At 40.7% G+C, this 144179-nt stretch overlaps 6 protein-coding genes and 2 long non-coding RNA genes across 18 annotated transcripts in view; 5 read left to right on the forward strand and 3 right to left on the reverse strand.

Moving 5' to 3' along the window:
* Nucleotides 1–1568: 1568 nt before the first annotated feature.
* srsf5b (serine and arginine rich splicing factor 5b) lies at nucleotides 1569–8290 on the forward strand. The gene is made up of 8 exons (XM_037086320.1): nucleotides 1569–1758; nucleotides 2080–2224; nucleotides 3310–3380; nucleotides 3467–3580; nucleotides 3981–4053; nucleotides 5365–5438; nucleotides 5547–5654; nucleotides 6691–8290. Exons 2-8 carry the CDS (start codon nucleotides 2099–2101, stop codon nucleotides 7052–7054), a joined length of 930 nt encoding a protein of 309 aa, XP_036942215.1. The 5' UTR covers nucleotides 1569–1758; nucleotides 2080–2098; the 3' UTR covers nucleotides 7055–8290.
* Nucleotides 7164–13747, reverse strand: slc10a1 (solute carrier family 10 member 1). 2 transcript variants are annotated; one of them, XM_037086318.1, is made up of 8 exons: nucleotides 13503–13747; nucleotides 11438–11687; nucleotides 11230–11316; nucleotides 10739–10851; nucleotides 9868–10072; nucleotides 9524–9702; nucleotides 9210–9409; nucleotides 7164–8567 (listed from the first exon to the last, which is right to left on the reverse strand). In XM_037086318.1, the coding sequence occupies exons 2-8, from the start codon at nucleotides 11642–11644 to the stop codon at nucleotides 8506–8508; spliced, it is 1053 nt and encodes a 350-aa protein (XP_036942213.1). In that variant the 5' UTR covers nucleotides 11645–11687; nucleotides 13503–13747; the 3' UTR covers nucleotides 7164–8505. The 2 variants fall into 2 exon arrangements, with proteins under 2 accessions (XP_036942213.1, XP_036942214.1); XM_037086319.1 differs by having other exon boundaries at nucleotides 13685–13745.
* Nucleotides 13748–20135: 6388 nt separating this feature from the next.
* On the forward strand, nucleotides 20136–31757 carry max (myc associated factor X). Of its 7 annotated transcripts, none has more exons than XM_037085734.1 (5): nucleotides 20136–20372; nucleotides 20684–20710; nucleotides 26588–26743; nucleotides 29192–29330; nucleotides 30152–31757. In XM_037085734.1, the coding sequence occupies exons 1-5, from the start codon at nucleotides 20337–20339 to the stop codon at nucleotides 30337–30339; spliced, it is 546 nt and encodes a 181-aa protein (XP_036941629.1). In that variant the 5' UTR covers nucleotides 20136–20336; the 3' UTR covers nucleotides 30340–31757. The 7 variants fall into 7 exon arrangements, with proteins under 7 accessions (XP_036941629.1, XP_036941630.1, XP_036941633.1 ...); XM_037085735.1 differs by having other exon boundaries at nucleotides 29207–29330; XM_037085738.1 differs by having other exon boundaries at nucleotides 26588–26695.
* Nucleotides 31758–32849: 1092 nt separating this feature from the next.
* Nucleotides 32850–53584, reverse strand: fntb (farnesyltransferase, CAAX box, beta). 2 transcript variants are annotated; one of them, XM_037085733.1, is made up of 13 exons: nucleotides 53494–53584; nucleotides 53060–53348; nucleotides 51362–51426; nucleotides 47721–47793; nucleotides 46487–46578; nucleotides 44106–44252; nucleotides 42991–43074; nucleotides 40813–40899; nucleotides 40587–40716; nucleotides 37220–37352; nucleotides 35672–35783; nucleotides 35377–35491; nucleotides 32850–33323 (listed from the first exon to the last, which is right to left on the reverse strand). In XM_037085733.1, the coding sequence occupies exons 2-13, from the start codon at nucleotides 53156–53158 to the stop codon at nucleotides 33156–33158; spliced, it is 1305 nt and encodes a 434-aa protein (XP_036941628.1). In that variant the 5' UTR covers nucleotides 53159–53348; nucleotides 53494–53584; the 3' UTR covers nucleotides 32850–33155. The 2 variants fall into 2 exon arrangements, with proteins under 2 accessions (XP_036941628.1, XP_036941627.1); XM_037085732.1 differs by having other exon boundaries at nucleotides 53060–53552.
* An 856-nt stretch (nucleotides 53585–54440) lies between these two features.
* rab15 (RAB15, member RAS oncogene family) lies at nucleotides 54441–72669 on the forward strand. Its single transcript, XM_037085415.1, has 7 exons — nucleotides 54441–54841; nucleotides 65436–65496; nucleotides 66652–66712; nucleotides 68201–68278; nucleotides 68964–69053; nucleotides 70332–70397; nucleotides 70845–72669. Exons 1-7 carry the CDS (start codon nucleotides 54718–54720, stop codon nucleotides 71007–71009), a joined length of 645 nt encoding a protein of 214 aa, XP_036941310.1. The 5' UTR covers nucleotides 54441–54717; the 3' UTR covers nucleotides 71010–72669.
* Nucleotides 72670–75767: 3098 nt separating this feature from the next.
* Nucleotides 75768–79103, reverse strand: LOC119012256. Its single transcript, XR_005072420.1, has 3 exons — nucleotides 78959–79103; nucleotides 76387–76502; nucleotides 75768–75964 (listed from the first exon to the last, which is right to left on the reverse strand). It is a non-coding gene; the product is annotated as an uncharacterized LOC119012256 (long non-coding RNA).
* Nucleotides 79104–82125: 3022 nt separating this feature from the next.
* On the forward strand, nucleotides 82126–86699 carry LOC119012255. Its single transcript, XR_005072419.1, has 5 exons — nucleotides 82126–82977; nucleotides 83585–84347; nucleotides 84699–84884; nucleotides 85529–85738; nucleotides 86626–86699. It is a non-coding gene; the product is annotated as an uncharacterized LOC119012255 (long non-coding RNA).
* Nucleotides 86700–88145: 1446 nt separating this feature from the next.
* Nucleotides 88146–144179, forward strand: part of sipa1l1 (signal-induced proliferation-associated 1 like 1) — an 83758-nt gene continuing 27724 nt past the window's right edge. For 2 of the 3 annotated variants that reach the window (XR_005072418.1, XM_037085898.1), the window contains exons 1-12: nucleotides 88148–88374; nucleotides 97322–97490; nucleotides 114649–114717; nucleotides 126456–126523; nucleotides 134260–134435; nucleotides 134635–136213; nucleotides 136479–136701; nucleotides 136892–137022; nucleotides 139060–139248; nucleotides 139914–140088; nucleotides 142763–142866; nucleotides 143058–143215. Coding sequence is in view for 2 of the 3 variants with exons in the window: in XM_037085898.1 (XP_036941793.1) it covers nucleotides 134756–136213; nucleotides 136479–136701; nucleotides 136892–137022; nucleotides 139060–139248; nucleotides 139914–140088; nucleotides 142763–142866; nucleotides 143058–143215 (2438 nt within the window). In the remaining variant the exon portion in view is untranslated. Of the gene's footprint in view, nucleotides 88375–97321; nucleotides 97491–114648; nucleotides 114718–126455; nucleotides 126524–134259; nucleotides 134436–134634; nucleotides 136214–136478; nucleotides 136702–136891; nucleotides 137023–139059; nucleotides 139249–139913; nucleotides 140089–142762; nucleotides 142867–143057; nucleotides 143216–144179 lie in introns of all 3 variants that reach the window. The other variant, XM_037085899.1, reaches the window with a different exon arrangement.

The raw sequence follows: 144179 nt of genomic DNA on the forward strand, positions 1-144179 counted from the left end.
TTCTTGCACTCCTGTTCGGTATCCGCCTGAGTGGCTGCTCTCGTCTACTTCCAATCTCTGTGTAGCCTGTAATCAATGTAGATATATTTATAAAGCTAAATATAGCAAGTATTGGGTAGTGCATCATAGTTCCTCTTAATACCCTACCCGGCAATGAGATCACTTTAAAACCTCTGGATGAAGCGTTACGCCATCTGCTCCATCAATTCAAACTCAAGTCAATCATTGACTAATCTAAAGTTATATGTACTCTTGGTCAAAGGTTGTCATAGTTTATTATTTCCTCATAACTGCTTCTTGAATTTTGCTGCTGTGTTTGATTAGACCACAGAATGACCTGCCTGAGGAGCTCAGCTCCCTTTAAAGCTGTGCTTTCTTTTTAATTACTTCTCAAAATCAATTTTCTTTGCCTGCATTAATGAGAAAATTGCTTTTTCTGACTCAACTTGTGGTTCATTATTGTGTTTTTGTTCTGCTGTTATACTGTTCTCGCCAGTGAGCCTTAATAAGCTATAGCTGCTGCACAGTGTGTGATCCATTCTTGCTCAATGCACAATAATGCTGTTGTGTCTGAGTGACACCCAGTGGTCAGAGCTAGGAACTGCATTACAGTGGCCAGTATATCAGTATAAATGAACTTTAAAAATCACCGATGGCAATCACCAGCAAAATGCTGAGTATCAGAGATGATCACTGGCCAGGCCCCAAATCAGTTAACCCATAATATACAGCACACTATTCAAAATTAGTTAATGATCCTTAATCTGTGTTTTATGAATATTTTTGGTTTCCAAAAATATTGCATTTTATTGAATGCAATAATTCCTTTTTAATGTAAATTTGTTGCTCGATAATTACTCATAAGTACATTTAATGTCACTACTAATGTACTAAAAAAGCAAGACTCAAGAAAGGCTTAAGCGCTATTTGTATAAATGTATGACTTTCACTTTTACCAAAGTAAAATTTTAACATCTTTACTTTTACTCAGATATGACATTTGGGCACTGGTGGGCACAGAGCAGATACATTTAAATACATAGATAACATAAAATAAACCTACAAAAGATAAATGAATGAATAAATAAATACAGTAAAATAAATATATGAAATACAATCAAAATAAGTAGAATAAATATAACAAAAATAAAATAAAAAGACTAAACAAATACAATAAAATAAATGCTCAAATAAATACATTAAAATGAAAAATAAATAAAACACATTTTGAGATAACAAAATACAGCAAAATGAAATATAAATACCCCCCCGCGACCCTGCAGGGGATTAAGCGGCGTACATATAATGTACAGATAATGGATGGATGGATGGATGGATGGATGGAAATATAAATAAATGAATAAATACAATGAAATGGAATACACTAAAAACAAATAAATTATCAAATTAATTGTAGAACAAATACAAAAAATGAATAAATAAAAAGGAATAAAATACATTTGAAAATAAAATGCAATAACTAAATACAATAAAGAGATAAATAAATATATAACATTTGGAAAAAGGAGCTCCCTTCAACCGTAGGAAACAGATAACAACCTCCAGGAGATGGCGGTAATGCCACAAAAATGGCGGCTGCCGTTAGCCCCGGAAAAGAAGGAGAAGAAGAATCAGCCCGCTCCTCCTCCTCTTGTTCCTCCTCCGTTATGTTCCCTGGGTCATTTCCGTTCCTCCTCCCTGAACTGCAGAGGCCCCATTTTGTTTGATTTCTGAGTCTGCAATCACTTCGACGGACAGGTAAGGAACACCAAGGGTCGGACCACTTGAAGGCAGATTGGACGGATTAAAGTCCGCCATAATGTCGCCGTGCAGTTCTTCTTCTGTAGAGTAAAACATTATCTGCCGTGTGTGTGTGGTTAGCTTATCTTACCCTAACGTTAGCCTAACATGGGGCTCGGCGAACACTGGAGGCTAGCTAGGCCTCACAGCTAACTGGCTAGCTCGCTACCTCCCCCCAAAAAATATCATTTGTGAATTCGACGTTTTCGGGTCGTCGTTTAATCGTTTTATCGGCTTGATCCTCGACAGTGACTCTGATGTCATCCCTCCTGTTTGCAGGTAACCCTACAACGTCAACATGAGCGGGTGTCGTATTTTCATCGGCCGTCTGAGTCCGTCTGCCAGAGAGAAGGATGTGGAGAGGTTCTTCAAAGGATACGGCCGCATCCGAGATATTGACCTCAAGAAGGGCTTCGGCTTTGTGGTGAGTCCCGTTCGTCAGAACGCCAGGGATTTCTCTCAAGTTTACCTTCAGATACAATGTCGCATTATAGTTTGTAGTTTTCTCCATCAGTGATCAAAATCTCATCACATTATCCACAGTATGGCATCAAGTTGTTTTTTTTTTTTTTCACGGGTTTCACACACCCTCAGTTAATCAACATGTTTTCCCCTCAAATTACAATACGGGTCAAGTGCAACAAAACAGCAAGCTACAGTGTTCTGATAAAAGTAGAATGTGTGACAGAATAAGAGTTATGGTCATAATGGAGCGCTGCAGAGATATGTTGTTCTCTCCAGATGTAAGGAAATACATTTGTCTAGTGCAGAGCTTGTTTTTAGTGTAGAATCTTGGTTTGTATCACAATCATAATGTCTGGCAAAAATAATCACAGTGAGCTGTTAACTATGACATCCAGCCCGACCCTGAATCTCTATTTACAAACCATTAAAGGCTGCATCTTTTTTTCTCTCCCCCATTTTGAATGACATTTGTCTCAGTGTCAGTAAAAGTCACAACCTTTCCTTTTGGTAGTCACTCACAAATCCATGTGTGGTATGTTCTGTTTCTCCTTGAGACATCGGTGGAGCTGTGACACACATGTGGACCTTTTGATTGATGCTGGGCACTAGAATCAAATATCACCATTTTAGAAATGCCTGTCGTTGTTTCTGTTGTGTGTGTTCTATCACAGAATGTTGAGAATTTGCATTATTAAAAATAAGTAATGTGGAATTAAGATTTAAGTCGACGAAAGGTAAATATTAGAACAAGTACAACAGTCTGGTGAGTTCAGAGAAATTGCAGCATTTTAAACCTTTTGCCATATCACGATCCATATCTAGCTCAAAGCTAAGACAGTACAGTGTACAGTCTCACGTGATGATAACATTATTGGGTTGTGCTGATTTTCTCCATTAACATTTTTGAGGTTTCGGAGGACGAAAGTCTCTGCTCCCATATTTGAAATAGTTAAACTGTCCTCCTCAACACATGACATGCAAAACTGCTTGAAAGGGCATAAACGTGAAGGCTCTGGTACATTTGGTATGCTCTGTTTATTGTAGGAGTTTGACGACCCCAGAGATGCTGAGGATGCAGTCTATGAGCTTGATGGCAAAGAGCTGTGCAATGAAAGGTAGGAATTTCTCCCGCAGTAAATGTGATGTTAATCAGAATTTTCCATCTCCACTCCTTCGCTAACAGTCATTTCTGTCATTCCAGGGTGACCATTGAGCACGCCCGTGTGCGTCTGCGGGGTGGCCGCGGCAGAGGAGCCGGCGGTGGTGGAGGACGTTTCCCAGATCGCTATGGCAGAGGGTCCCAGAGCAGTCGGAGGTAAGCATGGTTCCCCGCGATGGCAGGGAAGATGAACTCGATGTTATTTAAATGAGGAAAGAACACGTGTAAACAAAGTACACTGTGTAAACACCTCTGTTGTGTGGTGAACGGTGATAATCACTAATGTTTGTGATGGCTTTTGCTGGAGTACATGTTTCTTATTTCTGTTTCCTTAAGTGGGATGTAATAAATAACCAACCCCCGAAAATGTTAAACAGCTTAATTGAAATGCAACACGAGCCCTCGCTCGCAGTAATTTAAAGATCGTTGCCATGAATTAGTCGCGCCATTGACAAGTAGCTAATAAGACGGTTAATCTTCGGCTGTGTGCCAAAGTCTCTGTGTCTGCCCCAGAATGTTATCGTTTAGTTGGTTGAGTCTTTCCTTCTGTTTTCAGTCGAAACCCTCCTCCGATGCGCACTGAGAACCGTCTGATTGTGGAGAACTTGTCCTCTCGTGTCAGCTGGCAGGTTAGTATTGGCACATGTTTTTTAATGCACAGTAACCCCCTAAACCCACAAATGTTATCACTTCCAACAGTCTGCCTCCAACAACATGAATATACATATGTAGAATTTCCATGCTGCTAAAAACATAGAAACTCTGAATTCAAATCAGTTGCTAATATATACATATATAAACTATTTTGTTGTGATATGGCCCAACTTGTTTTTGTAAAAGCAATTAATCTGCTCTGATTAATCTGCATCTCATGCAGTTAAGTAATGAGTCAAAGAGCAAAACAATTAATTTGTTCCTTTTTCAAATTTTAACCAATTCTTCACCCCTTTATTTGCCAGCCTGACTGTTGTGTCATATGGAAGAGCTCGCTTATGGTGGAGTTAACCCCTTCTGGGTCCTTCTGTCTGGGTTGAGCCTGTGGTGTCAGCCAGTCTCCTAGTTGACGCCTGCTGGTCATGTGAGCGCTCGCTCCACACTAAAGGCGCTGGCGGCCCCTTCACTCGCTCGCATCGCCCCCTGTCGAAGGCAGGGGGGCGCCTGGTGTGAGGCTGAGAGCGAGAGAGAGGAAACAGAGAGTTGGCAGAGAGAAAGGAGAGGAAAGAGCGAGAGTCGATGGTGATGGTGGTGGCGTATTGATCGATGGTTCGTTAATTTGAGGGGCTTCGATCGATCGATATCCCCCCCTCCCCTCCCCCCTCTGGTGTTCCCGCACATCGCGAGAGAGAGTGTGAAATCCTCCCAGGTGTCCATGGATATAATCTGCTGTTATCCCGAGGTTATGGTGGCTCGGAGAGCCTGCGGCCCACCCCAAAGGGTTTCGCTCTCAGGTAGTAGTTTCCTCTCTTCCACCCTGTTCACTCTCTTTACTGAGGCGGGGTGCCGAGACAGGGGCGGTCCCGGCGCGGGGAGCCCTGTGCCCTTCTTGCCAGGGACTCTTAGTGCCAAACGCTGCCTAAAGCGGCGCCACTGCAGTTCAGTTCATGCAGATGGTGTTCATGTCTCTTTAGCTGTAATGAGAAGTGGGTCCAAGAATCTCAAAGCTGGCTCAAAGCTCTTAGCCTGTCTTTTCATAGCACTTGTCAAAACTGTTTGATCACTAAATTGGCACTCAGCACATTATTTCCTTTAAAGTTTTATATTTGTTGAAGGTGTAGCTGATTAACAGCGTCTGAGGTTCTTGGACTCCTCCTCCTTATCTGCAGTAGCCTGTGTAGTCCTCTCAGAGAATCAAACCTTCTCTCTTTTTGGGTAAATCAGTCTTATTTAATGTCTTTGTGCCTGGAGCCTCTCCAAAAGTTGACTGATGTTTACGTGTGTAGGACCTGAAAGATTTCATGAGACAAGCTGGAGAGGTGACATTTGCAGATGCACATCGCCCCAAGGTCAACGAAGGGTAAGAGCATCCTCTCTGTTTGCCTGAACTGACTATTAATATCATCCAGTTTATGATAAAAAAATATACATTGCGTTGAAACTAATTGTCTGCTCGTGGTTTGTACAGGGTTGTTGAGTTTGCCTCTTACAGTGACCTGAAAAATGCCCTTGAGAAACTGTCTGGAAAGGAAATGAATGGCAGGAAAATCAAGCTCATTGAGGCAGCCAAGAAGAGGTGAGTGGTCTGCTGGATTCTGCAGTACATGCAGTACATATTACTGTAGTAAGCTGACTGTGGCTGGTGCCATCCTTTTCCCTCATGATTGGCACGTTTCATTTTTATACACTAATAACTTCATTCAAAACTCTCGAATCAATTTCAGCCCAGTTTGTTAAACAGTGACAGGCTAATTTTTATATGGCATCTTAGTTTAGAAAGAGAGAAGAGAAATATGGAGCAAAGGGCCAAAAAAAAAGATATTAAGAAGAAAACAGGATGCGTAGGAAATCTCACTCAGTCATAATTCTGCTGTTTGAAAGTATATTTGGTTTGTTAATGAAAAGCACTTCACAGGCTGAGCATACATGTGCTTTTTAAGCAGCACCTTGTTAACATTTTAATTATATAATAGAAATAAAGTTGGAAGGACAGACACTTAAATGAAATAGGAACCAGACAGGCTCTGGGAAAGCATCACACTGCCAATATTACCAACTGTTTTTTATTAAATGTATTCTCTGAGCATTAAATGTATCAAGAGATGAGACATAGTTGATTCTGGAAGAGATGATTGAGCAGTGTTCACATGAGACAGGTTGATGGAAAGCAGAAGAGGTACTATCTGAAAGAAATGAGAAACATGAGTGAAAGAAATGAAGGGATTCTATTCAAGTGTGTAGGTGACACCAGGTTTGGTAATGGTGCTGGAATTCATTGTAGCTGCTTAACTTATATATAAATAGTTTTATATCAGCTCAGCCAGGTTATATAGCCAAGTCTAGTCTGCAGGCAGAGAGCACATTTTGAAACTTGTTTTCCTCTAATTTTTCTGTTAATTTTGTGAGTTTATAGCACAGTATAATTCAATGAAATATCAAGTTTCAGTATGTAAATCTATATAGAGATGTAACTTACCTCATTAGTTGACAGATGGGCTTGAAAATGCAGAAGTGCTTGAATTTGTCTCTGGAAAAAGTGTAGATACTCTGTGTTATACATAATTATAGAAACATAGTCCTAATCTAATTCTTCCTCTCTTTTTGTTTCCTAGGTCAAGAAGTCGTTCCCGTTCTGAGAGCTCCTCTCGCTCACGGTCCCGTTCTCGCGGTCGCTCTCCATCCCGCTCCCCCAGACGCTCCCGCAGCCCCGCCAAGGCCCACAACCGGTCCAGGTCCCGATCTCGCTCCCGATCTCGCTCCCGATCTCGCTCCCGATCCCGCTCTGGCTCCCCTGCCGGCGGTGCCTCCTCCCCAGCACCCAAATCAAAGGAGCCTGCGAAGAGGTCCTCAAAGACGAGCAAGTCTGCCACTCCCCCCTCCCCTCTGCCGGCTCAGAGAGTCTCCGTCTCCCGCTCCCGCTCTCGTTCTCGATCGCGGTCCCGCTCTCGCTCTCCGTCTACTGACAGCCAGCGCTAACAGCTGTGTTTGAGTTTAACCAATCATCAGTAGGAACGACTCGTGTCAGCAGTAGAATCAGCCTGGATGAATTGGCACACTGGAGGTCCCTTCTGAAAGCTGAGACAAGTTTGTTTTTTCATGTCCGGGTGGTTTTCTTTAGTATCAAGTTTTTCACGTAAAAGCGCAGATACATTGTCAGATGGGGGACAATGATATCAGGTCAAATATTTCATCATCATAATAGGGCATTTATAAATTGAATAACTAAAGAGAAGGCACTCGTGATGCTGTTCGTGTCCTCCCACTCATTACCCATCGAGCCAAGACTCGTTATGTGTGTTTACACCCAGTGACTCCACTTCTGATTACTTTTATTGAAGCGGCAGGTCCAAGACTGGTCCTGCAGCGATGATGCTTCTCACAAAATCACAAAAAAGCCCAAGTCTCAATGATCTTAAGCCTGCAAAGTTAGTGATATCTACACTTTGCAGAAGAGGGAATCTGTATTTTTGCGCAGTATTTGGATGCTTTTGTTAAGTCATGCCACCACTTTCTTTCATTTATCGTCAGTGAGAATTTTTTAAATCACCTTTTTCCACCTTTGTCCGTATCGCTCATGTTTTCCAAGTCACTTCTTCCTGTATTTTCTGACATACCGTACTGACCACAGCCGGCGTACGTGATATCTATTACTTAGAATGCTTGCATGTGCTTTTGTTTGATCAAAATTATACTCTTATCACCATCGAAATGTTTTATTTGTGCTTTAAGCTCAAATAGAAACAACCTTCACAAGTGGCACTGGCAGCTCCGGTGTCATGAACACTGTACATTACGCAACGTTGTTCCTGCAGTTGAACAGCTGTACAGTAAATAAGTTTGTCCCTTTTTTCTTGCAGCTAGCTGGGAGATGTAATGCTTTCCTAAAGATACGGTCAACACTTTAATTTCAACACTGTAAAATGGTGTTGCCCACAGAATGCAGTTTATTCTAGCATTGTAATTTTCTTATTTGGTGTAGGGTTTTCTTTGTGTACAGTGTTGCAGACTTTTGTTTTTACACAAGTGTGCAAAGTAATTCCAAGAATCTGTTGGTACTGTGACTGATCGTTACTGTGGTACAAAAGAACGTGTAGACAAGAGTTTGGGAAAAAAAAACTTTTTTGTATATAGGAATTTTATTTTCAGTGGAAAAATATGATGGACATTTGTATGGTGTAGGAAGACTTGAAAAATAAAACTGTTTTAACTAAATCAACTTGTGTTCATTAGTTCTTTATATAAAACATTGACAAATGAAATTGCACTTTGTAAACTCACAATTCATAATGCAAAAAATGTTTTGGCACAAAATGGCCATCCCTGCCTGTCAGTTTTTCCTTTTATTTCAAGTACTGCAGACCTTTTGCCTTAGCAGGACTGGTAAAAAAATAAAAAAATTAATTGGGTGGCGTTTGAGATGCAATCCTTCATGGTGTCTCTTTAGGAGGGTCTTCAGTCTTTTCTCCTGTTTCTGCTTTTTGATATGTCTCTGTAGGCCGGACAGACAAGTGGATTAGAAAGACAATTTTGATAAAGTTTTTAGTTAACACAACAGAATCACTACAGGGTAATTATACGGGCGAAAAATAGCATAAAGCCTTTTGTGGCTCCAGATGAAGCTGCATGTGATCTGATATATTGCCTACAGTGATGTCATTCAGTGGCAGAGTTGCATTGTGGGAAATGTAGGCACCAGGTTTTGAAAAGTAGCCCACAAATAATCAAAATCGATAGATCAGAACCAGAGGCAACAATTTTGTTACTCCATGCATTCTTCCTTTTCAAAATCGGGCGCCTTTGATGGCAAAACACATTAAGAAATATAATAGTGGCTTTAAAATGTATGTATAAAGCAAGAGACCATTGTGTAAAAGGTAATAATACAAACTCAAGACGTTCAGTATTCATCTATTCCATAACTGAATATACAAGCTGCTCTCAGAGGAAAATGAGTTCCCCCGGCAACCTGTTGGAAGCCAGAAAGGTGGCAGGGTCCGCCACATGTAAACAGTGTAAACAGTATGGAATTGTGCTGTCCTTTAAAGTCAATTTGTTTAGTCAGTTGCGAAAAACCAAGGGTGTTTGTTTATTTAGTTCATTCAGCCCTGTAAAATCCTGGTGTCAGCCTCACCTTTCTCTTTGCGTGTGAACCACTGGTGACCCCTGAACAGCACGATGAGGACCCCCGCCTCAATCAGCTGGATGGACCCGTAGACAATGGGGAACAAGAACAGAGGGCCAATCAGCGCTTGGGGGAAGGCCACCTTCAGGATGGTGGAGCACAGCTGGATGTTCTGGCAGCCTGTTTCCATAGCAACAGTCCTGCACTCCCTGGAAAGCGGGGGGTGGATGGATGTATACATAAAGGAGAAGCTCATGACTCTCTGTTCCCTGACATGAGTGCAATGCTGCATGTCGCAAATGCACATCAGAGAGTCGACTTACGAGCGCTTGAGTCTGAAGAGCGCCGAGATGACGTATCCGAAGGTGTAGCCTACCAAGGGCATGAGAGCGCCGACGGCCATGAGGGGAGGAGCCAGCACGTTCAGGATGGAGCCTCCAACCCCGATGCTGGTGAGGGTGGCGATCCCCAAGACAGCGATCGTCAGTATAATGATGCCTGCCTGAGAGCGGCAGAAAAGAAGTTGGACAGTGGCTTCATCAGCCTTTCTATGGTTTTCTATATTATCATTGTTGTTGAAGAGATCTGGGAGTCATGTTCTATATTTCTACATGTTTAAGTATAGAAATATATTCAGGAGATGGGTCAGGCTCGAGCGCACACCAACCTTTGTGATGGTCTTGGAATACTGCGGCCTGTAGTAGTTGATGAGGATGCCGACGCCGCAGGGGATGAGGATCATGACCAGCGCTACGATGATCTCCACGTAGGGCACGGCGTTCCGCAGCTCAGGGAAGCCCTGACAGTAGACGTAGAGCAGCAGAGGCATCATGCCCAGAGCCAGCACCGTGGAGCAGCAGGTCATCACGATGCTGAGGGGGAAACGCGGGGGTGGAGGATGATAACAACTGCCGCTGGGGCCAGAGTTTATTCTCCATCACGTCACATTCATGCGTTCATACTCAATCAAGGTGCACCAAGACGGCACCAAGACTGGTCCCGTGACCCCCTGACCTTTTGCTTGGGCCCACAGTTGGGTGTGAATCTGGTGAGTGCTGAGGAATTTTTGCTGAGGTATACAGTAACACCTGGATTCTGATTCGTCGCCAGCGTTGCAGCGGATCCTTGTCGGCACTGAAATGATCAGCACACGCGGCACGTGGTGGGATGTTGTCCCCGTCCGTGCGTTTTATCAACAAACTCATCGTTATCTGAGGGGGTCTGTTAGATCAGCGGTGTTTTAGTTATTTGGCACCTCAATTAAAGCCCTCAAGCCGTCCTCTCATACTGCTCTCGCCATCTTTTAGCCTGATAAGCAGACACACACCTGGTGCCTGATGATAAGGCAATAAAGCAAAGATGGACCCAGAATGTGAACCTGCCCCGATATATACCTGGGCTCACAGAGGCTTATTTATGTCTTCAGTTTACATGACAGTATCAGTAGTGTGTGTGTGTGTGTGTGTGTGTGTGTGTGTGTGTGTGTGTGTGTGTGTGTGTGTGTGTGTGTGTGTGTGTGTGCGCGCGCATGTGTGTACCTGAGGTTCATGTCCCCCCGTATAGCCAGGGCCAGGATGTTGGAGAGGCTTCCTCCAGGACAGCAGCCGCAGATCAGAACCACCACAGCTCTGATTTCAGACAGCTGGAACGCCTGCAGCATGAAATCACAGCGCATTCACACTCAGATGGCAATTTCCAGCGCCGCTAACAAGGTCTGGCGCTGATACAGATGCTGATTAAGGAAATGGACTAAACGGAAATAAAACATTCAGTCAGGGTAATATTTTCTAAGGTCCTTATTAAATGACTTTCTATGCACGACTAGAGAAATCATAAAACACAGGAGAGAAAACAATTTCAGGTCACGACGAAGTTCCTTAATTCCTGTGTCTAATATCTCCAAAACTTGACAACTCACACCAAAACAATCACAAGAGAAGTAGAGCTCTATAGGAAAGTGGAAAAATATACATTTTTGTTTCTGGGGTGAACTGTCCCTTTAACCACCGGAGCTTAAAGTAATACCAACCTTAGCTAAACAAAAGGCTGTGAGGGGCATGACACCATACTGGGCCAGTGCTGCTATTGCCACCCCCTTTGGTTTCATCATGTGATGCTGGAGAGAGGAAAAAAGAAAAAGATGTTTCTGCACATAATTCTTACAAAGTATACGGTAAAGGCCTACTTTATTAACACAGATTATGTATTTTAAACTATCGGATATCACCTGAAGTCACCTTGATCTTGGACACCTCCATGGTGCATCCCATTGAAACCATGACGATGGTTAAGACAAGGATCAAAGATATGTTGATGGTTTTGTTGATCACTGGTGACATCAGAGGCACGTAAACGTCGCTGGCGTTCGCAGCCGTTGCGTTGAACCAGAGGCTTTCGCTGAGCCATCGGTCTGGATCAGAGAGCAGATCTGCGGTCGGGTCCATTGGTGACCTCCGTGTTGGAGCAGCACGTACTGGGATGATGATACTAAGTAAAACAGACGAAGTGAGAAATTTGGTTTTGTGCTTGAAAATGTATCCACAGACGTGACAACCAGGGAAGCAGGAGGTCAGTCACAGGTGGGGGTGCTGAGGGACCAGTCTGTCTAACGATGTCATTGTAAATGTTGGGCATCAGTCGTGTTTGCTGTCTAAAGTTGAATGACAAACAATTTACAATCATTGGAAAGTGCTTTACACAACAGTAGAGAGTGAACCTGAACACCTTCATATTAAAGGTCAAAGCAGCTGCAGCAGCTACAGTCAGCAACAGCACAGAGATGACGAGGGAGAGGACAGACAGAGGACATCTATAGAGGACATATGATGAATTCATCATTGTTCCAGTCATTCCATCACAGAACCACAAGAGCAGCAGAAATCATTGGAACGCAAGACCGCCGTCATATACATGCTCTTTATGAGAGTATGTAAACCTTTGACCACAAATTGTGTCAATAAACACCTCTGCTGTCTCACTCTTTACTGCGAAGTGTCCGCAGCCTGTCAGCAAGCACCACAGGCTGTGTTGATAAGCACAGGTTACCCCGAGCGAACATGAGGAGCACAGGTTCAGAGTCCAGTTCATAATTCACATTATATGGTCCTGTCAACCTTTCACCTGATTTTCAAGGTAGAGTCGCTTCACCTTTACTCTCGACTTGAGACATTTTTTTATGCGATCGGCTCAATTGTAACATTGTATAACATGTATAATATTTGCATGCAAACAATGTGCGCATGTCTGCTTCCACAAACATATTAACAAAGGGCAAATTTGTACTTTTTTCCCCTAACTTAATAAACAAGCTGTAGAACAGCTTAAAGGCAACCCGCCCCTGTTTGCAAATTTAAACATTTTGGTGAAATATCAGGATAACTAAGGAGATTAAAACATCCTAAAATAGATGCAGAAGTTTAAATTGATGGATTTATGACTTTTTTCCCTCTCAAAATTAAAGGTGCATTTGGTCTCGATCTCTATAATGAGGCACCTGCAGCAGACAAATGCGCTGTATGTGTATTCATATAGTTGACACTCGCCCCATATGTCTCTGTTTTCAGCACATATAGGAGGCTGACTGGCGAAGAAAAGGCATGGCAACAAACATGGCAACAACTTTAAGTCCCCTATTTATCATTTATCAGCAGCATACATACATCTTTTTTAAAAAACCTTGATGCAGCTGTGCAGAGAAATGTAAGTGTATAAATGGTATGTTGTTATTAAAAATTGAGACTGAAAAAGTTGAAGTTGAGATACAAAAGTCAGTAAACTCATAGTTATGTCTTTTTCACTCCCAATTATGTCATACTTTGGGAATCATTTTGATCATTTTTAACTGCCAGAAAAGTGCATCCATATGATCAATAAATCAGTCCCTTCTTTTTCTAATTCCTTTATTTAGTGCGCATGATGTCAGACAGCAAAACATTTTTTTCTTTTTTTTTTGCGGGATAGCTGAAAAGGTCAAAGTTGTTGAAAATAAATTAACCGTGTGCGTCCCAGGTGCCCCGCACACTGTGCTGACATGTATGACGTTCAGAAACTGCTGACTGACAGTAAATGCACATGTAGGAAGTCACTTGAATCTGGCTAATCTGTTAAAAGACACCCTACTTTGTCGAACCTCCCTCTCCAAGTGAGCCTCCATCTCCAGAGCTGGCGACCACATCCTCCCTGCTGGCATGCTCACATGCTGTGTGCAGACAAGTTACCTTTCCGCAGGACTCCTCACTTCTCATGAGAAGAAACACACACGTGCAAAAAGGAAAACGTGCAAGAACGCTTCTAGTTACTTACTGCTTGAGTGTTCTGAAGGTGAGAATTGCACACTTATTCTCAGAGGTCAGCGTGTAGAAAACAGCAGAAACAGCAAAAAAAAACAAAACAAAACAAAAAACCCAAGTGGATTCCCAGGTAACAAACACTTGAAGTGTAAAAACTGACAGGTTTGTCTGCAGCTGTAGGTCGCTGTTCGCTACCTGTTGGGCCAGAGCTTCCTCCGCTCTTCTTTCCCTCTTCTCTCTGATAAAGATCAGCTCCTTGTGTGCTGTCAGTCTCTTTACTGTCAGTCACGAATGACACATGAGGGCTGATGGTTGTGCAGAGCTGCCATCTAGTGCACAGTTGACTTCTGCAGCCTGAGTGACTCATGACAGTGGAGAAAACAAATGAATAAAAGACTCTCTTTGACTAATACCTGTTTTTGTGTGTTATTTCTGACACAGCTCTCATCAGCATCGATTTTGAGATGAGGACACAATGCGGCCCTGTAACTCATCTTATTTTTTAATCTCTTGGCAAAGTCTTTCTCAAACAAGAAATGGAGCTATTTTGAAAGTGTTGACACTATCCTCTCCCAGGGTAAGTTTGGGGCTGAAAGAACGGACATCTGTGAGACATTCTGGATGAGGAAGATCCTGTGAATATTCCCCAAAGCTCTCTTAAGTCTTTCTGTTGTTCTGTAGTGACCACAATGAGTCATGGAGAGGAAGTGAGGAATATCTTAATTATCATCTCTGTCCTGTGAGAGTAAAACTCATGTTGTCTGTCCTTATGTGTTACAATGTAAAGGTCATGTGTGTGGGATTTAGGGGCAGAAATGGAACATATATTGTTTATAATAATGGTTTTTTTTTGTATACAGTATCATCACCTGGTAGGCTATTAAGCTTTGTTGTTTTGCCTGCTCAGTCGAATAAGAATTGCTCATCTGGTACGTCCGCCAAAAGACTTGATGACGTTAACTTCCTGGTTTTGCGGCTATAGACTATATAGTCACATGGCGGCCATTTTCCTCCCAAGGTGCGAAGCTAAAATTCTGTTAGCAAAAAACATAATGTTTGGAGGGATGTTTGGCCTTGTTTGAAGGCAAAACAACATATTTGACAACTTATTGGCTAATGTCAGACAACAGCTAACGTTAGCATACATCAGCTAACACTGAATAAGCGTGTCCAGGATGTGCACTGATGTAGTGGTTTTCCTACAGCATCATGCGACAGTATCAAAGGGTAATGTTAGCTCAGAGGTGGTTGAATGCTAACGTTAGCTGTTGTCTACTTGTAGCTTACGGGCATTCAAAGGTTATGTGCCATATTACTTTGTAATAAGGCCTGATGTCCCTCTGAATTTTCACTATTCATTGTCTTGTCAGCTGCAGTTATGACAAAAATGTGTCACATGTCTCACATATATACACTTTTGGGGTTTCCAACCCTGAGCTTGAGACCAGAGTAAAATGGCTGCCGTGTGTTTCTCCTGCTGGCCCCACTTGTCACTTTCCACTTGGTTCCTCAAGCTTTACGTTGTGATCATGGCACGGATATTTAAATTGCTCTTCTCAAGTCAATCAAAGACTTAATAGAAAGGCTTTTAATACAGGGAGTCATAATTAATCTCGTTTACAGATCAGGGCAGTTGTAAATAATACGTCCATGGTTCTCTTCATGTTTTACTGCCATGTTCCTACAGCAGCTCACGATGTACAAAATGTCTGCATTCTTAACGTTTGTCACTAGATGCCACTGAATCCTGCAAATTGGACCTTTAAAGGGGCACTATGTAGTTTTGGAGAGGAAATTCCCGCTCAGAGTTTTATTGTTAACATTATTCATGAAACTCAGAAATATGTATATAATATGTATATATATATATATATATATATATATATATATACAGTATATATATATATATATATATATATATATATATATATATATATTTTATTTATTTATTTATTTATTTATTTATTTATTTATTTATTTATTATTTATTTATTTATTTATTTATTTATTTATTTATTTTCCATAGCTGAATAAGCAAGCTTTTCTCAGAGGAAAATAAGGTCCCCAGACCACTGTTTGAAGCTAGGAAATGTGACAGGGTCCGCCACATATAAACAAAGTGAAACAGTAGGAAACTGTGTTGTCCTTTTTAGGTCAGTTTGTTTAGTCAGTCATGAAAACAAGCAGAGACTGTGTACTTGATTTGTTTAGGCATAAAAATCAGTCAAAGAAGATTTTTCTCTTCTGATTATAAGTTCTTCCCCAAAACAACATCGTGCACCTTTAAACAGCAACAGCTTTGTTTTGAAAAGTAAAATATAGAAATCTTGAGAACTGCTAGAAAGAGACTAACATGTTCATTAAATTTCACATTAGAAAAGTGTTGGATGGAACAACCATGCAGCAGTTTTTCTTTTTACTGGCGTTAAACCATAAGAAAGGATTGAATGTCACCTTTTACATACAGGTAGTCTACATTTAGTCGCCCTTTCCTGCCAAAAATTGGCCTCAGAGGTCGTCAAGAGGAGAGCGTTAAAAACACAAACAGATTATTTGCTCATTTGGCCTCCACGGCGTTGCTTTGCTGCTCAGAGAACGTGTGATGTTATCATCGGGCTCGCTGGCGACAGCGTTCTGGCTAGCGGGCAGATTAGCTTTTGCCAAGTACAAACTCTGCCGCACATGATCACAAATTATGTGCAGTTCACAGATTGTTGCTCTAAAGCTCGAGCCAAGATTCCAGATAGCTCTCGCTTGCCGGATTGATTCCGCTGTTGCTGCAAATCCCTCTGCAGAAGAAACTCCTCGCGCTTTTAGCTCTGTGCCAGCCCGAGAGAAGCTCCTGCTCAGTGCGTTCGACGTAGTTATGGGACGCGGTTAAGATAACGGTAAATCCATCTGATCAGTGGTTCTGTTTTTGCCTGTGTCCATTTGTTGGTTCGTTGGTTTGTCAGCAGTATTACAGAAAAAACTACAAAACTTTTCCACAAAAATTGAACAGAGGATGGGTCTCTGCTCAGAACAGACCCCATTCTTGGTGCATATCCAGATAGAGGGTCTGATCCAGGGCAACATTTTCATTAATTACTCAGGGAACAATGCGCAGCTCTTGATGAAAAATATCTGCCTTTTTTAGGGCGACTGGTGTCTAGGATTAGGTTGATGGAATTAAAAGGGACTGTCGGGCCTTGACGTAGGTATGCACTCTACTGATTCACTACTTTCATTATGCACTTATTTGAGGTAAAAAATGAATAGATAAATGAAAAAGATAAAAACCCTTTTAGAAAAGAAACTCAACCTAAACATTTACTATGTCTTGCTTGTTTAAAAGTCAGTTGAAATTGGAAACACAATTGGAGGGTTATGTGAGGTGAGCGGGTACTTGAGCTTGAGCCAACATACCATTTGTCCTCCATATAGAAAGAAATCTAAGCGCTGAATATGGCTGAAATGTTTGAAAATGGCCATCTGGAAAATACTGCACCTTCATTCGATGACAAATGGCATCCATTGAAATCTGACACTGACCGCATTCTGATAGACTTGTTTGTGAGTGATCACCATGAGTCATGAAGTTCAGTGTATAAATAAGTCCCTGCCCCTGTGAGACAGTATTATCTTGGTGTGTCACGCTCTGCTGCAGCAATGGAATAAAGATTAGTTGGAGTAAACTAGTCCGGCACGGATGCAACAACACGTCACCAGCAGCGTTCTTAAAGCAGGAAGGTCTCTTAAGTCTAAAATCACCAGAAAAGAGCTGAGCACCACCGCAGATTCACAGTATTCATGATCCACTGTGCCACTGGAGAGATTATAATATGTGCTAAGAGGAACTGTTGTTTTTTTTTGTTTCTTAAGGGAATGGTTCCCTGTTTCAGTGTATCTGAGGGAGGCATGGTTAAGAGTCACAAGTACGGGAGAATCAAGTCCAAGTGAAGTTAATGAAACACGTCATTGGTTGTGACTGCTGCATTTATTGTGTTTTTCATCTTGTATTTGTTTTGTGGTATTCATTGTGTTTGTTTCTTAACTGTTGATCGCTGTATTGTATCACTCGTATCGCTAAATATCATGATTATTGACATTATCAATCTATAGCAACACACCTAGCTGAGAATACACTTTATACTGTAAATAAACAGATAGTGTATTGTACTTTCCACGTCTTTAAATCCTTAGGTCATCCCAAATTGATTATTATTAGAAATGAGATCATGAGTCCAAATATCTTATTCACTTGTACGTCACATGACTGTAAATTCTTCTGCTTATGAAAGGTGTGCGGTGTTTTCAATTGTTAACGTGCACACACACAGAAACCGCATTTGAAACGGCATCATGCTCAGTCAAGGCACCTCATATGTGTCAACCCTTAATCTGATGGTATATCTGACAGTGCATCCACCCCCCACCCCCCTTTCACAAGTCATGCACTGACAACAATGGCAGGAACAAAAAAAAAATCTCTTATGGTGACTGCATACTGGGGCCGTTCCAGTGTAGTCTGCAGTACCCTGGAAGGGGACAAAAGGAGGACATTTTAATGGTTTAACAGGCCAGCCCTGTGAGGACATAGGGGGAGGGGAGGCCTGAGCTGATCAGCTCTCTCTCTCTTTAGCTATAATTACAGCCCGCTGCCTCTCATACCTGGTCCCAGCCACAGCTAATCAATGTCTCAGCTTGAATATCATGGGCTGAAATGGTGCTGAAACACTTCATAAGACAGCTCAGGCCTGGGGGGATTGCGTTATGGGTGTGGCAAGAATAAGGCAGATGTGAAAAATCTCTGTGAGCTCTGCCTCATTATCATATGTTTTTCTGTAACATTACCCATCCCCGGAGGTAATTTAAATGTGATTGTAGCACACAAATGTAGCTCAGTGCTTTCTTGCTGTCACCCATGAAGATAGAGAGGCTTCACTGCAGTGGATGCATTATTAAAGGCTGACCTTATTGTGTGGTCATCCTTTACTTAGGGCTATAGTGTTACGTACCATATTCCTCAGCGACCGTGTTTGGCTCCGCTGCTGCGGGACATGCACTATGATTCTACAAAATGGTATATAAGGGTTGAAATTGGCATAGGGACAAGACACAGAGGTCTAACAGGAAGTGGGATGATGCCGATTGGCTAGAAGGTAGAGGAAAACATGGTCGGATCAAGGTCAGTACAGGTCGAAAGCCCCATGCCTGCAGGGAAGGCGATGGAGAGCAGGGTGTCGCCCACAGCTGCCGTGGCCTCTTGACCTGCTGGGTGAATGGATGAGGCTGCTCCAGGCTTGCTTTTTTTTTTTTTTAACACATTCATTGACCCACTGTTGCAGCGCAAAATAATCCAGAGTAAGCTCCTTATCTACAGCACAATTTAGTGAAAAGGGAAGCACCAGTGCAGATTATGTGCAATTTGTCGTGAGATCAGCCCCCACACTGCATAACATGTATTTTCCCACCATCGCATGTATATAAAATTAACTCAGAGGCCTGAGTTGATGGAAATGCAATGTGAGTTCTGCATCATAATGACTATATGTCAGATTTTTAGGGCTAGAATTCACAATAAGACTGTGATCATTTTCAAAATTAATTGTCTCTACAATTAAATATTAGTGAATAGTAAAATAAATGGACTTTTCATCATTAAGGATTTTTTTAGTGTTTCATTTGATTCCCTATTCTGTGACATGCCTGAATTTGTATTTTGTCTTTTGTGAATATCTTTGGTCCCAAAAAGTAATGCAACACAATTTATTTGACTTGTATTGCATATGGAGGCACATGCATATATGCACCCATATCCCAGTTTCCCCAAATCATTTTAAATGGTGTACATAAAAATATCCCAAGGTGGTTGTTTTGTACAGCCAATTATGAATTATTCAGTTCACTATCATATCAGAAAAGAAAAGAAAAGAAAAGAAAAGAAAAGAAAAGAAAAGAAAAGAAAAGAAAAGAAAAGAAAAGAAAAGAAAAGAAATATACACAATTTAGTAGCTGGGACTAATGTTTAAAATAACTATTCACAGTTTTGCTTGGAAAAATTACTTAAATGACAAATCGATTCTTAAAGGCATGGCAAATATTTTTGGGGGGTTTCAGTTTCACAGATGTTATTTCATACATTCTTAATGATATAGACTGCGAGTAATAAACAAATAAAAATAAGGAAATAAGGCTGCATATTTAGTGACAAAAAGAAAGAATCAGCTGGTTGGTGCATATTTGTAGGCTGCTGTAATAACAGGACACGTGTGTGTGTGTGTGTGTGTGTGTGTGTGTGTGTGTGTGTTAGTTGTCTTTCTTGAGTGTGTTCTTTAAAATCCACGTGTCTCAGCCATGGCCCTGTTTAGCTCCTCTGACATACAAATATCGTCTCGACTACAATTCCCACAATGCTTCTGGATCGAAACGACGCTGTGACGTGGCGAGCAAGCTAAATGACCCCTGGAGAGTGTAGTTCCAGAATGAAAAATACTTTTTATTTTGGTTTTATCAAAGCAATTTAATGTTGTTTAAGCAGCTCACCGCCTTTCAAATATCTATTCTTGAATATGTTTACATTAAATAAAGCCTTCGGTAATGTCCGTTTTTTAAGGGTAGGGTATAAAAACGCACGAGCAACTCCACTACCCATAAGCCCCCCTGGAATCGTGCGCATGCGTACTGCGCGGCGGTAGTTCTGCGTGTGTAGTGTAGTCACGTGGAGACGGTAGAGTCCACCTCGGTTCTGTCCAAACAGAACGTGAGCATTTAGCTGTCTGTCTGTCGGAGCGCCGCTCGGTGCTAAACTGATTCATGTTGTTTTTTTAGCCTCCCGTCCCTTTAAACTAGCCTATTTTATCGAAGAATGAGCGATAACGATGATATCGAAGTCGATAGTGACGTGAGTATGACCACTTTTCTCTTTTTAACGATGTTATTTTGCTAGCTGGCGGTTTAGCTGAACTAGCGCCTCAGCTAGCGTTAGCTACCAATACGCTGGCTAGTTTTGCTTCCCTGCCTGATAAGTATTTCTTATCGGGATCCTTCTTGTTAATTGATAAGCAACACTTTTCTCTTTTTTGAATTTATTTTTTGCTTAAGAGCTTTTGTCACTCTGCTAAATTATTTCACTTTCTAGTGACCTCAGCGAAATAGAAAGATTTGCTGAACAATTATGGCTACAATTGTACTTTTTGTTCTGTTTCTTTGCAGGAAGACTCACCGAGATATCACAATGTGGTGCGTAATGCTGGGGGGGATTGTGTCCAATGTCGAGAAATGATTTTGCCCACTGCTGCAAAGTTGATTTATTTATTACATTTTGTTCTCTGCCTATTTTTGTTTGGGTATTTTATCGATCGGTAAGGTTTTACATACTGTGGAGGTTGAAAGGGAATGTGAAACTACTGCTCTCGTCCTTGTGGAGCGGCTACATTAATGTTTCAGAGTTATATATTTGCTGCACGTAATGTTCAGTAGCGTTGGACCGTGTGTTTCCTATAATGCTGCGATTGTTCCTCGGCATCAGCGTTAGTAGTGCACTGCAGGGTATCCCCTATCCTGTGCGTCCGCGGCCATAGGGAGACGTTGACACGACATCTATATTTAGACCAAAGCTTTATCCCGCTACAATGGCTGTTTTGTTGCATGTTTATTATTTTTTTTCCGGTAAACACAAAGCTCTCCGTGCTCGGCGGTGGCCGCTCCGAGTCGTGTTTTTTTTTTTCTCCCCCCGGCGGTTCACTTCTCACCGCGGGGATTCCGCTCGTGATCCGGTTTGCAAATAACACATGTAGGTCATCCCGGATAAAAGCCGGCGTTTTATTCTAACTGTAACATTTGCAGAGGGGGACAAAAATAGGTTGAAGAGAGGCTGTTTGCATGTGCCGCGCCTGCACCTCGGGCAAGCCTTCGTGTCAGGAAGGGGTGCTGCGGGATGTTTTTCCTGTGTTGCAGCCGGTGATTAGAGCCATCTTCTCTCTACAGGCCACTAAAGGGCTGGCAGCCTAAATGAATGACGTATAGCTGCATCGCATACCGGCGAGAAAAACACCCTGCACGACTTGGGTTGATGCACAAGGCTGCACAGCTCGACGCCTCACCTTCTGTCAGATCACTGAAGCGCGCAGAGAGGGGAAATAAAACCCCTGTGTGTTAAATATTAGAAATATGCCTTAGTGATAATGAGTTGGGGAACTTCGATCAACCTCAAACGTTCCTGTTTTTATCGTGGTTACTTTTGCCTCGATTGCAGAGACACGAGAGAGACTGGAACCTGATTTTAGCTCACTTAATATGATCCAATCTGAAAGCCAGCGCCATAAATATGTATGTCCTGATAGCTGTATGTGCCCCTGAGAGTCACCCAGTCGTTCCTATCTATGCATATCTTGAATGAGTAGAGGATGAGATTCAAGATGTTAATTGTCACTCTGATTGTTCAAGTAAACACATGTGAATCTTTTGCTTTGAGACTACAGGAAGGATGTCTAGTAAATAAAATGTATATGACAATAATTATACAGTGAGTTTGCAGAATAAATATATGGACTGCAGGGATACGTTTTATGTGTTTATACAATTATGTACATGAGACACAACTTAAGTGTAAGATGAAGCTAAATCAGTTTTAAAATTAAGGAAAACGTTGTGATGAAAGTGATCAAGTTTACTGATCGATTAATGGATTTATGAATGTGAGGCAGAATGTCGTCTTGCCTGCGAATGCTCACCTAGGGACAGAAACACAGTTGATCGAGATAATCATGATCTCTGCATATTAATGACTTGAAAATGTGTCTTGCATACCCCATGCACAGTCCTATCTTGATTTCTTGATCCAATTTGAATTTCCTAATGGGGGTAAACTGACAATTGGGAGCCAATATTCAAACTTTTTTTAAAAATTATTGGTCCCTACTTTTCTCTGTTAGCATTTAAACAAGATTGAAGATTCAATGTCTTTTGCCATATCAACATAATTGATTGAAATTTGAATTAATCAGTTCACCAAAACACAGAAGACAGCGACCACATGGTCATAAAATACAATAATTCCATAAATTGAAATTATTTTTGGATTTTTGACTGTTGGTTGAACAATAAGAAAACACAAACTTGTGAGTTATCACCTACTTTATGAAGCTTTAGGTTAATAGTGTTTCCACTGTTACTGGAGAAAAGACGGTTCCCCTGGTCTCCTCCGGCCTGACAGAAGTGTAGACTTTCATGCAGAGAATGTGAGACGGCCATCATTGGCCAGGAAGCGGCAGCTACCAGCTCTTGCACTCGGCACCTGGAGCAGTTATGTAACGTGTCGTGGTCAGGTATGAATAGTACGGAAGGAGCCGCTCAGCTGGCATGGCGTCCTCATGGAGGTATCAGTTTTATGATGAACTGATAATGGCTGCGTGGGGGTAATTGGACACCTGTTTTTCATGATGTCCAGCAACTCAGATAGGATTTAGCTAATAAGGCACCAGGACATGTCTCGGTTCAACTAGCGGTACTTGTGAAGGTGGTTTGATGTTGGTGAACTTTTGCAGGAATAGGTCAAGAGTAAAACAGTGAGCGTTTTTCAGAATTTTGTAAAAATGCTTATATGAAACAGTTGGCAGATTAATTGATGATGAAGATCGTCTTTAGCTGCGAATTTTGTGGAAAGTCCTCGTCCACAGTGTTGCCATTCAGTCAGAGGGATTTCTTAATGGCAATACTTGACTTTTAATGTCTCTATTCTCATGATCTTGTCTCTTTATTATATTGAAAAGATCCCCATTAGCTGCTGCAGGCTGCTTGTCATGGGGTCTACAAATGGCATACAAGTTTCACACACTAAAATTACATCCATACACATTAATATAACAATAAACAGAGCAAGGCGTACATTAATTTACAACAAAAATAATACCACCTCGTCCCCGCCGCGTCTCATCTTGTGATCCATTTAGGCGTGGATGACGGACTCAACAGCAGACACACCTGTTAAATACTGTATGTGGAATTTGCCCTCCTCCCCAGGAATTAATGTTTTATTTTTACATTAATTTAAGTACACAGATGTGGACCACGTTCACCGTAAAACACTGCAGCAAACCCTGTAATTGGATTTCAGTATTTCACTGTAAAAATACATTTTGGAGAGAGCAGGGAGAGTCAAAGTCTGTAAAAACAAAATGTTTTAATGTCATGTAGCTTTATCCTCATCGGGTCATTTCATTGAAGATTATTGGGTGAATTTACTGTATGCTTTCATAGAGGGATATTTAGAAATATCCAGTTACTAAGTGCTCTTTGAATCACCCAGGGCACTTGATGTCCGTAATTGCCATGTAATTGTATATAGAGCACCTCCAGAGAGTACTGCTTAAACACATTCTTGGATCTTAATTAACTCGCAAAGATTAATGATAATGAGCACCATGTCTGGTTGATAGAAGTGTGTTTAAAATAAGTCTTTGTTTGTAACGGAGGCTGTACGTAGATGCTAATATAATGCAAACAAATTTGAAACGAAGGCTGGGTTGAAATGATAAAAATCTGCACACGAGGAGCTAAATCGTCAGTGTCTTCTGTCTTAGCCGGACACAGGAAATCAGCCACGTGTACCGACTCAACCTCCCCTCTGTTTACTGAAACCGCGCATCTGAAAACAGCAGCCAGACTCGTAATTGCACATGCCATCCATACCAGTCACATGTTGGGTTAATGTAGGGAGTGGAGGCACATGGTCCCGGTGGACTCGTCTCTCCTGCATGGTTTGTGTCTTTTGTGTAACAGGCCACAGGAGCAGCTGTTACCATGCCAGCCAGACTAAACACAAGGCAGGTTATTGTGATCAGTATGCTGTGAATTTTGATAGAGTGGTTTTTTGTTGTTTCAGTTTCAATCGCGTGACATTTAGGCGGCTTAATTCTTGTTTTGTTGCATTCAATTGCAAACTACCACCTTGTCTTTGTTCCTGATGTTTGCAACTGAGTCACACTTTGCACGTCGTTCCTCCCAAACATATGACCTGCTGAAGGCTTGTCTTAACCTGCGTGCGTCTCACTTGTGGCTACTTCGGTTTTGATCTGTGGACAAGATGAGTCAGATGACATCGGATCACATGACTTGCACCCGCCTTGTCTCCCATCTGCTTGAGGTCATGTCGTAACCACATCACTGTGCCATTTCTTTGCTAATATTCAAATTTGGTCTTGCTTTATTGGAGATGCATGAAGCGAGATGATCGGCTGAGCTGTTAGGGCTTTGATTGGGTGTTGGACTTAATGTCTCAGCCTGGTAACAGCGTGGATTAGGACAGAATCAGATGTGATTGGAGGCTGTGATGGTTTGGCCTAAAAACAGGCTGAACTACAGGCTTCAAACTGATCTACTGCCTGGATCGGGTCATGTGATTATGGCAGCCATCTTATGCTTTTACAGACCAATTTGAATACAAATGCTTGGTTTCTATTTTGAGCTGGTTAGACGAGTGTTGATTCACGATGTATAAAATGAGGATTGTGTTATTAAAAAACAAAACAAAACACCAAACAGTTAATTGACATGGCAACAGGCGTGTGCGGTGTGTTTTGGTGCCAGGATTTAACCTTGGACTTGTCTCCAGTTCAGTGAGGTAAACTAAAACAGCAGTTCTGCACAGCATCAAACTAAATTGCTCATAATCCTTAAAGCTTGAGCTACAAAAGTACCATCGTCATCATACATTTCATGGTGTCTTTGTTGGTCATGGTCCTGTTTAATTCCGTCAGTGTCGTCCTTACCCAGTATCTGCTGTTTTCATCCACCCACATCTCACCCCGTGATCTGAACGACTTGCGTTTTTTTGACTTTGAGCTGGTCATGAATTTGAACGGCCACTCCCGGGTGCTCCTGCAGAGAAGGGAGGTGCCAGAAGGGCATTTGGGGTGTCAGATTGGAGGAAGGGGGATGGTAACTAAGGAGAGGGCCAAAAGGCCACAGAAAGCATAAAGTAAAATTAGCTCTTTTCTACACAGTTAGGACTTTTTATCATTAGGATGTGTGAGGTTATCAGGTAGTTGACTGCAGTGCTGACAAGGATAGTTAATCGATAACATTTCAGATGATTGATTTATTAGGTGATCATTTTTGTTTTGTTTGACTGTTGGCGATATATCCCAAAAATCATACAGGTGGTCGGGCCAAAGAAAGATCTGATTAGATTCTGTTGTGATTCTAAATTCGGAGAACTTCTTACCACTGCGACAAGAAGCATCTATTTCCTTTTACCTGAAATATTGCACTTAACTAGAATCAGAGAACTTCACCAACAGTCTGATCCAAAAATGTCTCTCATTACATGAATTTATAAACATTTCCAGAGACGAAATCTTTTCTTGTCATTACTGTGTTAGATTAGAGATGCACAAACCAAGAACTTTGTTTTGTAAAACAACAGATTATTATTTTTTATTTTTTCTAAAAATGTAGTATTTATAATTTTTTAATTTAAAGGTGACTTTGTTATTGCTTCATGGTGGCATCAAACCTTGAATTCTGACTTCAAGACTAAATAAATAAATCAGTGAAAACATTTTTTAAGTTCAGGTTTGGCTGATATTAGAGTTGCCATAAACTTTCTTTTCATATAGTCTGCAAACTAGAATAAATAAATTATGGATGAAGCTTTTGTTGAACCAGGCAGAGATTAAGGTCTGATAAGTTGCAAGATAAATTGTATCATCAAATAAGGAATATATCGGAAGCACAAATACCACAGTACTGTGTTATGAATATCTTATGAGTATCTGGGTTTGGGACCACTGTAGATGTCAGCTTGGGTTTGAGGAAACTTGCGACGGTCATATTTAGTATGTTATTATATTGAATGCTAATAAAACAAAACATACAATTTCTGGTCATAGTTGTTCACGTCTGATGATGGATAGAAAGTGATTTTTTTTCTTCTTTTGTATATGTGTAAGATAACTATTTAACTGAATCACTGGTGTTACGTCTGTACAAGCAGCGTGGGACTTGGCAGCACAGCGGTTTGTGTAGGTTGACCAGGGACGGTTGGACACCCGCTGTCCACTCTACTCACGCTGCTCTGCTGCCAGGCTCAAGGCCATGTGACTCTTGTCATTGCAGGCAGACAAACGGGCACACCACAATGCGCTGGAGCGCAAACGTAGGGACCACATCAAAGACAGCTTTCACAGCCTCCGGGACTCGGTACCCGCCCTGCAGGGAGAAAAGGTTGGTAAAGCTCAGCCTGCAGGTCCCCCAGGCACACAAACGGCTCATGTAAGAAATCTTTGAACTTGTACTTTGCCATGTGTTTGATAAAAGGTTAAGTATAATATTTCTAGATTATTATATTCTGTGTGAGGTTATTTAGGGATGTTGTTTCTTGAGGTAATGGTAATGATTTCTAGAGGATGTGCGGATGCAGATGTCTTCACTTGTTTAGTGTGTGTGTGTGTGTGTGTGTGTGTGTTCGTCAGTGAAGCAGTCAAAAGGAGGAGGGCAGATTGGCAGCAGCGAGACAGTGATGGCGCCTAAATACTTGGACCAGCGTCAGGAAGTTATTAAGGGGAAATTGTGTTGCTCTCTTCCTGTTTTGACATTCATGACATTGAGAGCATTTGGAGCTGGTTCAGTAACTGGGCACACTGTGTTATTTTCCCCCTAAAAGACCAGTTCACCCAGCGTGAAGGGCGGGGGGGTTTATGAGATGATGATGTGAGGGGATGTTTGGCGGTAATTTGTTAGACGTGTCGGGTTAAAACTGTCTCCCAGGACCATGCTGCCATTATAGCTCTGTTTTAGGGCCAATATGCTGTAATTAGTTTTTTGGGAGAGGAAGCAGAATATGAAGAGAATATTGAGTCTGGTTACTAAACCTCATGCTGTTTTGGTACCAAGTGAAATGTGTCTGTAGCATTGAGTTTACTTGTCTGCCAAGTACTAAAAGCTGGCTGGTCAAAGACTTTTCTTGATGAGATTGTCATTTAAGTCAGCTGTTGTCAAGTTTTATGCTATTATATTCAGGGAAAAGTTGACAAGTGCTTGTTTTATGACAACATTTTTAATTCTTTAGCCCTTGCATTGAATAAGGAATTTGTGCAATGATGTGTTATTTGTCAAAGTAAGGTAGCAAAAAGTATTGTGTGCTCATTTTTCAGAGGGAAGTCTGATGCATCTCATCTTGTGATCAGTTTATTTTGTAGATCTCAGTCTAAACAGTAATCACACATTAAATATAATAGCTAGGGCTGAGACGTCAATCCATCGTAAACACTAAGCAGCCATTTCTATCATTGACTTGTTTAAGTCACCTTTTTAATAAAGAAAATGGCTCAAATTCACCCATAATGTGCTCGTGGTTCTGGTTTTCTCAGTATTGAATGATATTTAACTGAATGTGTTTGGGTTTTGGACAAAGACTGTATAAGAGAAGTGGACGTAGCCGTGTCGACATCACCTGCTGGCTTGTGAATGTCTTGAGCTCAGCATCTTGACTGTGGCTATATCGGGGTTTAGAAACCAGAAGTGACCAGTTGTCATCAGCTAATGCTAGCGCTATTTTGATGACAGGTCATAACATCACTTGGCTCCAAGCATAAAACCTCCCATCTGAAGAACTATTTAAAGTATTTGACCACATCTAGTTGGTAAAGATTTGAACTTGCATCTCAAAAAAGTAAAACAAAACAAACAAACAAACAAAAAAGACAGTGTGAACTTAGCAAGGAGGTAACAATGTAACATTAGCCTCCTTTCTAGCGACCAAAGCTATGACAGGTGGATGGAGTACAACCTGCAGGTAGTACATCCATAATTCATGTTCACTGTGGTATTATTAACGGGCTGTTAATTTTGTTTTTTCAAAAAAAAAAAAAAACAGACTTAAAAACAACATGTCCTTGCAATGAACAGCCAATTCCAGAAAATATCTTTCAGTAGAACTGAACGCTGAACCAAAATATTATGTCTGAACTGAGCACATGCTGTGAAAGGATGGAAGCAAGGACACGGACTTCCTCATTGGCGTCTCTTGTCTGACCTGGAGGCTACGTCGACTTCTTTTTACAGTCTTGTGGTTTTGGCTATGAGAATATGTGTGCTTAGGCTTTGGGGAATTATAATCATCATAAATCATTCTTTCTGGTTTATATGGACTAAACCACTGAGAAATACAAGTGGGAGATTGAATTTGGTATTATCAGTGTCTCAGCTCTTTCTCTGCATCAATTGGGGTCTTGCTTCATTAAGAAATAGAATAAGTGGACTTTATTTTAGGCCTGAAAACACAGAGCACAGATGTCACTGATTCTGCTGATATTAAATCAATGAACAGCTATGACAAATGGCTCCATTAATTAAAGATGTAGTTAATGTTTGCCAAGTTGGTGCCTGTTATCCTTCAGTGTTTCGGAGCAGCCGGTCAGCTAGTGGTCCTTTTCTTTGCTGTAATCCAGGCGAACACTCTGACAGTAATGTGTCAGGGTTCTGACCTCGCCTGTGGATGTCAGACTGAAGTGCTAGAGGATTTTCAGAGGTTAAGAGGAGGCAAGCTGCGCAGAAACACACAGCGTTGTCCTAGATTTCCCTGTAGCCGTTGTTTGTAGTTGTTAGATCTCTGTAGCATCACACAGGATTTGAACTTTTTTTTGTGTGTGCAATAAATGTGAAATGAAAAGAACTGTATACTAGCGTCATTGCTTCAATTTCTGCATGTGTCACTAACAGCAGTCTACCAAACAGGCGTCTCGAGCTCAAATCCTAGACAAAGCCACAGAGTACATCCAGTACATGAGGCGGAAAAACCACACGCACCAACAGGATATCGACGACCTGAAGAGGCAGAACGCACTGCTAGAGCAGCAAGGTATTTCACACCGCCCCACTGTCATGTTCTGCAGGTTGGGGGTGCTCGACGCAAACCTCAAACTCATTAGAACTTGATTTAAGAACAGAGAACATCTTAACCAGCTTGTGGAAGTTGTGGGCATTTGTTTGTTTTTGCCTGCTGATATTAGCGGGGACTCGTGTGACCTCCTCAGAAAAGTTTTGAGCTTAACTCAATCGAATCTGACCTACAGCCGGACCAGACACACGACATGCTTCAGCACTGTGTCTGATCTGGCGGGATGTTGTCGTGAGATAAAGCACCGTGTGGAGGAATACAACATGATGTACTGTTCTCAAAATCAAACTGATTCTGCAACAGAAACAGCACAGGCATGGACACCTGAAGTTAATCTTCATCTCAGAGTTTAACTCTGTATCACCACACTGCTCACAATGAGTCAGGGATATTGTGATTTTGGTGCTTGTATGCATGTGCATGGATATGTAATAGAAGTCAAATGTGATGTTATATTATAAATAATAATATCCCATTAACCATCAGAAAAATTAGTGTAAATTAATCTACAGAATTTCATAGATTTTTATACAATTAATCATTAAACAGCATCCAGTTAGACGTACATTTGTAGGAATACTTTCCCACTCACCAGAGCAGGGATATAAAAATGGATGGTGCATCGCAGCTTAATATCTTGGTGTCCTCCATTTTGGATTCTCTGGTTGTCAACATTTCCTGTGACATGTCCCCAGCCTCACTGATAATATCAATTGAAAATCCTTTGTTTATCTTCTAACCCTCTCCCCTCTGTTCATGTTTCTCGTCGTGTCCATGTGCAGTCCGTGCTCTGGAGAAGGTGAAGGGCTCCACCCAGCTCCAGGCCAGCTACTCGTCATCCGACAGCAGCCTGTACACCAATCCCAAAGGCAGCGCCGTGTCGGCGTTCGACGGAGGCTCCGACTCGAGCTCCGAGTCTGAGGCAGAGGAGCCGCCCAACAGGAAGAAGCTGCGTGTGGAGGCCAGCTAGAGAGGCCGAGCGGTTCAAATCTAGCCATGGTGGAGGCGGTGGGGCACAAGGGAGGGCGAGAGGGGACGCAGCCTTCAAAGCTCTCAAGGCTCATCCACCCATTCCCCCTATGTGACGACCACCAACCCCGGCCTCCCTCGCATCACCGTCCTCTCTCCTCCATCTCTGGGTGGGCTCGCACTGGAGACTCATGACGCCTCAAACCTCCACACACCGTCGCCACAATTGTCTCTCTTCCCACCCGATCTCCATGAACTGGAGGGAGGAAGTCAGCAGGGTGGAGGATGACTGCTTCAATCCATCTAGAGAGCTTCAGGTTTTTTCCCCCCTTCCCATCCCTCTATTTCTCTCTTTTCTTTGGTTCTCTGTCATTGGTATTTCCCCCCCAGCAACGCCAACAATCCAAAACCCAAAAAGAGGCAGCTTGGCTACTTAAGGACTTGATGCTTTTTTTGTACCCTCAATAAAGCCCCTCCTCCTCCCCGGGTTGTTTTTGGGGGAGAAGGGCGTGTCAGGCGTACTCCTCCAAGCACTGCTATATTATATATATTTTGTTTTTCTTTTTGTTTATTTTGTTATTCTTGATGAAAACCTGTTTAGAATTTACACACACACCTAGATAAATCGTCCTGGAGAAGTTTACCTTTTTAAAAATAAAAAAAAAAAGAAAACATTTGTAGCTTACTTTTTTCCACTAAAGAATGTGAAGACGCTTTGAAGCAAATGTTAAAGTGATACCCACCTCAGGCCCACTGGATTGCAGATGTTTTCTGCCTGACACGTTTGTTAAACACAAGACTAAAGAAAAAAAATAAGAAATAAGAAAAAGATGACCCCTTTGTTGAAATTGATGTTTTGAAGGAGAATATTCCTAAACTCGTATCGTATTTTGTCCTTTAGCTTGAAGTAGTGAATGACTTTAGGTGGCTGAATACGTTAGGCATCTCGTTTTATATATTATAAAAAGCATTGATTGGATGTTTTCAAGTTTCAAACGTATGTTATGCATTTTGTAGTAATCTCACAAGTTATGGGAAAATGCCAATTTGTCACATGTAGTTTTCCTTAAGGGTATGAAATAGGTATTGAATGTCAAAGGTAGCTCCCGTCTTTTGCAGTACAAGGAAGCGAATTAATTCCTTGTCGATGTGTTGTGCTTTACACGGTAAAAATCAATGTTGCTGAATCCCCCAAGGAAAAAAAAGGAAGCATTTTGCGTGTCTAGGAAACGTGTGTGTATGTATATTGTTTTCCACTTTATTTCCATTTAGGAGGATATAATTAGTGTAATAGGTCTTTGTTTGTCCGATTCCATTCCATGGAAATTACAAGTATGTTGTACATACTGCCAACAATTGTCTTGCAAGTTGAGGCCTACCTTTACTATGAGACTATAAAATAAACTATTTTATCCTTTAGCGCGCTCCCCGTCCTTTATTTAACCGCCACACCGACACTTCCAGTCGCCTGTCTGACTGCAGCAGGCAAACAAGACTGCAGGTTTTTCTGGTTTCCACTGATGCAGGCAGGTGTGGGGGTACTGTAATTTCATGTTAACGATTCTCCCCTTTCACTGGTGAGGTTTTTAACCATTTAGAGGCGAAAAACTGGGCCAAAGTGATCATTTGTGAGCAAAAGCCAGCCTACTTTCCGTCTGAACATGGGGTCTTTTCTGATTGTGGTTTATTGTCCTTCATTTCCTGCTTTCAGGCAGGAGCAGAGACCGGATCTAAGAAACATTGAGGTTAGGTTAGGGTTATTATTTACTGATTAAATTTTTATATTAACTGAAGTTTCATTTCAACGGAGTGGTTATGTCAAACAAGTTCCTCTAGAGAGTAACAGCAGTATTTAATCCATTAATGTCCACAGAGGAATTTCACAATTTCCTTTACAGCACTTTAAGCACCAGCTAAGTACAAATCCACTGAAATCTTGACGAGCGGTCATGTTAAGAGGCTACAGTGTAGTGTTTTCTGAACATTTTCTTACACAACCCAACATTAATGAAAAAACATTTTAATTCAGATGCACCCAATAATACATTTCTTAACTACCAGTAATTATGTAGATTGTAAACGTGAATAGCTCGGGTTATTCTGACGTGCTGACTCTCTGGTGTATGTAGTCGCACGAGTCGTTGGTTATACAAAACCTGCATTAAAAACAATTTCACAATAAATTGGCATTTTTGCTTGGAAAATTACAAAAGTTTTAATTGGTCTAAATATTCCAGAGTTCCAGCATTGAAAATGTAAGTCCAGCAATGCTTAAAAACAAAACAAAACACCCCAATATACACTATGTGTAAAATTGTAACTCTACTGTGCCAGCAACAAAATGGAGGATCTGACCTCTAAGCCCTTGTAGTTACAGCCCTGCTTTAGTCTTATCTAATGTTTTTTAGTTTAGATTTCTTTTTATTTAGCAGAACCCATTAAAGCACTGACTCATCTGCAATGTGCCCAAAGTGTGTACCTTCATTCAACGGCTATAAAGCAATTCACAACACCATTATAAAAAGTTTTATTAACTTCCGTTAACTGTAACTTTAGAAAGTTTCACTTTTATTTCAGACAATGAAAATAGGAGGCATTGCAAGCAAAAACTCAGCTGAATGCGAAGCTGTCCAGAACCGACTGTCGACCTTTAACTCAGGCAAACTGCTCCTAAACTCCAGCCCTCGTTTCTACTGAGGGTCGACCCTCGAACCACTTCTTCGGGCTCGTCTACGACAGACCTGACCGCTGTTTGCTGGTTCGAGTCCTTTCCCAGAGTTGGCAGGTTCCACGCGCAGTGACGTCTCTGAGGACTACCTAGGACTGATGGTCCGCTGATCCGGAAGCGGAGGCAGAATCTTCCGGTCTTTCGCCAGTGGAAGCAGCGGGCTGCTTGTTGACGTCGGGGACGGGCAGCCGGAGGAAGTGCTGCACGGCCTGAGCCACCTTCTCTGGACAAATGTTGTAAACTGGGTGAGTCGGAGCCTAAAGGAGGGAACAAAAAGTCATTATCCAATCTTTTCACAGTTTCACTTGTACCTCTCTGTACGTCTCAACAATTAGAGTTCACTGTGACCTGACTCCACTGTTCACGGAGACTCTTCATTGATTTCGTCAGACTGAAACAAACAATTTCTTTGAACACTTCTTAACTGTACTTAAATAGTAAAAAATGTATCTAAATGCATTTTCCATACAGTACAACAACACAATACAGTACAATGAAGACTTTAGGTCTGGAAGTTAAATTTACAACTAAGAAAAGAAATCTTGACCAAAAACAATCCTCCAACAGAAAATCAAAAACTCTCACTGATCCAAGTGTTATGGGATTTTGTTGGATGGAACAGCAGCTATCAGAGGCTCTCAGGCGATGGATTTTTAATTTAATTCATCAGTTTGTACATTTGAGATATGTTAGAGGATACAGTGAAGTATCTGCACAGTTGGATTATCCTTTTTTCATTCACTGTATTAAAGAAACTGATACTCAAATGCTGGAACATTACATTACATTTCAACATGGAAAAGATATGCTACGCTATTGACCAGAACAAACTAACTCAATTTGAAACAACATGGGGAGATGTTTCTGTTTATCATGTTTGTCTTCACTTTGACATTTTTTGTTGTGTTAAAGTTTGCGTTGTATGTTGAGAAATCGAACGAAAATCTTTTTTTTTTTTTTTTTTTTTTAAAATCTGCATTTCGTCAGCCCTGTGTTGTGGCGGCAGAAAAAAACAGTGCAATTCAGTATAACGCAACGCGGCCACCGATGAAGCCTCAGGAATTTCCAGAGTTGAACCGACACCCAACTGATGACGTATCCAAAAAAGAGAACAGATTCTTGTTTTATATCCATTTCATGTATTTATTCATCTACATTACATTCTATAGTTTTTCTCTTTACTGGATTTAGATAGATGAGATGAGTCGATTTATCATTAACATCCCTACTCTGCCACACGTTTCTCGGTAAAAGGACCATAGGGGGAAAAAAAAAACTGTCCTAGATTCTGACCCACACCAATACAGAGATAGATCCTCAGCCTCACAGTGTTGAAGCTTGTTAAAATATTACTTTAATAAACCTGAAGGTTACCCATACCAACAGCTGGGAAGTAAAGGTAAATTGCATATAATTGCCAATCAACTCAGTAAAGCTGCTTTGCCTCTGATGCAACATGCAATCTGCAAAGTAACTAAAGTTACCCAATAAATGTGCTAAGTAGTACTCCAAAACGTAGACGAGTGGAAGTTTAAAGTAGTAAAAAAAATGATGTATTTCCATCACTGCGAAGAGGTGATATGCAAATGCATGTAACAGTGGGCAGATTTACTGTAACCAGCTGTCAGTGCGAGTAACAGGAAACAGGAAATAAAAGCAACACCACGGCCGCTGACATCTTTCAAGTAAAACCACAACTTGATTACTTAAAACTCCACTAAACAGCCGCTGCTTCTCCTTTTATATCTGCATCAAAGTGGGAGAAGATCAGGAGCCTTGACCGTCACACTGAAGATACGAAGCATGTGATGCATATAAAGGAGCAGGAATGAAGACCAGCGTCGACCTCTCTCTCTCTCTGACTGTCTAAATTCATAGCAAATGTTTCTGCTAAACTGGCAGATTAAAAGAAGCCGGCAGTTTAATAATTAACCACATGGTGGAATAAATCAAAGGGTTCAAGTGCATCAGAGGCAAAATGAGCCTTTGATGAGACTTTTTTAAAAAAAGGCTCTCAGTTAATTTGATTTACTTGAATTTTTGTCTTTTCATTTTCAAGGACCTGCAGATGAATATTACCGCTGCAGACGCTGTGACACCAATCAGATCATCAAAACTGATCATCGCACCATTTGCTAACAAGGACAACAGCACTTTTAGGAGTAACGCTCGTCTTTCCGGAGAATAAAAGAGGTTTTGATGATTCTCTTTAAGTCTAACCACTTGTGTTTTTTTTTTTTAAAGGAAGATGAATCCTTTCCCGTCAGACAGCAAGCCATTTTTTAATTAATCCACCCGTCTTCCCCTCACCAATCTGTTCTCCTCCCTGCCAAGGATCATCTCATGATGGAGGTCCACGTTCCCAAAGTGCTGTGCGATGGAGAGGCCGCTCAGGCAGTAACACGTGTGGTAGAAATCTCTGGACCTGGACACAGGGACGCACAACACGAAACACTCATGTGCATGAGTACGACAAAGTGAATCACACTTGATTATGTGTAGAGTGTTGCAGCCTTGATGTGTGTGTGTGTGTGTGTGTGTGTGTGTGTGTGTGTGTGTGTGTGTGTGTGTGTGTGTGTGTGTGTCCAGATGGTGTGGAACTGACTTGCCAGGCTTATCCAGGAGGCCCCCTGTTGGGTTCTGACAGCACAGGAGGATGTACTCCTGCAGGGCCTGCTGCTCGAACATCCACCGCTGCCGACTCAGCTCGGACTCTCCTGAACAAACAGACCAATCGCATTCAACAATCTCATTTCAGACTCATTGACGGCTGCTACTCTCGCTAGTCAGCACCAGACGCACTAGTGTAGTCTAGGTTAAAGGTGCATCATGTAGTTTTGGGGGGAGAACTCATTTAAACATGTAAAAAAACAAAAACACTCTTTGTTTTCATGACTGAATGAACAAACTGACCACATAGGAGACGGTTTCAAATTGTTTTACTGTGTTTATATTTGGCAGACCCTGAAACCAGCTTGTTTATTTAGTGATGAAAAAGAAAATTGCCTCTGTTTTTCACAGTCTTACATTTCTGAGTTGTAATTTCTTCTCAAAATATACCTAGTGCCCCTTTAAACATGTTATTATTCATCAATTTTATTTATTCATTTTCTGTACTAGTGAAGTGTTGCTTCACAAGAGATGAACGTCTGATCCTAACGTTGAAAACGGTGGTTAGCTGTTGCTTCTAAGATGCTCCGCAGTGACCCGCAACTAAATTTAACTTAAATACTAAAACTTAAACTTAATATACACTTTTTTTTTTTTACAGATAATATTACTTTCCTTCAGTGTTTCTTGTGTATGTGCAAGATCTTAAAAATCATGTCAAAAAAATCAAAGTCCGTGCCAAACAGAAGCTGCTCCCGCCCACAAAAAACCACTGCTGCCTCATCATTAGTCCAGCCTTTAATTTTGTGACTTGGTGACATTACGATGGATTCGCTACCAGATGTTCTACATAGTTGCAAAAACAGAGACAGGAGCTCAGACAGAGGGGGAGTATAAAATAGGCTGTGTTTTTTGAGCACTACAGCATGAGAACTTATTCTACTAATATCCCCTGAATGATTTTATAACCCTGAAAATGAGCTGAATGTTTCCTATAATGTGGTCAAACAGGGAACATCAGCAGCAGCTTTGTTTGCAATTCTGCTTGTAATTTTCATTTTCTGAGCACTGCTTGAAGATGTCATTAACTGCAAATTGCGATCGACAAACTTTAAACTGTGCGAGGAGATAAACTATGTGAAACTCACTTAAAATTGTCCGGTTTCAAGTTAAAAACAGCCAGTGGTATATTTCCAACAGCTGAAATTCCCTTTGTGTAACTCACTTACATGGAGGAAAGATTATTCTCACTTCCACAAGAAAACCTGATTATTACACTTAAGATCTGGAAGGAGTTTTTTTTTCATTGTGAGCAAAACCATGTTTTGTCAAATTCTCAAGCCAGTTGAAGAAATTTCTCCCATGTAAGTGGAGAAAAACGACACTTAGTGGACTTTCAGGGAGAGAAGGGTTAGAAAAACAGCAGTGATCTGAGTTTTGAGTAGAAAAGAAGTGCACCAACTGGACAGTTTTTACATCTCACGATGCACACTTTGTTAGAAAGCACTCCTGACCTCAGGCCTTAACTATGAAGACACAGTACCTTCTTTGAATAAGGCTCTGTGGAGTAGAGGCAGGAGTCCAGCCTGCCAGAAAGAGTAGCAGCCGTCCACCAGCTTGTTGCAGCGGCCCTGGAAGCCTCCCTCGAAACGCATCTGTCTGCTGACCACCCACCGCTGAGGAGGACAGACACACGTTTAGCATGCATTAGTGTTGTCACCATGCTGGAATTTCCAACTGCGACGCAATACCCTGAAAAATATCGATACTTAACACCACTTCCAATACCATGGGGAAAAACTGACACAGCACACAGGGCATCGCCGTTTAGATTTTAATTAAAAGGAGGATGTTAAACCCTCCTGAACCCTTGGAGTGACAGAGCAGTTCTGAAACCCCCCCCAGGACCTCACGGGACCAGAGGCAGAGACGCAGGAGAAGAAAGGAAGGAAGGCGGTGTGTTAAAATTGTCAAAGTGGGAGGGGAATTTGTAATATCATTGTCATGGAAACCGTTAATTGGTGCGCATCCAGCGTCAATGGCTTGGATTGAGTAATTATAGAACATTGGGTTTGACACCAGCTGGGGTCTAATCTGTCAGAGGGAAGAGGGAGGACAGTGTTTATCTTATTAGCGTTAGCTCAGGGGCTCATTTTGTGCTTAGAAATGTGCGTCGTGTTCAATGCAAGTAAGAATAACTAAGTTTTATCTAGTAGAGAGACGTTAAATATCATTCTCCCACAAATGCTCTGGAAATGTGACATGATGTCTCTGATCAGTAAATCTACATCATAAATGCTTCACGCGTGCCGCAGCTGAGAGTGTGTGTTTAATTATGACAGACAGACTGATCACTCATTGACCAGGCGGCACTGTGGGAAACATGCGGCTTCCCTTTCCTCTACACCTGACCGGCAGCGCTCTTTAAAAAAAAAAGAAAAAAAAAAAGCCGTCATTGTTTTTACTTGTTTGCACAAATGTCTCCGCTCTTCACCAGATTGTTCACTGGCATCCTTGATTATGGAACGTCAGTAATGCGGAGGAATAAATACAACAAGGCCACATAAATCCGAGTGCTGCCATCAACGTGAATCTTTTCTGAATGTTAATGATTAATTCGTTCTCTCGGGGATGAAAACTGGGGCTGGTGTTACAGCGCGTGACTCATCCTGCTCCATCTTCGCTCGAGAAAGGACAACTTCATAAAAGCCATTTTTGTTCACACCCACTCAAATACTGCATAATGTTCAGGGAACAAAATGGTTGTTCAATAAGAAGAACTATGCCGTATATAAATCATTGTAGTGCTGCTGCAGATCTGAGGCGAGATTCTTCAGACAGATGTGTTCTCGTCCTATGATAAAGGCATTTTTAGTCTCCACTCGCTCTGAAAGCTGGGGCTAAAAAATGTGTTGAAAAATGAGTCATCATTTTTTAAAACCCCATCGAAGCATTTTCAAATGTCTTGTTTTGTGGGAAGACATTTTATTTACAATTCTATAAAACAAAGAACGACAACAAATTAGGGCCACAGATAATCTGTTTTCATTGTTGATTATGTTCATCTATTGATTAATTCTTGATTTCTGTAGATTATTTTTCTGGCAACTTATTGCACTATATAGGACTTGTGTGAGCAGAGGCGATGGTGTACAGCAGGTGAGTCCAGCTGCTGGGGTTATTCTCCACCTGGTGTCAACTTACAACGTTAACTGAACCACAGCGGACCGTCCTCCGCCCCCCCCTGTCGCCTCCAGCTCCACTGACACTCAGGTTAAACCCCCCCAGACAGAAGGCTGTGTTTGCAGAGCTTCTCCAGGGTACACACAGGGACACAGGGAACTCCAGAGGCTGTGCACTGCTAAACTTCGGCTGCACGGTTGTTTAAAGAAGGAGCGATGCTTTACTGGCCCACCTAAACAGGTTTTCACATGCAAATGTGTCTTTACGATCACACAGAATTTGAATAGACGCTGTGATGATAGTGACAGTATGATGGCAGTTGCTGGAGGGGCATTTTACATCCTTGATACTTTGAATATAAAGTGGTATTTAATCCTGAATGATGACCATAAACATTGCCTAACAGACTCTTGTTTCTCCTTTAAATAGCTGGTAAAAGAAATGCTGCTGGAGATGCACACCATCTCTTCTTCCCCAGATGACCTGAAGCTCACAGAGAAACACTTAGTGCTATTTATACACTGTTTTCCATGGTCGCTAATCCTCTTTATTTGGAGAATTTCGTATGCCATATTAATCATTCATGAAGGTCTTGGATAGGGACTTAAATGTGTGAGTATTACCAACACTATTATTATTGTTTTGGCCCACTTACCTTACGCTTCTAAAGCCTTAAAAGTGCAGCCAGTGCAGCCAGTGCACCAGTTACGATGTTTTCTCACGCTAGTTCTACCAGCACAGGAAGTTTCACCTATATTCATTTCCCCAGCAACCTACCCAGGAAACTGGTGGATAAAATGTCAGAAAATGGTAAAGAAATGCCCAAAACGACGTCCCTCGAATGTCTTGTTTTGTCCACAATCCAAATATATCCAGTTAACTGTCACAGAGGAGTAAAGAAACCAAGATATATTCAAACATAAGAGGCTGGATTAATAATTAAAAGCTGACGATTGATTAGTGTTGCAAATCTAATCCTTAAACTGCGTTTTCTGGCACTTTGAGCACCACAAGCAGAGAATACACACATCGCTACAGCAGATACCTCCAACACTTGGCAGCTCACACCAGAACAATCTAGGTGCATAAACAGCGCCACATCGTAAAAACATCTATTTTGCTGCGGAGTCCTTGAACCCAACATTATAGCTCTTACCACACTGAAGCCCCAAAGCTGCTGTTCTGACCGCTTATGTCTTTAGAAGAAGTCAAATGACAGAAGACTGTGCCTGGTGGCGTCATAAAGAACTAAAAAGTGTCAAAGTATCACTAACAGCTGCACCTGAAAATGATTCTATGAGACAAAAAATGTTGCAGAAACTGATGAACCACAAAATAAGCGGAAAGAAAATCTGATGTTTTGTACCGACACGTTTCTTCAGCAGACATCATCAGACCTCTGACTTGATGAAATCTCGCTCTGGGTTACAACATTTGATTCTTATTTTATCACAGCTGTGTGTTTCCGCTTGGCCCTTCAGCTGCCTATAAAAGGGATATTGCTGCAGCACAAAGGCTCTGTTGTGACCGACACTGATAGCATCTTTTTTGTCCTTAAACTCCAGCCCAAGTAGAACCTCAGGTTATTTTGAGTGTGTGTGTGTGTGTGTGTGGGGGGGAGGGGGGGGTGTTTCATGTTTCCCCTCATCCCCGTTATTTTTTCCTTGAATAACCAAGCAATGTGGCCGTTATTGTGAAAATGTCGAACGATGGGGGGGTTTTCTCACCAGCAAGGCTTTGAGATCCAGCATATGTTCTTTCCCCAGGATGACGAGGGCGGCTGTACCACAGAAAGTGTAGCCACCGTGGGCCTCCAAACCTGGCACCCCGCTCAGACCGCCCTCCCAGTTCTGACAGCTGGAGACAGAGGAAACGGTCAATAAAACACACTCTCTGGTTTATGGACAAAATGGAGGCACGAAACGGTCTTAAATCAATATGAGTGGGTTGTACCTGAGGATCCAGTTGGTCGTGTCCTCAAACAGCTTCGGCGTGAGGATGTTTGTGAGCGATGCTACAGAAGCTGCACAGTATGCGCTCCTGTAAAAAAAAAAAAAAAAAAAAAAAGGAAGAAAACACAGATGTGGGTGAGCAGGAAGTCTCCTCCTACACTTACATGATATCTTCCAAAGCATCGTATTTTTAGACTGCCAGCACACCAAATATAAACATCCAGTTTGTGTTTTAGCCGGTCATACTGTGAAGTGCTCATGGCTTTTATGTCTTTAGATTTACTCTGCTGGAAGAAAACTGTAAAGATTTGAACCTTGGAAGTCAAAGATGAGGCTCATACTAATTTATCTTTATAATCAAAATCAACCAGTCCCCTAAAGAGAGCAGAAACAGCAGTGAATTTACCAATCTAACAAGCATCCTCTGTGACATATCATCATTACAGTGAAGGTGAGTGGTGTAGTTGAACATGATATCACACGTCGTTACTGGTTTTGTGGAAAATAGCAGCATTGCCGGTGACAACGCCTCACTAACTATAGTGCGAAGACAGCGGCAACTCTTTAATTAAGGGCAGAAACAGAAACCATGGAGTAGTCGCTCATTAACATACATGTTAGTAGCATATTGGCACTTTATCAGTCATGTTAAAATGCTTAATAATGCCTCATTCTGCAGGACCACTTTCTACTAGTACTAGACCATTACAAGTTTCACCCCATAAGCTTTAGATATTTTACCTTACTAAAACTTCATAAATGTGGTTTGTAACAGTATGCAGCAGGTGGCAGAATGGACCTTTTAAGGTGGTTTGTGGAGAAGAAGACGATGAAGGAGAAGAAGGACAAACAGGGAGAAGACAAACATCTACAACCTACACGACAAATCGCATTAGAGCACTGGAACATTAAATCATCTTTGCTCACTCCATCTTAACTCTTTTATTTACCCTCAGTTGTACAGAAACTACAGGATATTGACTTATCTTTAAAATATATTATGTGAAATTAGCTGTTATCATATAGGTCTTAGTACTATTAATGCTAATAAGGGCCTAGTAAATGGTTAACATGTGAACCTTGTATAATATATTCCATATCCTGTTATTAATAGGGGCCAAAAATAAATAGTTCCTTTTTTTCCAGGCTCAGTTCTTTCCAGAAACACACACTTGGCAATTTAGCAAACATTATTCAAACAGTAGTAAATAGTCCCAACTGCACAAATGCACTATTTTTAGCTGCAGATTAATCCACATTTACTGCTCTGGTGAGTATTGGCCGCAGCAGGATGGCGTGTGTGTGACTGACTTGCATCAATGGCCGCGTTCATGCCAATGAAGGAACGTGTTTATGGATAATATAGGTCTATGGAGCAGAAGGCTTTAGTCGGCTAAGTTCATTGTTAGTTTTGGTCTTTTCAAGGGATTTGTAGATGGTAGTAAAATATTGAATATCACCAATCTTATCCTAAACGAAAAGTGGGTTTAAGCAAATCCTTCTGCTTCTCTATGCCGATAAACCCACTGGATTACCTCAGGAATTAATGCAAGGCTGTTAACCAAAAGTTGACATTTTGGAGATGCAAAGTGTTCACAGGGCGGCGATAGATAAGCGAACCCATGTGAGGGGAAAAGAGTTGAAATAAAACATAACGATGGTGGCGCATTAATTGGTTGGCAAGCGAGAGCAGCCCCCTCTGAGAGCAAGAAAGTTACTTTGACTTTTTTTCGGTTCTTTGTTGAAAGAAAAGACGACACCTCAAAGCTGCTCATTAAAACCCTGCTGCTCCACATAACAGATTCAAAAGGGAGAAGACCTGACACACAGAAACTCAAATAAAATAAATTCACTCTTATGCAAGAGAGATGTGGGTATTTCTCTTCTTCTATCAACACTGAAAGGGAAGATAAAAAAGCAACAAAGGAAAGAGAGATAAAAAGAGGCCTAGTTTTCAGAAATGTCCCACTTATTTGGTGAAACGACTAAAATTCATTTGACTGGCACACAACAAATACACAAGAACGAGATACTGAATATGCGCGTAATTAAAACTGCGATGTGTGTTTTTTATTTTGGTGCTTTATGGATCTTTTTGTGTGGCGCTGACAAACCAAGTGCTACACCAAGAATAAAAAGGAAGAAATGGAACAAACAGCTGGCGTCTTCTGGTGCTCACCTGACATCCACCTCCCCTCCGACGTGCATCACGAACGAGCCGTCTGGCTGCTTCACTGACCATAGGAAATCTAACAGCTTCTCCCTGGAGACCAGACATATATGTGGTGAGAAGAGGAGCAGGAGAGACGAGGATATGGTTTGGGTGAAGGAGATAAGGGGGGAGGGGAATGGTTGAAATGTAATCAAGCACTAATAAAAAGGCAGCACACAAATGTTAACAGTTTCACAGAATAAGTGCAGAAATTAGTATTAAAACATCATGTAATCGTCAACTCTTCATGCTCGGCTGCTGGTTCATACGATATGCCCACAATATTCTGCCTGAAGTCCTTCATCATCGAACACTGAATTCTAAACATCATTAGACAGCCACTGATTAAAAGCTTCAAAATGCGGGAATGCTCATAATCACTTTATTCCATGAAACTGATCCAACGGAAAAAAGCTCTCGTTAAAGTTATGTTAGAATCTAAATCTTTTTCACTCAGAAGGCACAAGGCGTATTTCTAATTCTACTATCTGCAGCAAATTGTTGAACTCCGAGTTATCTCTCTCCGACAAAGTCACCATGACAAACTGCTGATCTTGGCATCTGAAGTGATTTTCTTGAGCCTTAAGTTAAAAAAAATAAAATGTCTCGAGTTTTGTAGATTCAAAATACTGCTGAGGACAAAATGTGCACTCTACAAAGCTGTTTACTATCTCACTTGGCACTATGCTAAAGTTTTACATTCAAATAACTTGAGTGAAGCTTTAAAACAGAAATCATGTAAGTACGTTAAAGGTACTGGAACCGAATATCTATCTATCTATCTATCTATCTATCTATCTATCTATCTATCCTCACATCTAAATTGTTACTAAAAATGCATCTCTGAACAATAAAGTTTAATGTATTCTTTTATTCCCAAAGTAATCAATTTATATAGTCACTCTAATCATTTTAACCGACTGTTCATATCAACTCTGGTTATATGTTTTAATCATAACTATAAATGCTGGGTTAGGGTTTAGTTTGAAGTCTGTACTATACAAAATATCAACCAGTGAATCTTTTTGAAGTCTGCTTTTGTAGACACCTTTACTCTGTGTAGTCTAATACAGAGACTGTACCTGTTTATAACATTATAGGCCTCTTCTGTGCCGATGATACAGAGGGCGTTGACAGCAGCATAAGTAGGTGCAAGGTGGGCGTGTTGTCCTGGTCCTCCAGCAAAACCCCCAGTCGGACTCTGACAGCGAGCCAGAAACTGACACACACTGTGGAGGGAAGAAAAAATAAAGTTATGCCCCAAAACAATGTTTCGTTGTAGTTCAGGATGTACATGTGAGTGTCTGCTTAAAGAAATGGTTTCCCATTAGATCCAAAAACAAATGCAAGCACTTTTTTCTAAAAATCTCACTCAGACAAACCAATTCTCTTACACATTACACACAAACAGCAGCATAAATCCACCAAATGATCTGCATTTCAGGCCTACAGTCAGCAGGCTGTAAAGTGAACACCACTGGCTCAGGCATCTTGCTGATGTGGCACCGAGCTGAGACCTCCTCAACCACAGCTTCCTTTCTTTTCGGCATTCGTGCACAAAGCTGCTTCTCACATCAACGTCCTCTTCATCCTCCGCCATGGAGAGAAATCACAAAGCTGCGAGCGCGACTTGAGCCAACTGAGTTGGAAGAGAAACCTACATTAACTTTGGCCAACCGGTCCGGTGCCAATACTGACCTAAGAACAGTGTACACTTCATGGGACAGAGAGAGCAATCTGTTGTAGGTTGCATTGTTAGAAATCCTTGAAGAGGGCCTCTGTTTGTGTGTGTGTGCATGCCACACTGGCGCTGGGCAGTGCCAGCCGGTGAGTTGGCACCCCTTGCAGTAATAATGAGAGTGTGGGTTGGCAGTCTGGCATCGCCACTCGCTTCGGGGTTTGCAGTGTTACTTCAGACTGGCAGTAATTTAATCGAGAGGCATTCTGGTGACAATAAGAGCACCATGGTTTAATGTTACAGCTGCATACACCTGCCTGTTCTGCTCAATACTTCTTTCAGACTTGTTGATTGGCACAGAAACCTTTATTTTGACAGTAGAAAGACAGGAAAGGGAAAGAGACCGGGGGGACGGGGGTTGACGACATGCGGTAAGTTAAGTTGATTTAAAACGTTATTTCATTGCTACTTGCATCAGCGCCATGATCACTGATTAGTGCGGTGTTAGATTACAGATACAAATTATGGTTAATCATTGCTGATGTAGAAACAATAAGGGAAACAAATGCTATCCTAATGCTATAGTGGAAAAATGGAGGAGAAATATAAACTGGGCATGTGCAGTTAAATCAGATTAGAAACTGCACTTTGAAAAGTGAACCAGCTGTCTAACAACATCTATCACAGGCTAACTTCAACCAATCAGATCAACAGTAGGAGAGTGCTACCCCCAGCAGAGCCAGTTGCTAAATCAAACTCTTACCGAAGTTAGTCTCATTTGTTATTACTTCACTACAGCACAATGATAACTGTATCCCGATAATTTCTACATTGGCAGATTAAAAAAATACATATTTAAAAAGTCACAGCAAATTGCCACCAGAGATGGGAAATTAATCAATTAATTGGTGAGATGTTAATCTTAATTTTTTTATTGACCCCTGCCCTTCACTAGAAATCAGTTAATTAATAGGTTTGAGAAACCCTGTACAATAAGGTTTGGTGAGAAGAGGTGTATTCAGTTGGTTGCAACTTGTAGCCTCACCACTAGATGCTGCTACATCCCACACACTGGACATGTAACATCTTGTGACCTGTTGGAAATAAATGTTGTCATTTTCACATGTTTAATGTGTATTCCTGTAGGCCAGCCATCCGCCAACTGTGTTCCGCAAGAGCCCCCTCGTGGTCTGTGAGTAGATTTGGTAAAACATCATGTTCTAAATTGAGCGTTGTATGCTGTACTGAGCGACTCAAAGCCTGGTAGTGCGTAGGATAATCATTATCATCATCATATTTGGATATAATTTCTAATATACATATAAATATTGTTTTAGGTGAATTTGGGAATGTATCACTAGCTGGTTAGTGAAACACTGCTGAATGCCCATAAATTAATCAAACAACACCAAGGAAAAAAAAACATTGCGTCATACAAATCCATGTGTGTAGGGCATTAGCATTATAAAACACATAATAGATATACTGCAGCACACAATAAAGCATGACTACAGCTTCTACTATTGTTGCAGTTGGACCTGCTACAGTTAATTATCTATCAAACTTTGGAATTCGAACAGCATTTGCTTGACTACAGTAATTAGGAGTCTAATTTAATGCTAATAAATAATAAAAAAGTCCTTGGCACCGCACAGGCTTTATCTGGCTCCATTAATGCCCCTTGGTAGTGCTTAGTTGTACAGTCCAAGTGTGTGTGAGTGTGTGTGTGTGTGTGTGTGTGTGTGTGTGTGTGTGTGTGTGTTTGTGTACGTCTGCGTGACTCACTCTGAGGCTACAGCAGCAGGAATGGGCTCCTCTAGTAACTCCAGACTGTGAAGGATCCAGAAGCAAAGCCACGGTCTGCTAGCATCCAGACACTGCTCTCACAAAGACACACACACATCACATGATCAGATGGGCATCAGATGACCAATTAGAGCAGTAAAAGATGAGATCAGTTGGCCGGAGCCAGAGTGGACACACAGACAGAGGAGGAAAATAATAGCTGACAAATTGTAAAAATATCAGACCACCTGGTGAACATGTAATGGTGTTCATAATATAAACAATATAATTGTTTGTACTGTTTTTATATAACAGAATGTTGTGACGCAGCTTTGAATTTCCATTGCCAATTTTTCCAACACTGCAGCACCGTTGCTGTCAATGCGACTTCAAAGGAAACCAAGAAAATGATCAAATCTGCAGTCAAATCAGTCTGACAGGGAGCTGGAGGCTGGGCAGAGAACACATGCTCCTTGCCATCTTTTTTTCTGGCCAAAGTATAGAACAGCTAACACACACACGCACGCATGCACGCACACACGCACACACGCCCACACAAAAACAGGTGAGGTGACCCTCCTGAAACCAGACAAGCATATTTTTTTGCAAAGTGAGTACAGTGGTTTTTCTTTTTCCAGCAGGGCGAACCAATCGGACACACATCCAGAGGCAGTGAGTGTGACCGCCCTTCAGGTCTACACTGGTTATTACGGACACACAGGAACTAATGCAACCTCAGGGTGAACTTCAGTTCAAGGTTTTACAGTATGTTTCATTAGGTTTCACAGCTTGCATCACTACAATGATGGTATGTTTTATTTATATAGTTTATGCAAATAAACAAACTTTGCATTTTGTACGCATCCAGAGCCTCTCTCCTTTTTTTGCGCGCAAAAACCCTAAAAAAACATCCTCTGGTGGATTACAGGGCTGTTTATCCACTACAGACTATTGTCCTGCATTTTGTGAGTATGTGTCCACATACACAAAGACTATATTCCATATCAATTGAGCAATCCGACCAAACTGTCCTAACTAGGCATTGGTGATGACCTACAAACCAGGATTCTGTTGATATGCTGCCTATTTCTCAACTAAAATGCAGAAACATTGGTATTTTAGTGTGCTGTTCAGCTGCAATAGTGAGTGAAAGTTAGTGAAATAGCTATATGAACAAATATAAACCAAGATCCTGTTTGTCTATTTCTCACCTAAAATGTTTTGAAATACATACCTCATAAGCATCTGATAAGTGACGTAAGCCCTTCTTGAGATATTGGTAGTGTTGTTCCCGCAACAACGTCGGCCTGCAGACCAAACACAGGACAGAAGGATTGATTAAAGGCTGAATGCAACTGTCAAATGACAACACATATTTAAGAAACAGTTAAAAGAACCTCCTCTGTAAAAATGCAGCTCTTGGCCTTTGCTACTTGACTTTTGTGTATCATGTGTAACCTCAAGTCATAATAACACATAAAGAAATTTTTTTAAGAAACCTCTCCGTTTGCTTTACACGCGATCATGTCACATAAACATTTTTACTTTACCTATTAGAAATATCAATATCAATATCAATATCTACGCTCAAAGTGACGTGCTAACAGTTACTTTTGTTCAGCCAACAGTCCAAATCCCAAAGACTCTTCATTTACAATCATACATGACAAAGAAAAGTGACAAATTGAGATATATAAAGAGGGTGGAACCAGAAATTGTGTGACACTTTAGCTTTAGAAATAAAAAAACTGAATTACATTTTATTGATCTCCAGTCACACACAGTGCCCTTTCATCATTTTAATTTCAGAGTGCTCCACAGGAACAGCAGTGCAACTTTCATCTGCATCTGTAGCTTCTAACACACAAACACATTAATGCGTGTCAGTGAGTCAAAAACAGCTGATGCCCCCTCCCTCCCTCCCCATCACCGCCACCACCCACCCGGTCCAATTCCTCGCCTGCCCTTTTTGCGCAGTGTTTGCCACGACGATTGTAATTGCACTCTACCTACACAGGGTTAGTCACAGATCGCTGCCCTGAAGTTTCACAGCAGCAATTCTGCAACACAACAACAATCAGGCGGGGAGAACAGGACGAATACGAAGCAGCTAAAAGCCAGTCCGCCCACTACAGTATTGTTCATAAAGACGAGTATTCAACTTGGCTGTTTAAATGTTGAGAGCAGATCAGGCTATGGTATATCAAAACCTATAATCTCAGTCTCAAATTGAGCAGCTTGAAAAAGAGGGGAACAAATACTCTGATGTTTGAAGCTGAATAATAAACTTCCAATTTCTAACTAAATTGTAGGGTTTGTTTTTTGCAAAGGCATCCGCTTAAAAATTGATTATATTTCAGCAGTCTCATCTTCGTTTAAGTAGCATAATTGGCTGATAATGCAACTTTCTTCTTGTGACTTTTAGCTGGAGTATAAAGGGATGCATTGTAGCTACCACTGACACAGCAAGGTCACGTCCTCAGTTGTTTTTGTGCTCATTTGGTGGTTTAACAACCTGAGGGAAATCAAAGCTTTTTCCGAGGTTGAATAAATGTCACATGAAAACAAAATGGGAGGATTTTCTCCACCAAAATCATATCTTATCATATCTATCTTTTTTTACATGGCAGTGTGCAAAGGTCTTCATGCAAGGAAGCAGTATTTAAAGAAAATATATCTAAAGCGTTAAATGAATGTACTGCAGAAAGAATTTCAAGAGATTTAAAGAGCAATTCCAGATGAAGAGTGAGAGAACAAAGTGTTAGCATGGAGGTGGGATTTATATTTTATATATATATATATATATATATATATATATATATATATATATATATATATATATATATATATATATATATATATATATATATATATATATATATATATATATATATATATATATATATATATATATATATATATATACACACATACTCTTTATTCTTGTATTTTATCAGCCAAAGTATACACGTCATCCTGTCGCAGAGAGACCTGTAGCTCTGAGGAACATGAGGTGGGCTGAGGTTTATTTATAACAACAACATCATGCAGAAAATGCCACATCCCATGAGAAAAACTTTTTCAGATGGGCTTGATGTAAAAGCATTTTGACTTATCGATAATACTGGTATTCCCTAACCAAAATTGTAATAACTAGCTAAGACTAATGGGAAGCTACAGAAAGATATGACAACCTTTAAAAAAAATACGAATAACCTGCCCTTTCGAATAAAGGACACAAAAAGTGCCTCTTTGTTTCTTCACCCATTACTTCTATCTACTTCATACCACCACCAAATCACGTAAAGAAAATTTTTAACAACTTGAATTAAAACTTCCGTGTGTAGGATGTAGTGATATCTAGTGGTGAGGTTGCAGACTGCAACCAAATAAATAACCCTTTACCTCACCCTCCCCTTCCAAGCCTGTAGGAGAACCTAAAATGTGCAAGGCTCCCTCTGTAGATATAAAAGGCTCATTCTAAGGTAACAAACACAAAACGTATTTTTCATTATGAAAACATTTATATGAAAATTGTAAAAACCTGAACCTGCACCAGAATTTGTATAGATTTAAGATAAAAAAAAAAAAAATCTAATCTGTCATATAAAATGTTACATTCCAGCATCAACTGAGGACAAAACACAACAATACCGAAGTTGAAATCTAAGCTTGCAAACAGAAAACGGAAGATGACTACTCAATGTAAGAATAACATTTATCCTGTAATGGAACCAAATGTATCTCCACATTGGCTGCAACATCGCTGACATTCAGGTCCGCGCAGTTGTCATAGAAATGAAATGAGTCACCCCATTAAGAGCGGACTGATGACAGCTGACAGCAGGAGCAAAGTATGTGGGCTGATCAACACACCATTCAGATAACAGCCATCACACATCAGCGCGTGCAGCAGTCTCTGTTGGCACACAGCAGGTGTTTGTGATCAAAAGCAGCCACAGCCAATGAGCAGTGTTCTTATAAAGGTCTCATAATGGCAGCAAATGTAGTCAACATTATGAGAGGCCTGTGAATAGATAATGATCAGTGCTGGAGCTACACATTTTCTGACCAAATTATTGGTCACGTAATGATTTTATACACTATTAAAAGGCTTTCGTGATATACTGAGCTAAGGTCAGACCAATTAATGTCCTGATTTCACATAATTATTGTACTTATTTCTGACCTGACAGAGACGTGTCTGAAGCAAAGGCAACATCATTCTCTGTCTTTTACACAAAGATAATTCTGCTCTACATCTCATAAAAGACACACACATCACAGAATAAGTATTGCATTCCTGGGTATTTTTTTAAAAAAAAGTATTACATAAATAATTTAGCTCCAATGCAATATTTCATAATGCTTAATATTTCATAAAGTAATGTATTTCAGCAGCCCTGGTTTGAGTCTCCCCGCGAGTATTTCATAATGCATATATCTAATCAGACTTAGTGTTTTGACGGCTGAAATAATGTATGTGGGACAGAGTACTTCCTGGAGCAGATTTTCTAGTGAATTATGGTAAGCATTAAGAAGTGTGTAACATCATCACAACCACTAATGGGAAACAACTTGGAGCTTATGGAGCAATCCTAACATAAGAATTATGGTGAAAATGACTCAAAGATGCATCATTTTTCCAAGAGTCTTGAAAGTGAAAGAAGTGAAAAAGCTCTGTCAATGTAAAACTTCAATCAACAAAATGTTGTACTGTTGGTTTGACAAAAGAATGACTTTAAGATGTCTAATGAGCTTTTTTGACATTTCAGAGATTAATACTAATTGATTTATCATTTAAAAAAAAATACTGTTAAAAGATACTGTTACAGTACAATATTTCAACAGCATGCAGACACTCTAAATACTTACTGCGGTAAGCTGTGTATCTGCTTGTAAACACTGATGACTTCTTCAATGCTGTGTTCCACTTTTTTCTAGTAAAAAAGAAAACGACAGGAAAGATGGGGGTGTAAACGGTCATTAAGAGGAATGTCAAGAGCTAAAGAGTCCCAATAATAAAACTCAGCCTTTTCATCAGCTGGGTATTATCATTAGCCAAACAGAGAGCACATGTATGCTTTGTACAAACATCACATGCAGGACTGAAAACTGGTGAGGGATATTGCAGTGTTTCGCTTCAGTGTTTATTTGGTGACATTTTATTTTGTGTTTTATGAACATTTTTCGTCACCCAAAACACTGTGACAAATTTCATTTGACATTTATTGGTAATCTAGTCTAGTGTTACATAAGGTTAGAGGTTGACTAATATGGCGCTTTCATGGCAAATACCAATACCAATGATCAGAAATCAAGGAGAGTAAAAATCAACTCATTTGCTGCAAAAATTAAACCCTAAATTTCAAAGTACAATTTACTCAGATATTTCCTTTTTCTGCTTCTTTATTCTTCCTCCCTACTACATTCATCTGATTCACATAGCTACAAGTCACTTTACAAATTTAGATTATTCAGCGTCGATAGGCTAGTAATTGTGACATGTCAACAATCAAATGTTTTGTGTGAGTGTGCCAAAGTAGAACATTTTCAATTTCTTTATTTTGTCTGCAATCTGATGGGAAAATCACTGATAATACTACAATAATTGGCACTAATCTGCACTAATCTGTCAATCCCTACTTAGAGTAGATTTGAAATGAGAATGTGCTTGAAATTAAAGATTTGATAGTGTATCATTAAAGGGTAACTCCAACAAATGTATACATCAAAGTGTTTACAGGTCAGGGAGCACTACTGCAAAGAGAGTAGTATAAAGCCTATTGTGGCTCCAGAAGAAGCTGTGTGTAATCTGTTATATTGACCTTCAGTGATGTCAGTCTGTCACCAAATTGCATTGTGGGTAATGAGGGCAGATCAGATAAACTTGACAACTCCATTGGAAACACTACACAATGGCTTGTGTAGACTTATCTTTGGCAGTTATATGCTGCAGTTTCTTTGTACTTTATCAGCTGATGGATTCAAATTAGTGGTTGAGCTAAGGCCAGCACATTTATGGTGGGACTTGATAAATGTCAATAACTAACACACATTGTCCACCTTAAATTAAGACAAATAAATACAGCATAACATCATATTTGGTGCCTTCGGTGACGTTATATTTATGATACGCTTCTACTGGACCTGAATCTATGTAACTTAACACTTGGTTAGATATCCAACGTCAATTCATATATTTGTTGGAGTCACGGAAACAGTCGTACAATAGATTCACATGGTGTCCGTCCTTCCTCTGGCCTGACTGTTTAAGTTACTTAGCTAACAGCTAAATTAATTCATTCCTAATCCATTTAAGGTAGAATGCTAGCTACCTAATGCTAAAGTTTGCCCTCTTGGGTTAGCTAAACCACAGCGAACTCACGAGCTCGAACTAGTTTATTTTTTGTTTGTTTTTTACTCACGCAATTTGTAGACTTTTTCATGAGTAAAGAAACATTAAATGTTGAAGACATTTGAAACTCCATCACACTTTTCCAGACGCACCTCCATCCAAGGCATTAGCATTAGCCACATTACCTAACGAAGCTAATCTGTGCCTCCGCTCACCTGCTCCACTGAAGTCACCGATTCCACCCCGTCATCCACGAACATTTCCGCGGAGTGGCACTCGTTGAAGCATCGCAGAGGGGTCGGCACACCGTCCATGATGATGATATGGGCCGTAAGCTTCAGTTGTGCTGGGAATGATGCGGTGCTGTAGGTGCAGTTACTTTGTTTTGATAGTTCGCTTACTTCCACTGTGGTCCGCTCGCTTCCTGCTGAGGTCGGGGTGGGCGGAAACTGCGCGCACAGCCGCCGCTACGGCGTCTCCAAGGGAACAAACTCCTTCATTCAACTGTAGTGTGAAAGACGACAAGCGAACGCACACACAGCCTCTTGTAAAAGTGTTTGACGCAAGTTTAAAAACAAGATATATGCTATTGAGTAATCATAAGAGCGTTTGTCTGTGTCTTAGTTTGATCTCATCTCTAGTCTCTCACCGCTTTAGCATTACTGACGTCGAAAGAAGAAATGCTACCGCGTGCGTTATTTCTATCTTAGATCTGCGCCAAGTGAGCCGCAAACAAAACAAAATGATACCGGAAGTGGTGAGACTTAGCCTTCAAAATAAGCAGTCAATTATTCTTCAGAAGAAAAAAAGCTTTTACATGAAAAGATAGTTTTATGGACAATCATGACTTTGAAGACACAAAGTTGAACCCTTCTAGATTTTCACACAGATAACATGGAGTCGGCTGCGTGTGATGGCCTTTTTACGGTGGCTTTTGAGGTCAAAACAAAATAACATTTCAGAAAACACCGAAATTTCATTAAAACACAACAGGTTTTCACATAAAACAACAACTTTTCACATATAAATCAGAATTTTTATGAAATCTAGACACATTTGTTGTTGTATTTTAATCTTTGTACACACTGAAATCCATTACATCACTGTGTGTCAGTAGCCTACATACTGGTAGGCATTTAAACTACAAACAGGTGTAAATTGAATTCACAAATGTAAAAAACGTGTAAATTTAAGTTCTTTTCCCCAGTATCCTGATTTCCAAACCAGTATAAAATTCACAGGTTAAACATGTTCACAACAGTCATGCCTTTATAATAGTATAATAATGATAACATTTATTATACATAGCACCTTTTTAAAAAATGAGTTTACAAAGGGCTTTGACGAACAAGCAAAAGCAGCAAACACAAGGAAGTTGTGTCTAAGGTGAGTTAAAACAAGAGGGCAGAGCAGAAAATGTGAATAAGACAAAAAGTCAATATTATGAACTACAAGTTAAATGAGTTAAAGCGATGAAACAGGCTAAATCACAGAAAAAGAAAGAGAAGAAAAAAATAATATAATTTTTAAAAAAATAAATAAAATAACAGAATCAATACAGTGCCTGCTGATTTTATTTTGCTAAGCAGTGCCGGAAGTCTCGTTTCCCCACCGAGTCCTACTTGACCATGCTCCACCGCACCCACTGGAAGCTGGAGGCTGCCCGGGTGGCTGGAGCATCCCTGTTTTGTTAACCATCACCGACCCAGCGCCAGTGAACAAACAAGCAAACAAAAAAAGAGGGAGCAGAGCCTCAGCCTGATGTTGAGCGTCTGAGCAGACATGGGATGCAGGTGGGGAGAGGTTGCTCATCCATCGCAGAAGAGTTAGCCGCCCGGTGCTTTTTCTTTAATTCAACACCACATCCAACACCATGGCCAAGCAGTACGATGTGCTCTTCCGACTCCTGCTTCTCGGAGATTCTGGGGTTGGGAAAACATGTTTGTTGTGCAGATTCACGGACAACGAATTCCACCCGTCTCACATCTCCACCATCGGTAAGACTCTCTGCACTGACACCGGGAGTTGTTTTAATGCGCTCATTAGCACTCCCATTCAATTGCATGATCGTTAAGCCCTTTTTTTTTCTGGTGATGCCATTTGCGCATTACCCTCTCTTTGTAGATATTGCATTGTCTATAGAAAAGAAATTCCACACAGGAGATTTGATGAGACATTTCAGAGGGCTGTGTTTTGATGTATTTGGAGTGGTGCATTCAAGTGGAATAAAGAGACTGTGGGATCAATGTGATTGTATTGGTTGGGGAAGCCCTGAGGGGGAAGATCCAACACTTGGCAGTCATGTAGATGAGTTTACCAACTATGAGCACTTGGCACAGGCTGTGCAACCAAGTGCCATGAAAACAATATCAAAGACTTTATTTGAGAAATATCTTTAATATGTGGACATCTGTGGTTGGGTTACGCATCCAACTGGGCTCCTGGGACTCCAGGGTCTGTTTGGTCTCTTCAGGTCCCTCATCACGATAAAGAATAGTTTTATTTCAGTGGAACCTGTCCTTCAGAGGTGCCACAGTGCTCATTATGGCTGCAGCTAACGATTATTTTTATTGTCGATTATTTTTCTCCATTTATTGATGAGTTGTTTGGTGAATAAAATGTCAGAATGTGGAGAGAAATGGACGGTCAGTGTCCAAAAAACCCACAATTACCTCCTAAAATGTCCACGACCCCAAAGATTTTCACTTCACTGTCACAGTGGAGTAAAGAAACCTGAAAACATTCACATCTAAGAAGCTTGAACCTTTAAAAAAATGACTTAAACTGATTTTTGGATTATTAACATAGTTGGAGGGGGGTTTCTTAGCTGACACCTCATCGATTAAAGGTTAACTCTACTATTTTAAGTAGTTTAAAGCTTTTTGTGGCTCCAGAGGAAGCTGCATGTATTCTGATGGATTTCCTCCAGTGATGTCACTCAGTGGCTACGCTGCATTGTGGGTAATGTAGGCGCGAGGTTCGGATAATACTGTTGGACTCATTACGGACATGTTTGAAAACAAATGATTAGGATCAACACAGCAGAACCAGAGATAATTTGTTTTTTGTTCCACGCATTCTTCCTCCTTTTCCAAACCTGGCGCCTGCATTACCCACAATGCAACGTAGCCACTGAGTGACATCACTCGAGGATATTCACCAGATTACATGGCGCTTCCTCTGGAGCCACAACAAGCTTTACACTACTTCTTTTATATGTGCAGTAGCATTCCCCAAGACCTGCAAGTACACTTTAATGTGTATGATTGCTGGAGTTACCCTTTAATCAATGCTGCCCATTACAAAACAGTCACAAATCGTGTAAATCAGATGTCCCTTGTCTTGTGTTTGTTCACTATTTTTTTTAGAAAAATCCCACATCCGGTCTCATCGCCTTCCTGCTGAGTAATACTGGCTCGATGTTTGTCAGAAAATGTCACTTAACTTGGCTTTAATTGTTCCAGTTTAACTTAAAACTGGAGCAAAAACATGTAATTTCTGCAGCATTCTCCTTCGATCACAGCTGACTGAATATTGTTGAGCTTTGGGCTTCCGGCTGAGCGTAACACGGAGCTTGGGATCTGAATTTTTGTGGGATTTTTTGTCGTTATACAGGCCAATTAAATTTTCAGTTAACATAATTTCTTCCCACCTTGGTTCCTGAATTTGCAACATCCCTGAAGATGATGGAAGTCTCTTTCCTCATAGTTTATACAGCCTGTGCAGTATATCTATCACCCATGGTTAGAATTCAGAGCGCAAAGGCATGACAGGCACATTACCGGGCTTCACTTTGAGGTGAAGGAAATAAGGATGTACAGTGAGCAGTGCTGCAGTTGTGTCTCTTATCTCTTCTTCTGTGGTGACTGGGCTGTCGTTCCTCTGTGTGTGTTTGGGCGGCTAATAGAGATATTTTCCTCCCAGTGAGCTCCGAGTTTTTGAGGCAGCAGCTACTTTCTGACTTCGTTTGCAGTAATTGGACGTAACCTGGAGAGGATAAAATACGGACATCCCCTGCAGCTTGAGCATGAAGTTGAAATGTTCCTCCTGGATGTGATGGACTTGTGTTGCTCAAATAAGGTCAAGACAGCAAATCACAATGCTGGCGGTCAGCCTGGGATTTGCAGACAGATGGTGCCCGGAAAAGATCTAACAGAGAGTACAATTGGCACCATTAATTATTCATTTTAACATAATTAATTAATAATTTGGTGTGTTTGCATGGATGCCTTTGTAGTATTTTCAAAGCCTTTGTGATTTTTTAGCCCTCGGAGAACTCCCGCAAACATTCCACGACTCAGAATCGAGTTTTAGACTCATGTCTTGGACCCTTTAAAGGGATATTCTGGCGCAGGTTTAATCCATGGCCTAACAGACCGTGACACTGAGTAAGACCCACCCCCCAAAAGAGTTCAAGTTTTCTGACCGCACGATAACAATACACTGTAGTCTATGCCTCTATCAAGAAACCGTCATCACAAAGCCACTCATAGCCACAAATAATGTTCAGAACAGTGCCAAACTTCAGCACCAGTACAAATCGGGTCCCAGCACATAGTTCGAGGCATCAAACTAGCTTTGCTGGATTTCTACTGAAAAGTGAACACAATTCACCACTCTCCTGCAGCAGCTTGCTGGTTGTGGCGAAGCCCTGATGAGTCGATTACCGAATGCAGTACAGTTCCGCAGCTCAAGGATGAAAATTATGATTATTACTCCATGGAAATGCATTCAAAGTTCATATGTGTCTTGCCTACCAGTTTATAACAGTTATTATCGAGAGCTGACAGGGAAAAGAACGGAATTGAGCATTTCTAACTGCACTCGTTAATCGACTCGTCAGGGCTTCCCCACAACAAGCAACAAGCTGGAGCTGCTTTAATAGAAATCTGGCCAAGCTAGTAGATGTTTGATGCCTCAAACTATGTGCTGGGATCCTGTTTGTACTGTTACTGACGTTTGGTGCTGTTCTGAGCATTATTTGTGGCTTTTTGATGGTGGTTTCTTGGTGGAGGCATAGACTGCAGTGTATTGTTATCGTGCAGTTTTTTTCTGGGGTTGCTAAAGCTACATAAGCTAGCAGTCGCAAAACTTGATCTCGAGGGGGGGGTCTTACTCGGTGTCACGGTGTGTTAGACCGTGGATTAAATTTACGCCAGAATATCCCTTTAATGCTTTTTTCCCTTATGTTTAGACAAGAAACAACAAAAAGTGAGGGGATAAAGGCCTCGATACACAGGTGTACACAGACAAGGAGAAGGAAGAAAAAAGACAGAGACAGGAAGAGGAGAGTAAAACAGGCCACACAGGGATATAATCTTAAAGAAAAAAAATGAAATAGGGAAGAAAGAACATGACATTTGTTTTTTCACCTGCTCCAGCCAGTGATGAAATTGTATGCTCACACACTTACTGAGACTGCAGGATGCTATTTTAAGTCGAGCACCTATGGCACTCTACAGGAAACTTCCTCCCTGTAGAGTTGTGTTTATGTTGTGAAGCCTTTCTGATGTCTCTGACTAGAAAGGTTCAGCCTGTCTGCATGTAGAGATCTTTGCCAGCTTTTGTTGCAAGTGTTCACAGTCACAGCTGGACGCTTGGAAATCAGGCTCTTGTGTCATTGCAGACGATGAAGTCCAGATAATTACACCGGACTGTGTATTTGTTTGGCGGCCGATTGTGTCTCCAAGCCATGCCACATCATTTCAAACTCCTCTTCCCAGGCAAAACAAGCCCAACAAAGTCTTTGGAGAGAAAAAGAGATCAAGAGTGACCACCATCAGTGCTCTCCTGCCGGGGATCTATAAATAATTTCCCAACCTTCATGGTGACAGAGGGATATAAATTTTCTCCTTCACTGGTAGCTCCATAATTCATCAGTTCCCGCTACAGTCCATCCGCTCAGTTTTTGCTCTTAATTATCTTTGCAACTGCTGGGACCTCTCCCCCACAGGAGATTGGATCAACAAAGCTTCTGAAGTTTTTTTTTCATAAACATTAAAGGATGAGAAGCTGATAAGGGTCTTATTTATTACTTTCCTGCAGCTATGCAGACGAACAAACACCCCAAATAAACTCACACTGAGAGTCCCAGAAAAGAATGTGGTGATGCGTATAGTTGTGTATACAGCACATGGACACCTGGACTTTACTCCTACGTGACCGATGATCAACATATCCCAAAACAGCATTATTATTCTGCTATAACAGCCCTCATGCTGCACTCCCAAACTGCTGCCACACAGTTGGAAGGACGACATTGTCTAAAGTATCACAGTGAGCTGTAGAATCTAAACTCTAAACTGGTTTGATTACCAGGAAACTCTGTTGAAGTTCGACGCATTAATATATCTTGGGTCCGTTGAAAATAATTCCCTCTAAGTGCAATTTCAAACGTATTATAGGATAAAAATTAAATTTCCACAAATCCCACTATTAGAAAAATGAGCCCATCAAATACAGCGGCTTGGTCAATGGCCTTAAGCTTCAAACTATGGCACTCTATGGTAAATCCCCTTCACAGGATACGTGAAATGCAACAGATATATATTTGAACCTTGTGGTTTTGTACATGGTTTCTGCAATCCTCAAGAAAATCAAGGCTGGTCTGGATTTGTATTCACACAATCAAAGAGTCTCCGACATGAGAGAAAGAGAATCCGATCCGCGGAGCGAGTCCTGCATTCAAATACTAGCCACGGTTTTTGCCTTGAGTTTGATCCACCACGACTTTTTGACAGTGATGTTTATCACAGAGTTTTCAATAACAATAAATCGTGCTCCTAGCCACTGGATCAACACAGAATATGACTTAATCCCCTTGTTACAGCTATGACTTTTAGTCCGCTGTAAAATATCAGTAAAAACCAACGGTCCAAAAAAAAAAAAAAAAAAAAAAAATTGAGCCGCAGGAATTCTGATCTCACCTGAAGGACCGATAACCCCCTCACTCATTTTTATTTTAACAGGTCTCTCTGTTCCCCATAAGACTGCCAGAAAGTGCACATTTCTCTGGCAAAGAGCAGCTGTAGAGATGATTTAGTAATGGTATTCCGTCACACTGCTGAGTTTAATCTTCCTCACTGTTACCTCGTCACCGGCCTCCTCGGAGCACCTGGCTGTCACAATGCCTATGAAGTACGAGCCCGTCCCCGCCATGAATCACAGCTCAATAAGCAGCTGTCCTCGCCGTGGTGACCCCGGTGGTGGTGTGGTCGAAGGCCTGGTCAAACACTCTGCCCGCTGCTGCTACTCCCGGAGACCAGCGAATCGGTCTAAAGGTCCGGGCATGTGAGCCGGAGCCACCGCTGATGGTTATCATCTCGTAAAGAGGTTATCAAAGACATCGAGGGTGTTGTCACAGCTTTATCTCAGGCGTATGCTGCGTTTCTCTGGCACGTCTCTAACTGCAATAATTTGTTACTTGTTTACCATAATTTACACCAATAACAATATATCTGTGATGAGCTTACACTACCATACACACTTGGCAAAAAGGCTCAAAATGGTGTTTTACGTTTCGTGTCATACAATACAATGCACAAAAATGACTCATGGTAAAATACCATAATTATGCTTTGTCAATGCATTATGGGTTATTATTTTGAATATTACAGTAAGCTGCTGTAAATTTAAGCTGCACTCTGAAACAGCTGTAAAAAGAAAAAAAGTTGAAATAGGAAGTAATGGGAAAATAATAGGAAAAACTGTAATTAGGGCACAGCAACATACAGTAATTTAGCAATAAACTACCACTACCACATGACAACATGCTAACCAGAGTCCTACAACTGACACAGGCTTACATGCTAACATGCCAACAATACAGCTGGGTAAACATGAAAACACAGTGCACTGCTGTAATATTACTACAAATGTGCTGTAAATGTATATAATTACAAAAACAACAGATGCTTATTATGGTACTATAATGTATACACACTAAATTAGTTAAATTATGACAGTATGATACTGTAAATTTACCGCAGTTATTAGCCAGTCATTTCCTGTAAAAAACATTGTACAGTGTAGGTCAATAGACATTGTTCTACATAGATTACTGACAAATTTACAATTGAAAACTGTTTTTTCCTTGGCCAGCTGTGCCCTTAAGACAACATCTGCTGACAATCGTTTCCTGTCGTGTGCTCGTAATGATAACCACGGATGACAGACCCATTTCCTTGTGAATCTGTGACAGTGCCAGAGCCTCCGTCCATCCGTCCATTAGCGAGCCTGTCACCATCACCTACAGCACGCTGACACGTGTCACCTCCTAATCCGTCTTGCAGAGTCAAACACAGTCATCCTGGTAATTAGCCAAGTCAATTTTGGGGTGTGTACCCGTTTGTTTTTACATGGCTTTCACACTGGTGATTGTAAAACGCTGCCATGTTCAATTAACTGCTGCCTCTGCTCGCTCATTGTGCTTGTTGCCATTGTCACAGCTGACAGCGAGGAGAAGAGGGCGGTCTGTGGAATGGCTTATCATTTATAAGATGTCCTTCATGGTTAAGGATTTCATATTTCTGAGAAATTTACCTCCTGAGCTATTCTGAAAACTTGCCACATTCTAGTTTAAAATATGAAGCTGGATTTTCATCATATTTATGTTGAAACAAATGTGTTGATGTCCCACAGTCACAGTTCAAACTGTAACACCATATTTTCAACAGGATAATCCACGCAGTATGCAATAAATTGTGGTTACACCTAAACTAACCATAAAAAACAATGGCTAAATTGAAATATCAAACAATGGAATGCCTCAGGAATGAGTCCTTAAGCTTGTAGATAATTTTGCATTTTCATCTTCAGTGTTATTTGTTTTTGTTTAATTTCCAGAAATTCGGACACAAGCTTAAGAAACCTCATTTTTTTTACATAAAGGCAGTTGCTAACAAATGGCTACATGAGACTACAGAGGCTGACGGGAATGTTAATCATTACGGCAAACACAGCTTGTAGAGCGATAATCTTGTAGTAGCTGTAGATTGTATAGTATAGTGTGTAGTGAGTACATGCTTATTAATTGCATTTATCAGATAATTGGTGTTCATCCTTGAAGATTATTATAAACTTGTGTTTGTTACAGATCTTATTTTTGGCAGTAATCCAAAATCCAATTAAGAAACCAGGGAGATGCTAAACTTCTGTGTTAGCATACAGCGCTCTGTAGGAACGGTCTGTCGTCCGAGCACGCTGGATTTCTGTTTACATTTTAAGAAGAGGATGTGCAGATGCAGATGTGTCTGGACTGATTCCAGATAGTGGCACCATAGTACCAAAGGCCCCTTAATGCAACATTTTTTTTTTTCCAACTGTTGACTGTGTAGTTGTTATAATTACGTATTTTCATATGTTATGTTTCATCAGTTTTATGACAAACTGAGACTTTTTCAAGTTGAAAAATGATCTTTTAAATTGACAAACATCACATGTGTGATTCATGTCACAGTTCAGAGAGGAGTTGTAATAAGACATTGGAGACTCGTTGTTTGTGCTGCAGCTTTGCACCGCAGGAGTGCACCTGATTCTATAAACACAAAGTCATTTTGCGCCGCTGTTGTAAAAACAATGCAATCAGATTGGCGACTACACACTTCATTGTTTAACAGCAGGAAGCAGACAGCGTGGGCTGAATCATCCCTCTTTTGAGTGTGAGTGTAACTCAGAATGCTCCAATGAGTGAGAGACTTTCTGTTTATTTCTGTGTATCCTGGTTGAACTCGCCCGTGCAGTCGTCTTGATCTGTTTTCAAGTCAGCAGACTGGGACCGCCCTCTCACCGTAGACGCCCACGGTGCAGCTGGAGAATCCATTAGTCTATGTCTGCATTTCATATTCAAATCATTGCTGTTTGCTTGGATGACTTCTGACTGGAGCTTAATGCAGCCCTAATACAGCTGGACGATGATGCCGGAGGACGGCCTCTTTTTCATTATCTCCTCTCTCTTCTCCAGCCTCGGGCCAGGCGAGCCACTGATTGTTGCTGACCTTTCACTTAGTCTTGCTCTGAATGCTCCCTGACTCAAGGGTCACTTCACGACTCAAATGAGGCCTCACGCTGTCCTGACAGTGAGCGCCGGCCCCGGCGGAGTCTTCACTTTTTTTTTTACTCCAGCTTGTTTTCAGCAGACACACAGTCCGGCTATAGTACGTCTGTCAGCTGTTCCCTTATGTCGGTCTCCTGGAGTACAAACGTTGCAGAAATGCAGCCATGAAACCCACGAGCGGCAGTTTCTTCCCGTATTGCGAATCAATCAACCTCAGCAGCTCTTTCTCTGAGTGTGATGCCGACTGTGACACGCCGGTGTCGGGTGTCAGGCTAATTGGAATGAACTGTTAATTGATTTCTCAGGGATTAATGTGGTCTGCAGAAGCCTTGGGGTCTGTTTTTTATTGACTGGAATCCATCAGTCTGAGGAGAAGCCGTCATGGAGACAAGAGACAGGATAATAAGTATTTAATGGAGAGTTGGTGGTTAAACTGGCACACTTATAAGTTATAAGGACAGATAGGTCATGTTTTCAGCGTCACTGGATTATGATACAATTGGGTGACCATACTCTTCTAAAAAGACCCCTTTATTCCTAACACCAAGTCCCTCCCATGCCACAGACAGAGCAGTGTTACTTACAATAGTTTCCATCATCTTTGGTGCCACTTTACTCTACCTGCTCATTAAAATGTCGTCTAAAAAGCTTAAAAATGGTGCTGTTGGTTAAAAGCTACTTTTAACTTCAACACTTTCTACATACATAGAAAGAGGCTGTCTAAACCCTCACCAAAGCTTACTCATGCGGCGCAATCTTAAAACTAAAGGTGCAATATGTCAAAATTAATGTTCAAAAAAAACAACCAACATCATATCATATATATCCCCTGCAGTTAGCATGCCAACCAGCTAGCCCATAATGGCCTGGTCCAAAGCTCCTGTGTAGCGCCAACCCTCTGGACTGCTAGCTGCATGGCTAACCGAGCTAACTTGTTAATGGAGGCAACCTGCTGTGATGGTCATATGTTGTCCCCTGTTTGTTATGCATATGGATTCTACAGGCCAAGTCTTACATATTGCACCTTTAAAGGAGAAGTTCACCCAAAAATAAAAAAAATAAAAATATCTGTCATTATCTATTCACCCCAATGCCGGAGAATGCAGCATTCTTCTAAAACACTGAAGTACATCGGGGTGATAAATTAATAATTAAATGGCGCTACATACAGCTTATCTGGCATAATCCAAGTGTCCAGAAGCTACGATATTTACCTGTGATTGCCGATCAAGCTTGTGCACCCACCTCACCATGCTAACACTTTTAGCTTAGCAGCTACAGTAAGATTTCATCTTAAAACAGGGTGCAAATAACATCCTTTTAAATCAATTTGGGATATTTCCGATTCCAGACTTGTAAATTACTGTATGGAGCTCTATATAGATCAATTTTATGTTTATTTTTCTGTTTAATTCCCGATCTACTTCAGTTGTTTAGGAGAATGATGCAACACTGTTTTGCTGTGAAGCTCCAGAAATGAGTTCTGGACTACAAGGTGAGGCAATCAAAGCATGTTTTAGTTTGTGTCGTAAAAAAAAGTAAACTAAATTATCAGCATATTCTCTTCAGGCAGGCCAGGCCAGTGTCACTGGCCTGCAAACAATGAGCACAGGGTGAAAGTGTAGCCCTAACGGTGATTTTTCTGTCTATGAAGAATATCACAGTCAGTCATCAGAAATTGATCAGAGATCACTGAAGCGTGAGTGACCCCTCCCCTCCCCTCCCCATCCCAGCTCTGCTTTTTTTCTCCCATCATGCTGTCTCTGGCAGGTAATATCACGTCCAACCCCTCTCGCATTTTATTTGAAGAATATCAGCTTCTGCCATCAAAACAGTAGACTTAGCGTCCCACGGGCTCGACTGAACAGACGGCAGAAATCTTTTGTTCCTCGGTCTGTCAAAGTGCTATAACTGAGTTTGGGTTTTAAGTAGGGCTCAGCGTTCCCGAATGTCAAAGGCAGTGATTAAAAATGGTGCACTGCAGCCACGTTTTCATAGTGTCTAAGGTAATATATGCTGTATTTGTTTTGCTGTTTGATCGAGTATTGTCTTTTGTTGATTGTGTGAAACATGAATGGGAATGCAAGGCAGATTTATGAGGAACGGTCTGATGTTTGAGTGAAAAACAAATCAGTTCCTCTGTGATGTTATGCCGTGCCCTTCTCCCTTCTCTCACCTCCCACGTGATCGATGCAGAGAACTGAACCGAACGAGGTCTCAGCTCTCCGGATCATTAGCCCAATCTTCTAACAGGCTGATTATACGGGGATGATGGGGCTCTGGTTTCGTTAATGCCCCGCTATGATGTTACAAAGCTGCAGCAGTGGATACTCCTGAACCTGGCTCCAGAAGAGACACACTGGGTTAATTGATTTAAGCCTTTTCATTGGGTGGAAAGTGCAAACACTGTTCTGAGAATATTCCGAGCATTTAGCCTGAGCACGGTGCTCACAGGTTAGGAGGAATAACAAATACGTTTAGCGCTCCTCTCTGAATGTTATATTGGATTTTCTAACCGTGTCTCTTCTCTCTTGCAGGAGTCGACTTCAAAATGAAGACACTAGTAATAGATGGTATCAAAGTACGGATACAGATATGGTAAGAAATTGGCAAATGGGACTATGTCGGGAGGCCTCGTTCACAAGATTAAAAACAGTGTTATCAGATATTACACAGCAGTAGCTCTGATAGAAGAGACATTATTCATTTGTAAATATGATATAAAAATCACAGCTAATAACTGTATAATTTATCATTATCAGGGCGATTGCTACTATTGAGATCATGTCATCTGTGTTTTTTCTGGGCATTTTGAAGTTGAAGGGGAATTTGAAGTTCTACAATGACAAATGTTCATGCATTTATAGTATTTTATAAACTGATTCCAATAATTTCAAACTGAATGTGTTGACAGTCTTGGTCTCATCACAGAAATGGAATTAATCTTTACATTGTAGTTTTTGTAGTTATTAGTTGAGTGTTACATCGAGTTTGGCATTACAGCCACGGCATCTCTTTAGGAACCAGAAGTGACCATATTAGGACAAGACACTTGAGGCAATTATCCTCACTGACGGTTGCCTACCCTGCTTTATCGTCTATTTCACTTTAAATGGGACCATCATTTACAAACGCAACATCATGCTGTGTTGAAGAGGACTTGAATCTACAGACTGAGACCATAAACTCATTAGGAAACCGTTTAATGAGGTGATGAATCAAGTGAAAAGTAGGGTTTTTTCTCATAAACTTACATACAATCTGACTTCTTTTCGCAACCAGTGGAGTTTCCCCTTGCCTGACATTAGAAAAGAATCTGACAAATATGTATAGTTTTGCCATTTATCAACAATGGGAAGACTGAAACTCTGGAGGGACAATCGGACAATCTCACAGTGAAACAACAAATCTCATGACCTGTTAGCTAGCGTTACCATTCAACCACTTCCTAGCTAACTTTACCATATTAATACATCCTGTGTAAATGTGTCCAAAATGTGCATTGATATCTTATAGAATTGATTTAGGCCATTACTATTTGTTTTGTGCTATCATCTGGTGATGGTAACTAGGGTGTGGTTGGATGATAATGTTAGCTAAGTGGTTGTCAAAGATGCATCCGTCGCCTTCTCAGCATTGCATCCCAGAATGCATTTGAGCTTATTTTAAGGGTGGGTGTTTATTAGTGAGATGGAGACTTGTGATCCTATCTGTGTATATTCATGTTCACATCCTTTGTCATGTGCCTCACAGGGACACTGCAGGCCAAGAAAGATACCAGACCATCACTAAGCAGTACTACAGACGAGCACAGGTACTGAAGTCACCTCCATTGACTCTGCTGCTGCTGCTGCTGCTGCTGCTGTGATTTTCCACACATTAGAGTAATGCGATTACCACAGAGGGCATAACAAATTCAAATCAAATTTATTTCTGAAATTGAATTTGTTACGGCTACAGAAAATAATTCACACCTCGCACTTGACACCACTTCAGGTGCTTCCGTGAACTGTTTAAGTGCTTTTAAATGGAACTCTCATGGAGCAAACGGGGCTTGCTTTAAAATGTTAATATTTCACTGTGAAGGGAGCGGTGTTGTAAAAAGTACCCAGAAGTCATACTTAAATAAAGTAAAGCTATCGTATTAAAATATTCCCTACTAAGTACTTTAGTGAAAGCCTTGACATATCTGATGTTAAACGTACTTAAGTTTCAAAGTGTTACATATGTACACTGTATGGAGGACTGGTCCTAAATAAATAAGTGAATAAAATGCCATTAAATGCACCTAACATGAAAATAATTGTAGGCATTAATTGATCTATTAAGTGTGATATGAACTGGTATTTCTGTTTTGAATCACTTCCATATTTATCAACCTTTGTATTAATTCCCCTGTTTATTTATATTCCCATTTAATCTGTGATTTTGCATATTTAGTTACTAATTTTTAAACCTTTTTAAATGGTATTTATCCTGTGTTTATTTCTGTATTATTATCCTTTTAATAAACAAACACATACATAAATGAAATAGAAATACTAAAATAGATAAAATAGATAAATAAATAGATAAATTAAAAAAAATAGTAAATAATTTTCAGTTGTAAAACAAAAAGGACAGTCAATTAAAATTATTACAGGAATAGATAAATAAATTAAAAATTAAACCAAAAATATCAATTCATGTCACATATTACATTATTCTTATTTTTATAAGAACATTATTCTTTTTTGGTGCATTTCATGGCATGTTTACTTGCACGTTTGTCTTAGGTGCCTCAAAATTGTACTTTAGTGAACCTGAGTAAGTGTACTTACTTGTTACACTCCATCACTGAAGAAGAATGGTGTACTGTGTCTCATATTAAAAAGACCGTATGTCCCTTTCGTCTCCAAGAGGATGATGTCTCCACAGCAACACGCAAACACCGCCGCCCTGACATTGCTGTGTGAGGATTTTGCCTTTGCTAAAGAGGTTAAACTGGCTGAAATTGAATTGTCCATTTACCAGAAACTGGCAATGAAATTGGAAGAAAAGTGGCCTGTTTTCTGCTCTGTGCTACACAACAATTCAGTAAATCTCTCCTCCAGCTAGCTGCTCACAATGCAAACTGAATTGTTGGTGGAGGCGTCCGTCTTCCTAAGCAGTGGTCTGGTTTGTTTACAGCAATCATAATAATGTTTCTAAGTGTATTGATTTGAAAGGCTGCTCGAGAAACAGAGCACGTTTTCAAACGCGATCCTGAAGAGATTTAGAAATTCGCTCTGTTTCTCATCTGTTCTTTGACATCTGTCTTCAGGGAATCTTCCTGGTGTATGACATCACGAGTGAGCGATCCTTCCAGCACATCATGAAGTGGGCCAGTGACGTGGACGAGGTGAGTCACACACACACGCAGGGATTGTTATGGATTCATGATCGACAGGCGCTTTGCTCGGCATTGTACAGAGGGAAAAACTGACAGAACTGCCTCCCGTGCCGAGCCCCCAGGTCGACAGAAAGAAAGATGTCTGACACGCTGTGATGAAAACCAAATGCTCCGGCCCGACGCCGCCTGGCTGCGTTTTATGATGTTCCATCTTCATTGTCAAGTACCTGCCATCACATTTAAACAAATGTGTGCTCATAAATACTGGAAGGAGAACATTTCTCCTTTGGAGCATCTGGAGCAAAAACAATTTCCCCCCGGGGAATAATAAAGTATTCTGATTCTGATTCTGATTCTGATTTTCTCCTCTTGCAGTCCTCATGAAAGCAGCCTCGTCCGCGCCACTTCCCGCTATCATTTCCCAGATGATTTTATTCTATTAATTTAGTCATCATGGACCTAATTTCCTCCATGGTTATGTCTGAATATACACTCTATTGATCTTGGCACGCTTCCCCGCTAACTTTTAATCTAGGTCTCATTTCCTGAGCGCTGTCGCTGCTGTGTTTTCTCCCCGTCTGCACTCTCTTGACATTTGAAATCACTCTCCTTTTAATGCTGTTTATTATTCCTCCTCCTTATCTGTGAACGACGCCTTGTTTTCCTCTGTGTTCGCGTGGCGAACGACCTGCAGTACGCTCCCGACAAGGTCCAGAAGATCCTGGTAGGGAACAAGTCGGACGAGGTGGACAAGAGGCAGGTGGCCACGGAGCAAGGTGTCAAGGTGGGTCTGTTTCACCGTGGATCTTTTTATGACCTCAAGGATTTTTTTCAACTAGCAATGTGTCGTGACTGCTGAATAGTCTTGGGTTGGTTTGTCAGCAGGATCGCACAAAAACTACTGAGCGCGTTTACGCAAAACTTGGACGGAGGGTGGCTCTCGGCCCAGAGTAGATCCCATTAACTTCTGGTGCGGATCCATGAAATTTTCCTCCTCTGTCTTTAACATCACGAGGTGTTTTTCAACGTTGTTTCTCAGGAAACAAGGCATGGAACGCATCTTGAACATAATATGATAATCTGTTGACCTTTTTTGGACATATTCAGTTGAAAACAGTACAAAGACAATGTATTAAAGGGATAGTTCAAGTCTTTTGATGTGGGGTTGTTTGAGGTACTTATCCAGCAATGTGCCGGCAGGAACCAGAGCACTGAACTGCAGTAAATTGAACCAGCAGCAAGACGTATGTTAGCAAACCAAAAAAGGTATTCATCCTTTTAAGTGCGTGCTATGTTTTTGAACATTTTGAATATTTCTGGCACTTCGCGCTGCCTTCAAACAGCCTTTTCCTTTGGCACCACATATGCTGTACGGTCGAGGGAAGCCCCCTGTACAAACTTACGTCAAAACACCCGAATATCCCTTTAACTTGATTTATTTTTGTAATTACATGCCTATTCTGGATTTAAAGTTGGTAAAGTGTCAACAAAAGACCGGTAGATTCATGGAAGGCTCAGAAAACACGTGTTTGGAGCATCCCACAGGTTGACAGCTAACAGGTGACAGCATTGTGATTGGACGAGGTTCACCTCGTGATTTGTATCGAGGATATTACCGCATCGGCTCAGGAACACGTAGTTGCAAAAAAACATTAAGCTTGCATTCTGATTTGTTACATTTTTCCCAGTTTCACAGCTTTTTTGGGAATCGGGGTTATAAGCTTATTTCCCGAAATGCTGAACTATCAAGCTTGTAATTGCTGGATTCGTTCATTGTGCTCCGAAAAACTTCACGTTCCTTCTCAATTTTGGGTTCTGCCACAAACTTTGCCTCCAAAACATTTCAGTCGGGCGTTTGTGTCTAGACCGTAAACAAGCTCTGAAGGCAGTGACTCACCGAGCCGGCCTCAGACAAATCCTGACTAATGCCTCTCCTCCCGCTGCCTCACATTTTCCATTAAAAGCTGCACTCGATCGTTCGACTGCCTCTGATGCCGCGCTGCACCTGCGCGAGGGGGAAAAAGACTAGTCTAAAACGTCTCGCTGTCTACCTGTCTTCCAGCTGGCCAAGGCTTACGGAATGGACTTCTTCGAGACAAGTGCCTTCACCAACCATAACATAACAGAGGTGAGCTGATCTGGAAGGAGCATGTACAAAACAGTAGCGTGATTACAGCCACGCGAGCAGTCGCGATTGTATGACGAGAGGAAGTGACTCCATAGATGACAGTGTATCTTGTCTTGTTTCATCTTGTTGGTGCGGTCATGGACTCAGACCTGAGTCTCAGCAGAGCGCATTAAGACAATTACCCAACTCTCAACCATTGAAGCAATGTTAAGGCTTTGATCAGTATCTTGAACTGCACTGTGACCTTTACTCGACTTGTCTCTTTTAAACCTATTCTATTTTAGCTTGTTTCTCTATTTTTAACGTAGATTTTTCGTTCATCTCGTCACTTGATGTCTTCCCACTTGTCTTTTCATCTGAGTTTATGCCCCTTTAAAGCACTCGGAGTTGCCTCGTGCCTGAATCATGGTGGTATATGAATAAACTTGCCTCGTTCTCTCTCCCAAGACTTTCACACGCTTGGCTGAACAGGTGCTGGCGGCCAACAAAAAGGACCTGGATCTCCTCCGGATGTCCATCAACGACGAGATCAATCTCGCGGCTCTGGAGGAGGAGGAGGGGCTCCTCTGTGACGGTGCGGCGGGCGACCAAGGCAAAGGCTGCTGGTGTTGAAGAAATGACTGACATTAAGTACATTTTTGAGTTATCGCCACACACTCTGCACACTCCGGGCAAAATGTGTCCCCTTTTGTCGGCAGGCGGTAGTTTTTGAAACCGGTCACGTCCCTGTGTTCTGAACAGTTTCAAGGACGACGGTAGGAATGTTTTGCCACGGGGCGACGAGTGTGTGGTGAAATAACCGACTAAGGGTCCAAATGTCAAGGTTGACCCCAGTGGGACTGAATGTTCTTTGTCTAAAGCACTAATTTTCACCCAGTTCGGTGTGTTTGATCCAACCAAATGCAGTCCCCCGTCCACCACTAATTCGACAATGACATACAGCTCAAGAGGCTGAATACAAAACATCAGGGAGGGCTGGAAATTAAGATTTTATCACCTTTTTCTTACATAATTTGTACAGTATCCTGATCTTGAGTACGATGAGGGACTTGGGATTGTCCGCCACTGACTTGAAGCTTTTCTCAGTGTCGCAGTTTTTCACAAAGCTTTTCACAAAGCGCTGTCACTGGTTTGGATCACGGGGCTGGGTGGCTCCCGCAGCCTTTTCCTTTTCAAACATCGAATGCATTAGTTGTAGTGTGAGGATTATACCACAAGAGGGTGCTAGATGCATTGCAAAAACAGCACACACGTTGAGAGTGTAATGATAGTACTTCACTGACTTTATTCTGTACTTATTTTTCATTTTCTTTTGGTCATATTTGCACTCGCAGTAGCTACCTTTAATGCCATGAAAATGATTTTAAATATATGCAGCCGTTTTGTTGTTTTCACACTGTTTTCTTTCGCTCTGATCATTTGCAGTAAACCAGTGCCAGTCATTAAAAGAGAGATCAGAATGATTACTTTTTCCCTGTAGCAAAACTGGAAATATTTTATCATTTTATAGTCTTTGTTTGTAACAGAAAGAATCCTATGGTACAGATGATCCGCATTGTACATACCAGGCTTTCCAAAGCTTCCTAGATGGGTAGAATCATGAGAGAACCACATTGATTTACTGTGGTACTGTTAGAGGGCTGTATAAAAAAAGTCCAAAGTGATATTCTAGAGGAAGATTAAGAAAAAAAAAAAAAAAGAAAAAAAAACATGTCTTGGTCATTCTGTCCTTTCTCTCACTGTTTTGTACAGAGTCAAGTGGAGGTGCCATTTCTTTCTTTCTTTGGAGCTGACAAATGACAAGCGAGAGTTTTGCATGCGTTCCGCCCCTTCTTCCTTTTCTTTTAATCGCAACTTCAGTGAAGTTAATAATCAACCGACCGTCATTGTATGAGTACAGCATTTGACCAGAGTTGCCTGTTGGAGAAACAGACTGACCATGATGGGATGAACTTTGGCTACCTTTATTCTTTATTTTTTTTTTCCCAACCTCGTGGAATAAATGCTACTAAAAGAAAAACCTTGTGTATATGTGCACCGTGTGTGAAATGGCGGTATGTTGTGCTGAATGATGTTCTGGACGAAGCTCCGGACACACAATGTGTCAGTGTTGTTCTCAAGAACTATTTTTTTTTTTCCCCCTCCTTTCTTTCAGACGACTACTTTAACTTGTACTTGTGGAAATATACTACATGCAACATGTAAAATGCAACATGTTATTCTTGGAGAAAAGATGTCAGATGTTTATGAGTAAATACTTGCAGATATACGACTCAGTGCCAGTGTGTCTTCTTGGTCATGATGAGCGCACAGGGTCCTCCTCCTTGATTCGACACAGAGATACAGACAGCGCTGTTGTATTGATGACCTCAGAAAAGACAGCACAATAACAATACATTGCAGTCTATGCCTCCACCAAGAAACCACCATCAAAAAGCCACAAATAATGCTCCAAACTTCAGTAACAGTACAAACAGGGTTCCAGCACATAGTCTGAGGCATCAAACATCTGCTAGCTTTGCCAGATTTCTACTGAAAAGAGAACACAGCTCACCACTCTCCTGCAGCAGCTTGCTTGTTGTGGGGAAGCCCCGACGAGTCGATTACCGAGTGCAGTTAGAAATGCTCAGTTCCGTTCTTTTCCCTGTCAGCTCTCGATAATAACTATAAACTGGTGGGCAAGACACATATGAACTTTGCTTGCATTTCCATGGAGTAGTAATCATACATTTTCATCCTTGAGCTGCGGAACTCTACTGCACTCGGTAATCGACTCATCGGGGTATTGATTTATTTAGATTTTTTTGAGCGGTGTGTTAAGTTATGAGCAGGAATAGCCCACACATGTACAGGAGGATTTTAATTCATATATGCAACATGGCAGGCAAGAGCACACACATATTTGACCAGCATGTATATAGTTCCTTTAAAAAGGGGACATAGTGATAACTGGCAACATATTACTTTTTGTTCAAAAGTGTTTTAAGCAAATAATCAACAACCAATAACTACTGTAGATATACACAATAATATTTCTGCAACTTTGAATGTTTTTTTTTATACATGGAGAGGCAACGTGGAGGTAAGTTACGTTAAGTTACGTTAAGTTAAGTAGGAAATAAAATAATGGGGATATAAAAAAGGAAAATCAATTGATGAATCGTATGCAAATAGACTACTTAAAAAGGTTCTTTGTCACAGTTAAGAAAAAAAAAGATTATCTTTACTGTCAGAAAGTCGTCATTCACATGACCCATGCATGATGACAGGTAGTCACTGGACAAGGCAAGGCTGAATTAAAAGCTGGTAAGTAGACCTAAAGTACATATTTTGTTTAGTTTAGTTGAGTTTTATAAGAGAAAAAAAGACAAACAAGGGTCACCTCACAAATCAGTAATAAACACCCGTGTAGGCTTGTGTAAAATAGGGCAAAAATAGACCAATATGACATATGCATGACTGCAAAATGCAATCTTTATACCAATAAAAACAAAAAGCAAAGTCTGCAAAAACATTCCAGCTCACCCATTTTAACTGCTGTATGTGACATAACTACTTAATACTACACGGAACCAAAATCGTGTTTAAAAAAAGTGAAAACTAGTGGAGGTAAGAATTTTTGAAATGGAGAGATTCTTCGTTCTGCTAAAAAAAAAAAAAAAAAAGAGTTCCTGTCATTAATTTGATTACTGTGCCCATTCAGCAACAACTACCTAAATAAATGAATGTTGTCAAGTTGCCTGCAGGGTCTATTGGATGTTCAGGACAAATATCAAAGAGAAATGAGCTACTGGTGAGGCTGAGAATGCACATTAACATAAAGATGAAATTTAGCTCCGAGGGCCAAAATTCAAAGATTCATAACTCGAGTTGAAGCTACATTAATCTTTTCAAGAAAATCCACGACATGACCTGGGATGCCGTCTGTGATTTGGCATGGAATGACAACAAATACAAATAAAATAGTTACAAAAACTGTCATAATGCAACAACATTTATGATGGTTATTTAAATATTTGTTTGATCGACTTCTTAATGCAGGAACAGGGCAGATGTATGGCAAATCATGTGAGATGTAATCAGACTCTCTGGTTTGCTTCATGTCCTGCACGTCTAAACCGGTCCGCAGTTGTTGTAGTGACACACTTTTAATGTTACTTCCTGACTGGACCACTAGATGACAGATTCATCCCATGTTCTCACTCTGCTCCTCGGCTTGCTGACGGTTGAAAGACCTTTTAATGTGGCATGGTGAGAAAGTTATCAGTTTCCAGTTTTCCTAAGGAAATTTTTTTACCAAGATAAACAGAGCCACATGTTGTCACGGAATCATGCAACTGCATGAAAACATCCGGGTGCACTTTGACTGAAATAACATGAAGCCTTTAAATGTCCTCTTCATTGCCAAACCGCCTTGAAACCTGACACTTGTATTACTGCTGCGTATTGAATTAGTGTGCGCTGAGAATTTGTAGTAATATAGGATTGTCTGCAGTCATCAGTGAAGGGATTTTCTCAGTCAGAATTATAGAGGGGAAAAAAAAAAGCTGCAAAGCTTTTGTTTGTCGCCTCATCCGAGCTGTTAATGTTGTGAACTCATTAAGGCTCTTCGGCGGGAATCAGCATAACGATGAATATGCATGTGGAACTTTTTGTCTGGTTGACAGATATGACAGCTCAGTATCTATCACAGGGCTGAGTGACACACGGACACACGTACAGAATAACAAGTCAACTCGCGCGCTGACACGCAGCGCCCACGCGCACACATGTACACACGTACAGTATATGCACACGAGGAGGGGGTCTGGTGACGCTGTTGTGGGCAGAGGCCGTCACCGCCATCCTCGTTTTCTGCAACACAAGCCTCTCTCACGTTACTCCAGGTCGTGCAGCTGTCTGACATTCGGCCATATGGTGTGTGTGCGTGTGTGTGTGTGTGAGTGTGTCGTCAGCGTATCTGAGTGTAAATGACTGACTGTTTGGGAGATGGTGTGATGTAACTGTGTCTGTGCATGTAAGGAGGAAGGGAGTCATGGCCTCTGACGAGGACAGGCGTAGAATGTATGCATGTGGAACGTAAAGGGGGGAGTTCATTCATGGTCATGCCGAGAGATCGACTTGATTTAATTCCTTCGACCTTTTACGACAAACAAGCTTTGTAAAGTTCTGTCAACATGGAGGTCCTCTGGTGGGCTGTCAGAACGTGATGTGCAGGCTACAGGTTTACAGTTACACTTAATGGACGCTTTTGTGACCTATAGTAATTCATACATACATTCATACACTGATGCAAGGAGTTTATCAGGGGCAATTTGTGATTCAGACCTTCAACTAACGAGACTCCAGCTCTACCCCCCGAGCCACAGCCGTTTAATGTTAGCATGTTATTAACAGAGTGCAGAAGTCCTGGTGTCATCTCCAGGTGGGAAGTCAACACTGATGGCGGCTTCTTCATCTGCGATGTCAGCTGGCTTAGTTAGCCTCTCGCCCATGAGAAGATGCTGATCAGAGCTGATCGGAACTGGCCAGTTTGGAGGAGAGAGTCGGGTGTGGATCCAGACCTTCTGGAGGAATAAACACCCAGTCACATCAGAGGGCACTCTAATTCAGAGCCGTTAACAGACGTGAGGAGGGGTCGGTTTAAAACTTTCGGGATTGCATGTGAACTCTGCCACCCTGTCTAACTTGCAAAACTGATGGTTTTTATCTAGTTGACCTGTTGATTGTGTCTCTTATATATGCATACATTGATTCTGCATGTTTCTTTCAGTCTCAGTTTGTATCTATTATCTAGATTTCAACTCTAAACATATTCATTATTGACACTGACTTCTCTATTTTCTATGTTAGGTTATTACTAATGACCTGCCAAGTGCACATGAGGGTTGGGGTTATGTGAGGGGAAAAAAGACTCTATATGAATCAGATTATTATTTACTTTCCGCTAGTTGCTTCCTATCAAAATGGCTTATTTTCATGAACTCACGCTTTGCCTGATGATGGTCGAGAAGTGAAACACCGCAGACCAGTGTATTTGTGCAAGTTAGATAGTGTGCAGCGGTTTGTGGTGACTCCCGTTCTACAGCTGTGTGAAGTATCTTTCTGTTTTGGAAAAAAAAAAGAAAGAACCAGAGTCTCCTGAGAGTGCAGAGTTTAGTGATTGACCTGATTGCAGACACACAGAAATAGACATGTCTGCATGTTGTTGCTTACATTTACATTTACATTCACAAATATGGCATTTAGCAGACGCTTTGGTCCAAAGCAATTTACACATTTACCTACAAATAAGAAACCAAGCTTGATGGCTTAAAGGTGCTATTTGTAAGAAAAGCTGATTTTTTAGTCTCATTCCCAGCTTAGCAAATATGATTATGATTATGATGAATATGATTAATAGGGATTGTAGGTTGGGTATTTTAAAGTGATTGATGTGCTCAAAAATCAACTTTTCTTGCAAAAAATTACAATTTAGATGCAACTGTTAAGGTTAAAGTACCGAGAGTAATCTGGCCGTTCAGCACCAGCAAATTAACGGGAATATACACAAATGATCCTGCAGTCAAATTCATGCTGCTGGTGGTTTACATACCATTAGACAACCCCCACTGATATGACTTAGTCACAAACGTTCTTGGACAAGGCGATTAGTTTTATTCGTGTTAGGTTTAGTTGCATTGAAAGATGTCCTTCCTCATTCTATCCCTGAAGTTATAGTGACAGGAGACTGGATAAAATGCACTGCTACCTTGGGTAAACTTGCGATTTCTCTGTGTTTGATCCTTGTTGGACAATATAGAACGATGTAAGTACACAACTCAGCAAAATATGTAAAAAGGGTTGAATCGTTTTTAGACGTTTTAATGCAGAATTCTTACACGTTATATCTCTCGCACAAAATGCATCAAATGCATTGCTGGCATACATCATCAGCATCCATTTGGAGCAACAGAGAACCTCATCAAATGAATTCAGCTGAGGCGACAGCACCGTCCATTTAGATTCAAAATCAGAACAATTAAGTGTTTACAGCCTCCATTACCCATGTGATGACGACTTCATGCTGAAGCCACCAGAGGCCCTCTACACACACCCACTCGTAATCCTGAAATACCTGCCTGGCAGCTTTAATTAACTGCTGTAGCACCCTGCCAAGCCAAACCCAGACACCCCCCCTCTGCACTTCCCAGTATCCTCGCCAATGCCTCCCTTCCAAACGGAGCTGTAGCTTTATGGTCACAGCGTGCCAGGAAACCAGAGGAGAAAATAGACTCTAAATCACACATTCAGATGTAGCAGTGTAGGTGGGAGGCTTCTTGTACAGCCTCATCTAACATTGAATCATTTTGTCCTCCATCTTCTCATACAGTGCCACCTGCGGTTGCGCCGTGCTTTTAAAAGCTACCGGCGTTCTTGAGCACCACCTCCACCTCTCCTCCTTAACAGCATCTAAAAGACAAACTGAGTGGGCGGGGCTGGTCTTCTGCACAAACAATAGCCTGACTTGTCTTTTAAATTGTCATCGGCCCTTTAGTGTCATTTTGGAGTTCACACCCAATGCTTTGACTAAGCTCCGAGACAAAAGAGAGATGAGAAGAATGGATCGCAGGAATTAATGCTGTAGCCACTGTTTCATTGCTAAGTACTCTGAGAATAATAAATGTTGCATCATTCTGGTTTCATGATTTAGCACATACAGCTGCTTTTAGCTTGATTTAAAGCCTCGCTAATCAGAGCCCACAATGAATCGTCATCTCAGCCTTATGAAACATATATATTTTTTTTAGCCCTGCATCTAGTAGTCTGATATTCTTTCTGATGAGGTGGTGGAGACCAAAACAGAGGCAGAAGGACTTCAAATTAATGCCAGTGATGCTCCAGCTTGTGGATGGGTAAACACAGCAGGTGAATGAAGTAAACACTTAAGCCACCAAAAATAAATGTTGTTTTAAAGGGGAACTCCACCACTTTTCACATTAAATTGTGTGCTGCATGTGATCTGGTGAACATTGTTCAGTTGCATTGTGGGTAATGTAGGCGCCAGGTGTTGAAAAGGAAGCATAAAGTAAATTTGATTCCTCTGATTCTGCCGCATCAGTTATGATCATTTGTTTTTAAACTGTCCATAACTAGTCCAGCAGTGTTTTACAAGTGCAATGATAGATCTTCTCGAGCTTCTGATAGAGCTTCTCGAAACCTGCTGCCAATATTACCCACAATGCAACTTAGCCACAGAGTGACTTCACAGGTAGGCAGTTTATCAATTCAAAGGCAGCTTCTTCTGGGAAAAACAAAAAAAAATAACAAAACATGCAGTAGCACTCCCCAAGACCTGTAAACACACTTCAATGGTTAGAATTGGCAAAATTACCCTTTAACCACCAATCAAACGCTACACTAACACACCAGAAGATAACCTTTGCTGCTTTAATGGTGATAACAATGCAACTAGCAAAGAAACTATTTCCAGACACTTCAGACTAGAAAATACCGTTGCTTGAAACCACCGCACTTGAAAACATAATGATTCAAACTAGTCAGTTCTCCCATTATCCCACCTTTGTACACACAAGAAAGACACCTGATTGCACTGATTGCATCACATAACAGGTAACATGCTTTCATCTGGAGTTCTGAGTGTGCAGACTTTTATGATTCAAAACAATGAAACACTTGCATTCCAAGATTAGAAGGAGCTGGCTGGCAGGCAGCGGTGCACTCAGGATGTTTGAGCAGGGATGAAAAAAAATGAAAAGGGCACCAGCTTGCAGAAAGTGGCACCTTAGAGGGAACACTGGAGGGCACTTTCGTGGCACTTTTTCGAACGTATGGGGCACCAGAGGGGCAATCGTGTGGGACGGAAAAGTTATCTGCTAGCTGGTGTGTACTAGCCAGCAGCCAAAGAGACAGATACTTTTCTCAGGAGTGTGTGGAGACTAAAAGTAAAGTGAATACTGTACTTTCATTTATACGGCAGACAAAAAACACGACTCCAAAAAATTTGCTTCATATTTACTGGATGTGTATATAGAGAACCCAAGACATGCCCCGTCCAGTTTCCCTCATGGGACCTTATTTAAAAAAATATATTGTTCATCCTGTTTGAATAGTGCCATGAACTACACACATGATGTTTATCAAAGACTCCACAGCTAACTACAGTCCATTCATTTTTTTTTTCAGGAAAAAAAGGTCCCATGTGGTCAACCCGAAGGGGCGCACTCTTGGCACTCAACACCCAGCTAAGGAAGTTGCCTTATTGACTTGATAAGCTATTTACATATCAGTGTTGTGGTTGCAGCTATTCCTGCTGCCACCTAGTGGCCAAACAATCAGCTAATAAAGGTTGAAATGTCATCTGCAGCTGAAGATCACGTCATGTGATTAAAAGATTGCTAACAGCGACTGAGTTGCCCCAAGCTGAGTTTGTCATTGTCGCAAGCAAGCCTGTTTGCATGACTCAAGCGTGTAGTTGTCAGCCGGCACTCAACTATTTTTAATCACTGCCGAGGAAGACACAGTAGTGCCCTTCGGAAGCATGGCGAAACGTGTTTTCTGTTGGTGAATCACTGCATCAGCAACTTGTCTCCCAGATCAAGCTCTAATCCTGCCTCCTTTCCTTTCAATCATGTTAGAAACACAGAGAGCTTGAGTGTCTTCGCATGTGAATGCAATATGTATGGGGTGGGGGGGGATCTCTGTTTGTCAATTAATCACACTTCCTGTCTGCTTGTGCTATCATCACAGGAGCTGGAGCGGGGCCCGAGCAGCAGGGGTTCAATACGTGTGTACAGACATGCAAGAGGCTGGTGGAGTTTCACATCACATCTGAGCTGGATGGCGCCTTCTCCTTTCGAATATCTCTCTCTTTTTTTTTTTCAACCTCGGCCCCCAAATCCTGTCACGGCGTGTCCGTTTCCCGGCCAACCATTGGCTCGCCTATTACCGCCCCCGCCCCATGTGAAGTTGGAAAAAAAAAGCACAACAACTCCGAAGTCTCCTCAGGACAACCAGTTTTTATTTCTGGTCAGGAAACGTTCAGTGTGTGCCTGTGCGCGCACGTGCGGTGGGGGCGGTTGGTGCAATCGAGAGAGCGGCGGAGGAGGAGGAGTGTGTGTACGTATACATGTATAGGTGTGAGTGTACGTGCCCTTATGTGCGTGCTTGAACGGGGTCCAAACTCCTATGCACTTGCTCTCCTGCAGGGTGCTGTGATGTCATCCTCCCACTTCTCCGCTGTGTTTTCACACCAGCGTGAGTCACACCGCTCCAGCTCTCTTCGTGGGGAGGTGTGTGTGCGCAGTGCCAAATGGGAGGTATTTGAAGTTGAATTCTGTCTATGCCTTTGCCTTTTCAAACACATATCTTTAAAGAGTTCTCTGTAAGTTCCTGTACTCTACAAAGGGAGGCTGGGATTGCGAGGATCACGGTGCAGCGCGGCTCTTGACAGGCAGCTCCGATGTTAAATCCTCTGAGAGGCAACCGGCCCCTCTACCCCATGCAGAGACGGAGAACAATATATATTCGGTCTGTGGCAGTCTCTTAATAAGAGAATCGTATCTCTGAGGGAGTTTGCATGGAGCACGCACGGCGATAACCCAAACTCCCGTGGGACAGACCTGTAGGTCGCTGTAGCTGAGGAGACACTGAACATGAGAAGACCTGTGGAGACAGATTTTACTTCTGCAAAGTTGCTTTTGTGGTGTAGGGGAAACATCCAGCTACAAACATTTTTGCAAGTAATCTCTCTTAACCCGGGGGAGAAATGAAAGAGGATAAAGGTACAAGCCAACTTTACTCAATAGATCACATATGCTTCTCGTATACAGTTGAATCTACGTCAATGAAATAGTTAATGATTCATGCAATCTCTCTCTTTGCTTTGTTTGTCTTAGCAACTGGCATTCAACGTACTGCATAGGTGTGTACAAACAGAGCGGATTGCATAGGGCTTGTGATGAAGTGGTTTGTTTGTCTAGCTCTAGCGGCTTCATGCCACGCACGTCTGAGCCACGTGCCCCAGGCTACAGACACCAACATATGCGCTGTTGAGACTAGAATACCCATAATTGCTACGATAATATGCCAGTCCCAGCCAATCATCTGTTCCCTAAAGTGTTTGTCCTGCTCGTAGTGATGGTGTAAACCTGACTGACACCATCGGTTTGAATGAATCGGTCACTTATCCCATGAAAATATGGCGAAATGAATTCGTTGATTGGAAGGACTTGGTGCCCAGAAGATGACCCTAAATGATTTTAGGCGATCCCCCAGGCTCACTTGCAGCCCCCCCCCCCCCCCCCCCCCCAATGTTGACATTTTAGCTTTTTCCTTGAACATCAGATTGATTGTGATGAAATTTGCCCCAGACCTTTTGTTTGTTCCCCAAAGGATGAACTCTAAAATTAGTTTTCATCCGAGTGTCAACATCAGGTCATAACTTTAGTTTGTCTAATACTTTGGTTTATGGCAAAACACCTGCAAATGACATTTCCCTATGATCCATAATTATTCATAACTTTCGACCTTGATATAACCAATTCAAAATGTACAGTCATGATTTAGGGTAATTAGCTATAGTGACCCATATCGTTTTTTTCACCAGGCTGTAAACATGTTTGATTCTGCTATAAACATTATCAGCTAAACATTAGCATATTCACTATGAGTGTGGAAGCGTGCTAAAGTTAGTATTTGCCAGTATTTGATGCAAAGTGAGAGCCGGGTGTAAAAGATGACAACAAAGTCGTCAGTCTTTGAGCATGCTCAAGTTCAGGCTGGACTGAACGACATCAGTTGCTGCTCTCCTCTTGTCCGTCCTAAAATGTCTGCCAATCAGTCGGCCGAGCGATTCACTCCACCAGTTTACCCTCACAATAACAATGACCAACAAAACACTAATTGCAGAAAACACACACACACACACACACTCCAATCAAGACACAGTGGTCTCCACTTAATGAAAACAAGCGCATCAAATTCTGCCTATTTTCAGAGCACACTGTCTGCATGATGCCCCTCAGCAAAAGGAGACAAAAGAGCCAGTGTATGTGAAAACTACTTGTCGCCTTTCTTCATGTCAATCTCTATTAGTGTTGGAGCGCCGCTTGAGTGGAACTTTGTGAATGGGGCCCATTCTTTTCATTCCTCCGCTTCCAGGGGCAACAGAGGGAGGAATTCCTCCACTCTCCCTCTCAGGGTTACGGCGGTCATGTATCCTTTAGGTGGTCGCCCCCATGTCTGACTTCACTTGTTGACATCTTAATATAACTCAGACAGAATGTAACAGTCATCCGCTGCAGTGTCGCATCACATATAATGACATCATGTCTGATGCCTTGAAAAAGAGAAGGGGGGGAAAAGACTGAGCTTCAAAAGCAGCCCTCCTCATTAATTTTTTTCTTTCCTTTCCCCACAGATTTGCTTGTTATACCACCAAGGGAGGAGAGCGTTAAAGATAAAAGTGGAGGTACAGGCCAAGATGCTGCAAGTGCAAAATAAAGGGACACAAGATAATCTGAGACATTTATTAAGTTGGATCTGCAATGGTGTACCGCTTTCATGCTACAAATTAAATGTGAGCACATTTTGAGAATGTAATTTGTCTAGATTGAAAAAGTGATAGGCATATGCAAGTAAATCATGAGTAGAAACACATTTGATGTTTAAGTTTACTGTTGAAGTACACCGTCGTCCCACAGTGCAATGCACAAAGGAGGTGTAGTAGCAAACCACAGGTGCTATACGTTGAAAACGGAGAGATTAAATATTTTTAGATTTCTTGTACAAAACAGAAAACCCCATATAGGTGAGGGGTGAAATTCTGCAGTATCAGAGGTGCAGCAGAGGCAAACAGTACCTGTGTGAATGGATAAGCCAGCGGTGCGGAGCGATGTGTGTCGATCTGATGGTGTCTGCAATGTGATAATTGAACAGATCCTTCACTGAAAAAGATTAAGAGAAATCACCCACAAGTCAATGCTCCATGACCAAACAACAGTAACGTAGCAACTGTTAATGTCTTTAACAACTTATATGCAGAAAAAAATACCGCAGTTATCTGTTGAGAAGTGTCTGTCATCCTGTCTGTCCTACTGACACTTCGTCATATTTCTGCCCAAAAAAACAGTATCTGTCCCTGGGAAAAAAAACAAAAAGCTCACCAAGTGTTTGTCTCCTTCCAGTACCGTGTTGTTGTAGTTACTGTCTTGAAAAAAAATCACTGTGACAGTCAGCCCGCCCGACTGAGACTTGCGTGTGAATAGGACTACTGTGTCGCCAGAACACCATTCTTATTTTTGTCCTAGCCAGGCTGTCTGGCGGCAGGGCAGGTCATGTTGGCTACTAGGCCAAAAAGCTGAATGATGGATGAAGGATGATGGAGAGAAGTACACTTTCACCAGCTGTAAGTGTTGTCATTGTTTTGAGTTTGTCACAGTCAAAGATGCAAAGAACATTGACGTCCGTTGCAAACTTTGTGCAAGCAGGAAAATGCTTTCAACAACGAAAAATACAACCTGCTGGTTAAATTGCTGGAGCATCTGATATGGCAGCACAGCAAAGTGAAACTGGACACTGGTGCTTACAATGAGGCAAATACTGCCAGTGAAGCAGAATGGACGACTTAACAACAAAAACTGGATTTCAGAGCAGTTGACAATATCTAAAGAAGCTGGTTGCAGGTAAGTTGTATCACCCAAGAGATTTTACCTATGTAGAAATAACTAGTTACTTTTGATACCAAGTAATAAGCAAATTTTATTAGTTTTTAGCAGAATATGTAAAAAGTAACTTACTAAAATGTACCCTAAAGCTGAAAACCTGTACACTGAGACATTTTGTACATAGCACACGCTGTATACAATTAACATGTGGAATGGAGTAACAGGAACAAAACGCCGCTCTCTCTCACTTATTCAACCACCTGTGCAGATGTACCGTACAAAGGTGAGTCTGAGGAGGTCCTGGATTTGAATTCTGCCTGATAATCTGGTGTCCTTCCATCTCATTATTTCTTAGAGATCCGCACCCTGAGACTCAATCATCCACTAAACTAGACCCTCACCTATCCATTTCGAACCTTCATTTCAATTAAAACTGTGCCATACATGGCATGATTGTGTTGGTGAATTGACTAGACTAACAGAACTAACGTGTTAGAGAATAATTAGTATCTACATACTGTACATATTTAGTTTGTCGTATGAAATGGGGACAAAGGGAGTTTTTGGTTTGACAAGTCCAAGTCCAAACTCCATATAAACTGTAGCCATGTTTTTTTTTTTCTTTTTTTTGCAGTTCCATACTTCACACTGAAAAAGTGACAAAATATTGGCTGGAAGTTGTCTCACAATGCAATACACAATGGATAATGATCGCCGGCCTTCTTCCGTGCAGCTGTCGACCGACAGGTGTGCGAAGGCTGCAAATGCTCTGTGAATCCTATAGAAATCTGACAATTGCAGTTGAACACTGAGCTGGAAAGTGAGTTTTGAGAGCAAGAAATGTCAGCAGCTGGTGAAGTGTCTGTTGCATCATTGACGCGTGCGCGCACACACGCACGCACACACACACACACACACACACACACACACACACACACACAAATGCATGCTCCCTCTGCATCAGGAATCAGTATTTTGAGAGTCTGCCTCTGTGCCTTCATCTTTTAATCTAATAATGTAGTTACAATAGTTTAGGGAGTTAAGAAAGAATCCTATTATGTTGTTCCAAGACACAGGACACTTCTCCTGCAGTAAAAAAAACCCCTCATAATTCCCCCACTAGATCAATTAAGTGTTCACAAGTTGTCCCTATTCTCTGCCTACCAAGTAAATGATGCCTCACTGTTTTCCTGGCGTAGAAAACAGTAAAGTTTCAGTGTCGTTTATTGTTGTTGATGAGTCTTTTCTGCACTTTAATCCACGCTGAATTTCATTCTGTGGCTAACCCAATTAGAATACTTGAGCTAATCCTGGGGGAGCAGTTTTTCACCAGAGAACAATACCAAACCACCCACACAAATATCCGCCCCTTGACAGAATGGGGTGGGTAGTGTTAGGACCCATAGAGCTACAGGAATAGAGAGGTTTTAATCACGGTAATCTCTTTTCCTTTGTCTTTATTAGATTGTTATGTAATCCTGGATGACATTTGAGAATAATGGATGCATAGACAGAAAGTGGAAATCAATGGCAGGCAGAGGTAGACGCGGGGAGATAGAGTAAATGAAGATGAGGATGTGAACTGCACTGTCACCTGGAGCAGAATGAATAATTATCGAGAAATGACGGATAGAGGACAGAGAATACACAGAGCCGGAGTGTAACTATTCACAGGTGATTATGTAGGAGAGAGAGCAATGAATTCCTGCGACTCCCATACAGTTCACCCACTCCTTACGTCGGTACCTGCTGAGCTGCTTTAATTAGGGCAGTGCTCTCTCTCTTATCTAATTAAAATTTTATGCCGGAATAATTAATGTATGTGAGCGGAGCGAGCAGGTGGATTTTGCAAAGCTGGGCTTACAGCATTTAAATGTGTCTTTATTGCTGTCTATTTCTCACTGGTTCGCTCAAAGAAAGCCCTTAAAGGAGCTCCATGTGACAATTTATAGCAAAACACATGTATTTAATAATCACGTTTTGTTCACACGTGAGCAGGATTGTAAATGTAATGTGATAAATGTGTTTATCACATGAACTATAACCTGCCAGCGGACTGCAGATGTAAATGAGCTCTAAGCTAACTCTGGAACAATGCTTCAAATGGCAACAGTTATGTTTGATATTGTGCATGGTCCCTCCACAAATAAAACAGATAAAATAAATAATAAATAACCTAACAGTAGACCTTTCCTGCCTCCCTCGTTGCGAATAAAAGCCTGTTGACGATTTGTTTAAAGGGGCACTATGTTGTTTTGGAAAATAAATTCAAACTCAGAATTTTAATATTTCCAATATCAATGAGGTAATAAATACATATATTACAAACGTAGACATTTATTGTTTCCACAACTGAATAAACAAACTGTTCTCAGAGGAAAATAAGGTCCCAAGAAGACTGTTTGAAGCTAGAAAGGTGGCAGGGTCCACCACATATAAGCAAAGTAACACAGTATGACACTGTTTTGTCCTTTAAGTTTGTTTCAGTTTGTTTATTCAGTCACAAAAAACAAAGAGAGTTGGTTTATCTAGTCGCAGTTATCTTTGTCTTCTGATTAAAGCATCTTCTACAGAACTACTTAGTGCACCTTTAAGTTGTGTAATGCTGCTGGACTGCAGATTTCTTTGAGAGGGACTCCAGTGGATGTGACTTCATGTACGTTCAACCTCAACCAGCACAACACAGAAGTACCAAAGAGCCCCTTTAAGTATTAAACTACATATAAAATGTTGTTTCTGAGTCTGCGTGAATAAATGAAAATACAGAATAATAAATAAATAAATTAAAGAAAATAACAACGTGGGTGATTTATCACAGGATATCAAAAAATCAATTTGAAGTGCATCACTTACAATACTTGGTTCTTAATACTTGAAAAACACCCATCTGTTTATGTTTATGTTCACCTTAAAGCAACAAAGAGTAACGCAGTGATGCAATAATAAACATAAACATGTTGGCGGTTTGGAGAAACTTGCACTGCCAACAATTATTCTTGGTCGTTATGATCTTGTTTTCGTGAGTAGCACAAAGGGACTTCAGCTATTATTTGCTTGTTTCTGTGTTGTGCAATGATAAACAAATAGTGCGGCTACACCGGTCCAGTTAAATAACAGTCCTGATTCATACGGATGTCTATCTGATGATTTATTTGCTCTCTCTCCCTCTCTGTTTCAGCAGACGCCGTGGAAACTACAACAAAAATAGAAGAGGGGAAAAAAAACAAAAAAAAAACACATACAACTCCCACTCACTGTTAAAGTCTCTCAAGCATGTGTCCATTAAGCAGTCCAGAACATATTAGCACAACAGAAATGTGCTGGAGTAAAATAAACACAACTTAAAATGCATCACTAATGTCCTTGTAAGGGCGCATTAACAACATTATACATAAAAGGAAAATTACAGATTGAACCTCTTGGACCACATGTGGAATATTGTAATCCAATGTTCTTCATTTGCAGCCACGTTGATCTGACCCATAAGACATCCAGATATCCCACAATGCCCTCAACTCGACTGTGATCCTATTACAAGACCTTACATAAAAAGCAAAACATTTTAAAGTGACCATTAGAGACATTTCTTACTATTTTAAATACCTTATTTATTACATTTCAAATCACCTTTTAGCCACTTTATGAACTTGAATGATTATGACTTTATGGCTGAAACACACAGAATAAACACATCAGTGAATCTCTCTCTGAGAAAGTTACAAATGGAATCCCGAGTCTCGTTTTGCTACACCTGGATGCAGACTGTAACAGATAGCCTCGATTATGTAAGTCTTCCTCAACACAAACACACAAACCTGCAGCACAAACACCAGTTGCTTGGAAGAGAAAAGCCATCGCCGAGCAGCCAGTCCGATTCTGTTGCCAGAGCAACGCTTTCCCTCTCTCTCCCATCCTTTCACCAGTCCGCTCTTTTCATTCCGCTCCCCTGTCATATCGCGAGACTGCGCAGTCGTCTAATCTGACAGAACGAGCCCTCGAGCTTGGTATCGCGAGAGTAGAGCGTAGCGAGGCGGTGACCTCATCGCCGTCGCGAGGCGGAGCAAGACGCTGCAACTTTGGATGAACTTCTGATTTGAACGGACCGATAGGCGGTCGGTCGGTCGGCAGGCAGGCAGGCAGAGTGCGTGGACCACAACAGCCTCAAAGGTGAGGAGCTCCAGAGGTTTTCTGCTCCGAAGTCTTCACAGCCGCTGCGTTGAATCTTTGACTGTCTTTGAACGCCGGTGACTGACCAGCGAGAGCGTTATTTTCCCTCCGGAGAAACGCCGACAAGGTGGACGCTGATAAAGGTGAGTGCGCTCTCTCCTCTGCTCGTCTGCCCGTTGATACAGGCGACACAACACCGTTAGTTTTTTGGGGGCGAACAACCGCCGAGTTGTTGCCTTATTCGTTACGTGTGCTTTTCAGCTTTTTTTTCTTGTCAGACCTTCATGCGATACGTTCACGTATTCCCAGGTAGCGCTTCGGAGAGGCAAACTGCACTAAAAAAAGTTTAGCTAGCTGTCGGATAATGTTGATGACATCGCCGTGTGGCGTGCCGCAGCTCGTACACCGCCTTCAGTTTAAGCTAATATATGATTTAGTTAGCTCTTTCTCTCCTTATGACATGGTAGCTGACTAAACATTTGCTCTTGCTCAACATTTCGCCTCCAATGAGACAGACGACCGTTTAAAATTACAACGATTCACCATGTCTCCTAAAGAAACAGGAAACAAGGCAAAATGACAATCAGATAAAGGTAATTGTTGTTTGGATGACTGCTGTGTAATTGGGATGGCTAGCTGCGGTCTGGTTTCCTGTCATCCTCCACCTCGCTGTCCATCGTTTGCTTGGTGGATCGGTCACAAAGCCATATTCACATCAGAGAATATGTTGTTACGCTTCTGGTGAGGCAGCTCTTTAATGCACAGTCGTGAGTGTTGCAATGCAATGTGTTGCCATGCATGCGTTGCTGTCGTGTGTGTGTGTGTGTGTGTGTGTGTGTGCGTGTATGTGTGTGGGTTGTTTGGACGTTTGCAGCTCCGTGAGGTGTGGATCCAGAGAAAAATCCTTCATAGAGGTGCGACCGTGTATCGGCTTCTTCAGGGAAAGTTTACGAATGGTTTCTTTTAAAAAAACAGGCTTCTAGGTCATTCAGATGCTATTGATTATGCAAAATAGATGACTGGAGAAAACAGTGCATACTTGGGAACATGCAGCAGGGAAATCTAATATGAAGTTAAAGCATAATTTCTCGCAGTGCTCTTGTCAATACCAGTCTCATTAATCAAAATGGCCGTCTGTGTAGTGATTTGGGTAGTGATGTAACACTGCTACACTAAAGTGATGAAGGTGCTACAAAGGCATTAATCATAGAAACAATTGTACCTCAAACTTTATTTAGTTTGAGCTAAATTGAGACAAGTAAGCCATGACACTAATACAAGTTTTCTTAGTGCAAGTTTGTGAGCTTGTGTCCGAGCTCTCCTCTGCCCTAATGACACCCTGAGAGGGATTTTTATTGTAAGTGGACTCCCTGTAGCTGCTCTGTCTTCTGTTATTGCTGCCATCTCAACCTGTTGAGTCTGTCCTCAGGCTACCAGCTTCAGCCCTGCAGGGGGCTTACACACACACACACACACACACACACACACACACACACACACACACACACACTGCTTCCTCCTTTGACAAGTCCTAAATGGACACGTCAAAGAAATCTCATCTCCATTCATCAGTTGGCCGGGGCTTGGTCAAATTCTCAACTTGAAACACAACAGCAGCATTAGAGATATATTCCCTACCCCGAGACAGCATTTCAGCTGCTTTGCCACCTTGCTTTAACTGCCTCATTCGCCATGTCAAAGCCCCCCAAATGTGCCTCATGTGATGGCAGTTGAACATTTCATATCATCAGCCCCCCCTTATGTCAGTGCTTGTGAATGCCAAGGCTGAGCAGATCTGGAGGCTGTGTTGCATTTACAATATTAAGTAGGCTATTGAAATTGAGTGTGTAGGTGGAAGCGAACATGTTCTGCAACACATTTAGCTGCTGAATTAAATTGGAGGCATGAGAGAGGAAAAATGTCAGGGTTGCTGATGGGCAGCTAAAACATTATCAAAGGGGTTTCAGGGTGTAGAACAGTTGAAACATCTCTCCAGGTGTTCCTGGATTAAGCAACTGGAGTTGGCTAAGAAGTTGTTTTTTCGAAAGGGCCTCAACATTTTCCGTACTGCAGGGGCTCTTACTGGGAGTTTCAATGGAAGATTTTCCTAGCGTGTAAGTTGGTGCTAGCAAGTGAAATCTTAAGGTTTAAATTCATATCAGATGCACTGTGACTGGGATGTGGTCACTCTTCCAAAAATTCTGTAATGTGTAGTCTCGGCATATCTGGAACAGGCAATGTTTTTGGCAGTGCGCACGAGAGAGAAATCTGGCTAAAGCAAAGTCAGGAAAAAGAGGACATATTAATCTCATTGCAGGCCAGCTTGCATTTTCTCTGTCTACATGCAACACATAGCACTGACAGCGCTGAAAATAGGATCTTACCTGTTTAGGACCTCCCACACTAGCCTTACCATGTCCCCCCCCCCTTCCGTACCAGGCTACTTTCTGCATCTCTGCCTCGTCCTCGCCTTCTTTCTCACTTCTGTCACTAGTTCTTTACTCTCCACCTCCCACGATTCACTTCTCCCATCCCTGATGGTGCTTCTTCCTCTTGTCTTGCTTCCTTCCTGTTGTCGAAAGCCTGCCAGGACTCTGACATTCTCATCATTTCTGTCTACGTCCCTCACCTTATCTCTCCTTCTCTCTTTCTCCTGTTCCCCCTCCCGCTCCCTTGACTTCATTTCTCCTTTTCTCAGTGTTTCTGTTTCCCTCCCTTGTCTCCCTGCATGCTGGAGATTGGAATGTGAGTTTCCTCTGTTTAAGGTCTTGGGGTGGGCTGTCTCTTGAGAAATACCAGAGCAATAAATACTTGTTAACAGTGAATAGATCACACTGCAAGGCAGAATGATTTAATAAAACTGCTAGGCCCTGGTAAAACAGGGTTTTTCCTGCACAGTGAATGTAAAGGTGGTCTTCTCACTCAAATACTGCATACTAATACAGATTTTCGTCCTTAACCTGAACAAAACACCTATTTTAAAAGTGTTCTATATGCATCACTGACAACTAATTGTAACATCAGGATCACCCCAGGATGGCTCCAGGAACATACAGAATGCTAGCTAATTAGCACTGCTCATTGTAAGCTACCTATAATTCACTCTGTAAATAAGATATATTTTCATCAGGTCTGACAGTAGACAGAATACACAAAGGAAAGGTTTGATGAAGCTTGATTATTTTTATTGTTTCATTAATCCGTCCATTATTTTCTTGAATAATTGATTAATTGTGTGGTCTATAGAATAGTTTGCTGACTGACTCATTGCTCATGTGTTATTCAAAACCTCATGTTGAGGATTGCTTGTAGTAAAGGCTAATGTTGAAAACAATAAGATTATAAATAATTGAGTAAAAATGCACACTTGTTCCAGAGAGGTGCTGGCTCACTGGCAGACAAAAAAAATAAAAAATAAAAAAATGAATTCAACCTCAATTGACAATTTATTTCTTTATTGTTTAGTTGTCATAAGAAATAGCTTATTGTTAAAGGATAAGTTCTCCCAAAAATTTCAGTCATTATCTTCTCACTGTCACTTAAATTCAGTTTAAGTTTAGTTGTCCACCAAACATCTCTGGAGCGTCATAGCGAGACAGCTTTGCAGCATTTATCTTAACAAACTAAAATGGATGGGGACTTGTTTTAAAAGGTAAACAATATACATTGAAGGGCTCCATACAGGTTGTCCGGTGTATTCTGAGGCTGTGGAACCCCCAAGATCCCCAATTGATTTGAAAAGACATAATTTACACCATTGTGACGCAGCAGAGTCTTTACATCCACTTCAGACAGGGTGGGCACTAATGTGTTTTGCTTGGCAGGTAGTGTAAACATTTTTATTTTTAAAAATGGTGTAAATAATATTTTGTCAAATTAGATTGATTCTCTGGACTTCATGAGACATGGATTACCCCAGACAGACTGTATTGAGCCATTTTATGTTTAGTCTGGCTGTTTTTTCAACTATTAAAACCAATTCCCATCTACTTCTACTAGTTGTTAAGGAGAATGCTGAAAGGTTTTGTGGACTTGACCACGTGCATAGAGGTAAATTGATAATGTCTCAACTTTAATTTTTGGATGAATTTATCCTTTAATAAGACATACCCTTCTAATTCTCAGTTTGGTTGCACCTTGAATATGAAAACAAACTCAGCATATGGAGTCGGAGAGCACGACCATATAAAGAAATTAACACCACTAATGGATTCTCAGCCAGCTGTCTTGAATGATAATACTGTTCGATGAACTTGTGACCCTTTTGTTAATTCAATGGATAGCTGAGCGTGTCTGGCTATTTTTCTAAGATTTCAAAATCCAGAAGGTATTTTTAAATATTTTATCCCTGAAGACTGAAGGGCAGCATTGTTAGAAGCATAGGTCTGTGTGCTCTGACACATCTGAGGTGGAAGCCAGCGTATTTGTTTTCACTTAACAAACAGCCCTTGCGGTGTTTTCTCTGATATTTGAAATTGCGTATCGCTTTTGATCTGTGGTCTTTTTGCAGAGGATAAATCAGAGACCCTGTTGAGGCTTTCATTCTGCTATTTTGGGGCCTTTCATGACAACCAGAGAAGGATAGAGAGGGCACAAGAAGAAGTGGTTAATTTTAGCCATTCCACCTCAGGTGAGGGGAATTAAAAGCTAAATTTTCCACGCATGTTGGATCCCTTCTCTCCTCCTCCTCTCCTCTCATTTTCTCTCTCTCTGTCTGGTGAAATAACTTCTTAATTAGGGCTGTTAGGGTGGATTATAACCCATGAAAGCAGCGTGGATTATAAAAAAATGCTCAGATTTCGGTTGTGACAGATGAGCAAAAACAAATCTATACAAACATCATGAAACAATGACAAGGCAGGCTAATCCATGCAGAAGTAAACAGAAGGAACATACTGTACAGATGGAGAGTCCTGAGAGTGAGAGAACGAGAGAGAGAGAACGGTCTATTATGAGAACAAAGCTTAAATGCTGTCAGCATTAGCTAAGAATCATCATTTTAAACAGTACAGCAGCACAAGCCAAATGCTGAAACCTAAAATTTAACATAAAGATGGAGAGACTATACTTTGTATGTGATGTTTTGGATGACATCAATCTTACACCTCAACTGTAAAAGTTATTGTTCCAAATTGTAATTATAAGTGGTTTAATTCATGACAATGCTTAAGTTGAGTTGAACCTTCAGAAGTTTAATTTTTGATCTAGGCTAACTGAATTGTGTTGAATGTAAACCCAAAACCTTTTAGATTTATGAATGTAACTGATCGATCGCAATACTGCGGCAGGAAGAACATCTAGTGGAGGATCTCACCCTATTTCTTTTTTTTCTTCCACGTGGCCTCCCTAGGCCCCTTTTGAGATGGATGCATTGACCCAGAATAAAACCACTGTTTGAGATAATACATATTACATCTGGTTTTGTGAGTCTGCTCTAGGTAAAGGTGTAACAATTTGTTGATTAATGAATTAGTCGATCAAAAGTAATTTGTCAACTGTTTCCACAGGTTACAATGTTAAGGTCTTTTCTACTTGTCTGTTTGGGAGAATGAGCAAGAAATCGATCAGTTGGTTTTTATTTTCCCCTATACAAATTGTTTTATATATGCGTGATTATCAAACAACCTAGATCTCAAACTTGCAGCAAACTGTGCAATACATAGTTGGAGTATTTTCACATCTAACCATATTTCTGAATGAAATCCACAATTTAATCGATAATGAAAGTGACTGTTTGTTGCAGCCCTAATGTGAATGTTGTTGAATTAACTTTATAGAAGAAAAGTTCCATGAAGCGATTCCCCTGTGCCTGCGATGAGTATATAGTATTTTCAAGTTAAGAGTGGTCCTGAGATTTAGATGTGATGTGTTACAAATAGTTTGTATGAATCGAAGAAGAATGGGAAGCTGTATGATTTGAAATGTTAAGTGCAGGTTGAGCATTTGTTCAGTAATCTGCATCAGAAATGGGTTTGTGTGTGTGAAATGGATAACTTTCTCAGGATCTCATCAACTCTTCCTTTCTTTAACTCAGTGATGACGTTGCAAAAATGCAACTGTGCAAATGAATTGTAAGTCTTATCCCCAAGCATGTATGGGAGCATTGCTGAAATTCCCACCAACTGCCTTGCCATCTGTTTCCAAGTAGACAGCTCTCAAATTTCTGTCTTGCTGGATGACTAAAAGGATGTCACTACTGTTGGCTGCCTGGGCTGGTATTAGTGATAGAAGTGCTTTTCTGACCTTGCTGGATTTCTCAATTGCTGCTGTCTCTCCTGTGCCATTTTGGGAAAATTAGTGTGAGTGAAGCTGCAACCTGAAATTTATGCAAGCTGTTTGATAGGAAATTACATAGCTATTCCAACACTCACAATGTGATTTGAATTTGATTGTTATCATCCTGTTACCAGATTGAATTTATTGCACAACTTGAGTCTAACTAGAATTAATATTTGGTAACATCAGCTCATTCTCCATCCTTGAATTAATTGAAATCACCCAAAATCACATGCGAGTTTCAAAATCAGACATCGTTAGTATGCTTGTTTCTAAATATTTTGAATATTTTGATGTTGCTGATAGCCCACATTTGTAGGACTCATGCCACTTGTGTGACCAAAATATTTTGAGAGTGGTTCAGTTTTTTTGTGTGTTGTTTTAGGCTAATCAATACTCGCATCTTTCTGGTAGCAAGATGTGATATGAACTTGACTTGATATGATCATGGGCAAAGACACAGTATTTTCCTTTTTGTTTCCCAAGTAGGTAATCTTCATGAAATGTAGACAGTTTGAAGGACTAAATAAACTGAAACCCAACCACCTACTTTGTTGAAAGAAACAAAGAACGTGAGAAGTGTCAACCTCTTATCTATGACAGCAAGCTTTCCACCCTGCCTTCGAGTGAAGCTGTTCAGAACAGCTATAAACACACTATGATGAACAAGTACTGGTTTACCAAAAATCTGGCTCTAGATAAACAAATGTATGAGGATCGGCAGCAGCCCCATCCAAACTTCCATCTAGACTTCCTGAGCTAAGTATTATAATGGTATGTTAAGAAACTTGCCTTGAGTCACACATTGTGCAAAATTGAAGTTTATGTGACAAAGATGATGAAATTCCTGTTTCAGGGTTAATGTTTCTAGTGTTATATCAAACCTTAATTATTTTTTCAATACTGTATTAAATTTATTTGCGTTGTGTTCTAAGAATTGGAACTGAACTTGTGCTTGATAGATTTTGTATTTGCTATTAAGATAATTTGCTATTAAGTTATGTTGCTCTGGTTAACAAGACTTGTTAGAATCCAGATTTGTTACCCCACATGTAGTCAGCCAGAACATATTGTTCCAATATTCCTGAGAGTGAACACCAACCTGAAAGACATTCATGTATTGTGACAGAACATAATACACCATCAAATCTAATGCACAAATGATCCTCTACCCATTACCAAACTCGCTGTAGTCATTCTGGGTTGCTCAACCTAGTTTGACACAAGATAGGCTGTACCCAGAGCTCTACAAGACAAACATGACCAAAAATCTTAAGTCTTTACTGTAGTATCCTTGAAGGACTGAGTTCAAATGGCCTTTAGAATATTCAACATTTCAACCAAATGTGTCAGTGGTTTCCCTAAGCGGTGGAAGGCTTAGGTGCATCTATTTGATTGGGGGTTTTCCCTCTACTAAAACGTTTCTATATTTTTCAATAAAATATGCAATTTTGTTTTTATTCTCTCCACATTGATTTTACTGTACATTCATTCACCCTAGGTGGTATACAAAATGGCCCTGGGTGTTTCGTAGGGACAGTCCTGTGTGTTGTGGAGGAGTTAACAATTTCACATCATATCTTGAGTATGTATGTCAGTGAATAGCCAAAGTTATGGCATATTTGGAAGAATAAGAAAATGCTTGGCAGCAACAGTCTGCATACATTTTAACCACAATTTTAAATAGTCCACCATGTAGTAGTTAGTGAAAAATAATGCGATGAAAGATAATAAAGAAAGATTTTAGACTTCTGCAAAGGACAATTTATTAAGGGATTAAATGACTTTTATTATGTGACAGGTTTTACCTGAGGAAGCTGTTTGATTGGAAGTTTTAGCCATCAAAGCACCATTCAAACAGGATTTGTTTTGTTGCTGGAGATGAATAATGATTCGAGCCCTAAATGCCCTGCTTTTTTTTTTTTTTTATTTGTTTCTTTTTTCTGTTGACTTTTGGCCCTTGAGCTGAAGTAATTGAAGTGAAGGCCAACTAGACATCTTGTTTACTTGCAACATATATTTGAGTATTAGTGTGTGCTTCGTGCTAGTATATCTGCTCTGCATGTAAATTGAGTTCTGTGGGTTGCAATGAAACAAACAAACAAAATGAAAAAAAGAAACTCTACTATAATTTTGCACTGGCTTATATTTTGTCCAGAACAATATAATTAGCAGGGAACATGGCTACTTTATATCGCCCATATCCCTGGAACATTCGAACCATCCTCATGAGACTGTGTTGGCATCCAAGCATTCTGGTGTCATGAGAGTCCACTCAGTTTGATGCCTGCATTACTCACGGTCAGTTATATTACGTAATGCACACAGTTCAGTTTGGGAAATTAACATTCTGCCTTCTGCATTATCTGTACACAAGATTCAAGATTAAATGTATCTTTATGCAATCAGGATTGCATAAGAAAATGATGGTCCCTTTATGACGCTCACAAGAATCAACTTTTGAAAAATTTTGATGATTGAATTCCCACATAAGCTTCGTATTGCATTTTTGCTTTTGTAACTAGGTATTCCTACTTCTGTGGTTCCGAGCTGACCAGATAGTCTTTATTGCCATCATTCATATGAATGAAAATGAAGAAGAGCGCACCAAAAATAAGATTGTCCTCTTGAATTACTAATTAATATATTCATATAACATTAGTATGAACAGGCAACCTCAGAGCTTCGGTTTTGAGGTTCTTTTAAGTCCTTTAATAGTTGGTGTCAGTTTGTGTTTGTAGTTTGCAAAATAGGCTGGTGTAAAGAGTGAAACAAGCAGTTTCCTTAACAGATTATTTGCTTTCTCATATGCAGCTGTAGGGAAACCTCCTCTGACGACAGTCACACAAGTAGGGGAAACAGAGGCACCGGATTAAAGGAAGTCGTATCCTGGTCATTGTTCATCTCTGCTGGATGGAGTCTCCTCTCTGATCTGAAGGAAACTTTTACTACTTGAAGTTGGGAAAGCTGTCATCTGTGTGCCGTAAGTTTTCTTTTTTTGATCAAATGAAATCTGTCCCACATGCAGTGTATGAAACTCAAAGAAAGCTTTGAAACTGCTGCCTGTTTCAATGTGATGATGAAGGAGATATAAGGGATGTTGTGTTCTTCTGTGTCATGCCACACATTGCAGATCCACCACGGCATGAAGAGACGGTTCAGAGGGAAAAATCTGGCTTTAAAGTCAACAGGCTTTAGAGTTGTTCCCCATCCTTGAAATTGATTCATTAAGTGTGCTGTAACTGACAGTCTCTGTGATTTCACTGTCAGTTTGAGTTCTCTTCCCTGGCTCGAATGCCCCACTGAGCCTCAAAAAAACCAAAACAGATAATTTTGTGGCCATGTTGATGTTTCGGGTAATCCAGCTGCTTGGGAGGGGTTACTGGAACACAAGTTTCAGGCAGATATGTGGTTAAGTACTCATGATACTTTAAAATGTGTCCGTCAAATGTGTCTAAAGCTCATAAGTAGACAGTTTTTTTTAAGGAAAGCCTCAGTGTTAAAACATTTATCGAAGGTTGTGTAGTTACTATTTCTGCTTTCCTTCAAAAAAATTTCTCCTTATCAGGTCTCTACCAGGTATCAATGTAAATACAAAAAAATATATATATAATAAATAAAAATATAATACTAAAAAAAGAGTGAAAAATTATTCTGATAACTGTAAAGTACCTAATTAAAGTCACCCTGTGATATATTGATGATCTGACCAGGTATTGTGTGAACCTTTTCCACAAATATTTTGACTAAATAAGCAACAATTTAATTTGCAAAAACTGACATTTTGATAGAGATCTGCAAATAAGATGACACTTTCTGATAATCGCGGCAGATGTTTTTCTGATTTGTCACATCAGTCTTGTGCTGCCACGTTTATCTGCTACTGGCTCATGGCATTCCTGCTGCTAGTTTCTATGGCTCTGTAAGTACTGAAAAATTCTTCTCAATGAGTGGATAGTTGAATAGCAGGCTTAAAAGACTTCTGAAGTAGTTTAAAAAAAAAAGAATCTATTCCATGTGAAAAAAGGCTGTATTGGGAGCTGTTTATAATGAATTTGTATGATTACATTTGTGCTTTTTCAATGGTTGTGTAATAAAGGGATGAACAACTTTAAAACATTTATTATGTTTTATATGGGAGATTTCTTCTTTCGCTGGCGTGAAAGTGGGAATAAATAACAACAAAAGAAATCAGCACATCCATAAATTCTTTATATTAAGTAAAAGAAAATAAGTTGCCATTCAAAAACTAATGAAGTTTAAACTGCAAGACTACATGGATGTGGCTTGATCACATTTGACTTGCAGCCTGGATAACTATCTAGCATTATATGGGCTTCTAATTTACCACAGCATGCACTGAATGTTTTGCGACTTAAGTCTCAAGTGATCTACAACCTTGAACAGAGTAAGCATCAAATAGTCAGACAGATGCTTCTAGCTGGAGCTCAGCCTTTGTTAGCTTGCTGAGAATTGATTCTAGTGCTACTTCTCTGGTTGAGAATGGAGAGGGGGCTCATGTGAGGTTATCATGACACCAGAATTTATAACTTTGACACAATACTGGTAATAACTATGCAGGTTTGGGTTGAAAGTCTGCATGTTCACTGATGACATTTCACTAAGAAAAGTTAGATAAGGCTCATTGTGCCAAGGAGAAAAGATCCTTGGTGGATCCTTGTAATAAAAGACATCTTGCCTGGTTTGTGGGTTCCAAGGAGGTCCTTGATTGTTCCAGGGAAGGTAAAAACATAAATCCATCTGGATGTACTGAAAGCAGCAGCAGCTTTTGGCTGAACCCTTGACAGTCTTCCTGCTTTGCAGATTGAAACACTCATGCAAAGCCAGAGATAATGCTGATAGTAGTCAATTCCACATTGACACATTTAGCAGACGGATATGGTCCTCATTTTGTGCCAATTGTGTATTTATTTACTAACTTAAGTATTTACCTATGCAGTTAGTTTTTCCTGAGGTTATGTTTTCACCCGTGTTTGTTTGTTTATTGGTTGGTTGGTTTGTCAGCAGGATTACATAAAACTACTGATAGTTTCCATGAAACTTGGATGGCACATGGGTCTCGGACCAGAATAGTTAATTGTGTTTTCAGTGATATTTCTCAGACAGACATAAACTAGGCTGGAAGTTTGGTCTGGCTAGACAATTTTGTCTATACCAAAAAAAAATGAGGCCACAATGCCCAAGCTCACAACATCTGGCATGCAGGTGCTGGAAGCGGAAAGCAAAACAGGAAAGTGGCCTGTCATGATCCACAGTGCTCTCTGCAACCTTTCTGCAGGCTGTGCTCATCCAAGAAGGGGAGTGTTTTGGCATATGAGGTGATGGCCTTGAAAGCCAGAGTAGAGTTTCCATTCTCAGGTTTAATGGTTTTCAGGTTCATGGCTTTGTAAAGACCAAATGTTTGGTATCAGTCTTTCACTAGGTTCATCCCATCATGCTTTTAGCTGAGCCATGAGTGTACAATGGCATGCAGAGGAATGTGTGAGAATGCTGTGTGTACACAATAGGGATGACCTCATTGTTTTCAACTTCATCTAAGCTCAACATGCTGAAGAACAATGAAATCTGCATGCCACACTACCCAAGGCCCCCCCCGTCCCTACACTGTGCTTGTGTGTTCACATCCCCATCTCTGAGGTGTGTATTTACCTTCTAGTTTACAGAGGTTCTTAAAATATTTACTCAAGGCTGAACAGGTTAATGATTGTTTGAAAAAGCAGGATTGGATCTGTTGGGCTACACACTGGGGCACGTTGTTGCAGTGAAGCCAACTCCAACTAGGTTTGTTCCTGGTGTCAGGTAGTCAATGCAGTTTTAACCTTGCTGACCCTCTCAAGGTTAGAGGGGGTATGTTTTCTCAGAGAATCTAATTTATGCTTTCATTACAATCACAAAGACTCTGAGTAAAGATGGCATACATCATCGCATGTTCTGATTTTTGTCCAAAGACTAAAATGGTTTCATTTATGATCAAAATAGTCATCAGCATCCATGCATTACTCCCTGAGAAATTCATGAAATGGATGAAAAATGGCAATCTAGCAATGTTCAAGAAAAGGTGAAACAAGGGCCAAACAAATTGGAACAGGTGAAAATATAACCTCCTTGTCAGAGTTAATAAAATAACTTTAAGTTGATGGTCTTAAAAGTGTTTGAAGAATTCCAGATGTTCACAGCTTTCTAATTCTCACATAGCACTTACCTGTTGGCATCCCTCAATCATGCTGAAAAACCTCTTCTCAGGGAGCAGCGTGGTGACCTTGCCTGTCAGCACGCTATCCTTGCAGACTCTTCTCTCACCTGTTTCCTTTGCATCCCTCCCTATCACCATAAATTCAGACTGTTGCTGCCTCGTTACCCAGTCACTCAAATTGAGCGGGCTGCTCTCTGGGCGTTAGAGTGCTTTTAAATGGTCATCGGAGGCGTTTTACCACATAGCACTTTGATCCATTCCAGTGGCGTTCTGACAACTTCCAACTAATGCCTCCTCTGGGTCTCTCCAGCTGCGAGGAGGAAAGCTCGATCAGTGGTTTATGGATGTGAGACGTGTGGGCTTAAACAAGCTGCTGTTTTTCATTAGGAAGCAACTGGCACATGGGAGGAGTTGACTGCCCTAGTGGTGCTTTCTAATGACAGCAGGCCAGTTTAGAAGTAAAGCATCTTCAATGAGGACCCACAGGGTTGTTTTAATGAAGTGACTGCCTGAAGCCCTTTAACAGCTTATGAAGCACTTGGGGAAAACAAACACGGTTGAGGAGAGTTTGAAATATACAGACTCACTTCAACCCGGCTAACATGCTGGTGTAAAATAAGTTGCCTTTTTTTGTTCCTGTTGAAATGAGCTTGAACGGAGTGAACACAAAATAATCATTGGTCTGCACTAACCAGTCTATCAGGAGGATATGACTGTACCATGGATTCATATTTATCAAGTTTGTGCCTTTGTCAGTGTCAGTGATGTAGAGATATAATGGAATATCAGGTGACCCGACAGCACGACTGTAGTCTGTAACTGAGATGAGAAGAGTATCTAGAGGGTTGTAGCTCAAAGCACCACTGGTCCTCATCGCTTCCTAGGATGAGATTCAATAAGCTAATGTTGCCAGGCAACGGGTGCAATGCCACTTTTGGCAAGTATTGCTTAGTAACAAAAATTGTTTCCAAGGAGTAAAGGCAGAATCACTGGTGGGATCAGAGATGGATACATCCCTGGAATCTAATCAGTCATTTTTAGGAATTTAGAGCAACAATACAACTGAAGGGAGGATCTGCACCACACAGGCAAGGCAAAAAATTATGGGGGAAAAACACAGTAAGCTGCAAGCCAAATATTGTTGTTAGGCCCTACACTGGGTCAGTATTCCTACCTATGCATGGGTGTCTTCTTAAATGTTTTAGTTTTCCAAAGCTGATTCCTCCACAAATATCCCCACAGGTTGTGTCAGCACTGGAGCACTCTTGTCTTACAATACACCTCTGCCTGCAAATAGCCAATGGTGCACCAGTAGGAGGGGGAGTAGGAGGAGAAGGGGTAGTGTGAACAGGGCCTGCGGGGGTGGTGCTGCCGCATTGCATAATATCAGTCGAACCCAGCTGTGCTGTGTTGTTTAGCCCATGGGTGAAGTGGTGCCAGCCAAGCTGACTGATGTGTCCACCTGCGCTCATCAGAGTAGGTTCAGAATTAGAGTACAGGTCAATGAACGGACTGATCACATGTCGTGGGTGTGGATCAGAGGCAATTTGAAATGGGCAAAACATGAAACAGCAGCACCGACGTCTCTCTTCCGGCACTGTGTTGCCATGGCAGCACAGTTGTTGTGTTGTCAGAAACCTTGGAGTGTAATGATAATGTGGGGTTCCAACAACAGTAATTAGAAACCTTTTTTAACAGCTAAAGCTTCCTCCTGTAGCGCTTTCTTATCACTACAGCCACTTGTCAGTGGAGAAATGCAGCGAGGAGAAATATCCTTTCATCATGTGCTGTAAAACAGACAGCTTACACTAGTTAGTACCAATGCACACTTTCTTCCTCTCATGTTGGCAATGTGTTACACAGTGATTGTGCACAGGAACTTCTGTGAAGACTGTTACTGTTAATTTCCTCAGCCTGCTGGTGTGATTCTTTTGGCAGACACTGCAAGAAGCTTAAAGCTTGAATAAAGACTGAATAATACACTACAGGTGGCTTCCATGAAGGGGCCTATCACCCTGCAAGCTCTATTTAAAAAAAGCTGGTATCAGAGTCACTATCATTAAAAGCTCATCATGTTGCCTCCTCAGACCTCTGTAATTAAAGGAAGAGGCGTCTGCGTTTTATCTTGAAGTCTTTGTCTCTGATGCAGCGTTAGACACGCAGGCAAACCGATGTTCTCTCCATACAATTTAATAGAAGTTTGTTTTGAACAAACTCAGGCTGAAACCCACACAAAATCGTCAAACTCCTTTACAGATATCGTCCATTAAGGGACTATAACCATTTACAGAAATGCCAGCAGCACGACTGACTGCGATCTGTTGATTTTATATAGCAATCTGTGTTGTATTATTTCCAAAGGAAATGTCAAAACAAAACAAAAAATATAAGGTTCAGCTCTGTTGGTATACATGTTCATCCTCAGTGAAAGGCTTTGAGTTGATGTACCAATCTCTACCGTGCCTGTTGCATTGATGAAATGTAAAAGGTTAAAATTGCCAGTAGGTTATCACATATCTGTTACACTAGAGATCTGGAGTGATGGATTGATAGCCGAAACTGTGTAGCATCAATCTGGTAAGCACAGCCTGAAAACACCCAGCAGGCATTTGTCTTCTATTGGCGTTCCCCCACCCAGAGTCTGTCAACTTGACGCATTATTTGCCCCTCTGACATAATCCGATGGGAACATGGCGGAGATCGGCAGACACTTTATGGTTTTTCTGTGCAAAGGTTTTTGCTTGGCCTCTGCCGCTGTTTGTCTTCGCCCAAAGTCTTCCTTGCAGCTCTTTGTCAGCTTTGGAATTAATGGGATAAACATGAGAGTTTGGAAACAGAGGGAGAACAGGCGAGAAAGTGAGATGGCCACAAAAAAACATGGAGATACATAGAAACGGGGAACTAGATGGCAAGGAGATTGGTTAGAGATGAGGCAGAGAGTTTGGGAGAGGAAAGAAGATAGAGTAATCTGTAAAGGGGGGAAACGCAGAGGGTAGAGAGAAATACCAGTAGAGCAGTAAAGGTTTTAAACTGATGAGTATGACTGCGAGGGAGGGAAAGGTGAACCTCAAGAAGATCTAGCCCCCGCACTTAATTGTTTTGCTTTGCAAGGGAAAGACCGAGATGCCTGTAGTCAGGCAACGGCTTGACCCTTTCTTTGGTTGTGAGCGGCAGGGCTGAGGGCACTGCACAGCAAGCTTAGCAGTGGGCCCTTTATTCAAAAGCCTTTTCTTTTTTGCCCCTTTGGGAGGTGCAAAGCCTCACATCTGTCAAAGTGTCACAGGGCTTGCTGTCTGCAGCCTTATCCTCCTCCACTCCCATCCCTTACAACGGCGATTACCCAGGAACCCCTGCACACTTTTTCTCACGGCCATTAAACATGCACTTGTCAATCTTTCTCCTCTTTTTGTGACCGACACCCTCACAGCCATTTGATTCTCGGCTGGTTTAGGCCTAATCGATACAAGTGCAGATTTTCTCCCTCAGTGGTCTCCAACCATGTGCCTTTTGTGAGACGAAGCCATGCATAGTTACATTTCTGCGCTGCCCAGGGGATCTGTTCCATGTGTCCTGGAAGACTTTAAGGTTCTGGGCAACTGGGAAAATTTGTGTTAAATATTATGTGTTTGTTGAGTTTAAACACAATCCATGGAGGCTAATGATACCCTGCATCACCAACCCAAAGAGTTGTTATTTGAAATTAGACTTTGTAATCTGACTCAACAATAAACTTTCTCCAGAATCACTTTCTCCTCCTTTCAAGTTTGGCAGAAAGGAAATATTTATCACTGCACATTATGACTGCAAAGATTGAAGAATGTCAATTATAATAAACTGCAAGTGAATGATAATTTGTGTTTTATTGATCTTTTGTTGATGTAAAAACTAGTTTATTTGGGATCACTGCTGTGTAGTCTATGACGTATGCATGGTTTATTAAACTATAGCTTGACACAGTGTACAAACTGTGCATTTGTCATCCATAATATAAGAAAATCAGTTAGTATTTGACAAAACGTATGTCATGGTTGTGAAGAGTCTCTGAAGACCCACCTTTTTGAATATGAAAAGATGAGGTATGCATTGCTGTACATCTAATGGGTTCGGCTTGAATTTATTCGAGTGGACCTCTGTTTATGTTTACCTACCATCTACTAAGACTTTTAATTGTAGAACCACACCACTAATCCGAGAGAGCTAGCTCTCTTTCTGTCAAAACATGGAACTTTGTTTATGCAGTCGTTTACAGTTGACCGCTCTCGTATGAAGTTGATCGGCGAGCTGTCCGCCCACAGAATCTGTCAGAAATTCTTTTTGGCTTTGCTTGTTAATGATGCTACCTGGGACTTTGTCTGGTGCTTTCAGATTGTTGAGAGTGTCAGCAAAACAAAGGCAAGAGTGAGAACAAGACTCTGTGCTAATTGCTGTAAGTACTGGGCTTTTGTCTTCAGATGTCAGGATTAAAAGCCTTAGCGTACACTTTCGCTCTGTCTTTTGTTTACCTTGATGTTAGAGCTGCAATTTTTTCACAGTCTGGTTTAGGAGCTGTTTTTCCGTGCCAAGCATATGTGTGTGGTTGGTAAATTGGCACACATCACTGACTATTGTTGACTCAAATTTCCTGACTTTTGTGTCCTATGAAATAAAAAAACTTGCAGACAAATGAAGTTAATAATACTTAGCAGAATAGAAATCACATCATATTGTAAGAAAAATAAATTAGATTCATTTGCAAAAATCAGTGCTCTGGCTGTCAATTACCATTTTCATCTGTTATTATATATATATATATATGTGTGTGTGTGTGTGTATGTATATATATATATGTATATATATATGTATGTGTATATATATATATATATATATATATATATATATATATATATATATATATATATATATATATATATATATATATATATATATATATATATATATATATATATATATATATATATATATATATATTTTTTTTTTTTTTTTTTTTTTGTCCAAAAGGCTCACATACGCATAGCTGCAAACTTGCTTCCTTTTGCCAAAATTCACCATTTTGAATGAAAAAAATGGCCCCCTAATGATTTGTATTTAACCAATTGATGTGATATGATAATATAAAAAAGTAAACACCATGACTTGACTTCCATGTCACTTAGCCTTGTGTCTGATTCAGAATTTTATTGATGCAGACTTTTAGTGTCATTTGGTTTCTGTCTCATGAGGTATATGATGTGCTGCTTTCTGCTGTTCCCTGTATTTCTAACATGTTTGTAATAATGAACATGACACGAGGAAAAAAAACAAAAAGGCAAACTCGTCTCTTGGCAGTAGGAAATAAGTCAAACACCTCTTTCTAGTGGGTTTACTTGCTTTCTAAAAACCTACAATATTAGAGATTTTCGGTCTGTTGTCAGATTTTGACCAAAGCCTGTAAGCTAGTTTTTAGAGGTTTATCTTACCAACCATCAATCAACCATCAGTATAATTTAGGTTTACAGTGTGGAAAAAATGGTGTAAACGCTGTGTTTCGTCCAGTGGCATTGCAAAGCGAAGTTCAACCTTTTTCATCTCACCAGTTTGTAGGCCTGCATATGACTCAGTAGTTGGTTTAAAAAGTTTAAAAGTTAAATCAAAAAGCCACAATTTCCTTGGAGATTCTTTCAAGTATCTAGAGAAATCTAGTTGGGTGAAACAAAGATGTAAGAGTCTTCATGGTGACTTGAGTGTGCCATGACGACCCTTACCACTGCTGCTGTTTATTGTGTGAATGCTTGTAAAGAGAAGAAAAGCTGGAGAGAGGAAGCTTAAAAAACAGCATGTTTTGTTGTCAGGCTGTTGTGGGCAGGAGTTTTATGAGCTTTGAGGCTGGGGATGTGGTAGCAGTGATTTATAGCTTTCATTATCAAGGTTTTACCACACAATTGGATCCCAGCAGACAACACACAGATCTACACACACAGTTGAGATAACTGTGTTGCCAGATTGTGGCGAGACAAGATGTGCTGAACAGTTAGTTTTCTACTGTACTAGTTTGACCACAAGCATTAAATGTTGATGCGGTTCCAAATTGTTGTCAGGAGGAAAGGTGCAGGTGGCTTTTTGAGACGCACATGAAGCACATGGATATGGACGCACACAGATACACACACTTCCATGGCAACCTGAATCTTTTATATTTTCTTTTCTTTTTTATGTGGTCGTACTGCAGTCTGGAGTCAGGGGGGAACAGCAAAGAGAATGGAAAGATTTTACAGGTTGAACTTGTGAACTGTAAAAGGAAGTGTAGTGTCATCCCAACTTATTATTTTCTTTTCTGGTTCACTTTATCTTTTATATTTCTGTGTGTAGCCTTTTTTGGCCTTCAACTTTTCGTTTTACTCAGATTGAGTCTGTCCTTCTGGATAACACTTTCTGTTTGTCCTCTCTCTTTCTCTTCCTTGTGGACTGGTGTGATTTACAGTCATAGCAGAGGATCTGCTACTTTGGTCATGCTTTTTTTTGCCACATTTTCTCAATTCTCCTCTGTGCACAGATGATTCCCAGGCTTCTTCACACACTTACATACTTTTTTTTAACTTTAACTCTTCCTCTGTCCTTATTTCCTTTCTTCTTCTTTTAGCTTGATTGCAGTGATATTTGGCAAAACAAAACAATCATGTCGCTGCTATGGCCCATATCATTCTTTCTTCAATGCTCTTGTGATTAACATTAATTCTCTCAAGAGGCTCCTAGTATGTTGACTTGTGGAAAACTGTACAATGTTGCATAGGCACAGACATGTACACCAGTCAAAAGCACACACTGATGACTCTTACCCTGATGACAGTAAGTCAGACGCTTTTGTGGCCGTTGGGTGAACTTGTCCTGGCAAGTCATGAGCTTCACAAATAGCTTGGCCCGTCAAAGCTCACTGGCCGTCGGTGCAAGCAAACACACGGGCCAGGTTTTGCCGAATAGCAGTGGCAGCTAAAAACAGGCCTAATCCAGGCTCCGCTGTGAAGAAGGTTTAACCGATAAATAGATTTGATACAGCCGCTCCGCCAGGATGTATTCCTGTTTTCCAAAGGGTTGAAGAGTGTGGGAGAGGAAAACTGAAGCTTTCGTCCCCCTGACTTAGGAATGTGAAAGGCAGGCAGCTGAGACTTGATAGAGAGCTGTGGCCAAAACAATGAAGATGGGTCTAGAATGGGCAGAAAATGAGGATAGGTGGCAAAGGAACAAAGCTGCTTATTCTGGCTCAAGGTGGCTTTGAAATGGCTTTGAATTCAAATCCACAGAGAATTTGATGCACTTTGAGTTTCTGCAAGTTCTCTGAGCTTCCCCACACACCTTCATGGGGCTTTATACAATATGTTTCTTCACTCCCTCTATTTATCACGTTGTACCACACACTTTGTTGACTCACTCCTATAATGTGGGTTATTCTCTTAGTAAGGGGTGTGAGGTTGGTATTTTTATAGGCCATTAAAAAAAAGGTGTTGATTTTACATCAGTGCAGCCCAGTTTTTTTTCCACAGTCTTGTCATCTGTAAAGCATTGCCAGCTGAGGATTAGAGCCCAGGCTTAGGTGGAGTGGGTTACATAAGAAGTACTTAAAAGGTGCTAATTATTCTTCCAGGTTAAATGCTTCTTCTCGACTGGACAGGGAGTGAGAACTAAATGGCACACGTGGCAACACTTGAATTTGCACCTAAAGAAATGGGTAACAATGGCAATTTTTTACAAGCATATTTTGGCCGAGCCTAATTCACATCAATTGGATTCTTTGTGAAAGAATACAAAAGCCAATTGTCAGGATCATTAATTCCCTCTTCTCTGTATTGCAAAAGGCTCAGGCTTTCATCATTCTCCATGATTAGACCAGAACAGGAAAAAGTGTGTCATTGTGTGGAAGGTTATTTCCAGTCTCTCATGTCAGCTATCTTTTGTTCCTCTGAGCTCCTGACAGCATTCTTTAGAGAAGACTGATGAAATTGACTGGTAAAATTATGACACACCCTGGGCCAGCCTGGCAACTGTTAGTAGGGTCCAGATTTATGCTAAAACCTCCTGATGTCTGGATAGAGAAACAAATATAAAATGAATATGAAATGTTTAACAAAGCTATTGTCTGAAATGTTTACACTCCTCAAAGCCATTTTGTCAGTGTGTTTATGTTTCTTTTATCAAAGTCAATAAATCCTGTGAAAACAAAAAAACTAACAAATGAATGAATTGAATGAATTTATCCTGATGATTATCACTTTTTCCTCATTGTTATCCCAAATTGCCAGAAACAAACAAATGAGCCACAATTTTTTTCTCGGTGACATGTTACTCAGTGAACATGGACACTGTAGTTAATTTATAGTCAATCTCGCATACATTGTTTAAGTGCCATATGTACTCACCAGAACACCAAATATGGGTTTATTTGCAACTCAAAACAGTCCCCAACAAATGTACGACTCATTGCGGCATTTAGAAAAAAAAGCTCCATGTATCTATACACAGATCAGCACGAACTTTAGAACCACTGACAGGTGAAATGAATAACATTGATCATCTATTTACAATGCAAAGTTCTGCCGGGAAATTCAGTATTGAAAGTGTTATGAATATTCAGAATCAATATTTATTGATTTATCAGTAATTTGGCAGTAGTAATCGATTGTCCAGGGATCGTGGGAGCTTTAGGCCACGGTAGTATCTAGAGCTGTTTGTCATGACCCTCAACAATTACAGAACATCCACATGAATAGCAGGACCCAGCACAAAATTGAATTATTAAGAGATGATCAATGTTATTCTCTTCTCATGTTAGTAGTTTTAATGTTGGTATTGATTGGTGTATAAGTGTAATCCATCATTTAATGTATGTGTGCTGTAGAGCTCACTGTGAAGTGCTACGGACAGGGTAGAGAACATGTAAGGTACTGACATAGACTGCTGCACTTTTTGTTTTAGTCTTTATGTGGAGTTTGTTGACATTAAGAAAAATATTCATCAAAGCCAACTTTATCCCTTCAAAAACAAATTTAAAAAGAAATAGGGATCAGATTCCTTTGAATTCTTTGGTGTTTCCAGTGTGGTTCCCAAAAAGGATTTGATCCTCAACTAGGAGGAACCATGACCATCAGTAGCTGACTGGAAAGAGACCCAGCTCCTTAAATCCTCCTGTGCTTTCTTCTGTGTCCTGCCAGACATCTGGACATTGTCTGTTTTACGACCTGCAACTTGAGCTAATGCTCTGTCTAGGTCCAGTATACCACAGCATGATTTGTACTGTCAAGCTGTCTCCTAAAAAAATGTGCCAAAGCACACATTCTTCTTAATCACAGTCTCTTTTTGTTGTATTGCGTTTTGTTTTATAGCCAAAGCTAACAGATGAAACAAGCTTCAAATCTACAGCAAATAATGCATTATAGTAAAGAAATCAACAGTCGTGTAAACTTTACCTTTATGGACTATTTATCAGATTTCATTTGACATTGACATTTGACTTAAACAAGCAAATAAAATCTCTAAATCCAAGGTAAAGAGGCCAGTGTGTGTTTTATGAAAGTTGCAAACACAAGCTGTTGTTGAAAATCCTTGTTGACTTCCCGGGAATCCCCCACAGAGGAGACTTGTTGATCTTTTTGGATATGTTTTAATTTCAAAGCACAGCACTGTGCCCTATGCCTAGCTCCAGGGGCTGGTGTAAAAGCATCTGGAGAGGCTTGTGGTTTTGGCCTAAGACATGATATCTCCTGCCAGCCCACACTATGGCTTTACCAGCACTGACCTGTTTTGACTTTCTCATTTTCTTCTTTCCTTCTTCTTTCTCTACTCCAAAACCAGAATTTCTCAGACATCTGTCTGCTCTTTCTCTGAAACGCCATCAAAGTATTCGGTGGATTTAAGACGAGCATTGTCTTGATCATTTTAATTGTCTGACAAGCTTGATTTGATTAAGTTGCTTTTAATGCTGTAATTCCACTGCCCTCTTCTAAATAAAGAATTGTTTACATTTATTTATGTTCAATAAATGATTTATGTATTTTGCAACTTGGGCCGACCCAGATGCTATGTGAAGCTTATACTGTTGCCATGTCGATGGCTGTCCAACACATTATCTGAGGAAGGAGACATGAAAAGCCTGAAAAGAGTAAGAAATTAGTCCTATGGATTTTCCTGTAAATTTAGGAAACAAACCTGTCAAAAACAAGAGTCTTTGCTTTCACATTTAACCCCCCCATTTCACTTGAGTACACACAGGCCACACTTAATGAATGTGTTGAAACAAGGCTCACAATCATTAACTAGTAATATTAACAGAGCATGACTAATGGACCAGTTCCTGTGAGAGTGTGGCCTTGCTAAGCCAATCGAAGTTTGACCATGCAGCAGCAGCAGCCACTGCCAGTGTCCTAGTGGATAAGCGACGGGGTGGAACGAAAGGTTGTCCACTTAGTCACTGTGCTGTATGTCTCATTCCAGCTGGTATGCTCATTTCCATTTCCTATTATCTTCTAAAAATGTGGGTCATGAATGTGTCTACTGGCGGTCATTTTCTGACCATTAATCAGCCTCAGATTTTTAAGCCAGGAGACAACAGAAAAAAGAATCTTCTGTTTGTTTTGTTGAATAAGTGGTAAGAATGTATGCCAGTAGTGGAGGCAGTTATTCTTTCTGTGGTTTCCTGAGTTTGTCATCCCTCACATTGCCTTGAGTTCTGTCACAGGGCTAAAGCAGTTGTAGTAGCCCAAGTTATCAGCCACAAATCAGTCTAGCAGAGAAAGATGAATGGAGAGTGTGAGATACAGTATAATAGGATGACAGACAGAGGTTTGGAAAGTTGACTCATACTTGGGTTATGTTTGTCCTTTCATCAACCAAGCAACTGCGGATAGTGGTAGAAATCGCGAGCGTGTACTGAGCAACTGTTTACATGTGTTCCAGTTTGCATGAGTAGAAGGTTTTCCCTCAAACTGACATGGGTGGACCATTAGCAAGCCTCATTAGGCTGAATGCCAGCATGCAGAGACAGAAGATGGAGGGGTTCAAGGTCCAGTTCAGCAGTCTGCACTAATAGCCTGGCGTATAGAGAGATGGCAATGAAGCGGACTAGTTGAGGCTCAAAAGATACAAATAGGTTAAGAGAATAAGTTGAGAGTTGGAATATAAAAACAAATTCTCAGTGTATTGTGATTGAAGCAACAATAAAAGTAATGCAGATTTTTGCCAGCTAAAAAGTGCAGCTCATCCTGTCTGCTACCTGTTCAATGGATGGAAGTGGATAAAAAGATCGACATTTTCAGCGCTGTCTGTGGTGGCATTTCAAAAAGGTATAGATAAATTAAATGCAATTCTAAGTTGCAGTGAAACATGTGCTGCCTTACTGCAAGAAAGACTTCCCCTGCTATCATCAAAAGAAATTCAGTGTTTCCCCACACATACTTTACTTGGGCAGACCGCCCAGATATTTTTGCCATTGATTTTAGCATTTTTTGCTTTTATTTTTTAATTTGTTCAAGTGAATGACGTCATCTGCAATCATTTGACTAGTATATAATCTGCCCTTGCTTTACCCCTCTCATCTACTGCCGTTTGTATATGCTGTGCAGAGAAATGGGTATATATAGAGAGATGTTTTCTGTTTTTTGTAATGTAGGCGAGTGAGTATGAAGGTGCACTGTTTAAAATGGCAGGAGAATTTTGTTTACAATAAATGCGTTACTATGAAAGCAATGCTTTTAATGGCTTCTTTGTCATTGTAGTTTGTTTTTGAGAGGGGAAAAAAAATTGATTAAAATCGTAAATCGTGTTTTGTGTGAAAAAATCAGAGATTGAGTTTTTATGCCATATCGCCCAGCCCAGTTTCTATTAATGACAAGCTTCCTTCACATGCCGCTCACCTACTGTTGTGAAAACAGAATACATGGGTGAGGAAAAATCCAAAACGTTAGTTGTTTTTTGATCTGCAGATCAAGAAAGTTTACAGAGCATAAAGGGAGAGAAACAGAAAGACAAGACAAGCCAGTCTGTGAACATTAATGTTGGCAATTAAGGTAACACCGTGTAGGCAAAAATTGTTGATTTTATGATCCCCTCCGGTCATTTTACAGTCGTTAAATTGATCACAAGATGAGAGGTGTCAGCATTTGTGTCGAGGATTAGCGAGAGTTGTGACCCAACTCTGCTTAATAACTTCCCGAACCAGGTTACCAGGTGTTGAAAGTGAATAAAAATACATGTGGTAATGATGCAGGAGACTCGCGTTATAATCCTTTTTGTGGGATGAAAGGTTTCTTTGAACTAAATATGAAAGTCAAGTGCCATTTAATCTCATTTATGAAAGAACACTGCAAGGCATTTTAAATTTCAGATCTTCTGTCAGGTTGATCATATGAGAGACGTTAGTGCTTCACTTACATCTTGCATAAAACATTTCCTTGCTTATAGTAGAAGATGCAAGTGCTCATGGCACTATGGTTTGACAGCTGTGACACGCAATACGTACGACCCTGAGTTGATGTTCTTGAGAGATTAATTCAGAAATGTGTCTGTATGTTTGTGTATATGTGTGTGTGTGTGTGTGTGTGTGTGTGTGTGTGTGTGTGTGTAGATATGTGTATGTAACATAACATGTATAACATAATTACTAGATTACATGGTGGGAAGCAGAATGTTAAAGTTGGTAGTCAAGAGTACTAATCAAGTCAACTCAAATAAATTCATGGGACCACACAGACAGAATTTGTCTCTGCAGTGTGCAGAGTTGGCAGCTGCTGGCTCAGTTCTCCAGGAAATCCAGCCAACCTTCACGGAGAGGAAATGAAATAGATGTGTGTCAGTGTGCAACTACCAGATGACTTGTTTGAGCTGTGAATACACTGCAACTGTACCGAGTAACATTCTTGCCTATAGGTTTTTGGAGTTGACAACAAATGCATTTTTGTTTTGTTGTGCCTTTTTTAATAGATCAGCTCAAGGATCAGAAAAGATAACTGGATCTAAATCAGTTTTTTGTCAAAGTGTAGGATACCCCTCCTCAGCCATTTCAGATACTTGAGGGAATATTTTTTCTAGCTCACAGTTCAGAATTTGCATTATCAAACGAAAAGCCAAGGCTGTTGTTGTTTTCTTTGTCTCTGTTACCTTTTTTTTCATCAACACATTGATGTAAAAGAGGCCATTGTTCTCAGTGGGGTATTTTGTTTTTAGATAAGATTATCAACAAAAAGCACTCCTTATAAAGGAGGAGGTATCACTGAAACTAAAACCAAATCCTGGCTCTCCAGTGCTTTTGGAGAGGTTTAGTCTTGAGGAATATGAAGATCTTTGGTATACACAGTACCTGTTGGCGTTATAATGAAAAATCGAGTCTGCATCTTATAAAAGAGCTGAAATTATTAGTTAATCACTCGGTGAATCATTTGACAGAAATTATTTGAAAATGGTTTTGATAATGGGTCAAAAGTTTGAGGCACTCTTCAAGTTAAATGCTCAAACGACTAATCAAGATTTTTAGGTGAGCCTTTGTAACTTACTGTAACTTACCATGTCTTTGTAACTTTAAACAATACCAATATCATAAATGGGATGCACATAGTTTAATATCATTAGAGGACTGTCAATCTATTTTCTTGTAGTATATTTCAATTAAAACTGATGTCTCTCTGCTTCTCATTCATCACTTGCCGTACGTTTCAGTAATAACCCCCTCCTGTTTTGAGCTTTTCATCAGGCTGGATGTGTTGCACTGACTGGTTAACTGTATTTTTGTTTCCAATACATTTAAAGTACTCATTTATATCCTGGCTTCTAGGTGGAGCTGACTGCTACTTATTCTAACTTGGCATTATTTCACTATGTACAAAGCATATCCTGATCAAGTACATATCTAACATGATATCTAGATTTATTATATTTCTGGCACTTACATGATACCTTTTTTCTTTTTTAGGGTCTCCTTAGAGCCTACAGCAAGTGTCAACTGTAGTTCTGTGGCATCGAGACGACACTAATATCGTCAGTGAGTATCCAACATTCTTAGTCAGGTTTGAGGGTCTGTTGTCCTAAAATACATAAGGAAGCACTTAAGTATATATGTTGTCAAGGAAACTGTCCATGTTTTGCACTTGTTTCAAAAAAAGACCTTGAAGTGGATTACCCTGTATTATAGAGCTGTTACAAGAGAAAGGGCACCAATACTAGTCTGTAATTGTCATTGCCTTTGGTGACTACCATCAAGTTTGTAGGGACATGCTAGCCTTTTTACATCCTCAAATTATGATTATTTTTTTAATTTTCATTTCTAAACTTGTACTTCTCTGCAGTTATTTGTTTAAAATAACAATTCTTTCATCAAAAAACCTGTAGCCATGCATGTGCATATGTGTCCACTGCTGTGATAATGGATTTAAAAGTGACCTCCAGAAGATAACCCAAACTACATTATTTTTCTCTTAAGAATTAAATTGCATTCCCTCACTTTATAGAGGATCTGGTATAGCCTGTCATCACTGTGATCATTGCCCACACTCACCTTGACAGGCCTTAATGACACCTACAGAAATCGGTTCACTTCAAATATGAATTTGCAAAATAGACACCAGACAGGTGGTGGGTATAGCAACTCAAATACGGTAGGCAGGACAATATTTGATTAAATTTAAATATAATTCATCATTTCATTTAATAGAGTCTGCAAAACTTTGGGAATCATGGATTGTAAAAATGAGGAGTAATCTGCTTTGAGATAAAAAGTGGTGAGTAGGCGGCCCTTATCTATGAGATTGAAACAGCATGTTTTGTTCCAGTAAATGCTTTGCTTCTCTCTCTCTGTGTTTCTTTCCCTCTCTCTCACTTATTTCTATCTCTCTCACCTCCTCCTCCAGCCAGAAATCCTGCTCTCTTCCCCTCCCACACACACACGTAGACACATAGATACAGGCACTACTATATTCGCACATGTACAAAGGAGAGAGGGGGAGAAAGACTAGGAATGAGAGATAGTGTGGAGAGTGAAAGAAAAACACGCCAGAGAAGAGAGACAGTGACGATAATAGAAAGTGGATGAAAGGAATGTAATGAGGGCCATCAGACAGAAAGGGGAAAAGTGTTTGTGACTTTTTATTAAAATCTCCCAGAGTACAAAAGTAATAGCAGTGGTCAATAAAGTCAGCGGATGTCTGATAATTTAGGACTCTGGAAGTCAAAAACTGAAATCCAGAATATTTTGTACGCAAAAACTCAGGCTCTGAAGCACTGAAGCAGTGCAAATACAATGTCATCTCTCTCTTATGTTGATAGGGCACTGAACAAAACTAGGTCTGTCTTCGCTTACAGTTTATCTTAGATGGATAATGAGGAAGTGTGATCTATAGTTCTATTACCATATATAGTAGGTATTTTTATATATAACATAACATTTATATATAACATAACTCCATTAACCATTAATTTCTACATTTACTTCATCACATTTGATTATTTTCTCTATTTGAAACTACCATACAAAAATAAACTACTACCTTTCTTGAGACAGCACACTCTCCTTTATGTCTTCTTGTCACTCTCTTCTCTGCAGTGGATGGCATACCAGCTAGGGGTGCCTTAGTGCTACCAACCCTCCCACTAGCCTTGATTTGCTGTAACATGCCCCAGATGTGTACCAGAGACATTAAGAGATAGACCCCTCAAATGCAATCTCTATTGCTGGACACATTTCCATAGCTGTACAGTTTAAACCATCATATAGCTCAGACCTAATTATGAGTTTCCCTTATTTAAGCGATTATTTGCATCCCATTTAAAGCCTTGATTCCTCCAAAACATAGATTTTATTCTGCAGTGTCAACAGAGGCCATTGTCAGTGGGATACTGTTTAACCGCAGAGAATATTTTTGACTGGTCACACATGTCGATCTGTCGATCTGTGGTTTAATTTACATACAAACACTCCGCTAGCGGCTTTGCCAGAGCAGTATGTGGTAAAAAGTGAAGCGTGCTGAAAGAATCTCGGTGTGGGCGCATTTTTTACCTAGAAAGGCAACAGAGTCATATGTAAGTTAAACATGTTTAATGCTGCACCACATTAGGAACAAACACCCTGCTGCCATGTCTGAGGATGGCTCGCAACCAAAGATCACATCCCTGCTAGCTGGTAGAAGAAAGTGTGCGTGCCAGTTGGATGAGATATATGCTGCCAGTCAGTGTTCTAGCGGGTGAGGGATTCAAAATGTTGAAGCGCACGATAGTATAAAATCTTCCAATCATTCTCACTTAAGACGACACTTCCAGTGTGCAGCGAGTGTTGATTTGGATGGCACTGAGTCACTGACAGAGAAGAAGCACCATTAATAGTTGCATTCGTCACAGAAGAGAAAATGGTTTGTTTTTTTTGTTTTCTCTCATGTTTAAGAAGTATTTTCAACACTTTTGTAGGAAGGTATGTTTTACATACAGTGGCATGAATTGCACATTATTTCTCTACAATTCTAGAAGCAACCTCATTCACCAAAGAACAATGCTTACTATATGAGGATGTCTGGTTGGATGTTGGTGTCAAGGATACACAGCAGCAGCTCCATCTGTATTCAGCCTGGTAGAATGGACTGCAGACCCATTACAATATGTCTGAATGGAAGCGGACTCTCTTTGTACACAACAGTCATTTCCCATCATATGTTTGCCCTGTTATTTCAGGATTTGTTCTGTTCCTAGTGCCAGTGTCAGTGCTTGTATTACAGGCTTAGATGTGTTTGCATGCAGCAAGACTATACTTTGAGGGCTTGTATCATTACGGATGGTTCCCCCAGCACCGCCTCTGCCAGCTCTGTTTTTATGAGTGAGAAGCAAGTAAGGATGGATGGATGGATGGATGAGTTGAAAGAAAAGAGTAAAGGGATAGTTGAAATGATGAACTGACTACTCACTTTCCTTATCCATCTCTCTCATTCCCACTCTGTCTCAGCAACTCATCTCCTCCCACATGCTCTCACATTGAGTGCGGAATCAATCCTTCTCACTTCCATTATCTCTCCCTATCTATCTGTATCGCTCTCTCTTCCACTTCATTCTGCCAATCCTCTACCAATCGAATACACTTGCTATAGGCACAAATGAGCGTGTGTCTCTCTAGTCCCACCGCAATCATACCACGTCCTCATTAGGTCTATTGTAGTGGTCCGCCTTACGCTGCTTCATCCCTTTCCCCTATAATTGGGCAAAAACCTCTGCCTACCTGTCAGCAGGAGCCCCAATACAAATGCTGCAATTTATTTCTTACTGCAACACGGTCTATTAGCAGTGTGTAGGTTTTGACAATGGTCTCAGAGCAACTATGGGTCAATGCTGCTGAGGCTCAATTTCAGTAAATTGGTGTATCCTGGGGAGTCAGATCTCATTCAAACCACCACCACCTTTAGTACCTGAGGATAATGACTGCAGTGCAGAAACATGGAGTGAACTTTGAATGAAGCATAAATTGTTTCTTTTCAGGCTTTCTAGGTCAAAACAGATAGTTTTCAGGCTCATTATTGCTGTTTCTTCCATCATGATTTATTGTAAAAGATTTGACAGGGTTGGTGGCAGCTTGGGGCAGGAGAGGACCCACCCCTGTGGCTTTCTAGTCTAATAAACAAAGTAAACCCACATAATGTCAAAAAAGGAAACACAGTCTCACACATGTCATTTTTTGTTTTTGGAGTTGATGATCGACAATCATGAACTCTGGTTTGGTTGAAAATATTCTGTCTGTATACGCTGTTCTCTCTCGATGCTGCCGGCCTCTTTGTATCACTGGGTTAGCTAGCTAAATTAGTTTGTTGCTGAGCAGCAGTTCTCACTCAATATTCAGAGGCTGCAATTGAATAAAAATAGAATGAATTACCCAAAAAATAACAGTCAGTGGACTGAGTAGCAGATAGTTGATCCAATCGCCCTAATTTACAGGTGTATTAGGGTTATGCATATACATAAATTAAATAATCTGTAATTAAAGAAAGCTGTACAATGCTCTCCTAAAATCCTGCTATTTTGTTTTGCATGGCTGACTGAAGCATTCATTGTAAACACTCATCTGACTTTCATTTCCTGATAAGTCTTAGTACTGTAATTTGCTCCTGTTCAAATATTTCTTGTAGTAAATATAAAAAAAGCACTTTTTTTTTTTAGTTTGAAGTTAAGGTTCACATTAGAGCAATATCACCAGTACTTTCTTTGGGGAGAACCCTGCTTTTTGCGTGTTAAAATGCAATACACAATTCTTTCAGCAATCAAAGTGTCTTGAACCAACTAAGAAACAAAGAAGGAAATATTGATGCAAAAAAAGCCCTTCACCTTTGAATTTGTTGTGGTTTGATTTTGTACTATTGTTAGAATATGTGTGTTTTGGCAGGATAACTGGTTTGTGCGGCTGTAGAAACCTGTATAGTCCTGCCTGCATAGACAAATCGACCAGCCAAAAATGATTGTCTTTTTTTAAATTCATGTAGCATGTTTCTAAGGCATATGTCACAAAGTACTTTACAGCTGTTAAAAAACAAACAAACAAACAAAAAACACATTTGTTTTGTGTGTGACATCCAAGAATGCAGGAGGTCTGAGTAACCTATTAAAGAACTAAATATGTTGTAAATCTAAAAACGAGAAAGTGAGACTTGCATGCTGTGGTTTGTGATTGTCAAGCTATTTAAAAACACTGAGGAAGTGGCTGAGATTTTTGTCATGTGAGAAGGCAACAGCTAACAGGATGGAAAAAAAATGGAATATTGAAATGCTGGTGGCATTAGGAAGCTGATCATGAAATCTGTACAGAGGCTCTTTTCTCAAACTTCTTACAGCTGCAGTAACATAATTGGCAAAATAGCAGCAGATGAAGGTAATCCCAATAGAAAAGAGAGCATGTGTTATGAAAACAGCAGAGTTGTGTCGACGCACCCTAAGACTTAAGCAGATAATCTCTGTTTCATTGAGCTACTGCAGAACCAGTTTGTTGGTGGTTTGATTTTTTTCTTCTTGAAAATCACACAGACTTCAGTAAGGAGTGTGACTGGCTCAGCCATTCCCTGGCGGATCTGCCACTTCCTCCGGGGAAGCAGGAAGTGACTGAGATGTGTTTCCTGTTGAAATGTGAGACAGCTTCCTCTTCTAAAGAAAAGGCTGGCAAAAGTGGAACCAGGGTTTCCTTATCATATATAATCACTTCACATTACAGTCACCATTAAACTTCACTCGCAACTTATCGTAAAGTATAATGAGCAACTTTAATTTAAATGTTATCCTTTTTTTGTTTCCCCCTCCACAGTAATTGTTATAATGTCCTTGCTGTTGTGTACGACTGATTATGATACACTGGTCCAAAAGCCATATAGTTTTCGTTAGCTAATTGTTGGCTGCCCAAAATTAGTTTAACATTTGTATATCTTGGTGTACATGTCAAATAAATGACGAGAAATGGTTCTAGTGAATTAGAAATGGTTTTGCCATTGCATAGTTATAGTTATTCTATCGAACATTTTTGAAGTTCTAATTGGTATAAGCATCAAACCTTTGCTACGGTTTGGATCTTATTTTACATACATTTTCCTTGTCAGAAACCCAGTTATGATTATGTGGGATTGACCAGGATTGTTTGTTCTACCCACATCCATTTTAGGCTCAGACTCTATTAAAACACTAAGTCATCTACTTGTATTAATTAATCATATAATTGTTCTCATTTACTTACTTTTCTATTTCTGTTGCCATACAAGGGAGCATGTATGAGATAGGGATTTAATGGCAATTTATAAATAACCAGCAGTCATTCTCAAGCTGCTGTGCCGCGGTGCTGATAAAAGTCATTCTATGATTGTTGTGTAGACTGACAAAATCAGCGTAAATACTGCTTAATGATTGCACCTGTGCCACTTGATGAGTTATTTTGACATTTAAAATTAGAGATGACAGAGAAGGTTAGAGGTAACAGAAAGTTCATCTTAACTTCACTGCAACGCAACCTGTGACTGACAATTGCTTGCGTCATTGTTTTACAAAGGCTCTGTTCTTCCCTGTACTATGCTGGCCTTTCTAAGAATTCATCCACCTTGGAGACAATTGAGTAGAAGCTCAATCGGGGTTTGAAAGGCTGTTCAGTGTGGACAGAGGGCTGAGAGAAAGAGATGTTCTTTTAATTAAAATATAAGATTGATAGCTCAGGTGGGGAACTATAAGATTCCTCTGTGGCTCCATTCATATTTTCCTTCTTAATTTGTCATTTTTCATTCTTGCCATTTCTCCTCTGATTATCCATGTGTCTGTCTGTCTATCCTCCTCTGTCTTCTTGCATAGAGTGAGCTTCACTTCTCAGTCCTACTCACTCCTCTCCTTACTGCAGTGTTGTTCACTGTTGCCCACGCAGAGCTACGCCATTTTGGAAATCTGCAGCTCTTTTCTGATAGCTGTAATCCTTGGCTTTTCTCTCTCTGGCTAAATAAGTCACCCATACAGTAAGGCAGTTGATAACGAGACACCCTCATTTATTCTGTGGACTTTCATAAGACTGAAAATATACTTGCTACCAGTTAAAAGGGAACTTGGCCATACAAAATTGAAATGGAGCTGGTGAGACCATGCTGAGATGAACTTCCTGCTGGGGAACATGTCATTATCTTCTACATTTCTGTTCCGTCGCTGCTTTTGTCCCTCCATCTCTGATCTTTTGTTTACCACTATTTTGAAATGCATGAAATGGGTCATATAATTTGAGTATGATAAAGTTTCTGCTGCCTGTTACCAGGATTTTATTTGCTCTTTAATTTTGATGACAGTGCTGTGGTTTGGTTTGCTCTCTCACTCACTCTTGTCCTCTCAGTTATGTTGGCTTCTCATTTTCCTTTGATTCAAAATGTTCCTTTCCTAAACTCCCCACTCTTTAATTGATTTCATCTCATCTTACCCAGCACATCTCCTCTCCGTCCTCTTTCTCAATGCCCTCTCTGCATTCCCTTTCTTTATCCCTCTACAGTGCATCATCCCCCAGCCACTGTGTTAATTACACCACAGTTCTTTCTCTCTATTATTCACCACACTGCTAGTTCTGTTACCCTCACTGCTTCGCCTGCTTTTGCTATGTTGGCAGCACTTTGCTAGGGTCTGCAGTGGCTGTTGAAATGAGGAGGGGGCGTGTACTGGTGCCCAGTTCAACAACAAATGGCTGCTTAGCGTCATCTGATTGGCACAGATTAGAGGGCTCTTGGTGGTGGTGCGGAGGTGGCTCTGCAGAGGACCAGGTGGCTTCATTGCTGCTGTCTGAGCACAGCTGACTGAGCTTTTCGCCCAGAACGTGTTCTACTATTTTCATGACATTTTGCTCTATTAAGTGTAATTGAATGGATGAAGTCAGAGAAATGGTCTCGAGTGCTCTTACGGAGGCCTGATTTTACCATTTTTAATGGTTTTATTTATAACATTGCCACCACACTGTTGAAGTCAGCCAACACACAGCTTTGACAAGAAAAGACAGGAAAAATAATACGTTTATAAGTGCATTGCAATTTCGTGTTGAAGAGTTTAGCACTGATGCCCAAAATGTCTTCATTGTAATTCAGAGAATTCCCCATAGCTAGTTGTATGTCAGCTGAATACTTAATAGCCCGCCACTTGTCTCTGTCTGGCATGGTACTTTTATATACCTTTGACGAGGCAGATTTTGTGGAAGAACATTTACTGAGCTGACAAGATAGACATGATTTTAATCAGCACAAGCTATTCCTTCATCTTCTTGTTTGGTAACCAAATGTAATGAACTTGACGAGTACATTGTATGTCGAAAACACACATCGTTATTAAATTGTTTTGTTTTTCTTCCAGTATGTTGTATAGTTTTTTCTAGTTTTGCAACAAAACTAATTAGGCCTACATGATATGTGTACAACCTGGGAATTGTAATAACATTGTTTAACATTGCGATGATGGCATGGTCTGCGATAAATTAACACATAGTAAAGTGTCAGAACTAGCTCCTCTATCCTTCAGCAGCTAAATTAGCGATCATCACCAAATTTACACCACCTAAACCGAAAGTAGCTACGCCCAACTGCAACTTCATCTGATTGGCTAAATGGTGTGAATTCATAGCCCGTGTATTAATTGCTCCATCAGATAGGTCAATTTAGGAAATTGGATTTTCTCAAATATTAGGACCCTTGCTTGTGAGTGTCTGAGTGCATGTGTACTCTTCACTGTTCACTTATTTATTGTCTAATGGAGTCGCCCAAGAGTGAACAAGGTGTGACAGCATGGGTTTTGCAGCAAATGCCAGCATGTGCCAAGGTGTCTCAGACAGAAGCACTTGCTCGTCAGGCTTGCGCTGCAGAGATTCAAATGAGTTTTTCTCAGTTATGCACAGTAGCCATATGGTACTATTTTTAGGCTATTTTTTAGGCATTCCAGATATCCATTCACTGATAGTTAGCAGTAGAGCTCTGTATTGCATCTGTTCATGAAGGCAGTAGCAGGATTAAAGACAGGAAGCATTTGTGGCTGTGATTTATCGTGCACTATCTTTGGGGGTCTTAATGTAAAATCCAGACAAGCAATTTGACAAGTAATTTAGGGTTAAGTACTAAGTAAAACCAACACAGCCGCCTCTGTTTAGCAGCATTGATTTTTCTCAAATGAAAACAAATAAAAGCTCTTGTCATTAGAAAATTAAGCAGCTGCGAGTAGTTGACCCTTGGGCCTGTTGCAATTTCATTACAATGAGACTAGAAGCAATACAGTGTGCGTCCCATATGCAGAGGCTCTGTCCTTGCTGCAGCAGCCCAGGGTTAGAGTCCGATCTGCAGCCTTTTGCAGCGTGTCATCCCCCCTCTCTCTCATCCCATTTCCTGTCATCTCTCTTGTCCTGTCCTATGGAATAAAGCCAAAAGGCCCACAAAATACCTCTAAAACAAATTAAAATAAGACTAGCAGAGCAGCAGTTGTGGCTTTTTCACATTTTGCCAATTTGACCATAATAACACTCCAGTCAAGCCATTTGTATTGACCTTGTTTAGCCAGATTTGTAGTGTCAGAATGTTTATGCAAAATCTATGTTACATCTATGTTTGAACTTATGTTATGCCTTGTCAGTGCATTTAGCAGCCATCTGTCTGTCTCATGGTTGGTTGGGCAGCCTGAACTAAATTTGCTTGTTATTTAATGGGGTTTCCAAAGAACTGAAAAATGTGCCTGGTAGAATATCCTATCATTTTAACAGTACAAATACCATGAAATCAGAGCTACAGCAGCTAAAACAATTTAGGGTCACCTAGGGTTGGGCAATGCTGGGCAACTGAATTGATATAACAATGTCAGTGAAACGATGCAATGGTTGATGACAGTTTTTTTTCGGGGGGGAGGGTTTACTGTGTTTCTGTGTCAGAGGTATTGTGTTCCCTGTTGACATGAGGCAGGATTTGCTTACCAGCTTAACACTGTAGTCACTGAAGCTTCCCATTGTCACTCTGACAGCAACTTGATGAGCTTCCAATAGACATCACCATACTGGGTTTAAAAGTGTCTTTGTACCTGCACCACATGTTTGTTCTCTAGTTGCGTTGAGCCTCTGAAGCTTGTGTCAAAGTTAGTTGACTAGCTATACTCAGGAGGCTAATGAAACATAAACAAAAACAGCACAGTTGAAACAAATGCATTTACAGCAGCATGCAGAAAAGAAACACCAGTGCCACCATTTTAACCGAGCATCTTGTGTTCGCCTAACTGTGCTGGTTTGATAAGGAAATAGAAAACTGACATTAAAGAGAACTTATAGAGCAAACATGCCTGACTGCTGACTGCATCTGGCCAGTAAAACGCGTTATGCTTGCAGGCTTCCATGTGCTGTTGGCCATGAATGAAAGGCTATATCTCAAAAATGCATAACTAACAGATCTTGGAATGAGTATTGAGGTGATAGTTTGAATTGTGAGATAACAGTTACATCACTTATGCCAGTCTATAAATATCAGACCAGCCTGCAGGGAAAATCACTCTATCTACCAACCAACCAACCAACCAACCAACTAGCCCCCACCCTCCCCAAATCCTCTCTGCTTGCCATAAATTATAAATCAGCCTGTCACGAATGGATTTGGCTGTATGGACCTGATTCATCAGAGTTCACGCGACCCAGATACCACTGTCCTGTGTAAATGTTTCAAAGCCACAGTAGTTCAGTAGTTCATATGGGCTCTGTTTAGATACTGAGGGATCAAGAGTACTTAATAGTTTAGGTCAATAGTGATTAAACTGGCATTGTCAAAATAAACTGAACACTTGTCAGTATTATACAAACAAGTACACCAACAAAACTCTTCATATCAACAAAATTTGAGTGTTCTAAGCTCCACAATCATAGTAGGTAATGTGTAGTAATTGTACTGGATTGTTGGACAGCCATCATGTTATCCTTGGTATATAACATTCTTATATATTTCATGTGTTCTAAATCTTCACTTTATAGATGCATGTGTCGATAAAAGAATGTAGATGTACAGTATAACATGAGCATCTCTTTGCACTATAGAGGCACAGCAGAGGGGAAACTGACATTTAGATCCCTGAAGCACAGTAGGAGGAAGGCAAGGAACTGTGTGTTGTGTGTGTGTGTGGGTGAAACAGGTATTGGTGTCTTACTGTAGAAATGGTTTGTGGCTTTGATTAAACTATGCATGTGATGTTGAGGTAAACTCCTGCTTCCTATATGCATTCTCAGTATACTAGTCTGTTTACCAGTCGTTTGAGCTGTGTTGCTGTGGGTACAGTGGGAACACACATACGCACACATGCCTGCACTCAAGGGATTTAGGAAGGCCAATGCTATTTGTGTCATTGTTGAAAACTGTGGACCTGAAACCCAAAGTGGCACTTATCCTCAGTCCCTCACTCCTCTAAATCCCTGTCTTGTTTTTTTTCTACCTCCATTTCCCATCACTTGTATCTCTTTTTTCCCCCATAGAAAGAGGCATCCTCCTCGCTGTTAATCTAGAGGGATAAAGTAAGGGCAGTTTGGACACTGTGTTAACATCTAAAAGCAGCAAACACTTTAAAAAAAAAAAAAAAAAAAAACCCAAACTATTTATTAAGAGGGTATGGTAAATATATTTAACCAAAAATAAATGATTCATGGGAGACAGTGCATTTGATGTTTTAAATACCTCTTACATCAGCTATTTTTTCCAATAATTTGGATTTCCATCATTGACATACTTTTGGTGGACTTGATTTTAATACACTTCTCAGTATAGAGCAATACAAACCATCAACACCACAAACTACAGCCTCCGAAAACAACCATGAAGTTCAATCAACACCTCCCTGAAACAGTTTCAACATAAACATGAAAGTAGAATATGTTGCTTCATTAGTTCTACCTAGGTGTTCCTAATGTAAAATGGCAGCCATGTATAATGGCAAAGGGGGTTCAGTTGATACCTTTTTGTGTTCATGGACACAGCATCTGAGATTTTAATTTGATTTGAAATGCATCAAAGAAGAAGAATCTAATGCAAGGCAGTATCAAAAGCTGTCATCTACACTGTTAAAGAATGTCATTTGCGGTGACTTTACACTCAATTGAGTGTAAATCTCCGTCACTTGCAAGAAGTAAATTTGAATGTCATCACTTGATAGATATTGTTTCATCTTCACATCATATTCATTATAATTCTAATTTTGACAAACTTTATTTTGCTAAGATGAAGCAGTTATTGACTTGCAACAATTTCCTCTTTTTCTTCGTAGGTAATTTGTGTGGACAAGAGACAAAGGCACCTGCAGTCAAAGGACAGCCTCATAAAAACTGAGGCCTGGTAAGAATATTTTACATTTTTATTAACCATGAGCATATGCCAACTTTGGTGAAATGGAAGAAGGGGGGATCTTATTAAATCAGAAGACACAATGGAACTAATTAGTGTCAATGGAGAAGAAATGAGTTACAAATATGGAAATGAGATGCTCCATATTTGTGGCTCAGTGCTTCAAATCATCTGTTTGACTAATGAGACAGTCCGCCACAAAAATGGAGTTTTGAAACACAGTTGTCAGATGGATGACTTTAGTGGACTTGATATTACAGTTAAGATTACACTCTGTGCAGCTCATTGGTGTAGGACAGACCATGCCTCAGACCAGGCAATTACTACAGGGTGTATGCAGGGTCTAAAATAGTATTAAAAGTTGAGAAATCGATTTAGTGGCCGAAATTAAAGAAGAATAATACAAAGTTGTTCAGAAGAACTTTTTTTCTCATTTTCCACCCAGTTAATAATCTCAGCTCCCCTCAGATTTATTTTATGAACCTTATGAAGGGCCTGGCCCCTAGGTTGGGAACCACAGGATGAGCTAGTTTATAATATGATTACAGCTACAACAGAGTTGATGTAATGTTAATAATGTAATGATAAATTATCTGATAAGATATCCATCATAGGACCAATTTTGTACAGAACAAGTTTTACTTTCGATACTATTAGCTGATGATACTTTACTTTCACTTAAGTAGGATTTTGAATACATGACCTATGCCTCTTGTGGAGTACTTTTACATTATTGTATTGTTACTTGAGTAAAAGATTTTAATACTTCTTCCACCACTGGGTATTTGTGAGGGAGTTCCTACATGGCACGGTCCTTTCGAAACTCACCACAGTTTAACAATATTTCAGTTTTAGTTTTGTCAGTTCTTTTGTGTATCAGTCAAATACTGGTTTATAATGGTGTCATTCTGATAAACCTTGGGTTGGGTTAGTGACTCAGTACATTGCTTTGAACCACCCCGCCTATTTGAATTACGTTGTATTGATAAGGAGTTAACACAAACTTGGACTGTTTTAGTTGTACTCCAAGTGGTGTAAATGTAGTGAAAATGTTTGGAAAGGGTCTTAATAAAGATCCTAAAAGGTATTAAAATTAACTTCATTGAATTTAATTAGATTAATGCTAATTAACTAATGCTGGGAGAGGTAAAAAATCAGATATCAGGATATTTATGCCCAAATATCTCAATATGATCTTGCAACAACATTGCCGGTTTGACTCTGGGTAGTTTCACAAAATTATAGCACCAGAGATTAAAAAAAAAAAAAAAAAAGTAATGTGCATATAATGACTCATTGTATTAGAAGCCCTACCTTTTCAGCTACGCGCACACACCACGCGCACACCGCGCACGGACGCACACACACACACACACACACACACACACACACACACACACACACACACACACACACACACACACACACACACACACACACACACACACACACACACAAACACACAGACTCCTCTCTCATCAGTCTGTCCAAATCTCTATGCACATCTCCTCCCACTGCCTCCATTGCCATTCTGTAATAGCTGGGGATTGGGAAGTGTGTGCTGTAGGCCGCCTTTGCAATTTCACACACGAGAGGAGAAGATGACAACGGCAGACTTCAGAGTACCCCAAAAGCCCCTTTTACATCTCAGTGAGACGTATAGTAGACCCACCCCACTGACGAGCTCTGCAGAGGGAGAAAAAAAAATCAGCAGAGCACGTTTATCTTTGCACACAATTACAATCTCACTTTGAAAAGCTCTGGGCTGAAACTCTAACACATTGGACTGCCGGCTGCCTGGCAGCTTTCAAAGAGAATAATGTTTGATTTATTTTTTTCCCTTATCTTTCCTCTGTGTCTTGGCCTGCCATTGTGCATCTACAGTCATCTACAAGGCTGTGGAGCATTTAAGACCACCAGGGCAACAATATTTCATTTTGAATCATGTGAGGTAGAAAAACCTGCATTTTTTAAAAATGTTTGTTTTGGGGATGTCATTTGCACAGAGCAGTCACTGTTACTGATGAAAGTATGCATTTCCCTGAAAACATCTCACACTGTCATTACTGCTTTGAAACTTGATGCAGATAGTTTATTTTCAGTGAAGTTTGAATGTAACAGAAGAGTTTGATGCTCTCCTGTCTACTCCAACAGAAAATTTAAACCAAGTGAAAACTGAGACATTAATGCCACTGAGTCTGGGAAAGATGACTCGGGTGAGAAAAAAATAATGTGATGCAACATTCCTCATAATCTGGGTCCTTTGTATGTGTGTATTTGTGTGTGAGACAGAGAGACACTTGTGGGTGCACATTGAAAGCCTGAGTCATAATTTGGATCTTTTCCCTGTTATTTTGGTTCTAAGGCTTTTTGAGTTACCTGCAGTAGCTTTGCACTGCAGGTACACCCACTTGTGAACGATTACATGTGTGTACACACACACACACACACACACACACACACACACACACACACACACACACACACACACACACACACACACACACACACACACACACACACACACACACACAAACACACATGCTGTCAAGGTTTGAGTTGGCATCCTTCACTTTCTGATGGTCATTTCCATTTTCCCACCTATGACTTCTGTTGCACCTCTAGCTGTCTAAGAAAGGTAATCTCTTTTTAAATGTTATCTTGATAATTCTATTATTTTACATCCATAAGTTTTTGGTTCCCTCTTGTCTCCTTAGGGAGCTTGGGCTGGGTCTGTTTCTGTTGTGGGTTTTTAAAATCCATTGAGACATTGTATGTGTTTACATGATGTGACTTGACTTGACTCACCAGTTGGTGTGGTAATGATCTCTGTCTGGGGAAACAAGTGTTTAATTGTTAATGATTTGCTCTCTGGTTCATATATTGTTCTTTCTTCTTTTTGTTTCTTTAAATGTTTCTTTCTTTAGTCCCTTCCTCCAAGTGTCTATCATAAAAAAATTGTAAGGCAAAGATTTTCTCTAAACACTGGCCTGGGGAAAAAACTACAATACAGGCTGATTAATCGACGAGGAACACTGATTCACTCTGTTATCATCTAAAAATATAAACCAGTTCCAATTTATAGTACTTCTGAGAATGAAGACGCACGCACACACGCACATGCACACGCTCACGCACGCACGCACACACGCACATGGCTCCATTTTTGTGCCCCCTCTTTAAAGACTTTTCTATGAGCATGTCTCATTTCATTGTTGAGCACCAGCTTCTCAGTCAGTCAGTCAGTCAGTCAGTCAGTCAGTCAGTTACAGAGCCTGTCTTCTCTTTAATCTTCAGGCGTGTATGACTCACTGTGAACTGAAGCAGATTCATAGTCACACAGTGTCCATACTGGCACACCTGTGCTGCTTGACAACAACCATAGACTGTAGCAGCCAGACACATTTTAAGCAAGCGTAGGCAGTACTATGGTTTATATAAAATCGCCATAGTAACACTGACACCCTCATGATATTGTACTCTTAATTAAACAATTTATTCCTCATCAGTGTTTTTATTAATACTTTTTCCCAGATCTTTTTAGAATTTATTAAAAATGAACTGATATGCAGCTACTTGTATAATAAAGCTTCTTGGGAAGGTCTGTGTAATTCAGTTTTAATCATAGAGAAAGTTGCGATGGTGTTCAGTTGGAACACTTCAGTTAATTAATTCCACTTAATTGCAAGCAAAGCCTCAAGTCTCTTTGCCAGTGAACAGAAAGTCAGTTGAACATGCAACATTGTAAAATGCAAAAGAAAAGTCCCTGCAATTGATGTCCAATCACTTTACAACTTTAGATAGTTGGCATATTATGACATAGAAGTCAAATCTACCGGCTGTTTTAGATTCAAAATGGGAATATTTTAAATTGTTGTGACTGGTAATATGTCCCTCGGCTCGTCCCTGTTACTCACCTTTACACACATCACCATGACATCATTGTCTGTCACCATGACACCCGTCTGCATAATATCATGAGGTCATAATTACCTCACTGAAGTGTTTAGTAATTACTTATTCAGACAATCATGCTGACAGTCGACAGTGCCTTGATTGAGTCTTCACAGAGACTTTTCTTTAAAGTTTTGAAATTCTCCATGGGAAAGGATAGCTGCTGGCTTGTGCCAAATAAGGCTTCAACTCATTATTTTTTTCATTGTTGATAAAACTGTTAATTATTGTATTCTTATTGACAATAATAATAGAATTATACATTAGTTTACTCTGTCTCTAAAAGGTATAAACGTACTGCCTGTACAGTGATTTACAGAAAAGCACTAGTACAAAATAAAGTTCTGTCTTGAAACAATGCATTACAATAGTTATCATTCCTCTAATGTAAGAAAGACAATCGGCAGTGGTGGATAAATGTTTCACAAGGCTTCAGCAGTTAGTCAAATTGTCATCCACAGTTAGTCTTTTAAGCACAAAAATCCCTCTGCAGGGACCTGGCTATTTAACACAATCTCCTATAAATTGGATGTTACAACAATGCTTTCATTGTTCGGTAATTTCATGCTTATGGTCCCAGACACCATTATCAGTAAGATGCAAGTAAGTCTCTCTGTTAACAGTTTCCGGTTCACTGGGCCAGCAGATAACCTTGGCAGCACTTCAGCTGTATTGAGCAGTGATGCTACGTATTTACCTCAACAGTCGACCTCATTTGGACACTGCTAAAGGTTACTGAGTATCTGTCAGTGTAATTGGTCCTCTGCGACAGCAGAGAGGCATGCTGCACCACATTTATTCCTTTTAATTCCCAGTCTCCCAACTTAACTACAGGATGATCCTCTCCTCTCTAATTCTGTTCTTACTTGTTCTCTTTCTATGACAGTTTTTCTCATTCTCTGCAACTCTCATTAAAGAGTACTACCAAGTCCTCAGAGGAGAAACAGAAAGGCACTCTGCAGGTAGTTACTGGGGATGCACTTGAGTGTGATGGTCAGAGGCAATTTTGGCTTATGATGGAGGGCAATGTAGTTTTTCTTTGGACTTAGACTGTGCTACGCTACCTTTTTTGCAGGTTTAGATAGATAGGAGGGGAGATCTCTTGCTTGATATATTTGGGGGGAATTCTTTGGAGTTATTTTGGTCTTTTTTGGTACAAGATGCCACTTATGATCCGCTTGTCAGTCAGTGTGATGTTATGCACATCGTGCTGTGCTAAGCCTTCTCATTGGGTGTTGAGGATGAGCATACCACTCATTCAACAAGAGCTGTTATTGGTGGAAAAGCCTGTTAGTCTGTAAGAGAAACTGAGGAAAGAGACTGGGGCTCTCCACTTTTGTCTATAATAGTGAGAGATAATTGAAAAACTGCAGGGTTGTGTTGCTGTCTTGATGTACTCTAAGCACAGTAACTATGGTATTTGCCAAAAATTTGTCACAAGTGACCAACATCTGGTTGGATATCTGCGAACTAATTCTTTCCCAGAAATACCTTTTCCATTTCCACACAAATTGTTCTTTTTGTTTATGTTTATTTTACCACACTGTTCCCGATTACCTTGTTATTGTCTGATCTTATGTGGAAGCTTATGTGAGGTAATACACTTTATTAGTACAAAGCAAAATGGCTTACATATATTCAAAGTTGTGTATTTTAATTTTAATTTACCTGTGTTTGGATATATGATTCTCTTGTGATCTGTATTTAAGTCAAATTGAAGGAGCCTTTAAAACAGTGTTGAACCACCCCTCTACGTTGTAACATGTTATGTTGGGAACATGCCAGTTTTTCAAAGATTTTTGATATTTTCCCTTAAGTAAAAGTTGAACAAGCTCATATTATTTCACTGGCATAGAAGAATACCCCTGTGAGGAACTTCATTTATATTCATGCTCTCTCAGTTGTACAATTCATGATGTCTATTGAGGGTGAGATTTAAGTGATTAAGTAATATCCACCCAAGATGATTGTATATGGTATTTAATAATACACCTGCAGAAACAATGTAACTGCTCTTGAGATTTAAGATACTTTACAATATTCTTTCTTTTTCATTTTTCTTATGTCTATCTCTAAGATATCCAACACAAAACTGAAAGCCTTCTTTTGCATTTCAAAAATATTCCCACATCTCGAGCCTATGCAGTATGTCTGTCTGCTCAAAGAAATCTCACCATCAGACACTCATGGTCGCCAACACCTGGCTGTGAAAGTTTTTACTTTTGAATTTCTGCCTGTTAGACTTCAAACACTTTAGTTTTAAAAGCCTTGCGAAGACCAGACTAGGATGTCATGCTGCTCAAAGGAACCAATCTGAACAACTCACCAACATTGTTAGAGTAGAGAGACTTTAGTGTCATGAAAACTGCCCAAAAGGCTGCAGAATGCCACAACAAAGCATCTCAGATCTTTGTATCAGGGTCAGCTCACCCACATTTTCTCCAACAAGTTGTGGCATTGATCCTTGACAATAGTTTTCGTTTAATGAGTTAAATTTTTCAAACACAACCCTTTCAGAGTTGCATTTGTGTTGCTCAGAGCATTCTGAATGCAATTGAAAAACTCAACAGTAATGTATTGAATTATGAGACTATTCACAGCAAGGTCTGTGGGAAGAGAAGGAAAGGAATCATTCGTCCTGTTTTTCTCTCTCTCTCTCCTCTTCTCACACATACACACGCACACACTCACAGAAACATGCACTTTACAAGTCCTTATCTCCATGGTGATACTAAGTACGGTCTGGAAGAGAGAGGTAGTGCGCCATTATGGACAAACCAGTAGACAAACACCTATTTGAGCAAACTGAAACTCTTTCCTAAGCTCTTTCATGGGTGAGACAAGAGCTGTCACATCATTTGTGACTTGATAAAGGGTCCAAATCTGCCCGTACACTTTAAAGTTATAAACCCTTCCTGTGACTTTCACATATATACATTTTGATTTTATACTCAATATTCTGTATACCCTAATCTCCTGGGTCATTCATGGGAAATTCCAAATTGTGTGGGCTGTCCAAAGTCTCTGACGGCAAGGTCAAGTGTGTTGCTCGTTTGATGTTGTAGAAAAAAAATCCAAACAAGAATGGAAACACCATTCTGAAGTGTTATTTTACTTGCTGAGGTCTTAAGCTTAAATGATTCTCAGGAATTACCCACAAATACTCAACAGGAATAAATCTCGGAATGTTATAGTAAAGAAAAGTCACCATCAATGTAGCAGAAGCCTTAGACATCTCAGCATTTATTCTCATGTATAGCAATGCTACAAATCTCTTATCAAACTCAACTGCATCTTTTCAGTCGACCCTTGCTGCTTGGAAAACGTCTGCATACTATCCAAATGCCTCCCAGTTTGTAACAAAAGCTTTCTGTTGAAAGAAGCCCAAACTGAGAAGCACCGATGACATTACAAGGGTTATTTTGAGCGTGTTTCTCTCCAGAGCCAGAACAGACATCATTCTCAATTCCCACAGGCTGTGTATTACTCCCCATGACTAATAAACGGATCTTGTTGTGTAAAATTGTTAAAGTTCCCCTTTGAGGAAAATGTAGCTGTGAATCGAATTGTTAGCTATTAGGGGTCTGAATAAATAATGATGGTTTCTCAAAACTGTTAACTACCCAGGCAAGTATAATTTCATTTTTTATGCTGGGTTCTAATTGTCTGTGTTATCAACGTGAAATTGCAGGCCTTATTGTTCAAGGTGAGATTTGACACTGTGGACTGTGTTGTCGAATATTCTCTAACTTGATTTCTTTGTTTCCTTCCAGCTTTCCTTGCTACCTATCCCCTTTTTCTCTGCACTATTTTTCTCAGTTAATGAGCTGATACCATCCAATCTGAACTGACCTCTTCTTGCATGGTTGCAATGTGGACTGCTTTCTAGACATTTGAGCTGTGAACGTTCACCATCAACACATTTCTTTTCATCAAGTTCAACCCTAAGGTATAGCATGTGAACTTAAAACTTGAACTTCATATTGTATGTACAGAACTTTTCTGTACAACATCTTATAATGTGGATAATTAAAAGTCTACAGACTACCATTAATTTTATTGGACAGCATTGATTTAAAATCTTTTAACTTTTGATTATTTAACATAGAAACCTATTCATGTCTTCTTTTCATCTGCTCTATTTACAGCACCAAATGTGTCCGTGAGACTCATCACTTCACTCAGTGGGCATTATGTTAACCCTAATCTAAACCAACAGCACACCTGTCCCTCCCATCGCCCCTCCCCACACCCTTTCCCATCTCCATCATGACCAGTCTGAAGCGTTCTCAGACAGAGCGCTCGGTTGGTGGCTCAGTGCCGGCTACTGATGAGTTCTATACCCGCCGCTTGCGTCTGCCAAATGGAGGTGCACCACCACCCCGCAGTGAGAGCGCCCACATCTCCTCTTCCTCCACCACCGGCACCAACCCTGGCGTCCCTAAGATGGGTGTCCGGGCTCGTGTGGCTGATTGGCCTCCACGGAAAGATGGGGGAGGAGGGGGTGTTTGGCATATCACTGTCGAAACAGACTCACCCAGCTCTACCAACACCACCAGCTCTTCAGGATCAGGAAGTGGAGATAGAGAAAGACTTGGAGGTGGGGGAGGGGGAGGAGGAGGAGGAGGAGGTGGAGGAGGTGGTGGTGGTGGTGGTGGTGGTGGTGGAGGAGGAAGTGGTGGTAGTGGTGGCAGTGGGGGAGGTGGGGTGTCAGCCGTCACAGCCCACAGCAATCTGTCAGCCAAGCTGGGCCACCTGATAAGCCCACAGGACTCATCCATGCTGCGCAACATCCACAACACACTAAAGAGCAAGATGCAGAGCAAGGGAAAGGACAATCGCTTCCTGTCGCCAGATGGATATCTGGGTTCACCTCGCAAAGGCATGAGGCGCATTCGCCAGCGTAGCAACAGTGATATAACTATCAGTGAGCTGGATGGTGACGGCAATGAGGGCTGGTCCTTCTCGGGATGGACACCCATGCACCGTGAGTACGGCAGCACTTCATCCATTGATAAACATGGTGTGTCGGGAGAGAGCTTTTTTGACATGCTAAAGGGATACCAATCCCATGAGGCCCCTGATCAGCGAAGCCCAGCTCCAGAGAGGCTCACGGAACTACTTACCGTGGCTCCAATAAAACAGGCAGCTTTGGACCTGCCAGACGGACCTTTAGGTCCAGCTAGAGGTAGTCCCGCCAGTCGACTGAAGGAACGAGAGAAGCACTTGAAGAGGAGGTCGAAGTCAGAGACAGGTGGAGAGTCAATATTTCGTAAGCTGCGCAGTGTGAAAGTGGAAGGGGACACTTCAAGGGCAGGCTCAGATGCTGAAGATGGAGGTAAGGGGGATGAGAGTGGTCCAGCTCCCAAACCCTGGTTGTGCCAAAAAGGCTTTTCCCATTTTGACGTCCAGTCTCTACTCTTTGACCTCAACGAGGTAATCCACAGTCGTCAGTCTGGGTCCAAACGCAAGAACACCACTACTGGTGCCTCGGCTGCTGCTGCTGCCTCTGCTTCGGCCACATCCTCCCTGTCCTCCAATCAAAGCGGAGTGTATGGGTCACCCTGTGGCTCACAAGAAGAACTGAGCAAGGAGGGAACAGGACACAGTACCAACCCTGCTTTGGACCCTGGTGATGACAAAAGCAATGACCTGGTGCTCAGTTGCCCGTGTTTCAGGAATGAGATTGGTGGAGAGTGTGAGAGGAACATCTCTCCTGCTAAACAGGTAGGTTTTGTGCAAGAATAGAACAACATGTATTTGATTAAAAAAAAGTATATTTATTTGTCTTAACTCCTGAAAAGATTTTCTTGGCTATTCATTTTTAATCCAAAGATCTGCAGTATTGTTGTCTGAACCGCTTAACCATTTTGAAAACATCAGGATTAAAGATCAGTGATCTTTAATGTGGTTGTATATTGTTATGTTGAAGATTAAATGTAATGATATGGTTGTCAGCTTACTTGGGTTTTTGTTATCTTCCATCCTTCAGCAGGGCAGCATAGGCAGTGGGGGAAGCTCAAGCAATTCTTCTGGTAGTACAGAGGAAGGTCCTTTGGATTCCACCCTCACTACTCATTTTACCAATGCTGGTGTGGCTGTGTTGGAGGCGCCCAAGGATGGGCCAAGCCAACATGCAGACAGGTCCAAACGATACATTGTGGAGCACGTTGATCTCGGCGCCTACTACTACCGAAAGTACTTCTACCTCAGAGGTGAGCAAAATAACATAGTATTTCCTTTTTTGGTTTTTAGATTGTAACTTTTGGTCGTCCATCTTAAATGCTGGCGACTGTATTTTTAGATGAATGGAATGAAGTTTCCTCTTCTGTAATATTCTCTCCTCTTTCACTTCATCCCTTTCTGTCCTTCCCTTCATCCATTCCCGTTCTTCCTCACCCCTAGAACACTGGAACTACTTAGGGGTAGATGAGAACTTGGGCCCAGTGGCAGTGAGTCTGAGGAGGGAGAAGTTGGATGAGCACAAGGAGCATGGCCAGCAGTACAACTACAGGGTCATCTTCAGGACGAGTGAGGTACATTGTAATGGACACATAAACATCATATGCCTTATGCTGACATATATTGCATTTTAATAGCTTGATTTGTTGTTGTGTCATGTGATTGGATTCTAACTGTGCATTCATCGGAATATATATCTCTAATCGTTCTCTCTGGAGTAATGAATATGATGAATGAATATTCATGTTCACAAATGTGTCAATATTAAGTACTCGCTGTTCTGCATGATATTCAAATTGTGTAGGAGTTAACATATAGGAGCTTTGCTCAGCCCTGCTTACTGAAAAAACCCAACTGGGGGGGACATAAAAGCTTAATCTTTCCGAACATGGTCCAAGACCTTGCATTCCTCTACCTCCTTTCCTAAACACTGTCCTAAATCATTGAATGTTTGATTTAATGTATTCTCCCAATTGTTTATCCACAATTGTCAATCTGCACTTTGATCAGAAATCTGTTGTGAATCCCTGTAGCTTTGCTGCCATCTCTTCCTAAAGGCACAGGAGATCCATGTCCTCATTCTCTGAGCTGAACGCCCACCTACCATCTTTGTCAGCCTTCTTCTGTGAAGGACTGAGCCGTGCAATTTCGCAGCTAAACGAGACTAAAATAGCGCTAAAGGTATTTGAGTAGAGGAGGAAAAGCATTGCTCTCGTATTGAAGCGCACCATGAGTAATAGCCCTTCCAATCTCTTGGGATGACGCACAACCTACTGTGCTGTGTTTTCCTCTATTTTCCTCCCTTCTTTTGCCTCCCTCTCTCCCCTCTAACTGCTATTTTCAGATCAGGAAGCTGGGCAGGTATAGATATATGTGTGTCTCTGTGTGGGAGTGAGTGGGATGCATTGATGTCAAAGGATTAGTCCAATGTCCACTCTTGACAGCTATTGTCCTCTCTAAGTGAGAGTGCTTTTAATCTATTAGTGTAACCTCAAGAGTTTTGGTAGCAACATTCATCCAATTGATCATTCTGCCACACAAACATAGAGCAGATAAAGGATTCTTATGAGCAACAGGACTACTGGAGATATCCTGCTGCATTTCATTGTTCATGATAGATATTCAGGTCCTGGTCCCTTCTTCAGTCCTCTTGATTTATTCATGGACGTCCTCCTCGGGGTTGTTTTAGTCTAAAGCTTTAGAGTCTTCATAGTGGAAACTACAGCATGCATTCATTTTTCTCACTTAGCCAGATTTTTCTCTGCACGTTATTTTCTCAGCACTAGCAGAGAACACAGTCTAGTAGTATCAATTTTTAAGCCTGGATTGAGTGGAAAAAAAAGATTTATTTCATGAGTGATCCTGAGCCCATGATCCAGCGACAGCCATGATTATCCTTTTGAAAAGAGCTCTCATGCTGAAAATTGAATTAAATTGCACAGGCCGTTAGGCTTCATCACAGGCTTCCTTGAAGTTTTCCAAACATAGATTCACTCTGCTGATGTACCAATGACTGGACAGCTAGTTCTGCTTTTTATTTTTGCAAGTTATATCACTGCACACAAGAGAAAGAAGGGGAATCTGGATCTGGTTCTGTTATAGTGACCAAGTTTGTGCAGAACTGCAGTATAAAATGACCTAATGTTAAAATAAATGTAACATGTTGTATTCAGTTGCTGTGATTGAACTGATCCAGAGAAATTAGGAAATATTTTATTTCCCAATGATCAAGGGAGGAAGGATTTGAAAATTACTACTGACATTGTTCTATTTTAGAACTACTTGTACAATCGTTTCTCCAACAGCACACCTTTTTATTGTATGACAGTGGGTTTGACAAAGGCTTTTTGACCGTATAATTTCAGTAATTAATGATGGAAGCACACAGCTGCAATAAGTTCTAGGGGGGAGTGAGTTAGGCAGCAGTAAAAGGTGTTAATGTCAACTTAAAATTTATTTTATTCATAGGGTTAGGGTATTATTTGTATTACTTACTTGTACTTGTATTATTTAGTGTTTTCTGTTGCTGTCTTACACAAACTCAAAACTGTTGCTCTGATCCATTCGTTTCCTACTTCTTTTTCTTCTCCTTTTGGCTGTGCTGTCTTTAGCTGAATACCCTGAGGGGCGCCATCCTGGAAGATGCTGTACCCTCCACATCCAAGCACGGTCTAGCTCGAGGTCTGCCCCTGAAAGAGGTGCTGGAGTACCTGGTTCCTGAGCTCAACGCCCACTGCCTGCGCCTGGCACTCAACACACCTAAAGTTACAGAGCAGCTGATGAAGCTGGATGAGCAAGGGGTAAGGATACAGAGTGAGGAAATTTAGCAGGACTGGGTGACTTTAACTTTGAATGCTCATATGGGAAGAATTCCTTTTTTTCTGCTTTAACACATTTTTTTTAAAAAGACTGTATTGTCATCCTTATTCCACCAACATTGTATGTGATTAACATAATTGTTTATTCTGTGACTGTGAGATAGTCTCCTGTATTCTTATTTTCATTTAGTGTATTATGATTCATTTAATGTGTAGGTGTTGTTTTTCAAAAGGGGGATGTCTCATCGTGGAGCAGAATTAATATTATTGATTACTTTTTTTTTTATTATTATTGCTTTATTTATCCATTCAATCCAAGAGACTGTTATTTTTGGTTCAAGTGAAGAAACTCCCTCACATATGGACACACATACACCTCGACCTTAAAAGGAGAAAAATACAAAACAAGCTCTTTGATACTCTTGCTCCCTGATGCAATCATCAAAAGCTGAACCTCTGAAAATGTCAACATGAGTTATCTGGAAAATGGCATCATGATCACTTCAGAACAACCAAAGGTGGTTATTCTTTAAATGCCAACTTGAGTTCTCCCCAAAATGTCAACATGGTTACTCTGACATGATTTCAACACAACAATATACGTTTGTCTCCCCTGTTCATTGCAACAATCTCTGTTCTCTCCATAGTTGAGTTTCCAGCGGAAAGTGGGTGTGATGTACTGTATGGCAGGTCAGAGCAGTGAGGAGGAGATGTACAACAACGAATCAGCTGGTCAAGCGCTGGAGGAGTTCCTTCATCTGCTGGGGGAGAGGGTTCGACTTAAAGGCTTCACCAAGTACAGGGCCCAGCTGGACACCAAGAGTATGTATATGCTAAGCATGTGCAATGTGAGAAGTAAACGAAACACTAGAATTGAGTTTGTAACATCTAATGTGAAGGAAAGTATTTTGGTGTTATTTCACTACTTTGCGATCAGTGTCTGCAATTCAAGTCATGCAAGTCTTCAAAATGTGTTGAAGTGCTGCATATAGTTCATATGTTCTGTTTATAAACGGCACTTTTGAAAAACCTTTGCTGTTGAGACTTCTGCTCCTCCTGTCTACTCTTGAGTCTCAGTCTGGTTTAATCCCCTGGCTTCCTTTAAGTGGATCTTCTGTGTCCTCTCGGTGCACTGCCTCAAAGACAAAAGTTCCTTTAATTTCAGACATGTGACAGGTGGCCTTTGGTGTCATATTATTCTACTGGGAAAACTGATCCACTGTGTGATCTCATCTTCTCTCCTCTGTATTCGCTATAGAGAAGCTTGATGTCTACATCATGTCAGCTTTCTGAGCCCAAGATTAATGTGTAACTCCATTATATCCACTAATCAGTTCAAGGTCATCCCTTATAATGCTCTGTGACAAACTCTTCCAGTCACTGGGATGCAATCCTCAGTTAGCCTCTAATATTGGTATTGGTAAACATAATGAGCGGCCACCGCTGTCAACGGTGTGCCTCTGATTCAGGTGCTCATGTCACTCCGCAAGTAGTCCATTTATTTGTCTCAATGGAACGTCATTCAAAGCAGAGCTCCACCAAAGAGCCTGCAATCGTTGAGGAAGGTTATCTGATGTGTCAGTGTTTCTCCTATATGTATTCTTCTGCTGGATTTTCAGCACCGCAGCAAAAAAAGACATGATTTTTGTAGGCTTAATATCACATGCGAATGGTGAATTGAGGTTGCGCACAGTGAAAGCACTACACCCTATGTTATCTTGAAGTCGATTATTATTGTCATTACAGCTATTTGTATAATTTCTACAAGTCACCGTTTGAGCTGAGTGACTGAAATGCTCATCACCCTATTCAAAGGCCGCAACAGGTGACTTATTGAACTGGCATGAAGTTAGTTTTAGGTTGGATATTCGGCAGATATTCACTCAGGTCCAGCCGCGACATTACTGAGGTTTGCCCAGCAGCAGGAGGACATTAGCTAACCTCCCAGAGCCAGCGCTGAATCGCTGGACCGTCATTAAATTACTTAGCATAAATATATTACTACAAAATAACTGTAGTTGTTTCATGTGGCCCAGTGACTCCAGTCCAGCAGCAAATTGTATTAGTAAACTGGACGAATGAGACACAGCTCTTTTTATTGTATTTTAGTGCTCTATTTGATATGAATATTAATATGCAGAAAGCTTCCATGTCATGTGGCCCACTGACTTCTGAAACAGATTCTGTTGCCATAAAAAAAAAAAGATAAATAAAATAATGGCAAAAAATGTCTCTAATGCTCAAGAGGTTAACATATTTTCAAGCAGTAATGTCAACTTCTACACTATTTTGTCTCCTGTTTTAGATTCTGATTCTGAAATTCTGAAAATGATGAAAATGATCTATGAATAAATGAAATGCAGCCACTCCCTATAGAATGATTGTAATTTATTGAGACAATCTAGCTAGGTTACGTATGGCATTTTAAATACCTTGTGAGAGTTTTGTTCTGTGAATAGAGTACATTGATAAAATGAGTAGGTGGTTATTAACATGCAGTTGCTGTCTTAAGGTCCAGAGCCTGTTGAGCTCAGGCAACACTGGCCATCTGATGAACATTTTTAACAGGAGGAAGATGAGGAACACAAAGACAAAAGCTTGGTTGTAGTTTACTAAAGGAATTTCCACAAATGATGATTCTCCAGGCCCAGAATAGACCCCATTAACTTTTTGTGCAAATCCGGATAGAGGGCAGATCCAGTTATTTTTTCTCACTTTTTTCTCACTTTCTCACTTAACATTGCGCGACATGGTGTTTTTTGTGAGCCCCCAAGGAAAGCGCTAGTCTTTAGAGGCCAAATAGGGGTCCAAAAATACTTTTTTCCCATTCACTTGCATTGTGAAAGAAGCAGCTGCAAATTTGCAGATATTTTTTCTTTTTTCCTGTTGGCATCATAACTGCTGCCAAATGACTCGTTTCACTGGCATAATTTGATATGTTTGGTCCAATAACATGGAAAACCGGACATTAGGTGGCTCAGTCAGAAGTCTCTTTCGTGCACTCTTTATGAGCCCCTTAATACAGAAAGATATGGTTAATTCTACACCTGGGAAGTTGAGGTTTTTAGTCTTCCTGCGCCACTGAGCAGCTTCATTGGAAGGAACAAGGCTCCACCTCTGATGCTGTATCTGGATTTTTGTTAATTTCTCAGTGAATACTGCATGGGTCTTAATGAAAAAAATGGCCTTATTTAGGTCACTGATATAGAGTATCAAGTACAATATGAATTGGTTCCTCGATCACAGCAAAATTAATTTTGGTTAAGCAGTTATGGGTGCTTTAAAATTCAGTGTGACAGGGCTATTGAATTTGCTGTTGGATTAAGCTTGGTTGACTAAAAGGGGACTGTTGGGCCTTGACATGGGTGTGCACTTTGCTATTCTAGTGCATAAATGAAATGTTTGGTAATAATTCAATACTGATAGGTCATTGTAAAGCAGCAATTTACACATTCCTATGCATGAGAAATTCACTTGTTATTGTGTCCCCCCTCAGCTGACTCGACGGGTACCCACTCGTTGTACACCACTTACAAGGACTATGAGATCATGTTCCATGTATCTACCATGCTGCCCTACACACCCAACAATAAGCAACAGGTATGTTATGTCTTCATATTACAAACAAGTTGCAAGTTTTTATTTATGAAGAAAATGGTCGTCTAGGTCATATTGTCATAAAACCATGCATATTTATGTGTCCGTTTGACATTTTTCTGTGTTATTTTTAGGAAACTTGTATACAACTCTATGTCTAACAGTCTTTTCCTGCTGTCCATCTGCTTTCCCAGCTACTCCGGAAGCGTCATATTGGGAATGACATCGTCACAATTGTGTTCCAGGAACCTGGCGCTCTCCCCTTCACCCCCAAAAACATTCGCTCTCACTTCCAGCACGTCTTTGTGATCGTACGTGCTCATAACCCGTGTTCTGAGAACAGCTCTTACAGGTGAGATACACTCATACAAAATGCCATTCAGCCCAGTTCAACGTACAGCACATGAGGTATTTCCTGGATTAGGTTACATAGAATAAATATGCCCCTATCATCAGAACAATTATTGAACTGAAGCTTTGAAATCACTAAACAGAAATTAGTGGTTGATGGTAAAATGAAATTGGAAAGAAAAGTAGACAGCAGATTGTCATTTTTATGGTATTTTTTATTACCAGCACTGTTACATTAAAAAACAATTACCTTTATGTAGTTTTGCTCTAAAGTGATGCTTCCTTTAAAACATGTAGAATATGCTATAATTGAGTGTCACTTATTTTTTGAATTTCTTTATTGAAACATGTGTTACTGGCATCTTATTACAACTAGTGCAGTCAGAGGCAGTAGAACAAAGTCTAGATGAATAATTTTGACTTTCTGAGTTTTTTCGATGCCTGTGACTTCTCCCTCATGAATCTCTTCCCAGCACTGCTGAAACAATAATGCTCTTATCTGTTGCCGCGAAAAAATTCTACATCTCTTATTGCCTTTGCAGTTCCATCACTCCTTCACAGAGTAGGTAGTGACTGTTGAGAGCCCTCTCTACAGCTCACGATTTATTACCACATTGTCAGAGACGTGTTATATGCAATAGAAAGTGCCAGCCTGGAATCATTTTTAAGAAGTAATGAGTGTTCTGCCTTTGCTCTATTTCCTCTTAAAACCTGTTCAACTATGAAGGACATTTCATTCTCTGTTTATTCTCGCCTCTGTCTTGTTATCTAGTTTTCTGTCATTCTCTCTTATCTTGCGCTCTATGACTCTTCCTCTCTCTTCCACTGATGGCTGTTTTAATTGCTGTTTGAGCACATTGTGTGAGGTCTTAATTGTCCCCCATGGGGCTACTTCATTACTGAGCAACAACACACACACGAACAAAAAGCCCAGCAAAAGGGTGAATATAGAGCAAAAACTATTC

This window comes from Acanthopagrus latus, chromosome 22 (genome assembly GCF_904848185.1).
Source record: "Acanthopagrus latus isolate v.2019 chromosome 22, fAcaLat1.1, whole genome shotgun sequence".
NCBI lineage: Eukaryota > Metazoa > Chordata > Actinopteri > Spariformes > Sparidae > Acanthopagrus > Acanthopagrus latus.

Bases quoted from the DNA above. Each gene is read 5' to 3' on its own strand.
- slc10a1 (XM_037086318.1), bottom strand. From the start codon at position 11,644: ATGGACCCGACCGCAGATCTGCTCTCTGATCCAGACCGATGGCTCAGC. The intron at 9,703-9,867 runs GTTGGTGTGCGC...TGCCGCTCTCAG, and splicing joins ATTCCAAGACCATCACAAAG to GCAGGCATCATTATACTGAC. The intron at 9,410-9,523 runs GTAAGTCGACTC...CCCGCTTTCCAG, and splicing joins CTCTTCAGACTCAAGCGCTC to GGAGTGCAGGACTGTTGCTA.
- srsf5b (XM_037086320.1), top strand. From the start codon at position 2,099: ATGAGCGGGTGTCGTATTTTCATCGGCCGTCTGAGTCCGTCTGCCAGA. The intron at 3,581-3,980 runs GTAAGCATGGTT...TTCTGTTTTCAG, and splicing joins GGGTCCCAGAGCAGTCGGAG to TCGAAACCCTCCTCCGATGC. The intron at 4,054-5,364 runs GTTAGTATTGGC...TTACGTGTGTAG, and splicing joins CCTCTCGTGTCAGCTGGCAG to GACCTGAAAGATTTCATGAG.
- max (XM_037085734.1), top strand. From the start codon at position 20,337: ATGAGCGATAACGATGATATCGAAGTCGATAGTGAC. The intron at 20,711-26,587 runs GTGCGTAATGCT...TTGTCATTGCAG, and splicing joins CACCGAGATATCACAATGTG to GCAGACAAACGGGCACACCA. The intron at 26,744-29,191 runs GTAAGAAATCTT...TGTCACTAACAG, and splicing joins CAGGCACACAAACGGCTCAT to CAGTCTACCAAACAGGCGTC.
- rab15 (XM_037085415.1), top strand. From the start codon at position 54,718: ATGGCCAAGCAGTACGATGTGCTCTTCCGACTCCTGCTTCTCGGAGAT. The intron at 54,842-65,435 runs GTAAGACTCTCT...TCTCTCTTGCAG, and splicing joins GTCTCACATCTCCACCATCG to GAGTCGACTTCAAAATGAAG. The intron at 68,279-68,963 runs GTGAGTCACACA...AACGACCTGCAG, and splicing joins GGGCCAGTGACGTGGACGAG to TACGCTCCCGACAAGGTCCA.
- fntb (XM_037085733.1), bottom strand. From the start codon at position 53,158: ATGGACGGTGTGCCGACCCCTCTGCGATGCTTCAACGAGTGCCACTCC. The intron at 43,075-44,105 runs GTACAGTCTCTG...TCTGGTCTCCAG, and splicing joins GCCTATAATGTTATAAACAG to GGAGAAGCTGTTAGATTTCC. The intron at 33,324-35,376 runs GTGAGGGGAAGA...TCCCTCCTTTAG, and splicing joins GCAGGGAGGAGAACAGATTG to GCTCCGACTCACCCAGTTTA.